This window comes from Haemaphysalis longicornis, unplaced genomic scaffold, assembly GCF_048455015.1.
Source record: "Haemaphysalis longicornis isolate Haplotype H1 unplaced genomic scaffold, Haemaphysalis longicornis Haplotype H1 scaffold_8, whole genome shotgun sequence".
In the NCBI taxonomy this organism is placed as follows: Eukaryota; Metazoa; Arthropoda; class Arachnida; order Ixodida; family Ixodidae; genus Haemaphysalis; species Haemaphysalis longicornis.
The window spans coordinates 121537569-121681747 of record NW_027526445.1 but is presented as its reverse complement, the minus strand read 5'-3'; the positions used below and the strand labels follow the sequence as shown (position 1 = coordinate 121681747).

Sequence of the window (144179 nt, the reverse complement as noted above, 5' to 3'; positions counted from 1 at the left end):
TACAACCCCCCCCCCAAACGTGATCGGTTCCTGAAAAGGGGCCGCACCGAAGTATCTTATCCCCCATTGCCATCTTTAGCATTTCCTGAACCGGATAATTTTTCTCGATTTCTTGTGATGGAATCACTCAATCCAACCCAACCTCTTGTATCGCCGTCAGTCTTCTTGATCGCAAAATATCTTGAAGCCATAGTAGGAAAATCATATAAGTGCAAAAAACAAAGGTCTGGTGAACTCCTCTTCGAAATAAATGACAAGCAGCAGTCCACGAAGCTTCTAGTTCAGACTAGACTGGCTGATCTAGACATCAGGGTCACACCCCATCGGAGCCTCAACAGCTCGCAGGGTGTGATATCCGAGACAGATCTGAACGAAACGGATGCGGATCTCCTTGACGGCTTGAAAGATCAGGGCGTCACTGCCGTGAGACGCATCACTATCCGCAGAGACGACAAAGAGATTCCCACCAAGCACATTATCTTGACCTTTGACCGCGCAGTTCCCCCCCAACACATAAATGCAGGTTTTGTCCGTTGCTCCATCCGTCCCCACATCCCGAACCCGCGGCGCTGTTTTAAGTGCCAGCGGTTCGGGCACGGCACAAACTCTTGCCGTGGCCGAACAACTTGTGCAAAATGCGCGGCGCACGATCATCCAACTGACAACTGCCCATCCGACACCCTCTCTTGTGTGAACTGCGGGGGGGCGCATGCAGCCTACTCCCGCAAGTGCGAAAAATTTCAAATTGAAAAAAAGATAATCAACATCAAGGTAACTGAGAACAGCACCTTCCCAGAGGCGCGGAAGAGGTTCACCTCATTCCCCCTGGGGAGGTACGCCGACGCAGCTCGCCGGGGGGCGGAGCGCCGTCTGGTTTCCACAGGGACCCAGTTCAGCGAGTCTTACCTGGTCCCCCCCCCCCCCCCCCCGGGGTTCCCTCAGGCAGCCCAACCCGCCACCACGCCGCTTGCTGAGGCAGCAGCGGTTGTGGTGCCAACCTCTTCCGTTGGGACCAGTGCCGCTCCCACCGCTGCCTCCCCGTCCTCCAGTGCGTTGGAAGGTGTCGAGGGGATGGACATCAGGGGCCCCGCATCGGCTCCCACCGTCACCGCACGCCCGTGCCACTTCTGGCGTCCCCGACGCCCGCGGCGGTGGCGGCTCAAACGAAGGGCTCCCGAAGGGGGACCAAGTCCGGAGGGCCCGGTTCGACGGGCACCCCCAGGACATCTGATGACGAAACGGACGTCACGCCGTTCCTGCCTGAAACGCAGCGCAAGGAGCGGCCTCCGACGGCCAAGCTAGTAGAAAGTCCTAAAAAGCCTAATCCAAGAGTAACAGCCCCGAAAGACGACACATAAAAACACACGAACACACGCACTCCAGTCATTCTTAAATTTAAATAATGGGAACAGAAAACATCATCCAATGCAACTGCAGAGGCCTCCTTAAAAATCTTGACGATGAGTATGAGATTCTGCATGCCAGTCAGCCAAGTATCATGTGTCTCCGGGAAAACCACCTCAATTCTAAACAAACAAATTTCTTAAATAGGTACATGGTATTCAGAAAGAACAGGGTTCGCTGCACCCAATCTTCAGGAGGTGTGGCCATTATCACCCGGAAATCATTAGCATGCCACCCTCTCTCTTTAAACACTGTCCTCGAGTCTGTAGCGATCTGTACAATAATATTTAATAGGTTGATAATGGTATGCTCCATTTACATCTCTCCTGATTTTGCACTTCTGAGCTCTGATTTTGAGGCACTGGTTGACCAGCTGCCCGAACCATACATACTAACAGGCGATCTTAATGCGCACAAATCTTTTTGGGGCTCCTCCAGAACGGATGCCCTAGGTCGCCTGATAGAGACGTTTCTTACATCCTCCGGAGCATGCCTTTTCAACAAAAAACAGCCTACATACAATAACTTAGGACACAATACATACTCGCATCTTGACTTGGCTATTGGTTCCGCAGTTCTCTTTCCATGTCTTGAGTGGGGTGTGGGCACAGACCCATATGGTAGTGACCATTTCCCCATTTCATTAACGTGGATAGGTATAGGCCCGAGCAGTCCATCTTCCCATAAAAAGTTGAATGAATCAAAAGCAAACTGGAGCACATTCACACACACACATCTCAACTTCATGGTGGGAAAAGCGCTACAGTAACAAGGACAAGTGAGTACACGGGACAAAGCGCTACTAGCAACTGAAGATTTTATTACTGCAAAACATACATAAATACAAAGAATAAACGCCACAGTCATCACTTCAAATTTCACAATCTACCATCTGAAAAGATCAAGGCGCACCGACAACCAAACATTTTATAGATATTCACACCGCACGTGTGCTGACACGAAAGGCGCCACACACTTTATCAACCCTGATTTAAAAAGGCATACTCAGTGTCAGACAGCAGGACCGATGGTTGAAGTGATGACTGTGGCGTTTATTCTTTGTATATATGTATGTTTTGCAGTAATAAAATCTTCAGTTGCTAGTAGCGCTTTGTCCCGTGTACTCACTTGTCCTTGTTAGTGTAGCGCTTTTCCCACCATGAACATGTACCAACACGCCCAGCTCGCAGTTCTTCTGAACATCTCAACTACACCACACATCCATAAAACACCTACACGTGGAGGAAGCCGCCCAACTCGTCACGGCGCACATCCTCGACGCCACCGAAAAGTCCATTCCCCAGGCCTCCAGTGGGTCCCGCATCCCAAGGAGGCCCTGGTGGAACGAGGACTGCAGGCGGGCGCGAGAGGCCCAGAACAAGGCGTGGGGTGTTCTTCGCCGGTACCCCACGTCAGATAACCTCATTTCTTTTAAACGGGCAAAGGCTTTTGGAAAGCGAGTGCGTCGTGAGGCGAAAAGGGAGAGTTGGCGCACCTTCCTCACTTCCATCAACTCATACACTGATACACACAAAGTCTGGATACGAATACGCAAACTAAAAGGACAACAGACAGACAGCCTGCCCCTGGTTAGCACTACAGGGGACACACTCGAAGACCAGGCTAACACACTTGCACAACACTTCCAACACGTGTCCAGTTGAGCACACTACACAAACACTTTAATGAAACACAAAACATCTGTAGAAAAGTAGTCCCTGCGTGATAACAACAAGTCGCACACTTCTTACAATTCTCCTTTTTTCAATTCATGAGCTGAAGGTTGCTCTGAGCACATTTAAGCCTTCAGCTCCAGGTGCAGACAAAATCAGATACACCATGATACAACTCCTACACCCAGACACTCTTGAAACACTCCTACATCTATACAACAAAATATGGCTTTCGGGGCACATTCCACGCTCTTGGAGGGAGGCCATAGTAGTGGCTGTCTTAAGGGAAGGGAAGGACCCTTCTTCTTCTGCCAGTTATCGTCCCATTGCCCTGACAAGCTGCCGGTGTAAGCTCTTTGAGAAGATGATAAACAGAACACTCGTGTACTTCTTAGAGTACAATGGCCTTCTCGAGAGCTGCCAGGCAGGCTTCAGGGCGGGGCGATCTACCAACGATCAACTCGTTGCATTAGAGGCGTATATAAAAGATGCTTTCCTCCATAAGCAGTACTGTATGACAGTATTCTTTGATCTAGAAAAGGCGTATGATACTGCTTGGAGGTATGGTATCCTCATCAATCTGAAGTCCTTTGGCATAACGGGTAACATGATGAACACGCTTTCCAGTTACATGTCCGAAAGGACGTTTCGCGTGCGACTTGCAACTGCACTCTCTAGGGTGCATGTGCAGGAAAATGGAGTGCCACAAGGTGGAGTTTTAAGTTGCACCCTTTTTATTGTGAAAATGAATTCCCTCAGGAAGGCATTGCCACCGTCGATTTCCTGCTCAATTTATGTAGACGACGTACAATTATCCTTTAAGTCTTGTAACCTGTCTGTCTGCGGCGCCAAGTCCAGCTTGGTGTTAACCAGCTAGCTGGTTGGGCAGATAGAAACGGTTTTAAATTTACTCCAGGGAAGTGCACTTGTGTTTTGTTTTCCAAGAGGCGTGGCATCCGGCCGGATCCAGACATTCAACTCAATGGTGTCTCGATTCCTGTCAAAAAGGAACACAAGTTTTTAGGTATAATCTTTGACGAAAAGCTCACATTCATCCCACACATAAAACAACTAAAACATAAATGCTTAAAAAAATGAATATCCTGAAGGTTTTGTCGCACATTTCTTTTGGTGCTGACAAAACAACTTCTTTTACGTATTTCTACCAGCTTGATAGGTTCACGATTGGACTATGGTAGCGTTGTCTATGGGTCAGCCACTAAAACATCCCTCAGAATGCTGGACCCTGCGCTTCATCTAGGGCTCCGCTTGTCGTGTGGTGCCTTTCGGACTAGTCCAGTCGAACGTCTGTATGTAGAGTGCAACAAATGGAGCCTAGAACGTCAGCGAGCTTACACAGACCTGCTTTATGCTTTTAAAATCTCATCAATGCCTCACCATCCTTTTACATCAGTTTTTTATGATACATCCATATCTCCACTTCTTACTAATCGTCCATCACTCTCTGCTCCCTTCGCTTTCAGAGGGAGAGAAGAAGCGTCACAACTTGATGCCATGTTCTTAACACCATCAAAACCTCCGCTACTGAACTTCTAGTACCGTGGCAGCTTCGCCCGATATCATGTGATGTATCTTTTACAAGTGTCCAGAAAAACAGAGTGCCTAGAAGCGCAATCGTGCAACATTTCTTGTCCCTACAGCACAAATACAAGTCTTCTGAATTTTACACGGATGCTTCAAAAACTGCCACAACTGTTTCCTGTGCTGCGCATGGTGGCGCCTTTAATATCTGTAGAACTATGAATACAAATACAAGTATCTTTACGGCAGAGGCCTATGGCATACTTCTTGTAGTTAAACATATTGTTCTAAATCGAATTCCGAAATCTGTAATTTATACTGATTCTTAAGTGTTGTGCGTACATTATCCTCACAGAAGTCTAAAAACCATGTGGTCAATGCTCTCATTAACACTATTATGTCTGTGTATGCGTTAAACCTTGAAGTGATCGTGTGCTGGGTGCAGGGCACTCTGGAATTCCAGGTAATGAGACCGGAGACCGAATGGCGGCCGCTGCTTCCCTTACAACTACAGTTGACATAACAACAATACCCTACACCGACCTCAAATCACACATCAGACAACACCTTCGCTCAACATGGCAGGCACACTGGAATCAATAGACTGACAACAAACTACACGTTATAAAGACACTCTTGGGAGCATACACCACTGACACACACAACACGCACAATGAAGTTACCCTGGCTCGATTACGGATAGGCCACACGCATGCAACACATTCCCACCTGCTCACGGGATCTCCAAGACCCCTGTGTAGCAGGTGTGGAGAGGGCATATCCGTAATCCACATACTCATACAATGCAAGGCACTTCACACAACACGACACAAACACTTCAGAGAACTCTACAGACAACATATCCCACTACATCCATCGCTGTTTCTCGGTGACGATGTCATGGTTTCCGTGAAATGTGTTTGAGTATTTGTCAGACGTAAAGATTTTAAACCTCATTTCCTATCACGCTTAATCAAATCTGGCCCTGTACACCAGCCATCACCATTATCTTTAACTGATTTTAGTATGTTCGGTTGACACTTTTTTTTATCTACCTTTTTGTGGTAACCACTTCACTTCATTAAATAACCTTTTCTCTGGTGCCCATTGCCCTTAGTCGGCCTTGCGCCATAAAAACCCAACCATCATCATCGGACGAGCGCTTGTCCGTGTGTATTCTTCCCGTCCCTTGTGTTTCTGCTGCGCTACATTTGTTCACTATGAATTACCAACTAGCCCAGTCTACAGCTTTACTTGGCGATTAGAAGTAAGGGACGGTATTTAGTTGAATCCACCTTTCCAGATAGTGTAGGTTACCAGCGGCGGGAGAGTATCTGCAAAAGGCGGGGTTAAGGGTGTGGTACATTGCATAAAGTAAGGTACTTTGGAGGTAAGCGTTTACTTGTAGTCGTCAGAATGGGGACGATTTGGTCCTACAGAAATTTAACAAGGATGTCGGTAGTCCACGTACTCATTCCGCCTGTAAAATATAGTGAAATAAAATATTAACTTTGCAGTTAAGGACTTTGCATTGGCATGTTTTTTTTACCTTACGCAGCTAGTTTTAAATGGCCCCACCTTTACGCTACAGACTACACCGAAAGAGTTCAAGACTTTCTTGTTGCAAAGAAAAGAAAAACTTTTCATCATGTGGACTCCCGACTACCACTGCGGAATTATGCAGCGTCTTAATTTAACGTATCCCAAGAGATCGCAGTCAGTGGCCTTTAGTCTTCGACGAGAGCTCCTCGGCTGACACGTTCCCGAGCCGAAGCGCAGGCACACAGTGCTTGCAACAAGGCGATACGGCTGCAGTGCGGGTGTCCGAGTGCGCAATAAAACCAGACAGCGCAGGAAACGTCAACTGATGTGCTAGCGCGATGGCGCTGATCTTTCGCAACCATTGCAGTTTCAAGCCTGCTTTCAGTTCCGTTTAAATGGACACTAAAGAGTGAATGAAATTTTTTTTTTAACTGAAAGATGATACGTTTCATAGCTGTCTGGCAACGTAGTGTTGCTCGACGAGCGACGATCCGTTATTTGCTGAGGAATAAGTAAATAAATATGGCATTTTCTCTCCCGCCTCCTGTCATTTTTTCGTGATGTAGACATTGCATTACAACACTGGGTACATTTTACTAGCGCAAAAAACAGACCACAAGCCTAAGAAAAAGAAAGGACGAACGCTAGACATCAACTGAATTTATTAGAAAATACACATACACACTATGCCAATGGGGGTTGGCGTTGGCGCAACGGGGTTTCAGTATCGTGAGCGTGCTCAACTAGCTCGAACCCACGATGGTTCCTCGCAGTGTGCATGACCGCATGCCTTGTTCAAAGCTAGGGTTGTGCATATTGTGAGGTAGAGAGACCACAACCTTTTCGCCCACCTGTTCCCAATCTAATGTTTTGAATACCTCTTGTAAACATGCTGTGAATAACATTGGGGAGGTTTTGTTTCCATGTCTGACGCCATTCCTTGTTGGTATTAACTGCTCTCCTTATGGAGGACGATGGTAGCTGTTGACAACTGTATATATCCTCTCCTCGAAATTTAACAAGGATGTCGGTAGTCCGCGTACTCATTCCGCCTGAAAAATATAGTGAAATCATTTTTTCACTCTGCAGTAAAGGACTTTGCATTTGCATGTTTTTTTTATCTTACCCAGCTGGTTTTAAATGGCCCCACCCATACGTTACAGGTTACACCGAAAGAGTTCGAGACTTTCTTGTTCCAAAGAAAAGAAAAACTTTTCATCAAGCGCACTCCCGACTTCCACTGCGGAAATATGCAGTGTCACAATTTAAAGTGTCTCAAGAGATCGCAGTCAGTGGCCTTTAGGCTTCGACGAGAGCTCCTCGGCTGACATGTTCCCGAGCCCAATCGCAGGCACACAGCGCCTGCAACATTTCGATACGGCTGCAGTGCGTGGGTCCGAGTGCGCAATAAATCCAGATAGCTCAGGAAACGTCAACGGATGTAACACAGAGTGTAGGCGGGCCAGTTGGTACATAACTGAGTCACAAACAGCTCAGGAACGAGACGAAAGGAAGATCACACAAACACGGCGCTGACTAACAACTGAAGTGTATTATCGCGCACAGGCAATAAATGGCAAAAGACAGAAAACACGTGATATACAAATCTAGCAATGACAAATACAAAAGATGCAAAAAATATACAAAGCCGACAATATCTGCTGTGGTACAGTGATCTGTACTACTGCTATACTTGCAGCAACCAGCAGAAATTATATCGCAGCTTCCACACAATCTCTCCTAGCTACCAAGAAATTCGATTTATTTCCCAGTAAGGGCGACGGAGGGTGTGCTGATGCCATCCTTCTTACGGTTGTATATTTCCCATGCTTCTCTGATCTCCCGCCGCAGCCTGTCCTGATACCCGGCCGCCACGTGGCACTGCTCAAACGAAGGCGAGCAACCTGAGCAGTTTACAAAGTGCGCAGCAAGCTTGCTCCCTGTTGCATTTTTTACATCGCACGCGTGCTCTCGAAGCCGATCATTTAGGCAGCGCCCCGTTTGACCCACGTACGACCTTTTATATGACAATGGTATCTCATAGATAACTTCTTGCCGGCACTGAACGAAGGGCTATGCATGTTTCTTCGTGCGCCTGTTTACGGCTGGACAATCGCTGTTTACTTTGCGACAAAGGCTGCTCAATTTGTCGGGAGCAGAGAAAACAAGGTCTACACCCGACCGCCCTACTATTTTCTTGAGCTTGTGGCTCACACCATGGATGTAGGGTATTACGGCTACTTTCCTTTTCTCTCTTGGTGGAGGCTCCTGTTCTTGTGGTTTCCGTAGGTCTCTCAAAAGTTTGTAGCCCACACTGCAAAGGAGCGAATTCGGAAAACCAGCCTTCCGAAACCGTAAGAAGGATTGCATCAGCACACCCTCCGTCGCCCTTACTGGGAAAGAAATCGAATTTCTTGGTAGCTAGGAGAGATTGTGCGGAAGCTGCGATATAAATTTTGCTGCTTGCTGCAAGTATAGCAGTAGTAGAGATCACTATACCCCAGCAGATATTGTCGTCTTTGTATAGTTTTTGCATCTTTTGTATTTGTCATTCCTAGATTTGTATATCACGTGTTTGCTGTGTTTTCCTATTTATTGCCTGTATGCGACAATAAACTTCAGTTGATAGTCAGCGCCGTGTTTGTGTGATCTTCCTTTCGTCTCGTTCCTGCGCTGTTTGTGACTCAGTCAACGGATGTGCTAGTGCGATGGCGCTGATCTTGCGCAACCATTGCAGTTGCGAGCCTGCTTCTAGTTCCGTTTAAATGGACACTAAAGGGTGAATGAAATTTTTTTAAACTGAAAGATGATGCGTTTCATAGCTGTCTGGGAACGTAGCATTGGTCGACGAGTGACGATCCGTTATTTGCTTAGGAATAAGTAAATAAAGCTGGCATTTCTCTCCCTTGTCTCCTTTCAATTTTTCGTGATGTAGACATTGCATTACAACACCGGTTACATTTTACTAGCGCAACAGAAAGACCACAAGCGTAAGAAAAACACAGGACGAACGCTAGACATCAGCTGAATTTATTACAAAATACACATTCACACTATGCCAATGGAGCACGCGAAAAGAAGGGGAGAGAGAAGGGAAGCTTAATTATCAACCCGTGTGCGGGTTAATCTTTGCTCCAGAACCTTACTTCTTTAGTGGACAATGCCACAGTAGGAGGGCTAATACACGCGGCGCCTTATTTATCAATACAGTATGCCTCGTAGATTTTACGCTGTCGTTTGGTGCGGTACCTTTGCATGACCTGTGTTTTTTCTAATGCCGGAGTGCATTTGCACCTGCGACAATGGTCGGCCAAGTGCGGCCCCCTCCCATTAAAGCCAATACTGCTGAGCGACGCTTGAAGTCTGTCATTCTGGCATCGCCCTGTCTGGCCAACGTAACGTTTACGGCAGGCCAGCGAAATGCGATGGCACAAAGCACGTGGCGTGCTTCTTCGAGCACTCGGGTCGTTTCGTTTCGCTGTTGAATTTGTGGCATATTTTCGCCAACTTTTGGGGAGGCGAAAACACAACGGGCATTCCGCATTTTCCCGCCATCTTTTTGAGGCGATGCGAGAGCTGATGGATGTAAGGGACCACCACTGGTCTCACTCTTTCGGACTGATTATTTCCCTCAGAAATGTGTCTGGCGTATTTTATTTCGGCGACAAGGCTCTCCGCCACACTGGCAATGGTTTCTTGGGGGACATCGGCATTTTTAAGCGCTTGACCTGTGTCGTGACGCAAGTACATCCCTGGAGTTCAGAGGACTTATCTAGAGCAAGGCCAAGGCAGTTTTCTGCTATTCCCACTCTTATAATTTTTTAATGCGCGGAATCATAACTAAATATTTCTTTTTTGATAGCGGATTGTACCTCCAGCATACGCTCGCACGGTTCATGCATACGCATATGTCAAGGTACTTTAACAAAACTTGTTGGGGGGTAGTTGGTTCATGATCTTGCGTAGCGTGTTTAGATTTTTGCGCTAAACATTTAAGTGTCAATGTACTGCAGACACCCGTCTTCTGGCATTTCGTACATGAACGGAAGTCCTCCATCATTTGCTCTAAAAACATCAAGAACACTGTCGGCAACAGGGGCACTTACTTGAGCCTCGACCTCTTTTAAAATAACCAAGTACTCATCAAAACATCTAAAAACCGTGGAAACAATTGCTGGGTCGAGGCGTGGGGCAATACGCTTGTCAAAATAGGCTAAAACCAAGTCACTTAAATTCGGTGAAATACAAGAACCTATACATATTCCTTCCCTCTGAACAACGTAGTCATCACTAAGGTGCAGTTGAAGGAAGATAAAAACTGAGCAATTCTAAAAGAATGTCAACTGACACCCCTGCAGAATTGTGTCGGCCTGTGTGACAGCGCTAGCGCTATTGCCGGCTCCTCCGCCTCTCCGGGATGAGGGGTGTTCACCGTGAGGGAGTTAATGGGAGGGGTGTCGGGCCTGTTGATCACGGCTATCGCATATGCGTCATGGTGGCGGTATTCAGCAGCGTCCACGTAGTGGATATTTTGGCGGATTGGAAGACGCCTCTCGAGTGCTCGTGCCCTCTGTGTTCTTCGGCCCACGTTATATGTTGGATGCATATTGCGGGGTATTGGCCGAACTATGAATTGAGCGTGGGTGGTATGCGGAATGGAGACTTTCCGGTCTAAGCCTGCCGGGATATTAAGGCCAACTCTTTCAAGAATGTGCAATCCTGTGGGGGTAGTCGCTAGACGGGCTATTTGAGCAGAAAGGTGCGCTTCTACTAGCTCTTCTGCCGTGTTGTGCACCCCTAGATGTTCGAATCTGGCAGTGGATGTGTGCAGGGGCAGTTGAAGTGCCGCTTTGTAAGCTTTTCGAATGAGGCAGTTGATTTTTTCAAGTTCAGTGGCGCTGACGTGGAGGTACGGCAGAGAGTACGTAATCCTGCTCACGACGAAGGCTTGGATCAAGCGTATCCTCTTATTTTCTCGTAAGCCCTGACGCCGAGTCACTATACATCTTATCAGTCCGATAGTCTGTGTGACGTGCTTGCTAAGCTGCGTGAGGAATTGGGTGTTTGCCCTATTTTGTTGTATGAGCAGTCCGAGTATCTTTATAGTGTGTACCTCTGGGATCGGGTGATTATCAATGGAGATTCTAATATGGGTGGCGTTTTAGTGCCACGTTTTGGTGACATGAGTAGTAGTTCTGATTTGGTAGGTGAACAGGTCAGTCCAGCAAGTTTGGCTTCGTACGCGACTGTCTGGGCTCCAAGTTGGAGGGTTTCTTCAATGAGACCGTCACTACCTCCTGCGACCCAGAGGGTAATATCGCCCGCGTATAGACTGAATTTCAGGTGGGGGATCTGTTCGAGCTTTCTCGGAATGTTTATTATGGCAAGATTGAAAAGCAATGGTGATAGCATCGCACCTTGTGGTGTTCCTATGGATGAAAGAGAGATTATATTTGATGTAACATCACCAACCTGAATGAAAGCCTTGCGATCTGTCAAGAAATCACGGATGTAGTTGTACATGCGTTCGCCTGGATTGATAGATGCTAACCCCTGAAGTATTGCTGTGTGCGAGACCCTGTCGAACGCCTTGGTTAAGTCAAGGGCCAGGATTGCTGCTGTGTCTAATGCATGAGGGGGAGTTATAATTTCTCGGGATAATTGACGGAGGATGTCTTGGGTCGATAGTCCAGGTCGGAAGCCTATCATGGAATGCGGTAGTGCGCATGATGAATTTAGATGAGACGTGAGGCGAGATAGTAGGATGTGTTCCAAGACTTTCCCCATGCATGAAGTTAAGGAAATCGGTCTGAGGTGCTCGATGGACATTGGTTTTCCGGGCTTGGGAATCAGGGTAATTTTGGCGTACTTCCAGGTCGAGGGCAATGAGCCGCGCTGCCAAAAGTAGTTAAAATACGCTGTGAGAGTCGAAATAGAATTATCATCAAGATTTCGGAGCATCTTGTTTGTTACTCCATCTAGCCCTGGCGCTGACCCAGGGCGAAGTTTGAGTAGGGCTCCTCTTACTTCCGCCTCTGTGATGTCAGCGTCGAGGTCTACGTTTTTGGGACCTTTGTACAGTGGGAGAGGATAGTTGGTTCCCGTGGGGATGTAAAGGAAACTGAGTTTGTCTATTAACTCCTCATTCGTGCCCGGAAAATTGTGAACGATGGAGGTGAGACGATTATTTTGCTCGGTTTTTGACCGGCTGGGGTCCAGCAGGTGTTTCAAGAGGTACCAGGTTCTTTTCATGCTGAAGTTCCCGTGCATTTGATCACACACCTGATTCCATTGATCGCACGACAGGCGAATGGCGTGTTCCTGTATGGCAGTTTCTAAATCGGCTAATTTGCGGCGGAGCTTGCGATTGCGTTTGTTTTAAATGCCGAGCATTTCTTAGCCTCGCCTCTTCCTGCGTCGGACGGCGTCCACAGCTCCGCGTCCGCAGCAGGTGCGCCTCTCCTCCTTCCCTCCTATCTCTCAACAGCAGCTGGCGCGCGCATGCGTCGTAGTCAGCCCGTTCGCTCCGTCGCGGTCTCGGCGTAACAGGTGCGTGATAGCAGCGCGGTGGGGCGTGGAAGGACGCGCGCTGCTTGCGCATGCGCGCTCTCCCCCCGTACTGCTCTCCCTCTACTGCGCGCGCTGCAAATATAAAGCGGCTAGCGGTCGCTCGTGCTTCAGTCACTGCGTTGCTCCTTCCTTCCTTGGTTGACGCTCGCTCCACCCTAACGCGACTTTACTCTCCCCTCTCTACCCCAAACCAACACCAACGCAACTACGACCCAACTACCCACCCTAACGCGACTTTACGCGGCGTTAACGACCCCCAATGTTCTGCATTTACTCGTGTTCCCCTCGCGGGAAGGCGCGGGAATTTTTTTTTTCTCCACCGGCGTTGTATGCCTTTGTAAGCAGCCCACATACGTTGTAGGCGCGAGTCAGCAGTGTCCGAGGGAAGATCTGGGTCTATCGCCTTAGTGGCTGAGCGCGCGTCTGATAATATATGATGAACCCAGTCTTGGAGACTGTCTTCACTTACGGTGGGAGATAGGGCCGTGTCCTGTTCTCGAATCTGTCTAAAGTCATCCCAATCAGTAATGTATGATTGCCTAGGGCGCAGTTTCATGGAGGGGATGAGAGTGAGGTCAAGTTGGATGAGGTAGTGATCACTTCCCAGTGAATTGTCGGTGCAGTGCCAATGAGCGTTTCTGGTATTAAAAGTGAAGGTTAGATCAGGAGTGGAGTCCCGCTGGAAGCTATTGCCAAACCTGGGGGGTGTAATGGGATCTGTTTCGAGCGTAAGTTGATGAGACTGCACCTGATCCTAGAGGAGGCTGCCCTTTTTTGTGTACTGCGAGTAGCCCCACGCTCTGAGAAGTACATTAAAATCTCCTACAATGATGAGTGCATGGTGTCCGATTTCCTTTTTGGTAAGACAGAAAAGGTGATTCAAATTGTGTCCGTGTGCCTTAGGACTGCTATAAACATTGAGAATATAAAGTCGAGTGCCAGTTCGTTTAGGGGGGTATAAAGCGACTAGATCATGTGGGATGTCTACACTGTCGAATTGGATTCTTTCGGCGGGGATATTACGTTGAATAAGGACTGCCGTCTTGGGATCATTAGAACTTTGAAATGCTTTATACCAAGGGAGCTTAACCATCGTGCCGGTTTCCTGCAGGGCTATAACTTCCGGCGATGTATCCTGCGATTGAGTGTGCATCTGCAAGTTTGCACGTTTCTGGCGGTAGCCCCTGCAGTTCCACTGCCAGATTCGAATGACCTCAGCGTCTTTATTCGATGAGCGATTCATAGTCCGGATTCATGGCGGGGGCAAATGCGATGGGATTGGTTATATTGCGAACAATTTCTTGAATAGAAGAACGCATTTCAGAGCGAACAGCCTCAATGTTTGCCTGTAGAGCGGTTAGGCTTGCATGCAGCATTTGATGTAAATTGGTGTATTCCGATTTTTGCTCCGGCAGTGCTTTCTGGCAATTCATTTCGATGTTTGCTAATTGCTGTTCGGCCTGTTCTTCCACGCTAGAGGGTGGCGCATGGGGGTCTTCGGATGTGGCTTTACGCTTCGGCAGCGGAGGGTTTGCGGACGAGGGCTCGCCAGCGAGTGTAGTGATCTGGAGCCTCAGCGATTTATTTTCCTGGCGGAGAGTCGCATTTTCTTGGCGAAGAAGGGTAATTTCAGCTCGAATGGCGGATAGTTCTTTAAGAATGTCGGGGGAGGGGACAAAAGGCGGGGAGGGGGGTTGCGACGAGCAGCGTGAGAGGGTGCTCGAGTAGCTCACCTTGTGCTCGTTGCCCTGGGGCTGCTGTTTCCGAGGCTTGGGTTCGGCACGGGTCTTCGCCGGTTCCCCTGCATCACGGGATGGCTTCCCTCGATCCTTGGAGCCCCGAGCCTGGCGTTCGGAGTGGTCGGGGCTGGTTGTGTGATGGAGTCCAGGAAAATCGGCGGGCCCATCGTCCGGAGCCTTGGGCAGTTTTCTTTCTTCTGAAGCACCCTGAGCGTACGAGGGGGTCGCTTGGGGGGCTGGAGGCGTCGGGGGCAGTCCGCGGATCCCGTGACGTGAGGGCCCTCGCACACTATGCACCGGGGGGTGCACGAGTGGTTCTCAGCAGGATTCGTCGCGCCGCAGCTGGAGCACCGCGGTGGGGTCCTGATGTTCGGGCATACATCTTGCCGGTGCCCGACTTGCCAGCAGACCGCGCACGCCTCCGTGTTGCGACGGAAAGGCTTGCACCGGTACGTCGCTGCCCTGTATCGCACCCAGAAAGGGACTCGGTGGCCATCAAACAAGATTTGAACTATATTGGAGGTGTTGAGAAGTTTAGCGTCAAGAATTGGTAATCCCGGGTTGTAACTGAAAATACTGTCCAACACTTGTTCCGGGCTGTCGTCCTCTGGAACATTGAAGATGACTCCTGTGGTGGTATTAGCTGGCGCGGACACATGGGCAGCTATTTCGTAACGTTGACCTCGAAGAACAAGAAACTTAATTTCGGCGTATCGGGTCGCACGGTCTTCTGAAGGTGTGTTTATAAGGAGATAATTCCCCACGTTGTGTATCCTAATCTGATCTTCATGGTTGGTCGCCACTCCCGCTTGGGCCTGAATTGCGTCGGCCAGGGTGGCTTGTGCTACCGACGAAAGTGCAAGTCCTCCTCGGGGGCGCAGGAAGATTTTGACATCAGATTCTGGTAGAGGCGAAGCCGGTGGCGGGCGACGCGGGGAACGTTTCTCTTGCTTCGGTGCTCGCGCGGCGCTCGAGGTGCTCGTGGCTCCAGTCGCCGCACGTGCTTGGTCGTGCAGGGCGTGTTGCCGGGGACGAACTGTATGTAGCCCAGCCAGGCTGCTGTAGCTCCTCGGGGTCGATATCCACTCCTTCTACGGCGTTTTCCATGCTGGTTATTGCGCTGAGCGGCGATGCGCCGAAGCTGGCGCGGCCGCTTGCAGGTGTTGCGAAGGCAGCGATGGCGACTTCCCTAGGCCTGTCAGGCCTAGCGAAGCAGGTAGCGTGGCGGATTTCCGAATGTTTGTAACTAACCGTTGGGGTGGCTCACTGACAGGATGTTGGTGTCCTCGGAATCCTTGTGACTTGCCGGTTCACGTGGTGCACAATCTGGCAGCGTCAATAGGTGTCAAACGGCAAGACAGGGGTCCAAGAGCGGAGCCGGTGAGGAATGCCTTCGCATCATGCGGCCTCCTAGCGGCCTTTTCCCGCTGCTCTGGAGATGGAGCTACCTCTTAAGGTCCCTGAAAGAACTAAGGTAGCGCCAACTGCTCCCTCCTTCTCCGCTGCCCTCCTCTTTTTTCTCTCCCCTCACCCGCGGCGCCGCCGTCCCTTTAACTCCGCGGCGCGGCCGCCATATTTGTTGGCCACTTGAGAGCAGACGCCCTCGCTACGCTTCAGGGCGCTCGCTGCAAGTTGCTCTTGTTTTCGCGCCGAAATCGCTCTTTGGTAGCATTTATAGGATTTCTAGAGCCCCGTTTTACCAACAGGCACTGAGTGATAGTGTTTTGTTTTATATTTTTGTCTACAAGGGGATATTTGCGGGGCGGATGCCGCTGGCGCATACGCACAGCGCGGTTTTTGTTTACGTGTGCGGCATTCTGTAACACCTCAGGATAGCTCGTGAATGCGAAAGGATCGAGCGTGGACATTTCAAACTGCTCTGTTACGGTAGTTCCGTTCTTGCATTCGCGTGACTGTGGTCGTGCAATCACTGCACAGAGGTCTTGCGCACGGTTCGCGGCAGTATACAGTGCGCTTCACTCGCAAATGCCGTAGTTCGAGCGCTGCGCTGGCGTTCTTGCACTCGCCTTTCTTGCGATAATTGTGTATCCTCAGCGGCGTTCACTCTGCGCCCGCTTTTACTAAAGACCTACAGCCTACCTTAATTCCGCGCAGTTTAGAGTGCTTTGCCGTTTTTGTAGAAATGTTTCCTTCACCTTCATGTCGTTATAGGCTGCTGTGAGTAGACTAAAAACATACACATGCTGTTGTGCGTGTGTGCACGTACAGCGACGTGAAAAGCCCCTGCTTCCCCGACTTCGCAGCCGGATACACTAAACTACACTCGCGGCCGTACGTTCCTGTGCGAACCTAGTGAAAAACGCAGACTTGTAATTCTGGGAATACGCGCCAGAGAAGACTGCGATCAATCGATCGGGTAAACTGAAATTACAGATTTGTGGCCTCTTATTTCTCATACGAACCAGAGATCGAGTCCCTCTAGGTACAAATTATGTAACTAGTTACTGCAGTTAATTAATCATGCAATACGTTTTTTCACCGGGCGCGGTCGTTTACAGCCGTTATTAATGGAGGCGCCTGGACAGAATTGTTTCGTGTTGGGATATATTCTGGCAGATTTGTACATTGCACTAACACAGGGATACACCCGAAAGAAATTCGAAAGAGGACCAATGTCACGATGATTATCAAGAGAAAACAATAAATCACAAAAATGAATTGGTGCCAGCAAATAGATATTTTATTGGAACAAACGTCCGTAATGACGTCGTGCAGGTGGCTTGTACTGCTGACGTGGCTTCCCGTGAGAAAAAATGTTGGGAGTGGCATTTGGGTTTAGTTTTTTTAACACCAAGCTTCTCCAATATCCGTTGCTCAAATTGATCCGTGAAATAATCCTATTGAGAAGGGAAAAAAAATGTCGCCACCGAGTTTGAGATGCGCCACAAACACTCCGCAAATATCGGCAATAATGCATTGCAGAAGGGAGTTAGTGACTGTTCTACCGTAGCATGGTCAAATTCGTGTTCGCGCATCTGCTCAGTGCCGCGTCCGCTCAACTCGCTACACTAAACCCGTTTAGCAAGCGCTTTGCTGGACAAAAATACGTCTGCTGAAAATAATATAGTCGCCCAGTGTGTTTTGGTTCAAATCGCAATGACTGGATACGCTGCGCCATTGACTACTAAGATGAAGTAAGCGCGCACACTGCAAATGTACGGCATCACGTGTAATGCAAACTTAAGTCGTAATTAACGTTCCTCTGTGCATACACGGAAGAAAGGGCGTACAGCCGTTACGGTGGGAATATGCATTTGAAGTGCTCATTCAAACGTGCGCGAATTTAATAAAGCGATAACATAAATTGCGCATCAAACGTACGTCAACGGCGCGGTCACTATATTAGCTGACCTTAAAGGGGCACTGACACAAAAATTTTGCATCTTGTTTTTTTTTGTTGCGATAAGTAGCTAGTGACCTACTTATAACCTGTAGAAACCTCATTTGCTTCAGCGTGCTACGGTTGTTTAATTAGAGGCATTTTCAATGCGGCTAGTCGCAGTTTCGGTTTCAGCGAGTGCCGCGAAACGATGGATTTTGTGGATTTTGTGTGAACAAAGCTGACCACGTGACCGTCGGAGGGATATCACAGAGCACAGCCGCCGTAGCACTGTCGAATCCGCATCGACGACAGTTTCTGCGAATGCCGCCACGTACTGATCTCGTCAGGCGCTTAATTAAAAAGCGACCGTGGATGTGACGCAGGCGCTGCGAGTGCGAATGCTACCGCGGCTAAAGAACGGCGCGCGACGCTCGAGACGGTGGGTGGCAAGACGCGCGCTGGGAGCAGCCGGCCGGTCTGCCTACAGGTCCGCTACAGACGTGTTCGGCTTGGCACTGCGGCAGATATTCGAGTGCCGCTCTCGTAAGCGGTGCAGATGACAATTTTAAATGCATAGCATTTTAGTAACTCACAATGTCACGCGGCGTTGGCGTGCGCTGTCGTAGTCCGCATGCGCGCCTTGTCGTAGTCCGCATGCGCGCCCTGTCGTAGTCCGCAGGCGCGCCTTGTCGTAGTCTGCAGCCAGGAAGAAATAACAGTTTCCGGCGCCCGGTTTCGAACCCATGACGCCGCGGGTGGAACGCAAGGTGCCCGGCGCACAACCGACCGAGCCACGAAACCGACACAGATTTCAATGCACCGAACGCGCCTTATATCCTTCACTCATTTCTCGTTTGTTTCGAAAGCGCCACAAGTTGTCCCGCGCTTCCAAAAGATGGCGACACGGGTCCCGCGATCAAGAGATACGACTTGCCGGCGCACCCCCTCGGAAATGCTGTGCATTTGATCGTGCCCCTCGCGAGGGGGATGTCTTTTTAATGCAACCCGCCATCGCATCATTAACTCCTTTCTCATGTAAGCCACCATGGTCGGGACTTGGGGACAATTTCGTGCAGCGGTAACAAGCTATCACTCGAGCTACCTGCGCCGGCCTGGGCCACTTCGCGGCCGTGGCCGCCGCCTGCACAGCGACCGTGCGGCTAGCTCAGTGGGCTTTTCGTGCCTCCGGCGCGTTTTCGCATCCAATGGTAATAAACAGTAATAGAAACAGAGTGCCTGGAATCGCTGTAGAACTTTGGTCGCGGCCAGCTGCCCGATGAGCTGACGAAATCACGGCGCCTCCGCCGCCAACGATCGGGTCGTTCGTCGTCCTCGAGAGCAGAAGCTCCACCCCCCGGCCCTCCGATTGGAGCGGCGAGCCGGCAAAAAACGCCGGCAGTGCGGAAGCGGCAAACACAAACTCGTGACGTGTTTGATGTTGTTTATTTACACAGTATCCTCGGGATGTCGATTGCGCGTGGTCCTCTGCTGGCTGCTCGGTTGCGTTTCGCACACTTTAAAATTGATTTTAAATATGTTCTAGGCTGTATTCGCCGCTGATATTTTGTAGATGATGTATATGTGTTCCCACCAATCTATCTCCGAAGTTATCTCGCCTTCAAAATTTTGTGTCAGTGCCCCTTTAAATTGTTTTACCTAGCCGCAATTTTTTTTTTCTCGCAACAGCCTCAATTTGCGCCGCACCGACCAAGCCCATATTACGCAGCAAATCACTCCGATGTCATAACAACGGGATTATAATACCACCCGGTTAGCTAACACACAAAACATGACTTCACGCCAAAAAGAGCGTACACGCACTCGGAACGCACACGATACATGGTCAGACGCAAGCTGCCGTCGGCCAAAACAAGCATGAATTCAGGTGAACAATTCTCGCGTCCTGAAACCCTTACGACAACTGACTGAACATGCTACGCCGCTGATATTGATGCTGGAAGTTAAGCGCGCACATAACAAATACACGGCCTCTTATCCAAACCAAAGCTTACGACGGGACGAACTCGGCGCTGCGCGCAATGCCTACTCAGAACAAAGCGTGGACGACGGTCGCGAAGGGAATACGCATTTCTTCGCAAGTGACCGCTCAAGCTCGCGCAGAATTTAACAGAGCAAGAACAAGCATTCAGAAACTTACCTCGCAAAAGAGTGATGGCAGCGTCGGCCAGAAGTATGCCCGTTCAAATCTATGCAACCAAACTTTTCTCCTTTCTGCGTCGCGTTTCCCGGACGGAATAACGAAGTCTTGTGCCCTGCCTGACGATATTCGCGCTGCCTAAGGCACAACACATCGACACCGAGAAGCAACCTAAAACGACACCGGTGCGACATTTTTTCGAAGCGAGCAGCTAATTCTTACTTTGCTATTAGCTGGCGCCTACGATAAAGCCGGTACTGAAGCAGGGTGGCGACGGTGGCTCGGAAGCCAGCAATGGCGTCGCAGCGGCGGCGTTGCGCAATGTCCCAGCCGGCGAGACATCGGCGAGGCGACCCGGCGGCGGAGCAAAAAAAAAACAAAACCACGTGACTTTTCCCTTGGCCAATGGCGCGCGGCGTTCGCCGGCGAAAAAGAAAATGGCAAAAAAAGAAGTAAGAGAGGAGCGCGGGCGAGGGCGAAAGGCGGCGAGATCTAAAGATGGCGCTACCTTAGTAATTTTAGGGACCTTACTACCTCTGGCACCTTCCCTGCGCGGTGAACATTGCGTCAATTAAAGGCGATTAGTTGCGCCTGTGGTTGCGACCGCGCTCCCCGCTTCGAGCAGTCGAACTTGATAAGCTGACAGCGAAGATGTTTTTTAAATGCAGAGCATTTCAGTAACTCACGATGTCACCCGAGTTGACGTCCGAAGTCCGCACCGCACTCCTCCCTACTATATATAAAAAAAAACTATCCGGCGCCCGGTTCCGATCCCTCGACCTCGCGGGCGGATACATGGTGCTCTACCCACTGCGCCACAAAGCCGACACAGATTGGGACGCTACGAGCGCGCCTTATATCGTTGACTCATTCAAATTACTGCTGACGAGCGCTCTCTCGTCAGCAGTTGCCACAAGTGCAACAACATTAACGTAACGCAAACTACTTAACGTCGTGCGCCCCCGGAAATGCTCTGGATTTGATCATGCCCCTCGCGAGGGGGATGTTTCACTGCGTCTTCTCTAGGTCACGGGACCCGTGGCGCCATCTGGCGGAGGCGCGGCACAACTCGTAGCACTTTCTTTGAAAAAGCGCCTCGAAAGCGCGGAAAATATGAAATAGGGATGACGCGCTTTTTTTCGACCAGGATAATATTTTTTGTACGCTGCTTGAGTAAACCGCCGGCCCCATATTACGGCCTAGGAACATTACAATCGAGTAGTCTTGCCCGGCTTCCCTGGATCCAAGCAGAGCAACAAGGGTAGCCCAATTCGACGCATGCGGATTGTTTTTTGTGAACAGAATTGTTGGCCGAACGGAAAAGCACAAGGTAATTACCCGGTACGATTTCCGTTTGATAAGGTTGGAACGGGGCGCAGGTACCCTTTATCAATTGCAATGTCCGGGCGCGGTAAGCAGTAGATTACAAGCTCAGTCGGGTCACCTAAACATCCTGTTGTTTTCAAGCTTCATGGCGGGAATGTTGCTCGCAGAATCTCGGCCGTTCACTGTCGTAATTATTGACTTCGCTGATTGCACACCAACGTGAAGTCCGGAATTTACAAAACGAGACTGTAAACATCATGGGTGACTCTGACCCGTGAGGGACGCAGCCTGTCTCGCAATATTAAAAGCTGTCGTCTGTGTTTTTTAAATATCACGAGTTCGCCGATAGCTTTGTGCTGCATTTATTTCCCGTACTCAACCACTTGAAAGCTGTCTATTTCAGGAAAACATTCACAGATGCTTCTCCAATGAGCTCTCGCCGTTCACAACTTTTGTGACATGACAAACCGTAATTCAAAAGCGTACTGGGCGTCAACACTCGTTTTCATGTTTATGTCATTTTCGGCCTTTTGAACAACTGCTAGTCGCGGTAACAGTGTGTTTAGAGCCTCGGAACCGATTGCATCGATGCAGGACATTGCGCATTTACCTTTCAGTGTCCCGTTAAGCGAAGGGCGCAAAAATTAAGTTCTATGTAACGTGTTTTTTTAGTGACCATAATTCAAAACCACCCAACTTCGAGGGGATCGTTCGATTTTATCAGTTGTTCCCTATAATGGATTTCCGCTAGTCTAATAATTACTCAAGGTGTGAAGGAGCTTCTAACACGTATATAGGTATGCTTCACAAAAGGCGTCATGCTTAGAGAGCACTTGTGTAACAAGTCACAATGCACTATCTATTAATTTAAAGCAACCTGTTAGTACGGCAGCAGCAACCATTTTCAAGCGTGTCTGCACGAGTGATTTCATTGTATAGTGTAACGCCGCCGAGTTCGTAGTGGTAATCTTGCGTAGGCATAATGCGTACGCATTCGCTTCTGAGCCCAGTTTTTTGTGCCTCAGTTTCTAAAGCTTCCTTTCTGGGGCCTGGATCCATGCTTCCCACCTTGATAAGAACCAAGGTCGAAAGTGCGAGCATGGCGCTAACGAACCCTTCCCAGCTTGGAGTCGTGATCACGTGACCAGCTTGATCTGCTTTTCGCTAGTTGGAAGTTAGAACGCCCAGCTGGATGAACCAGTGGGTAGATGTTGGCGGTCGTAAATTAGCTGTTGTCGTTCGCAAAAGCACTGAGACTTGTATTGTTTCTTAGCACGCAATGCTCATTAGCAGGATCCTTCTCACCTATATACAGCAATAATGTACTGCCTACAATTAGCCTGGGTTTTTACTTAATGTTGAATTCAATAAGTTATATTCAGTCATTTTAAAATATATTAGTATTTTTCTGTGGCTCATGTTAGGCCAAACCGGTGGACAAATTTGAAGATCGTATCGGCCGCTCTTTGCAGATTGCTTTCCGTTTCAACCGGAAGCCTCAATTTGCACAGGTTCTAATGCCATTTGCGTGCATTGCATTCTTTAATCCTTCTATTACGTGAAGTCTGGTAAGGTTTATCGCCTGGTAAGGTTTCCCTGGCAGAGGGGGCTGGTCTGATAGATGATTTGTACCTGACGGAAGGAGAAATGATCTTCGACATATCCTGATGCCCATGGTAACCACACGACATCTGCCGCTGCCCGAGGCCACGCACCTACGAGGTGATACGTGAAACGGGTACGCCGCTCAAGCTGTCTCCGGCGCTATTCTGGCGATCGAGCTCCCTCTGGCGCTGTCCCTGCGCGGTGAACATTGCTTCAGTTAAAGGCGATTAGTTGCGCCTGTGTTTGTAACCGCACTACCCGCTTCGAGCAGTCGAACTTGATAAGCTGACAGCGAAGATGTCTTTTTGTACGCTTGTTGAGAAAACAGCCGGCCACAGACTACTGCCTGGGAACATTAAAATCGAGTAGTCCTCCCCGGCTCCTCTCGGCCAAAACATAGCAACTAGGGTAGCCCTATTCGACGCATACGGATTGTTTTTTTATCAGGAGAATGTTGGGCCAAACAGAAAAGCACAATTACCCTGTGCAATTCACTTTTGATAATGTTGGAACCGGGCGCGGGCACCCTTTATCGATTGCAATGTCTGGCCGCTGTAAGCAGGAGATTAGACGCTCAGTGGGGTCACTTAAACATCTTGTTATTTTCACGCTTCATACCGCGAATATTGTTTGCAGAATCTCGGGTGTTCAGTGTCGTAATTATTTACTTCGCTGATTGCCCACCAGCAGAAAATCCGGAATTTACAAAAAGAGACTGAAAACATGGTGGGTGACTGTGAACCGTGAGGGAAGCAGCCTGTCTCGCAATGTTAAAAGCTGTCCTCTGTGTTCTTTAAATAAGACGAGTTCGCGGAAATATTTGTGTTACATTTATTTCCTTTGCTCAACGACTTGGGAGCTGCCCATATGATGAAAACGTTCATAGATGCTTCTCCAATGAGCTCTCGCCGTTCACAACTTTTGTGACATGACAAACCTTATTACCTATTCAAAAGCGTACTATGCGTCTACACTCATTTTCCCATTTCCGGCATTTTAGGCCTTATTAAACAACTGCTAGTCGCGGTAGCAGCGTTTTTAGAGTCTCGGCACCGAATCCATCGATACAGAACATTGCGTTTTCACCCTTCAGTGTCCCGTTAAGAGAAAGTCGCAAAAATTAAGTTCCAGGTAACATGATTTTTTTCAATGACCTTAATACGTAACCACCACACATGGAGGAGTTCGTTAAATTTTAGCAGTTGTTCCCTATGATTGATTTCCGCTACTCTAATCCTTATTCAAGGAATGAAGCAACTTCTAACACGTATGCTTCACAAAAGGCTTCATGCTTACGGAGAACTTGTGTAAAAGCCACAATGCAATATGTATCAATTTAAAGCAACCTTTTAGTACGGGAGCAACAACCATTTTCAAACGTGTCTGCACGAGTGATTTCAACGTGTAGTGTAACGCCGCCGAGTGAGTAGTCGTAATCTTGCGTAGGGGGCGGCTTACACATTCGCTTCTTAGCACAGTTTTTCGTGCCTCAGTTTCTCAAGCTTTCTTTCTGGGGCCTGGAACCGTGATGCTCACCTGTAGAAGAACCAAGGCCGAAAGTGCGAACGTGTTCGGTTCCCGGCCGCGGCGGCAGCTTTTCTGATGGAGGCGAAAAGCAAAAACACCGTGTTTACGAGATTTCGGCTCACGTTAAAGATCCCCAGGTGGTAAAAATTAATCCGGAGCCATCCACTACGGAGCGCCTCATCGCCTGCGTTGCGTCGGCGCGTTAAACACTAGAATCAATCAAAGGGCGAACGTGTCGCTAATGAATTAACCTTTGGTAGCGTCAAGCGGGTGTCACGCTTTTCGGCTTTTCGCTGGTTGGATGTTTGAACGCCCAGCAGGACGAACCTTTGGGCAGATGTTGACTGTTGTAAAATATATGTTGTTTTTTGCTAAAGCACTGAGACTTGTATTGTTTCTCAACATGTAATTTTTATTAGCAGGATCCTTCTCACCGCTATACAGCAATAACGTGCTGCCTGCTATTAGCCTGGGTTTTTACTTGGTGTTGAATTCGATAAGCTATACTATGTCAGTTAAAAATGTATTCGTATTTTTTCTGTGGCTCATGTTAGGCCAAACCGCTGGACATGTTTGTAGATCGTATCGGCCGCTGCTTGGCGATTGCTTTCCGTTTCAACCGGAAACCCCTAGTTCTACAGGTTCTAATGTCATCCGCGTGCATTGCATTGTTCATTCCTTCTATTACGTGTAGTCTGGTAAGGTTTATCACAGCTATCTTGGATATCACCGAGCTTTGCGGTGTTCCCTTGTTAGGCTCACGAAGGGAGAAGTTTCAGTCTTCTCAAACCTTGGGCTGAAATATGTTACGGAGTTATTGCTTGGCCATGCCACAGTTAGGCGGCAGAAGGTTTTAAAAAGTCTCTTGGAGTGGAGGTACCCTACGTGCGCTCACGCGAGCGAGTGAAGCAGGGGAAACGGGTTGGCAGCCATCGTGCTCCGGGCAAGAGGGACCGCATCTGGGCGCTGGCGATGCAAACCGCGAAGATTTGCGGAGGCGTTTCCGCATGAAACCGTTTGAAACAGGACAGTTGTTAAAATTAATTTTGCCCAGATATTCTTGTTATATCATATAAACGTGATGTAGCGCCCCGTGCAGTTGTTTACGCAGTAACGTATGAGCTGATGTGAGTGAGTTAGTGAGTGAGAGCTTTATTGAAATAGAAAGTGCAAAAGCAATAGACTGGGAGTATTTTGAAGTCGTTTGGGAGTTCTCCGGCATACAACCCAGTCCGGGGGAAGTGGAGAGGGGGAATGAAAGAGGCGAGAACAAATGCGCACAGAGAAATAGGGAGAGAAATAAAGAGATGAGTGCGCAAGGCTGGCCGGCAGGCATTGGGCAACAGATGTTTGGTGAGGTCGGTCTCCTCGCGGAAGGCGAGGACAGTCGGAAGGCTTCCCGCCGGATGGAGTTAGGGCCCGTCGGGAATAGCGGGTCCATCAAGGTGTGGCTGGGCAGCCAGAGATGCTGCAGAGCTCCCCGAAGCTCTGCTCTCGGGGCAGCGTGCTGGCGTTGTTCGCGTGTGTGCGCATTCGCTTGCAACATTCCCGGCGGGAGGTGTACTGTGAAAGAAACAAAGTGGTAAACAAACATTTTTTGCCCTTGGCTTCAGTGGCGTAGACAGGGTGGGAGGTTTGGTTCCAGAACACTCCCCGAAATTTTATGAGCAGTGCATTCCTCCCTCTGTTGTCTCTTTCACATTTCGGCCTTTTTTTCGCCCACGCAGTTCGCACTTTGCATCGGTTATTATATGCAAAAACAAAAATGAAAATTAGATAGGAAAACAAAAACAAGATTATGTGTACAGGTAGGCTTTTTCGTTTAGGGTTTTTTTATCGGGAGAGTGGTTTAACCCCTCACCCCGAAAAGTATTTTGTAAATATCATACAAATATGTGCAATCCTACAAGAGCCGCCTAATGTCATAATACAGTCCATGATGCATCCATGCAAATAAAACACGCGCCCTTAAAAACTGAACAGACAAGAAAAATACACAACGATACACAGTCAGACCAGTCATCAGTTTTGTAATCTGTGTTCGTACCCCGCTATGCCAGTTGTCCGGTTGATTTCTTTGAAAAATTGGTGAAGCCCGATCTTCATATACATGTTGGCAATCTTCTTTGACGAAGTGTAAACTTGATTGTTTGGCGGATCGCAGTGCAACGATGAGACCCCACCTGTGCAACTAATGTCTGTGAGAAGGCTACTATCAACATCTCTACCATAAAGCGCGCTCACTATTTCATTGTAACGATTTTAAACCCTTGCATTCTCCACATTGTGGCCGACATTCAGGACAAGCTTTCATGGCGCCACTATTAGTTTTCACGGCTGCCGGCAGATCACTGGGTCGCGACTCAGTGTAGCAATCATCGCGGAATGTGCAACCATGCACTTTCGGTATCATAAATTCCGATATATGTGGCACTAGTGCGCCGACAACAGGCGAAAGGCTTTTCAAGAAGGCATTCCGATGGGTGTAATCGATAGTAAACATCGCCCAGTGGCCGCTGCAGTCCATGCAGATTTCGGCTTAGATGTGCGTGGAAAGCCTGCAAAGCGGTAAGAATGCATCCCGTTGCCGCAGCGTCGTTGTTTGACCCGTCGTGTGAAATGTTTCACACTGCTCCGAGAAAAGAACATGCTCATTCTTAGGCATCCAGCCATCCCTACGATCCAGCGCCTGTCTTTTGGGAACCTGTGACGCACGCGCAGAAACTTATTTCACTTTGTACTCGCCACAAAAAAACATCGTAGCAAAAATTTTCATTTGCAACTGCGCCTGCGCTGCTTGAGTGAGATTGCGCGCTGCAGGGTGCAATCGATGTAAGGGTGTTTCGCGTATACAGGGGGGATTAAAAGAATACGAACAACCGAGCACACAACCTCCTACGCATGCCACACCGTCTGGCTGCGCTGTCAGTAAGCTGCGCGCGTGCACTCGTAGTTCTTTCAGAGGGTTTAAAGTGTGGCCTACCCTTAGGGGAAATGCTTGATAAAGAAGCGACGCCGGTCATTTATTTCGAGGCGTCTTTTTATGCTCTGTTGTCACTGGGCATCCTGTTACCTACTATCAGCCAAGTGCGCAGCTGATTGCATGGTGCCCTTAGACGAGCATCCTGCACAGTGGCGACGCAGCGTGAAGAGGCGCCTCAAAATAACTGACCGGCGTCACTTTAGGTGCGGAGTACCTTAGGACCACACAATGTCCGTCCGCGTCCGTGCGCATAGCATTTCCCATCGCAAAAAATCACACAGGCACCGGCAGGATTAGAGCCTGTGTCTGGTAGACCAGGCAGAGCTAGTGTCAGTCGTCTTACCCATTGGGCTACGACCGTGAGTCAGTACCCGGGAGCCAAACGGCTTACTCCCTCGCCTGTAACGGTGCGGGGTACTTTAGGACCTCCCAATGTCCGTCCGCGTCCATCACTGCGCACACCACCATCAAGCGGAAATCAAGCGAAATTCGATTTGAGCCGTGAGTAGTAGTTTCGTTTATGGAATAATCAAGGTGCAACTTACGGCTCAAATCAAATGACGGCCGGGGCGCAAATCGGATGTCACTCGTGGTGCAACTTGGTTGTCATTTCGAGTCCCCGTACTCCGCACCCTCGCCATTATCCACGTAGTGGAGGTGCTGCCATTTTTTGATCAAGAATTTCCCATAAATGTAGGCTGAATTCTCAAACGCTCTCAAGGAAGTGCGTTACTAACTTTGCCGCCAGATGGTGCAGCATGCGTCGGAGGGTGTGCGCTCCTTTGTTCGCATTTCTTTTAATCACCCCTGTGCACACTCATAAAAAAGTTTCTTGCCTTCTTCTTCGCACGATTTGTGCAGCAGAAAGCAATGCTCAGGATCAGTATAGCGTTCAGAAGCGTATTAACTCGAGAGAAGCGGAGAAGCATTGCAACGCCGCAACTGGTGCGTGGGCCCAAGGGGCCGCTTTCCCCTTTTTTTGCCTGAAGCCATATGACGGCTGCCGGCTTTAACAGCCGGGCGCCGCTTGCACTCCAGAAGTTATTTTTAAACCTCTTTGGCTCGACCCTTCGACAGCCTACAGCTATCGTTCATTGGCACGTTTTGCGAAACTGAGTATTCACTGTGAGGTGAGAGCGACTTGATAAACGCGACACCATGAAAGTGATAGCCGGCAAGCGGCGTCAAAACAGATCCTCCAGAGAAGGGGGAAGCTTTGAGTGAGATGTGCCTTTCGAAAACATTTAAAAGAACTGTTTTCGAAATCCTGCAAGGGTCAGGCGCTCTCCGGCCAAGTTGGCGTAGTTACATGGGAAACAGAAAACAGGGAGGCGGCCACGCGTGTGCAAAATGGCCCCCTCTTTTCTTTCTTGTCGATGTGCAAAACATCAGGGCAGAATCTAGCCATATATGTTTGCTTCCCTGGTGGGGCATGTTGAGGGGAGTTATTGAATAAGGCGCTGCCGGGCACGCGATTGCCTGCGGTGGCGGCAATAGATTGCGTGCGGATTGCAAGCGGTGGCCGCAATGGTCGCGCCGCCGTCGCGTGGAAGCACGGACTAAGCGTGATATGTTTTCTTCCGAAACATGCCTAACCGGTGACACATGTAATGGGAGAGGAAGTCGCGGGGCGAACAGGGGAACCAGAAAACAGTCTTGGCTGGGTCGCGGTTTATCTCGGATGAAGTGAAACGAACGATGCGACCATCGAACTCAGTGCACTGCTTCCTAAATACATGTAACCTCGTAAAAACTGTAATTATAACTTCACAACGCAACTGGCTGTCATCTTTATCACTGGCGCTGCAACAGAACGCAGCACGGGGCACGCGGGCTGTTCAACACCACCACACCGTCTCCGTTCAGCGCTGACACGAGAACATGATCATTAGTTTTTCAAGAACAGCTCAGTTACGTTGGACGTGCTACAAAAGCATGCTGCCGATGAGACGGGCTATTTTCCAGAGACTGGATACTACGAACTGAGTATTATTCGCGAACCACGTATGCCCTGGCTTCGCAAAGGAAATAAGTTGATTAGAATACGTGTCTTGTTTCGCTCGATCACGGTGCGCGCCGCAGGACAGTTAGGAAATGTTTGTTATGAATCACCAAACCTGAACGCACACAGCAGGCAGAGATGGCAACATATAACAGGCCTAGTGAACGTTCCGTTACGTATATACGGAACGGAATCATGGGAATGGGGAATTCATACGGAGTATTACGCACCCAGGCCTAACCAGTGCAGATAATCTTCCCAAAAACAAAAGAATGAAGTCATTTGTTAGAATAGAAACGTTTGACACAGTTTTCGTGGTCCTGTCTTAAAGCGCAAAATACGGCACCATACGTTTTTCGTAGATTTTCCTATATTCCGTACATACGAAATCCTTAAGGACCATGATTCGTCGTTTCTGGCAGTCGCAGAGAAATGAAACCAGTATCAAATTCTTTACCGTAATACCGTACCCTTCTATCATGTGTTGCGGACATATATCCCTGTTTTTCTTCCAGCGGTGTGTCAGCAAAGGTACAAATATTGTTTTCCCATGATACACTATATACGGAACGTTTCAGAAGAGAGGTTACTTCGTAATCGTGTACGCGACAGCTAAAATGTAGTCATTAAATTGAGCGCTCGAGCTTTTTCTTCACAAGTGCGAACACTTGAAAGCGATGAAGAAACGTAGATCTCGGAGCACTGCGTAAGCTTTTTGTTGTTGTTGCTGTTGCTGCTGTTTTTGTTATGCCTGCTACTATCCACAGGCATCCCCAGCTTTTTTGATAAAAATTCTGACCTCTCAGGAAGCAAGCAAAACCACTTGAGGAAAGTGATATATAACATAAAGCAAGAATTCAACGTGGAGATGAAAAGCCTAAAATAGCTTTCCAGGATTCTGAATATTTTGTTGTGTAATTTGCGGTCAAGTCTTACTCCCCATGCATTCGTATACAAATGCATTTGTATACAAATCCCATATATGGGATAGCTTCCATGACTCTGGAGCTCAGTCGCGCAACGTGCTAGCCCTGAAATTGCGCAGAAAGCATGTTTTCACCCCCAACATAAACTGCACGAAAATATTTTACAATTCGCTAAATAATTACAGAGTAATCACTGCTGAAAGGACTGCCATGAGCGGGAAAGCTGCACATGAGATTTTAAGACCATATTCCAACGGTTCCGCTCGTTCTTAGACTTTGGAGTAGTATGAGTAACATTAACGTCAACGTCCTCGAACCTGCATACTTCGCCACAGTCGCTATGCGCTTCATTCGAAGTGCCAGTATATTTCAACCGCGCACAGTTAGTTCTTCCTCCGGGTTTCTCATGTTTTTTTCTAATACTGTGCGGATGTGGAGTTGCGCACCGTGATTGGTCTAGCAATGCACTGCTAAAAAAAACTTTCAGAATGCGCTTGGGAATGCGCCACATAACATAACAAAACATTGCGCCACATAAATACCGCTATGCGTGAATGCTGTTGGACAGCGGTTTTCGAATGGGAGTCCAAGTACCACAAGGGATCCGCGAGGCATTTAAAGTGTCCGCGAAGCCTATTCTCAAACTCTTTCTTTCTCGCCTTCCATCAATTTCTTTTTACCGCTCATTGCTGCCAGTGCAAAAAGCGGGCTTCGCTTCATGACTTGTATGCTTATTTTTTTCTCCGCGGAGCCTTCCTTTAACATCGGATTTTCGCACAGCATGCCATATAGACAAAAAAGAGGCACACTCACGACAGCATATGAAAGTGTGGACGACGTTTATATGCTAGAGCAAATCGTTGGACAGCATGGCGTGCATCATCATACATGTCAGCCAGTAAATGCGGGCATTGAACATGTGTGGGTCACTTTTGCTGCACGCGCAAATTGTTTGGCATTAGGGCACGGATCACCATAGGTCATCGGGAGTCCTCTATCACTTTGGAAGCCCAAGAGGGGTCCCCGGCACAGTCATGGTTCAGAACCACTTCTGCAGGAGATCACGCATACGTAGAAACCAGACCATTGGGTTGCTTCGTAGCCAGCGAAATGCACTGACAGGAAAATGCGCCATGGAGTTTCAATCATTTAACTACGGGCCGAAGAAAGAAGTATGAGCTATTTTCCGAATGGCGCAATCTTTGAAGATGGGAACAGAATTTCCTGCATTGTGTAACGTTACCATTCACAGCGAACCCCGAGAAAAAGCGGCACATATTCCGGCGAGTCCATTGCGAGAGCATGCGCCAATTCGCCCCGAGACGAACGACTATTGCGCAATGGTGAGAAACATCTCCAACGCCTCAGAAAGCGGAACCAACCGCAAAATGATGTCACGTTGCTTAGGTGGCCACTCAGGCGGGGGCAATGTACGCCAATAGAGTGTCTGGATGTTCCTCCTCGGGTAAGCAGGCTCATCCAGCCACGCTTTTCGCGCTGGAAAAACAGCGGCACCGAGCGGCAGAGCAGCATACTAAGCCCTCTGACTCATCCGACGCTGCCAATTTGCGAGCGGCCGGCGGGCGACCAGTTGCGCGGCGTCAGCCCAACAGCGCAGGGCGAAAGCAGACGCAGATTGTGCAGAGCGTTATCTGGTTTTCGCTAGAGAAGAGAAGGCAAGTACAGGAACTAACTGTTTGCGTTGTAAGACTGGAAGAAAACGCGGTCACTTTTTGGTGTGTCGGTTCTCGTCGACGGTGAGTGGCAGATCCTATTCCATTCATGCAGCAAGCAGCATCGACTCTGGCAGGGGCGATATTATAGCGTGGGCGGCGCTAGTTGTGTTGTCAGGAGGGATACTAAGAACTGGAGAGTTGTGTTGTCACGAAAGAGTTTTGTTCTCAGAGTGTTTTTTTGGGGGCGCGAAAAGCTGAGGTAGATTTGAGGCTCTATTAGGAGCACTGGAGACGCTACATTTTGAGGCGGAGAGGTCTACAGGCACTCCCACATATTATGACCGAAACGCCAATCAGTATAATGCGCTATAATGTGAAGGCGAATATAATCCAGCTGCCAACGAATGTAATGTGCACGCACACATTATGACACAATTATCAGTTGGTATAGCCTAGACGCGAGCGACTTCAATTATGTCCTGAATCCATTATAATAAAAGAGCCAAATCTTCGCCGAGTTCTGCACACCAAACTACTTATCATGTTTTTGCCATGTAAAACGCTGAATGTTGTCATGCTTTCAAAATGAATGGCGCCAAGGTTACTATCAGAATAAATCCATGGGGTAAATCATTTATTTTTGTCACGACACTGCCCCTTGACTTAGCTATGTTTCAGTACTAGCGTTATTGCTACCAAATGTGTACCCTTGATTTGCTTTTGATGGGGATGTGACAGGGGCCTGTCATTAAAGTACGATATGTCGTGGTTGCTTGACGACTCTGCCGGCATATAAACTGTCCATCGAACGCATCAAAAGGCGCATTTATTTATTTATTTAGTTAGTTATTTATTTATTTATTTATTTATTTATTTATTTATTTATTTGCAAGTACCCTCGGGGCTGAAGCATTATAGAGGGGTGTGGTAAGTACAAATAATAATAATAATAATAATAATAAAAGAAAAACGGTGAGCAGTGAAAAATACATGTACATTTAAAGTAGGCTCAAAAACAATAACATTCAACATCGAAGAGGATTTACACAGTGTTAGTCCAAAAAATACAACAGGGGTAATTGGCAAAAAAAAAAAAAAAAACGTTATACAAGGCTAGGGGTTTCAATTTCAGTGGTGATAGCAGACCTGAATTTATTAACGTTATCTATAGCAGCTGTGGTGGCGGGAAGGTGGTTCCAGTCAGTTGAAACCAGTGGAAGAAATGAAGCAGCGTAAAAACGAGAGTGACTCGAGGGGACAGCAACTTTGTGCGCATGGTCAAGTCGTTCAGACGCGCAAGCGGGGGCATGAATGAACTCTGTTTTCAAAAGAGGGTGATGGTAAATTTTGTGGAAGAGACACAGACGAGAAAATGTTCTACGGAGTGCTAAGTTTTGTAAGTTAAGTGTTGATTTCATAGAACTTGTGCTGGCAGCTCTAGTATAGTTGCAAAGAATCAAACGGGTAGAATAGTTTTGAACCATTTCCAGTTTATGAATAAAAAAAGTTGGGTCAGGATCCCCGATTGAGGCGGCATATTCAAGCTTTGACCTTACAGCGTTTTGTACAGAAGAAGTTTTATGGATGATGGGACTTGGGAAAAGTTACGTCTTATAACGCCCAAAGTACGGTTAGCATTAGCGGTAATGTGATCGATGTGCATTCCCAACTTCAAATTATTAGTGATATGGACTCCTAGATATTTATATGACGCGACTGGTTCTAATGGTATCCCTTTAACAAAGTACATAGGAGTTAGCGTTGAAGCACGAGTTATTCTCATTGCCTTGCATTTAGAAATGCTGAGTTCCATTCGCCAGTTATCACACCATGTAGCTATATTATCTAGGTCTGCCTGCAGGGTAGTTACATCGGCGCCATTTTTAATTTCACGAAATACAACACAATTATCAGCAAACAGATGAATAGGGGATGAGACACAAGTAGGAAGGTCGTTAATATATATCCAAAATAATAACGGGCCTAAAACTGAACCCTGTGGGACTCCAGATGTTACTATTGCAGGGGAAGAGTTGAAATTATTAGCTGAAACAAATTGATGCCGGTTAATAAAACATTCTATCCATTTGAGTAAACTACTGTCGACGTTTAGGCTACGGTACATTGCTTGTTGGCGTGTTGTACGACACTAGCTTGTTAGGGAGTTTCCTTTGTCATGATGCCACGATGATTCGTAGGGCTTAAAAATTGCCACCTAAACACAAGTCGGTCAAACAGATCGAGAAATGGTAATTTCGTCTGCATGAATCGAACACGTGACTGTCAAATTTTCCCACTTTATCTGAACTTTGACTCGTGACTCAGCTTCTTCCATCTTCTTCCATTATGGGCACGAAATAAACGCAATTTATGAGCTCTTTTATAATGTATGGCAGCGGCTTATGATAGTATGACTTGTCATAATGACTCCACGACTGGTACAGGTAAATGTTCCTAGGCAGGACGATTTGGATGCGAGCTGCTTGGATATCGGTCGGTAATTTTACGAACATGAACACAAAAGTACAATTATTAAGTGAGGCAGTAAAATGGTGTATTCCCTCGGATTACAAAACAAGAAACACAGGTCACTGACCAAGTCAAAAACAAATTGACGTTTCGGATTCGGATTACGTTTAAATTGAAACTAATTTTCATAACAGTTATGGTAATCATAAAAAACGCATTTAAATTACTCCTTGACGTACTACGGGATAAGAGGTTGTCATAGGAGTATGTATTATCTTGATGTCACTATGACTTAGGGTCCAATAGGAAAAAGGAACACCATAATTAAATTCTTCCTATATATTGCTATGACGGGATGCGACTTTGGTCCCGTGACCTAACTCTGCCGGAGGGGTGACAACATAGGAGTCAAAGCTACGCATATAAATAGCATTTTCTCATTCTGTACTATATGGGCTTGTTATAATAATCAGCTTTGTCATAGCTGACTCAATCACTTGTACGGCCTAAATTGCGAGCCAAGTCCAACATACTGATATCGAACACCTGGTGTACAGACTGATATCCAGGATTGAGAATTCGCTTTTTACAGACTAATATCCTAAAGCTGGTGTAATGAGCCACGTAACTTTCCCTCTTAAATAAGTCCGCATGAAGAATTGCTTGATACGGCATTCAAAAATTATTTCTTTACACTGCAACTGACTTCATCACTCCAAAGTGCTGCTTCCACCGGAACTGGTGCCGGTGACAATTAACACTGATTCGCACCACTACAAAAAGTGGCCACAAACGTACGCATAGGCTCTCGAAAAAAAAAACATCGGAAGACATATAATTAACAGAACCGAATTGAAATGTATCTTATAAGAATATATACCCAGCATATACAGTCGAATGGAAATTTGTGAAATAATTTTCCAATCTCCTCAGGCCCGTGGATCGCCGCCAGCTACAGTAAAGCCCGCTTATATCCAAAAGCGCCAAGATTGTAAAATATTACGATATAGCAAAAATTCGATATAGAAGGTGAAGCCAAAAAACATTACATGAGAGCAATCCTGCCGACGTAGTCACGAGCTAAAGCTGAGCTCTTACCAGCCTGCAGTTCACTATTGGCGGTGAGATGTTTGAGTGGCGCCCCCTGTCTCTGACGTCGGCTAAGGGACTCGCTCCGCTGTCGTCTGCTACACTCCGCTTGTGAGGGGCAGCAGCGCCTGTGCTAGAAATCGCCTGCTTTGGTGCTTTAGTGCATCAAAAAGCGTATTTCTTGTAATTCATGTATTTTTACTAGCTTCTGACACACATGAATAATTTCAAGCTGTATCCTCCACAAGTTTGAAACACAAGAGGAAAGAGAGAACTTTCTTAAGTGCATCGGTCACAAGATCGTGTTTAACTTGTCCTTTCTAGCTTATACTCGAGGTTCTGCGCTCAGAGCTTCTCGATAAGTATTCAAGATGTGTAGGCTTTCACGCAGTATTTTTGGAGTGCTCTTATGAAGACTGAACAGTCTAATGCTACGTGCCAAACAGAGGGCGCCTACACGCGCATTGCATAGCAAGAAATAAAGCAGCTGTCTTTTATTTCTTTTGTTTTCGTTGAATTTTATCAGATGAATGTTTTTTTTTTGTGCCCAGCATTAATTTTTCCGCACCGTCACAAACGTCTTATTAGTAGGTTTCGGGATGTTTGGGAGGGTCACAAAGATCGTGTGGATATTTTCTTCAGGATGTACGGCATACATTCTCTTCTTCGAAAATTCGCTTTCGTTATGGCTGCGTGCAAGAAGATGCATATTCGCGGCGTACGTTATTTATTCACATGCAAATAGAATGAGAAGGTTTGTACTAAGCCACCGCGATCACGCTCCAGGCAACGTACGTTGTCCATAGTACTCGAAGCCGGCTGTTGTGCTCCGAATTTATACCGCAACCATCGTTATCATAACGATTATGACATGATTACAGTGTTGAACGTGCGATATACTAGCTAACGAACGCAATAAATAGTATACGTGCATAATTACAAGAATCGAAACCGATGAATGTTGATGGTGATGGTGATGTGGCTGTGCCCTTTGTAGTGGGTCGCCGCTGCGTGAGATCGCGCGGCGTAGCCAAAGAAAAGAAAAGAAAAAAAAAACGAAAGGAAGAAAAAGAAAGACGAAACGGTTCCTAACACACTAGAATTGACGAGCCACCACTACTCAGTCCCCAATGTCGCAACATGCTCCGTACTGCTCCGTGCTGCCACCCTTGTTCCAGCCGTCTCTCCGTCGCAACGCCCCATGTCGCCACCAGGCCTCAAGGCGTCGTTTCGCATTGTCCACCCCCCCCCCCCTTCCCCCCAAGCCTCTTCAAAACCGAGTGCTGCTGACAGGGTTTGGCTCTCAGGAGCAGGTGTAACCACAGGACATTCGAGGACGACGTGGCTGGTGGTCTCTTCTGCAGCTCCACAGGTGGTGCAAGTTGTGTCGAGCCCGGCAGTAAACTTCGCCCGCCACACACGTGTCCGCAGCACGCCGAGACGGGCCTCTGGCAGCAGGCCACTTCCGAAGGAGTTATCAAAAAACTTCTCCCGGCTGATGTTCGTCTTGGTGGCGCTATACAGGTCCCGAGAGGGCTTCGCCTTTGCACCTTCGAGCCACTCCCTCGTCTCCACCTTTCCAATACTCCATTTCCAATACTCCCTTTGTTTCCAAACAGCTCTTTGTTGGTTGCCACCCCTTCCAGGCGTAATAACAAATCCTAGGCTACTCGGGATGGCGTTCTATGAATCAAAGAAAATTACTCTTACTCTCTTGTCCTGGACTGAGGAACCGGCCCACTAATCAGTTCGATATTACTGTTAAATAAAGCTTTCTCCTCCTCCTCCTACTCCTCTTGAGCGCAGCTTTTCCTAGGACGCATATCCGAATATTGGGGAGATAAGGATGTGGGAAATGTACCGAAATAGGTCTGAACAAACATAGTGTTACTGTATCTTTACCGTAGACGTTACTCGCTTTGCTCAATAAACCTCCATACTGGTTAGAAGCCTGGTATAAAACCAGCACGCACCTATACACACAGTGAATTATTTGGAACTCAACCTACAGTTTTTGCGGCCGATAGTGCATGCCCACGTGGGCATACTTTCAAGCTATTACAACGTAGTGATGTGATATAATACTCCCGATCGTTCGGCGAGGTTGCAAATACTGTTTTTCCTTACATATGGTTACCGGTAATTGTAATTATTTCTGCCAAATCCGACAGCCCCGAAGGCCTGGTATTTGTTTTGGTCTTGGATTTTCGCTGTTGTCGGTTATTAGCAGCTGGTGGCTCCCGTTCTAAAGATTGCTGAACACTGAAGCTGACGCTAACTCCGGCTCTTTGCGCTCCGCACAGGGTCGGCTTCGCAAAAACGGGGGCGGCGCCGGCAATGGGCCTCCTCGATTTACCAGCCCTGAACGGTCCGAGGGCAGTCCTCGGACTGCCCTCGGACCGGAAGCCTTATAGGAATACATGAGAAAAACGAGCGCCGGATCGCGGCTCGGGCAGTCCGCGGACGATCCGGGACTGATAATCGAGGAGGATGTTTCTTCCCGAGCGGTATGAAAAACTATACTTTAACGCCTTCAGCTGGTGTATGCGATTTAAAGTGTTTTATTATGATGCGCACACGCAAAATCTGGTGCGAAAAAGCATCAGACGTCAACCCTTTCTCGGAAAGAAAACAATCATTTGTTGGGTTGGAAGAACTTCGTGAGTGTAGCCTGCTTCTTGGAGAGCAACGCGTTACTGGTGGCTGCTTGCTCCGCGGTATCTAAACCGTAGGCAAGCACAAGACAGCTGCCCTCAATTGCACTGCAGTATCGCCGTAGCAGGGCCACGGCAGCGACGGCTTCACTCTTGCTCGGGAGCGGTACGCTCGACGTCTTCGACAGAGCGGAGACAAGCACGAATACAAGCGAATAACGGGTGAACCCAGCGAACCGACCAATGGCCGGTAGCTTGTGGCACGGTCTTGAAGATCGGTGACACCGCAGCTCGCTGCGCCATGGAGTATTTCTTTCTCTATGGCAGCGCTAAAGACCCTTTCCCTCTAGTTTCCTCCGACGAGCAGTGGGAGGGGGCGCTGGGTAGCTCTGACCTAGCGACACAACTCTCCCTCGTGGACAGGGCTACGCTAGTCGCCGCCAGGCTGGAGCGTGCTGGCACCCCGACGCCTTAACCTACTGCAAATATTAAAGTTTTCTCTCTCTCTCTATGACAGCGCCTAATGTAGCGTTTTCGGCGCCAACAGCATGCATGCGTGGAGGTGGTCCACGGGTCCACTCTGCAACGGCCGGTTTCGCCGCGCTCGAGCTCGCGCGGGAGTCGCAAGCGACAGCCGCGCCACCGCTGCGCGCCGATGTATTGCGGTAAAGCCTGCCCCATGCCGAAGGAGAGCGAAAAATACGGCGCGGGAGAGTTGTGAGCAAAATCGCGTTCGATATAAACAGTTTAAAACGCATGTAATTTTTATCAGAATTGTACAAGGGTTCGATATAGCCTCGGATAGGGTTCGGATATTCGATATATCCGTGTTCAATATAAACGGGCTTTACTGTATATCTGCAAAACAATAAATTACGCCACGCGGTTAATCGCGGTGTTTGGCCGGGTGGCGCTTCAAAACGCTGTCACTGTCACATTTTTGCACAAGCTCGGCCACACCCCTTAGCCGTATGCTGTCGTGGCCACATCGTAAAGGGGCCATGAACAAAAAATACAATTTCGTTAAATTTGACAGATCTAGCTTTTGGTAACTCATTAACTTCCATCCCAGTCACGAAGGACGGCTTGTGAGCGAACAATCACAAAAATATCGATAAACTTTCAGATTTCGCACCACAGTGATGTGATATGGGAAGGTGTGCCGTAATATTGGCCTGAACTAAAAATGTAGGGGTATGTGTTAACTCCACGATAGCATTCCAGCGCAGTAGAACCCCGCTGCTTAAAAAAAAAATGAACGAAGTGCCCGGGAAGCGTATAACGCGAACATGCTGTTAGTACCGCAAAAACATTCAGTAAAACATTAAAAAAAGACATAAGCCGTGTTTGAAACGCAAAATAAATTTGCTTGGTAATTCCAAGGTTTAAAAACATCTCTGATACAAGTTTGGCGCTTCTTCTTGGCCTCTGGTACCACTTTGCCCGTCTTCGGTTATTAGATCGCCTTGAGAGGGCCCTCTTCGTCGAAGTGGCTCACGTATCTTCGTAAAATGTCCAGTTCAAGTTGGCTCTGCAATTGAGTTCAAATTCGACAGTGGCAGTTCAAACTCTCTTGCAACTCATAGGTTTTCCTGTGGCGGTTCCTTGTTGAATACCCGCGGAAAGGCTTTATCTTTACGAAAGAGGATTTATGTTTTCTCGACGCCATTAATGGCCATGGCGAAGGCAAACAAAGTGTGAAACATAGCATGCTATCTGAAGAAAACACGTGCAACAGTGTGTTCCTGGCGCGGTCACCCTTGCGCGTTCCCGTGCGAATATATGGTAGCGACAACTTTGACGGTGTCAATGATCATGATGCTAGCGGGTGTTGTAGCGTGCCCTCTCGCTTATTACTTTAGTAATAAGTTTTAATTTTTTACCTTATAATCTCATCGTATAGGGCAGGAATGTTGTGGTGTGACGACGTAATAACTGGCTTCAAAAAATTAAAACGAGCGCAAAGGACGAGGACACAGAAACACAGTAGATGGGACGAGCGCTCGTTTTAATTTTTTGAAGCCATGAACCAACACGCCCAACAAAGCATTCTATTAAGTATTAACTGGGATGGTAATACTTGTTTGTCTACATGGGCATTTTAGTGGAATTGCGCTACCACGACGTAATAGGTAGGAAAACGTAATAGTAAGGAACGTATAAGCGGCGCTCTGATCTAATACGATCAAACTAAACTAGAGGCCCTACTACAATCGGCCAGTTATGTTTTTTCATGGGGACTTCGGTCGACGACCGCCAGTCGCACGAACACGATTGCGTGACGGTATGAAGAAATATCCGGATAGTGGCTAGAGTCGCCACTGCTCCTTCAGTTTTCTTTATTATCAATTTTATCTTTGAAGTTTGCGATAATATTTACATAAGTGTTATCGCGACAAAGCAGTCTTTTCAATGTACCAACCTTTTATTTTGTCTTCATGGCCCCAAGAGGCCGCAGAAGGGCAAACGTCCTTCCTCTTTTTGTTCAGGCTTTACGCTTGCGGAACTCGTGGTTGTGGCGGCCACGTCGGTGATGTTGGGATTTGTTTACTGTAATCTGAACCACTCGTAACACCTCTAGCACTTCTACGAATTATTAAAACTAGGCCATGCTATTTCACCCGCCGGGGTGGCTCAATGGCTAATTACTCATTGAGCCAGAGCTCCACGTACCAGTGAGCTAATGCTGAGCCGCTCAGCGCGCTGCTCAGCGCAAGCTCATTGGTAATATTTCCGGCCTCTGCACTGCCTTTTCATTCAGGACCGTTTCAAGGCCTGCATTTCCACAAAAATTGAGATATTGCGGAAGTTCCCCTTGTAGTCATTTTAATAGCGTAAATGAATATAATTGGTCGAACGAGATTAAAAAAACTAAAAAAGTACGGAAAACATAAAAAAAAACTTAGGGATAATGGCAAACCGCGTAACACCATGTATTTCCGAATAAATGCAGATTTCTCGGAAGTTCCACTTGTAATCGTTAATAGCGTAAATGGAGAAATTATTCGAACCCAATTTTCAACTAAAAAATAAAAAATATATAAAAATGCGGATAATTGCGAGCCATGTAACGCCCTTCATTTACAAAAAAAAATGCAGATTTGGAGCAAGTAACACCTGTAATCCACATAATATCGTAAAGGGACATCATTGGTCATACGGGATTTAGAAAAACAAAAAAGGTGGGCTGTAAAGAACTCGCACTCAAAACAAGAGGTATAAGAATGCTACGCATTGGTCCACAATTCCCTGAATTTCTGCACAATTTTTCTCCCATGCGGAAAACTGACTAAAGCGAATTGAGCTTCGAGAAAATCCAGGCCCGCTGGAGAAGCAAGTGAGTCTAATTATTTTAATTATTTCGTGGCCCTTAGCTGCGGCGTCCATGGTCGAACTTTTCTTCAACCTAACTGGCCTCGATTAATATTTCAGTGTAGCCTTGTCTTTTACCTAATTTGGCAGGGAAATATCGTTCGGAGTCTTCATTTGTAAATAGTGCAAAGGGCAAAAGTACCAGGTGATGACATGAAATTCCTTTGCTGTGTAGTTATATGCTGTCTTCTCCTTTCATGCAACCCGCCTCACGGCCGTTATCGACTTCGTTATTTTTCAGGCCCAAATTATGGAAGTGTTGTCAGAGGCAAAGTCAGGGTGATGAGAAAAAATGGTGGTATGGAAAAAGCATACTCGACAGTCACTTCCCAAATAAAAAACAAAATCGTGAATTTACAACAACCTACTGCAGCAAAAGCTGTCCGCTTTTACCTCCATAGCTAGACAAACTATGATCAAAATGTGTATTCGTAAACCTATCAAGCTACGTTGGTGTCATCATCATCATCATCATCCTATCTATGCCCACCGCAGGGAAAAGACCTCCTCCATAGATCTCCAATCATCCCGGTTCTGTGCTAACTGCAATCATTTTATCCCCGCAAACTTCTTGATCTCATCTGCCCATCTAATTGTCTGCTGCTCCCTGCCACGCTTGCGTTCTTTAGGGATCTACTCTGTTGCCCTTAGTGACCAACGGTCATCTTGCCTTCGCATTACATGCCCTGACCACACCCATTTCTTCTTAATTTCTACTAATATGTCCGAAGACGCGTTTGTTCCCTGGCCCACTCCGCTCTCCTCTTGTCCCTTAATGTTGCACCTATCATCTTCCGTTCCATCGCTCGCTGAGTCTTTCTCAATTTAGATTGAATCATTTTACTCCCATGAAAACGCCAATTAACGCTGGTTTGAAGGGGTCTTATTCTCGACTTACCAAATTATCTCGACTTACCAAATGCGAGCTTTGACTGATTGGCTGTAACGTTTGTTATTTGCTTCTGGCTGCTGAAAGTGGCAGCATGAATACCACCAGCACATGACTACTGAAGTCCCATCATAATTTTTTTTGGCCGAGAGAGTCAATGGACGAAATATTTCAAGAGCACCACAGCAGTATTAAGTGGCAGCGCCAAAGATTCACGACGCTGTCGCCAAGCAACCGCCACAGGAGCTTTCTGGGGGGCAGAGGCGGCGCATGCGCTATAGCGACCGGCAACAACCATACTGCCACAGCGACGACAATATGCTCCGCGCCTATGGAGAAGCTTACACTATATAGACAAATTTAGTGCCCTTCTGCTCTGTGAAGACGGATGACTAGCGAACCTTGGCGCTGTGGAAAATGTGCAAGGAGCAAAACACGTTTGTTTGTAAATAGCGATTGAACATACTACGTCTCAAACTAGCTAAATGAAGTTTGGAAGGACTGCAGTTTTATTCCAGCAAGCAAACACCGTACTGTCCGTTTCCATCCCACGTCATAGGCATCTTATAGGGCTCCTTCGCTGCCCAGAGGGCGCTGCGAAACCGGCTTCCGGGCAGTACTTCCGGGTAGTACAAAGCTGCATAGTCCCATAGAATCGCGTGTTGACAGAGGAAAAATGAGCGGGATACTGCCGATTGTTTTGCTACACGGTCTCCAGCCCATCCCCGACGCGTCCGATCTCGTCCGGCGATCAACTTGGCATTAGGGAAAAAAAGACAAGCATTTCCCAAGTGAGAGGGAAGATGGCAAAGTGCGAATGCCCGAGTTTGCCCGAAGTTACCCGAAGTTACCCGATTTGATCCGGAGGGGCGCTATGTTAAAGTCTTTGGCATTCGCACGTTACGTACCTCTCACTTGGGAAATGCTTGGGACCGTTGCTACGCCAAGACCGTTGCTACGCACGCTCTCTCTCCTCCTCCGCGCCGTTGCTAGGGGAGAGGGGGAGCGCGGACGGCGGACGAGTGATTCAGGGAGCGGCGCGCCGCCCGCAGCTACGCCGAGCAGGAGACCGTTGCTACGCCGAGACCGTTGCTACGCACGCTCTCTCTCCTCCTCCGCGCCGTTGCTAGGGGAGAGGGGGAGCGCGGACGGCGGACGAGTGATTCAGGGTCGCTTATAAAGTGCATTCGCACTTAAAAGCTTTGCAGCGCTAACGAAAGTGCTGGGACGGTGACGTCGCTCTGCCACTTGCTGATTCACCGATCGATGGTCGTATTAAGTGAAATTTGAAGTGAAAGCTTCTTGTTTATACTAATCCGTTTAGTGACAAAGACTTTTCAACAACAGCTGATCAAACAAGATGAGCAACGCAATCGGCGATGATCGCGCGTAAAAGCCAACGAGTCTCGCGGACCGCAGGCTCGTCCGCTTCGGTGAACCGTACTTTTGCGCACCTGCGCACTTATGCGTGCATTTTCAATAAACACTGCTGGTTTGCGTCATCGTTTCGAATACATATTGCAGCGCTAGCTTGCCGTTTTTCCTCTGGCTCAGTCACAAAATGCAGCGAGCGTCAGGAGCGTCAAATATGTTTGTGATTCGGAAAGATTCGGGAGAACTTAGTGGCCGTTGCGTTTTTTTGATGCTCACACCGTATTAAATTACGCTCTTGCATCATATATTGCAAGTTCGATATTAATAGACCAATGTAAGGATCCGCAGCGTTTTAGGTGGGGTGCCGAGTTGCATGAAGTCGACACGGCGGAGGGCTGTGCGGCAAATCGGGTGGGAGAAAGGGGGGGGGGGGGGAAGGCAAAAAAAAAATCAGCGAATTGCCAATAATATTTGACAATAATCTAGCGAAGTGTGCAGATGGGGGACAATGCAACTGCAAGCGATGAATTCTGATATGTTTTTGTCTCGCCGTCCAATCCCTTTTGACGACAAAACTGGCCTGTCGGCGTTCATATTAGCGACGACCCCTGCACTAGAACATAACCAACACAGCCAGTGATGATCGTATGTAAATATTTGGGCCGTGCACCGTTTATGCGACTGTGTTATGTTACACATCTAAGAAGGCAACGGGCTTGCGATTCGGTGCTTGATTCGCGTCCTTTAATTGCGCTCAATTTGTTAATTTGAGGGTATTGCCTCACCTACTCGCTATAGTATACGTGTACCCCGCCGTTCGTAAACCGTGTGGCGTAAGATGTTAAGAAAGAATCACTTAGTTTGCGAAACTAGAAAACAAAATTTCCACTCGTTTTCAAGGAGCTGCCAGGCCAGCAGCGTCCGCTGAATCGGCTGCGCTCCTCGCGTCCGCTGGCATGCTCCTGCTGAACCGACCATTCACAGTTACCTCAGGCTCAGCAACGTTCTGTTTATGCTATGTGAACTTTCCTTTGTCGTACTCACGCAAGAAGAACGAACGATAATTATCGTCAATAAGTTAGACCACCCGACCTGGCGATACTGCCCCACGCCGTGACAATCACGACAGCTTGCTCAAAAAAAAAAAAAAAAAAAAAACGCCGATAAATCGGTTCTTTGTAGGGAATATTATTTTTTAGCCTCTGAAACTACTTTAGGGGCATTTTATTCGGTATGCAATCAATTAAACGCACCATAGTGTGATTAAATTAAGTACAACCAACTTTCGATCTGGCTGGTAATTGAAAACACATGGAGGGCGGTGAGGGTCGTCTGCTTTTGTACTACCCAGAGGCGTCGGCCACTAGGAGCGCTGCATGTCGCCAAAACTCCAGCGCAGGAGGCCCATTTGTTGTGTAACTCACCAACCCAAACAGCACGACCAAGGAGGACAGGAGCCCGGTCGCCTCTGGGCGTCGAAGTCCTCCTTGAAATCTCCCACTAGCAGAGCGGGTGTGTTACCGGTGAGAGCGTGAAACCTGGCTCCGCTTGCAAGCCCTCCTACGCACAACGGGGCGACTCCAAGCGAAATGTCGCTCCGAAAGCCGTTCAAGTGGACGGGAAGAACACCAGCCAAAATGTTACTCAAGGAATCTTCAAGAAGGATAACACAAAACACTAGCTGTTGGCAGCGAAAATTTTCATTTCTACTGATATCTGGCCACGCTGACGACATATGAAACACACAGACATATACAGCTTCCCAGAGAAAGTGCCAGTGGTGCTTAAAATGAATGTAAACTTCAACGCTTTCTCAGATAAAGGGTGGGCGAAAAAAAGTGTGGAACTGGACAGCACCGGGTTTAGCTTCAATATTTTTTTGTCCTTCTGAATCTTCATTTCGCAAGCGCTTCAAGATATACCACATCGGCAATTTATGACCAGTGAATACAAATAAAACTAGGAAATTTTATTAGTGGGCTACACACCTTATGTTGAAGCTCGGCAAGTGCTTCGGCTGTATTTTCGTGCCTACTGAGTGTACAATTTACGCCTAGCACGTGTACGGTGCAGCTAGAATCTGGATACAATAATCACGGCCCACGTTCGCACCACATAGGAGGGGTCAGAACAATATCTTGAACTAGAATCTGGTTGGTTCCCGTTATTAGTTCAAGGCTCAGTATTCCGATTCGAGTTCGCTATAGATAGAAGTTTTTTCGGGGCTATCACCTGTAGGTGTGCTGCTACGGAGAGGAAATGAATCTTGCTGTTTAGATAGTGTTTTCTCAGCAGCGTTCACTTACGCACTGCTCAGTTGCTTGTCGTGCACCATTGTAAATTTCTTATTACCTCACCCACACAGGTAACGGATCAGAGCAACTGCTTTCTGGGCTTCAAAAGAGATGGAAGAACTGGCTGCTGAAGTAAAAGTAGCGCTTCCGTATATTACGGAACGCCGGATGGGATTGCTGATGAAATATTTCGAGGAGAACGGCGTGCACTCGAAGAGCGACACGTCCAAGTTGGAAGCTGTGGACCTCGTCAACACGCTTGGAACCGCTGACGCGAAGAAACTTGTTGCATACTTCAACTACGGACGTAAGCAATGCTATATTTTCGCTATATATTTTTGCTATATATTTTTGCTATATTGCTATATTTTTTAAGAAAATAGTCTGCGCCAGTTACACTGGTCTTTCATCATCCTTCCTTTTCTCCCTCCTCTATTCTCCCCACCGAACTGACGCCCTCCCCTTCGCCCTCCAGATGCACCACTCTTCTCCTGTCCTAATCATCAGCCATTCTCGCTCCCCCACCTTCTTCCTCCATCCTCGTGGTCATTCCACCCAAGTGCTTCAACTGTAAACCTCCCTGCGGGTGTGGATCGTGTCTTAGTGCGCGCGTGGACGTGGTGGGCAAGGTTAGAAGGCGCGCCAAGATGCTTTCCGAGACAGCATTGATGATAGGAGGGGAGGACCACTCCCGTCGACCATGGGTCTCCGAAAATGCGGCTTGGCCATAACTCTTCGAACGACCGTTGGCTGCGGCGGCAGTGGCAGCGGCTGACTGATCGCCACCTGGGGCCCTATACCCAACTTCATAAATTGACCGTGAACTGTGAATTCGCACGAAGCCTTGTCTGATTAGCTTTCAGTTTTGGTCACTCGTTTCCGGTTGACAAAGCGGCTGAGTGTGCTTTCCACTTTTTGGCGTTCCGTGATGTTTACTAGCCCCAGTTTTAAAGCTTGCTTTAATTCTCTACAGAAAGCGCATCATTTTCGGCCGGAAATTAAAAACTAGACGAAAGGCAACCGGCATGACAACGTAGTCCTGTCTTTGCTATTCAACGACAATATGACTTGTAAGTCACGCCCTCTTTGTGATTGGCTGAGAAGACGTGCCCTAATACAAACAGTTGACAGGAAATTTTACGTCGCACGTTGTAAACTCCATGTTGTGTAAATGAAACGTACTGTTACGTAACAGCGTGCAATTGACGCCGGCCGTCGCCGCAAAATAAGGCCAAAGATTTGGCGGTCATTCGGCGCCGCGAACTTCCGCTGAATTCTCAGCAGGCGCAGTTTCACACGACACGCGGTTTAAAGCTGTTTTCTAGCAAACAAAACAATGCATTTGACTGTTTCTAAGTCAGCGCTAACGGAGCATAAAAATAAAGTCCCGTATTTTCTTTTTGTGTTTGGCAATAAAATATTAAATATTTGTTTGCTGTAACACCAACATAAGAGGGCTGCGCGAGCCTCTCTATTACAACTAACCCAACGCATGCTATTTGTCCACACTACTACTAATAAGCTGCTAGGTCACATAATCAAAGAAAACAATAACAAAAAAATTGACTGGTTTATTCACTACTACGCTGATTAAGTTCTAGCTTGCCGAATGAGTGAATGGGCGGCATCAGTACGCTCTGCCGTTATCAAGAGTAGCGTTTCGCTGTTTTTATCGCGTCCTACAACCAATGGTCATGGTCGTGTTTTTTTTTTTTGCGGTCACGCCATAAACTTGCAACGTAACAGGCAGCAGATGATAGCATGGCTGCTGTGACGGCCGGGAAGGTGATAACGCAACAAAACTTGCATTGGAGCAGAGAGCTTAGCTGTGTCACTAAACACGAAAATACACAAATACATATGGCGAAAAAATTATGTGATGTTACTTATCTTAACACGCGCCTTTCACTCACTTTTGGTCAACGTTACTTCATCGGTTTGTCGTGTTGCTGCCAATTTTAACCTTTAAAATGTGTTTTTTTGCAGCCTCAGCTGCCGCTTTGTGTTTTTAAAATACAGGCCAAGTGTTTTTATATCTTTTATGCACAATATATGAAAGGTTAGTTGTGATGTTATATAATATGAGCGTCAAGTTACACTGCATGTCGTCATAGCTATACGTGCATACGTCACGGATTGCATACGGTTTGCTTGCGCATACAAACATGGCAAATCCACCGTGAATTTATGAAGTCCCCCTGAGGCCCCCTGAGCTGCTAGAAACTCTTCCATTCCCTCCCTCTTTCAGGCAGCAGCATGCTCCGGCGCTGCGGATGCATCACGTGACATACGTTTTGTGCATTGCTTCCTTTCTTGTCGAGCGCAGCCCGCTGGGGCGTGTTGATCGTTAGCGCCTGTGTTTATAAAAGGAGCTTCCCTCCGGCGCAAGTTCAGTACGCCGGCAGCCTTGGAATGTGGCGTAACTCCGCTCGAGACATGTAATCCCGCAAGGGTGCCGTTCCCGTACCGTCACTGTTCATTTTGCAATTCAGTAAATCAGTTAAGTTTGTTCGCGGGTCTGTTCGTCAATATGAAGGCAGGTTATGCTCACCGCTCGTCCACCATGCTACCACTACACGACGGAGCTTGGTCCTGGGACGCCTTCCCAGATGTAACATCCTCAACTTCTCGATTCCCATCACACTCTTACTTTCCTTATCCCACAGTGGCTACACTACTTTCACCGGGCTGCTCATCAATTCCCCCCTGTTTTCCCTTACTTTCGCTATCCACTTCCACTGTCCACTCCCCTCCGTCACACTCCTCTTTTCCTCAGTTACCCCTTTTACATAGTGGGTCGATGTTTTCAGTCAGTTGGCAGTATGACCAGGAACATGCTTGCAAGCTCTCCGGGGCAAATTGTGATGTTAAAACCTTCGACCCTATGTATGCATGATAGACCAAAGGGTAAGAAACATCAGTCGCCATAAAAAGCAGTAGGCTCCATATATGTGTGTTCAGGGATCGCAAGTTATACATCACAAGATACAATACCACTCAAATGAGAACTAGCCATTATACAGGTTTATAAACTGAACGTTAAGAGGTTCCTAAGAGGTGTATCAAGAGCACTTTACAAAATTACTGCAGAAATAGAAAATGCTTCTGTGGTACAAGGTATGAGTTCTACCTTAGTTTGGCAGATGAACTTCATATGGAGTTAGAAGACGAGATGCGAAAATATACTGAGGGAACTTAAAATTCTAAGCAGCTAAAAGTGCTAGACGGAATGAAATTACTGAATTTAATTTAAATTTGAAGATGCGAACAGGAACGTAAGAATTGGTATAAAAGCTCAAGATTCTTTCTACACGATACAAGAGTGATATGCACGTGTGTTTGCTCAGGACCTACCGGAACGTCGTCATGCATCTTAGCTATGACGAGAATATGATTCAATAATATATTTTATACTAACGGGAGAAATTTCAGTTCAGTTTGTCTACAAAAGAACCTCTATATAACATAAAGTGACACATTGAAAAATGCTTGTTTAATATTGCACGAAGGGTGAAGTTCGGCGAAAGGTAACTGAAAAAATTCAAATTGGTGTTTTACGTGCTGAAGCTACAGCTAGGCCATAATATGCACAGGAGAGGTGTGTCTTTTAGAAAAAAGTTTATTTAGCACTACACACAAAGCCTTACAGTACAAATACAGGAAACAAAACATTCATGTCGTATGCCTACAGGTATATACAGACACAATGGATAGCACAATCGCGTAAACTGTGTACACTAGGGGGAATTGCATTGCATATATCTATACAACCACATATATAGGCTGTAACTGAAACTAAAAGGGTTGAAATATACATTAAAAACAATGAAACAGAGATTCAGCCGTGCCACACTGGTTTGACAGCTAGGGATACGCCGCCCTTCGTGTAAGTACAGAAATAAAAAGGGCACGTGAAGCTCGTCCTCTCCAAGAAAAAGCAGCTCCCACAACAGGAAAGACAAAACTTGCCGCCGCATGCGCCTTACAATAGGCCACACAGCCCAAGGACGGTAACCACTCGGGACTTCTTCGTAGCGGTTTCGCTACAGTGCAAAAGCACCCGTCGCTATAATCAGGCACGCAAAGGGGCCTCTGGGACATTACCTTCCGTTTATATATCTCCCAATTCCCAGGCCTCGAAATCAGTGGTGCAAAACACGCCAGAATAGAGATGGTAAGTTTCCGTAAAATTTGAAGGGCGTATGAGAAACAGGCTTTTTCTGTGGTTTTTCTTATCAGAAAAATATGAAAAATTGGAAAAATAGACAATTCTGCACCGATTAACAAAAACTTCGACGTACTTCTTTAGGCAAAATTGTTAGATGCCTCATTAAACGCGAAAAGTGACAATAGTTTCTTGCGACTATAGTAATGAAACCAAATATACATAGAAACTATTTTGGGTTTGAATTTTATATGAACGCGGGTCCTAAAGAGCCACAGCGAAGAGTGGTAACTGCAGCCCTAAACCTGCACCGTGCCAGGGGGAAAAACAATTATCCGAAAGCGTGCCGCATGGCAGGTGAACACTACGGTACCGCAAACACGATGCAACATTGAAGAGGTCTTCAATAATCGCTGGTTTTCATCTTCAAATGACTTAAGAGACTTACGTGCCCGATAAATTTTTCCGTTAACACTGAAAAGAATATAATTGTTACATGCTGCGTCGCACATGTCCCAGCAATGCTTTGGCTTGAAGATCTGCGCGCGATTTGACTTCAAGGCATTGATTTCAGAAATCGCTCCTCCTACTGCAGATAGGTTGCAACACAACTTTTCTCGGGACGCTGTTTGTTTAAATATTACCCTGGTTGAAAAAAAAAAACGGAAAGAGAACCTGTTTTTTGTAATGCTTTTTTTTTCAACCGCTCACATCTCAATGCCCGAATGACCGTGCCACGACGCGAGCATTTTTGTTCCACATGTTTGTTATTTTTTATGAATGGGAAATCGAGGCACACTGAGCTGCGCGTAACATCACAGCTCCGGAGTCTATCATGTGTTGAGTGAACACTCCATTGCAGGCGCCACATGAAATCTCACAAGTGACCTGGTAAGAAGGAAGGGGAATGCGAAGCAAGTTGTAACTCATTTATTTGTCGCGGGAAGAGGGAACTAGTGGTACTCAAACAGCGGTCATGATGTCAACAACGCGGCCTTCCAAAATATTTCCTCTTGGTTATACCGATGACAACTGCCTATAAAAAGCTACACATACCTTTAGAACGCCGGCACGCATTCAGCCTGTGACCCGTGGTTCAGAGCTACCCCAGGCATGAGTACAAGCTGCTGCGTACCGAGGAAATACTTTGACAAAACACGTGCGGGGCAAGCGTCTCCTTGAAGTATTCTCAGCAAACACCGCACCGAAAGCGAAGGACAAAAGACAGATGCAAAGGCGAATGCGAGACCCCCGTGATTCCGTGGTTGTCCAAGGACTGGTCGACATGCCAGTGCTATCATACCTCCCCATAAAAAAGGGACATCAGATATTGAATGCTAATTATCACCTTTGAAGTTGGTCGAGTAGCCTCGCATGCACACCACAACTTTCCACAAAATAGCGACTGTACTAGATAACGTCTCTCGAATAATGAAAAATCAAAACTGTGCCAGCCGAGCTGTGTCAGCTGCGACACCACTCTAACCATCATCATACCCACACCAGACAGCAAAGGAAGGCCAAGGAGAAGCCCACACTATTAGATCACACAAAGACAGGCTAGTCACATACAGGGATATAATAAATCACTACAGGTTATCCAGATGCAAATTTCCACCGGCCCACCACACCCTTGGCGGCTGTTGCAGACAAACACTTTATCAAGCCCTGTTTCCCTCAACAGCTGCAACCCAGACCTTTACTCAAGGCTCTGTACTTTGTGCAACAGCAGAGCTGACCTACACCACAAGATCTGTAACGTTCATCTTAAGCGCAGAAAAAAACAGGGACACAGTAGACAAGGACAAGCGCTTGTCCTTTTCTACTGTGTCCCTGTTTTTTCTGCGCTTAAGATGAACGTTATGGAGTACCAACTAGCCCGAACGCAAGCCTTTCCACAAGATCTGGTCCTGCCATGAGCTTCAAAAAAATACGACCACCTATAATAGCAAGTCCGATATGAATACACTTACCAGATACAAAATTAAAACTGTAGAACAATAAATATGAGACCGTTCTGCTCAGCTCCATAGTGGAGCAACAACTCACAGCCGTCTGGATGGCCGAAGCCGCCACGAGGATACAAGGAATTCTGACTGACGGCTGAGGGGGGATACCGTCCAAGTCGTCGACCCTTCAGAACTTATCTCAGGCATCAAATAAACTAACCTCTCTCTCTTTCTCTCTCTGCGTTCTAGACATTCCAATTAAATCCTGTGGGAATCACTTGCCACATGCCATTCGATACCTCAGAGTTGTTGTATTCTATTCCAAGAATGCTTATATTAGACCGTAGCTGTATGGGGAAATAGGTGGATATGAAGATATAGAGGATCCGATGGACAGGTACTCGCATTTCGATAAATTCAATAGCGCTCCAGACCAGGTGCCATATTTATGGAAAACCTTTAAGGAATGTCGCAAACTATCTCATTGGGAACATATCGTGCTACATCATCAGCGTAAGCGGAGACTTTTACCGTATCACTGACTGAGAGGGGAAGGCCTTTGATATTTGGGTGTCTCAATACCGCCCGCAAAAAAGACTCTCTGGCTAGAACAAAAAGAACAGGCGATAGCCGGCACCCTTGCCGCAGGCCACGGGTAACGTAATAGAGAACTTTGTACGGTCTATGCTATATATGTATATATATATATATATATATATGCATATATATCGCACCAGACCGGTATTCTAGAGGTCGTGGGTTCGGATATCACCGGCGGGCATTTTTTCTACACTTTCTTTCTTTAAAAATTCTTTGTCTGTTTCAATGACCTACCATATCCTTCCCCTTTGCTTTCCGAGGTTTTCTTGACTGCCAAACTTTATTTCTGTCATATTTTCAACAAGCCCTTCATTTCCTATTCTGATTCGCTACATGCATAGCGAAGTTCTCTGTTCTGGCAGTCTTGGTGCCATAGGAAGATTAAGAGGGTTCAACGCTGGTCGACCACTCTCGACATGTCGTAGACACTCGATTCACGGCCCGTGCGTTACAGAGAAGGTCCCCTTCACCCCGAGAAGTCGGAGTGGGGCTGGCTACCACCCTCAACCACAGGAAAAAATTACATTGACATAAATACCCCAGAAAGTGGAGGGGAAAAAATAGCCCCGCCGGTAGCGTATAGTTATCGCACCCGACCGGTATTCTTGAGATAGTGGGTTCGGATCCCACCTGGCGGGAATTTTTTCTCCAGTTCCTTTCCAAAATCTTTATCGTTTTCAATGACCTACCATACCCTCCCCTCTTTGCTTTCTGAGGCTTTCTTGACTGCCAAATTTTATTTTTGTCCTATTTTCAAGGAGCCCCTCATTCATGTCGTATTGTGATTCGCTATATATATATATATATATATATATATATATATATATATATATATATATATATATATATATATATATATATATATATAGAGAGAGAGAGAGAGAGAGAGAGAGAGAGAGAGAGAGAAAGAGAGAGAGACAACATTATCTGCTGAGGAAATGCGTCAAAGAGAATCGATCGAAGTCCTGATGTTGGTGGCGGCAACCGGCTGAAGTTCCGCCTATGAGTGCTGTTGATGCTTCTGTACATGCTACGTAGCAGAAATACAAAGAAATCTGGACATCCGAACGCTTTAAACGTACCAAATAGGTGCTCATGTTCGAGGTGATCAAATGCTTTTTCTTTGTTAAAAAAACTGCCATCCTTGAAGCATGGCGTACTCACGTATATTTAAAGGGACACTGAAAAGTGATATGTAAACTTTGCGGGATTACTAGCGCAAATTGTAGTCCGGAGTCCCCAGGCCATGTTTCGACCACTCTGGGCGCGTTTACGCGATTCTATTTAGTAGAAAAATTAATTCGAAAATGCTGTCCTCCTCTCTTTACGCTCGCCCATTTTCTGTGGCGTTTTCGTGTGACGTCGGGAGGAGCCTAGTTCGCAATTGGCTGCCCTACTGCACGGCTCCCCGGCCTTCAGACAGAGTCAGTCGGCCCAGCGTTTCGTCCGCCGGCCGCCGTTGGGTCGTCGCGATTCGTTCGCTCAGTTGAAACGAAGCCAGGACACGTTTGTGAATAGAAGAATGTGCCTTTCTTTACTTGGTTAGTTTGTACACTGTATCTAGCTCCAAGTCAAGGTCGCTTCACACAAGCGCGGCACAAGCGCACATCCGACGCTTCGCTGACTGGTACGCCAGTAAGGCCTCTTGAAGGCGGGAGAAAAGTCAGCGAAGGCAATATAGGTACTAAGGAAATAAAATCAACTGATATTTTTACCGTACAGCGTAAAACTAGGGTGCGGGAAGCACTTTTTTGCGCTGGGCGAACAAGCACAACGGCCAGCAGCACGACTACGCATCTGCGAACGCTTTTCCGTCTAAGAAATGCAATTGCTAGACGTGAGATATTGTGGAAACTTGGGGGATGCTTACTGCACGAGCGCAAAACAACAAATAGTCACCTAAGCTGCTTGGAATGCTAAAACTAAATAAGTGTAAACTGGTTATACATTATATACCTTATATTTCCAAGCTCGGCAGCGCTCGCCCGCGGCCGAGTGGTTTGGAGCGCTAGGTATGTCAGCGCAAGTGTTTTGCTAGTCACAAGTTCGAATCCCCGCGGGTACATGCTTTTTTTATAAGTTAACTTTTTCTTTTTCCGCCGATGTTTTCTATACTGAGTTCACCTTTTTTTGGGCCGCAACGTTCATTGCTCTACGAACTAGTTCACAGAACGCGCGCAGGCTGGCACTGGCGCGCTAGCGAGTTCTCGTTGGCGTGCTGTTGCCATAAGCACCGACTGCTTGCGGGCAGTGGGCACAGGCCAGAATCAACAGGCCCTTGGCCTGGTGCGAACACTGCTTTTTACGATACAGGCATGAGTGAGGCAAGCTCCAAATATATGGGAAAAGCGCATGGCATTTGAGCGTCTGCGGGGACGCGGAGGGCGTTCATGCACGGCCTAGGCCTCGGCTAGTGAATGCTACGATTCCAAGCCGTCCTGGGAGGCTTATTTTATGCATCTTACAGCCGACAACATGGCAGAAGCGCGGTACGATGATTACTGAGATATTGAAAAATGTCCATCCAACAACGCCATTGGTTGTGTTTTACAGAACCGAAACCGAAACCGAAACTTGTTTGATTGCTAACCTTGGGCATCGTCCAATCACGGTGCCCCCTCCTCTCAACGTCACAGCCTTAGTTGGTGCGGCCGCCGCAAACCGCGCATGGTAGTTTTTCTTCTTTCGCGCTTTGTAAAATAATTACCGATTTGTCAACCGGATAAACGATGACAAGTGTGCTAATTTGAGCCAGTCTACGCAGTGCAAGCAAAAACGGGAGCTTGACAAATTCACTTCAGTGTCCCTTTAATGGTGTCATGTTTACCACACGACAGGCTGTCTATGTTGCGGCCGGAAAAAGAACAGGCTTGGTGACAGGCAACTAAGGACGCCATCAATGATCGCATGCTTGGGACATTGAGCACCGCAAAAAATGTAATCTCTCTTAAGGAGAGAGACCGCCACAACTCTATGTTAGGGGGCGTAATACCGTTCTTTGGAATTAAGACGATGCGTCCGACATGAAATGACTCGGGAAATTCATTGTGTAAAAAGCACTGCGAAGGCACATTCTTTAGGTGTGGTTCGATTAAATCACCAAAGTCCAGGCAGATTTCTTCACGCAGACAATCAGATCGAGGTGCGGGGCCGCGCTTCATGCTCTGCAGAACCTCCTTGACTTCACTAATGGTCGGTGCAAGCGCAAGCTAAGGATAGCACTCTGGGGGCACCTTCGTGAACTCTGAAAGCAAGGGCTGAGACCAAACGAACTATTAGATGCGACCGCATCTCATTCACCCGCCTTGTCCCTGCATCCGGCGTCGTCGGCGTCCGCCCCTCTCCCATTCTCCTCGCTGCGCCAGCTGCGCTCTCCGCCGCTCACCCCCTCTCCTCTCCGATAGCGAACACTCTCTCGCGAGGGGCATTGGATTGGCTTGGCTTGGCTTGGCTTGGATTGAATTGGATTGGATTAAAGTGGATTGTGTTGCGTCATAGCCGCGGCAGACGCACTGGCGCCGGCGCGTCTTCTCACCCCTCACCGTTATGCGCGCTATAAAACGCGGTGCCTGAGCCGCTCCGCTCCATCGTTCCAGCGCCGTTCCTCCGCTGTCCAACGCTGCAACGTGAACCCCCTATGCGTCACATCTGCACAGGGGTTCCCGCGAGGGGAGGTGGTAGTTTTTTCACTTGCACGGGAAAGATACTGTTCCAGTCTCATTAAGTAAGCTACAAAGGTCGGGATATTGCCTACTCTTACCCGCCTCGACGGCGGGGGTCAGGTGTAAATCTTGATCTTCCGATAGGATAAAACATTGTTTGACGCGCATAGCGCAAAACTCCCGTGTATTACCATGGATTCTGACTGCATCGCCAGACTGCAGCCGGATGGGATGATGCACGACGCCAACACTGATACCGATCAAGCAGCTCTTGCAGCCAAGCGCTAATTACAGTAGCTTTCGCTTTAGCTCGAAGGGCAATGCGAATTTTCGCCCAAGTATCATTAAGTTCCTGCGAAAACTGACGGCACAGACTACAGCTGTTTACACTGCGATGCAAGTGCCATTGTTATTTTAAAGGGGCCATGAAGAGAAAATGCAAGTTGGTTTTATTCGAAAGATTTCGTGTTTTACAGTGCCCCCAGCGCTTGCCCGGATACAAACGGTGCTTTATTCACTGAGAAATTAAACAATTTAGGTTAAAATTTCGATTTTCCCGCTCAATCGTGCGTTTTCGTGGTCCCAAATGACATCACAGGAACCGACCGCTCTGCAGCCTAGAACACCTTCATTCACGCATCCGCCGTACAGGGTAGAGACACGTATACGCTGGCGCCGTTATTTTCGGTTGCTCGCTCGCCGCCGAAGCAAGTCATTGTGTCAAAACCGCGCTAAAATTATCGCCGCAACGCGGTTTACTGAAGAAGTTTGAATCATATTGTCTGTTTCGCGTTGCTAGGTCTCGTGGGAAACGAAAAGAATAACGCGTTGAGCCCGTTGGCCCAATTGCGGCGGCACGGGACCGTTCAAAGGTTGTCTCCACCCTGTACAGCGGTGTTGGTTTGTTCCCGCGTTTCTTTACGTTCCCTAACCTAGATGGCGCCACTATACCGTGGCAAGCGTTTGGTTTGTTTTTGCCCGCATTTAAACCTGGCTTGTTTTTGTTCTGGGAGAAAATATTCGTTCCCTGAAACAGTGCTCGCTCGACAAATGGGCTCACGTAAGACACCGTTGCTTGCGTCAATCGGCCAGTGTCGTCTGAGACAACCCCATGCCCCGTAGTGCTGTGCAGCTAAACCAAGCATGCTGTGCGCAGTACGAACAGCAGAACGCATCAGTACTTCTATGTTTACATGTGCTTTCGTAACTTCCACTGTTTGTCCCATCATTCTTATTGCTTTGTAAAGAATGTGCCCTAAATTTAAGCGCAAATTGCTCGTTCGTCTAGTTTGTAAGCTCTACCTAATTTTCGTCTGCTTCTGCCAGCCTCCGCCAATCGCAGAGCTTAGCTCATGTGACATCATAGGTTCTGTTGCGGGAAATGAGCTGGTGGGTCGCATGACCATTCCCGTTGTTCCTAATTATGTAGCTTATTTGAGCGAAGTTTACGTTAAAAGTGGTGTCAGTATGATTCTAACGAGACAATATTTTGAATGAACCAAACTTGTGTTTTCTCTTCATGGCTTTTTTAAGCGAATTCCATCAAATCACATTCGTACCAAATAGTGAGGCCTGTAACGCGAGCACGAAACTTTTGCGCGACTTCGTGTTATGAAGAATGCGCATGTCTAATTTCCAAGGTGTTAGCGGTGCGTACGAAAAGCCAGGGAACCAAAGCATCAACGCATTTGGCAGGTGATAAGACACGTGGGTCGAACACGCGGTCAGGGTGTACGTGTGTAACACGCTGTACGTGTACAAGAAGTCCAGGTGACACATATGCACTGTCCAGTCTACTGGACGATATGCCAAGGCACTACGTTCATGCATGTGTTGTGTTTTGTAGTTGTTTAGTGGAAATTTAGTGGAAAACTAACGTTGTTTAGTGGAAATTTCTGCACAAGACGTCTCAGCTCCCTTGCGTACTTGGCGGATTGCCCGTCCTCAGGACGCTCGACGTCACAGTTCGTGTGCAGCACACAGTTTAAGTCCCCCAGGAAAATTACGTGCCACGCATCAAGAAAGAAAACATCAAGGTCTCGAAAAAAATCGTTTCACCTGTCAGGCTGCGCGGGGACATAAACACACAGTATATGCAGCTGAAATGAGTAGAAGGTGCAATTGAAGGCCACAATAGGTGAAAGCCCACCAAGTGACGCATGATGGTCGCGAAGGAGGAGGCGATTGAACGCAACAATGCCCTCACCTGCACGCCGAACAGTAGCGTATGAAAAAAAAAAAACACGGTACATTAAATCGTCTGTTAAATGAGAGGGCATAAAGCAAAGAAAAGAAATTGGTTTCTTGCAGGCACAGTATGTCGCAACCTAGGGATCATGCAAGCGCGACAACCTCTTTCTGCGTCACGATGGAACTAAACCTTTTAACGTTTAGTGTTATGATGTGCAGGTTGTTTCCCCTTACGTAATGAAAAAAGAAAGAAAGAATAAGTGAAACCCACAAAAAGAGCACAAACTGTCGGCAGAGCTAACGATCACAACGAAAAATCACGACCGTGATTGGGGCTGACATGTACGCGCTCACTTACGCTTGGTCCTAATTGTTTTTGATTCACGTGACTTCTTGGATGGAAAAGTCGGCTGTCGAAATTCCATGCCACTATCTCAAGCAGAATCTCTTGTAGGAGGATGGCCTCGCTTACCCTATGATTTGAAACCAGCTGTGGATCTTCCACTTAAGTGCAACAGGATGCTCACACACTGGAATTTTTTATAGAAAATTTGGAGCGAGCTTCAAAAAAATGTCTTGCGCATCAGAATTTTGGGGTGAATCTGCTTTGCCAAGTTCGAATTCGGCTTCTTTGATTAAACAACATTTTCTATTCTACAGTCTTCGTTGTGTCAATTTTTTCCTCAGGGTAAATTTCGAATTACCTCTGAACTTTTGAAGTAACTGAAACTTTTTAGAATTTTCGCAACTTACAACAGACAATTTTCTCGAAATGGCCAGGCATCCAGAGTGATCAAAACTTTATGTAATGCATCACTCTTTGAGTGAGCTTACTATGCAATCACTCAAGTAAACTGATGCGGGCAGCACCAATATGCATTACACATCACCTAATGGCTCTAATTTGGGCTCTAAAATTCAAATACAGTCAAATTGTGTTTTGCACTAGAACGTGATATGCCCCTCTGGAGAGGCCGTGGTGTTACCTCTGGTGCATCCGGAGGCGTCATTTTAGCGTGCGTCCTTTTTGCTTGTATTTCGCGCACAGCCACCACCTCCATCACCCACCCGCCTTTTCTCATTTCACGGTCCTATGCTCCGTCTCAGCCTGCGTATACCATTATATATCGGCTGGGTCATGCCATGACGGAGCTCCTCTGCGGGCCGGCTTTCACCGCAGTTGAAAGTGGGGTTGCGAGTGACTTCCTGAGAGCACTGAGAGCACCAAGAAACCACGTGACCTTCCACACGCTTCTCCTAATGCGCCGGTGGCTAGCGGGGCTTCCCCGAGGCTTTTTTTCCTCCATGGTGCGCCTTCAGGGTGTCGCAGAGAGAAGTCGTCGCAGTAAATTCTGAAGCTCCGCAATGGGGTTCGAACGCCTCGGGTTTGTGGTGACCATGCAGGTCCAAGAGCAAACATTTATCAAATAACAACTTCAAAAACCATTAAATTAAGTATAAGTACGTTCGTATTCATTACCCGATAAAAAGTGCTTAGATATCTTGGTAGATTTGTACCGTACAATAACTTTAGCTTCTGCCCTGATAATTTCTTTTTTCTGCGCAGATGTGTTCCACCCACAAGGAGTCAGGTAAGCTGCCGACCGGTTTATTGCGTTGGATCTTCCTGTTTGGATTACTGATGCGGAGCAATCTGTTGTTGCCTGCAACACGTAATATATCGCTAATAGGCATCAACTGAACTCAGAAGTATAAAAAAATCCTTTGACACTATTGGTCGGTGCAGTTAGATAATGGTGGCCAGATACATTACACGGAGTAAAGGGCCAAACATTAGTTCTGAGAGCGACGCGTTTCTGCAAGCGTTCTCACTCTCTAGAAAGCGCTTTGGCAGTGGTGAGCAAGGCGCATGAAAGCTAAGGCACCGGTTTTGGAGGTGGGGAAATGCAGGCTGAAAGGTACCGTTCTGCGCACATGTTTTTGGCCCTTAATACGTTACCAGCTCAATTCAGCTCAGCTTCAAACACACCGGTTGACCCACTTGTTCTCTCTCAGTTTTGCAGAAGACCGCCGGAGCAGAGGTGCTCGCTACACATGTAGCTCATCAAGTTTTAGAGCGAGGGCCTCGTTATATCTGCGTAGGAAGAAAATAGATTGATTGATTGAATGATTGTGGGGTTTGACGAGCCGACTTTTCACAGGCGATTAGGAGCTCCGCAGTGGATGGCGGCGGATTAATTTTGACCCACTGGTGGGTATCTTTAATGTGCGCCGAAATCTCTAACACACGGGAGATTTTGCATTTCGCCTCCGGCAAAGAAACGGCAGCCATGGCCTACAGTATTAATGTAAAGGAGAATTTAGCGAATGTAGTTCCTCGCGCTTTAATGTGGGAATAGAAATTTTAAATTGTGTGAAAGAAAGTGGAGAAAAACATGTTTTCCCGATGGGACCAGAACTCACAATTTTCGGGTTACGCGTCCGGTTTTGTACCGATTCAGCTATCGGGGCGGCAGTACTCCGCTCTTATTTTTGGTGAATTTGGAGGAGTGTATTTGTATCCTATGCTTTGGGGTAGTAGCCAGTGCCGCAACAACACGGGGTGAGGGGGAACTTTTGTATCCTCGTGAGAGTGCACCTTACTAGGAGCTCCTAACTGGCGAGTAAGCCTTTCTAGGTGATGAAGGTTGAACAGTGCACGTCTTGAGAAAACGGCGAAGCAGAGAAGTACACAACACAAGCTGTTCATCTTTGCGTGAAAATGTGCGCTGTTCAATCTTCACTGTGTAGTGAGCAACTAACCGACAATGTACTTGTTGGATTACTTTTATGGTACCCACCGTACACGAGTGCCATCACCGAGTCCCTTGTTCTTCGTGTACCTCATCATAATTGACAATGAACGCAAAATGGACATTAAATGGACTCGTTCAACGCACACAAAATGGAAGCCACGAGACTAGAACGCCAATGAGAGCTTAGGAGTGGGATTTCGCCGCATATGCGCACAAAAAAAGATGAGCTCCCTCCTTGACGTTTCTAGTATTTCTCTCCTTGACGTTTCTAGTAGGCTGTACCCAACTATAATGCGCCTATATAGCTTTGGTAAATTCGCGAGCTGTGTTAGTTTTGTCGTCAAGGCATGCAGCTATATTTGCACCGTGTAGCGGTTTCTACTTAACGGGAAGAGTTTTTCCCACCATCAAGCTAGATTGTTCGCGTTTACGAATGTCACATCTGGAGTTCGGAAATGCTGATAAGCCCATGCGTCCAGCGATGAATGAGGACCCGGATGACCCGCCGATGTATCTCACGCGAAGAGGGCCATGCGGCGGTTAGTTAGGAGTAGGCCATGATGATGACGATGGCCACGCGTCTTGACTAACAAGGCAAATTGACATAAAATGTCCCAGTGGCAGCCGCGTCTGCAAGTTCAGCTAGTCCGGCCGTTCTTGAACTCTTGAGACCCTGAGCTACCGCTTTGCAGAAACCTTTCTCAGTACGTACTTCACTCATTTACTTGCACTGTTTAACCTGGCGGCGGGGCTGATTATAGCACCAGCTGGAAGACAGAGATTTCAAATGATGGAACACGTAACTGATTCGTTTTCTAAATTTCTTTTTCGTGTGATAATTGATAAACCACCCGTGGCCTTGAGTATATATGACTGCAGTTTTTTTCATAGCGCGTGTGACAGCTCACCAGCATGCTTCTTATCCTGGTATATGCATGTTAGCCACTTGTCGATACAAGCGTGGCCCAATGCTTGCTTTCATGATATGAGCTGGGGCGCCAGAAAAAGTGCTACGGCGATGTTCTTGTTTTTCTGTATGCGCGGGGGTATACATATTTAATAAACACGGGCTGCGAGTTGAACCTTGGTCGTGTGCGTGTCTTGGCTTGTTGTGCGCCGTTTTTGATCCGAAACTTATTCCCCTTTCCTTTCTACTTACAACGTGATGGGCCACCACAGGAAAGAAGAATTGGATGGCGCGAAAGTTGCTTATGAGGAACTGTAAGTATGATTTGCATACATTGTATTTTTAAGCGCTTTAAGCATGCGTAATGCCTTTCGTATACTGAGTTTCAAGTTTGTTGTATTTAAAATTATTCCATATTTTATGCTCAGAATTTGTAAAGGTAAACTACACCGATGGTCAGAGTTTAACGTGCTGGCAGTAATGCCAATTCTCGGATTCATAAAAACCTATGTATGTTTGATTGATATAAAATCCGTAACATTCTATTCCCTGTTATACGCAAGAATCAGCCTTCTCGTAATTGCAACGGAATTGCATGCATTGTACTTCCCCTAGATTATACTAGCAATTGAAAATCGCAGGCGCGTTTACTTAAAATTTACAAAGTCCTAATTAACGCTTCGTTACTGTTGAGCTCACATCCTCTTCTACCTTGTACGTAATATGTTCAGATCCATCCTCGCCGTCGTATTTTCGTTATTAATTTTTTCTGCTTCTGGCAGGACTGGGTCGCAATGCTATTTCAGACAGATTCATTTATCAAAAATGTTCCTTGAAAGAACCTTATGCAAACATGACTTGTAGGTAACTACAAATGTTTGCTCACAAGGATGCCAGACGTTTTCGCACTATATAAGTGCTTGCGCATGTACCTAAATTAGCCAAAGAACATTTAACACTGCAAAAGTACCACTTTGCTTATGGGAGCTCTGAAAAGATGTATCAGCGTTGAGTCAGTGAAGAAAAACGAGAACTAAATATGATGGTGACACTTTCAGGTGGTCAATGTTGTACCGCTTATCATAGCTTCCCTTGATATCCCACACTGGAAGAACAGTACAGATGATTTCAGCATGCGACGAGCGCAGGAGGGGGGAGGGGGGGGGGGAGAGGGGGAGTGGTGCGTGCCTCGCCAGCGGCGTGTTCGTCTTCACGTTTGTGCACGGCCTCCACTATCACCAAAGGTGCGCAAAAGAGGCGCTGCGCCAATACGGGGAAAGGCGGTAAGGCCATGGAGGAAAGAAGAGTTTAGGAGAGGCCCTGACGTCACCTCTACAGAAGCCGGAAACACCATGTTTGGAGGCCGCCCTTTTTTGCCCGTATTTTGGTCCAAAACAAAAATTAGTCCAAAAACAAGTGTATATTAGATGAAAACCGGTTCAAAATAAACTAACCTGATTTAAAGACTTATGGTACGCTCCCCCCTCCGCTTCAGCAATCGTCAAGCACAAGCAGAAGATCTTTGTAGACGGGTTATAATATGTGTTGCTCTCACACACCCACCGGATGTCGTCGCTAGGCCTGATCGGGTCGCGTGGTCGGTCGACGCAAGGACAGGCTTACTTACCTAGTGCCGAGGCCTCGTTCCTCTCCAAGGACAAGCACCCGGGCGAGGCGCGGGCATTGCACTTCGCTTGCGTTGACCCCTGCCGGTACACCAATGTGTGGCACATGGGCCATACAAATTTCTTAAATCCAGTTCAACGCAATGGAGGACGCGACCGCCTCAGCAAGCGTGTCATCGCTTCTCCCTCCGACGCTTCTACGGCGCCCAATCAGCGCGCGCCGTGCGGCAAGAAAGACACTTAAAATCTTTTAATACACTGATACACTGCATGCTTCGCCCCTCCCCAGGTTTCACGTCAGAAGGGAAGGCCCGTTTTTTTTTCATGGTATATTTTTCGAACGCCTCACGTGGCGGGAGCCCACGCGCAAGCCTGGACGACGCCGGGAGCTCCTCACGAGGCGCAGGCTAGCGTGCAATCGGCTGGTCTGTTTTCTGGTAACGCCGCAAGGCGGAACTAAAAGCTTAAACAGCAGTGCCCTTAAAATGTGCGATGTTTACGCAACTTCCACTCTCAACCTTTCTGAAGGGGCGAATTTTCACAGGTATCAAAGTACACCATCCACATCGTTCCCCTTTATGAGCTAATGCGATTAAACGTTTCTCGCCCCTTTTACTTTCCAACCCTTCCCGTTTTCTACGTGCCCTAAACGAAAATCTGGCTGCGTGAAACACGGAAACAAACTCGTATCGAATTAGGCAGTAACAAGATTTTACAGCAGTCCCTGTTGCAGGGAAATGGCGGTATTCGTCATGTCCATTCGTGTATAAACTAACATAATCATCATCATGGCTTACCATTGAAGGGCATATCCCAGAGCAAAGTAGTTGTTCAATGGTGAATGCATCGAAACATTAATAACGACTGGTAATCGTCATATAATAATTTATGATAAATTTGTTGGTGGTTTTTTATTATGTTAATGAAAATTTAGCCCGGAGAAAGCAGGCGCAGCACCTTAACTGAACCCCGAATAATCGCTTCGCGTTCGCTATTTTATAGAAATCAAAATATTTGCCTGTCTACTGCCATTCAAAACATCCAGTAATATTACTGGTGAATCTGGTCGCTAATGGGCTGCTGAACCACTGCGATTCGGTGGGTAAGTGATTCGTGAGGGGAAGGTCAGTGTAGAAGGGGAAGGAGAGGACGGAGAAGGAAAATAAGACGCGAGAAAAGAGGAGCCGTAAGGCCACGGTGGGGAGAGTATTCCTCTCAAGCAGGGAAGTTGGAAGAAGGAGCATGATTGGAAATGGGGATATTACCTTCAGAAAAGGGAGAGGTGTTTTGGCGATGATCATGGGATTATGGAAGAAGTCGAGTGTAGCGAAGGGGTCAAAGGCAGCGGGAGTGACAAGACTCGAGGCAAAGGAGGATGAAAAATGTCTACCAGGTGAAGCCGGGTAGAGTAGAGGAGAAAAGATAGTGTTGATTTGCCGGACGAGTTGAACTAAGTGGAACATGTAAGGGGGAGGAGGGGTGGTAGAGGGGGATGACAGTAAAATCGAGTGAGAGAAATATAATGAAGTGAAGAAAAGTAAACCATGATGGGGAAGAGAAAAGAAAGTAGAAAGATGGAGCTTGAGGTTCCAAGTAGAATGTAAAAGGTGAAATTATAGGGGCCAGAGAGGAGGAGAATTCGAGGGTGGAGGCGGAGAAGAGTTTGACAGAGAGAGCTGTTGGAGTTGGATAAGAGAGGAGTGGAAGTTGGGAGGTATATAATCGGAGAGAGGATGGGATGAGGAAGGTAATATTACGTATAAGTTGGGTAGTGAAGGCGAAAGGGTAAAGGAATGTCAGGAGAGAGGGAGCGTAAGAGCATGAGTGGTAGGAAAACTAGAAAAGAGGACGCTGAACCAGCGGAAGCGGTATTTCGTACCAATATCTGCAGTGATTCAAAGCAAATAAGCGGTCACTTTTAATGCGTAGCATTCCTTGCGAGTGCACCTAGAGCTTAAACCGTGTAACACCCTGCACTTGCACAAAAATGCATAACTGACGGAAGTAACACATCATAACAATATCGTAAATCGAGAGAATCCGTCAAACGAAATTTTGAAAAAAGGAAGAAAATGCGAAAATGAAAAACTACAAATGTTGCATAAATTAACCAGCAAACTTAAAAATATGCACCTTGTACAGCTCAAACCCCCCAACCCCCCCCCCCCCCAAAAAAAAAAAAAAAAACTAAAAGGAAATTGGAAAGTCAGCGTGAAAAGAGGAATTAAAAATTCCTGTAGGAGGCCTACCATGTATTTCCCTGCATGTGCACAAAAATGCCGAATTGGCGGAAGGACCATACGTAGTCTTTGTAACAGCGTAAATGGGTATAACTGGACGAACAGAATTTTTAGAACAAAAAAAAATAGAGAAAAATAGAAAAACATAACAATTTTACAAACATGTTCTCCGAAATTCAAAAATATGCACCTAATACATCTCCTCCATAAAGCAGATACTAAGATTAAAAGCCCGGAAAAGAACGTGGAAAAACAAAATGAACGAAAACGGATAACGTGTAACGCTCTACTTTTGCACTTAAATACGTCATTATCGGAGATAACACACGTAATCGTTATAATGGCAAAAATTCAGATAATTAGTGCAACGCAAAATTCAGTAAAAGCAAAAAATAGCAACCATAAAAAAATATAAATGTGAATTTTAATGAAATAAAAAATATGCGTCTTGAATATTTTTAAAAAATACGAAGACCAAATGAAACGCAGACAAAAATGAAAAATGAATAGAAATGAAACAAAAATGAGACGAAGACAAAAGTGAACAAAAATTAAAGAAGAAAACAACTACGCAACCACGATGGACAATGCTGCAAAAACAGATTAACCTAGCACTTCGCCTTGCATCCACACAAAAATACCCTATCATGCAGGGAGGTAAAGACAGCTACGCTCCATCGTTGCATAGGCTTAACCACCTGGAAAAGGAAACAACAGTAACATTGCAAACAATAAAGCAACAAAACACATTTCGCTACTGATAGCCAAGTGTAGGCGTAAAATTCACAATGGAAACAAGTGGTGGAAGAATGCTGCGCATTGCTACGCAATTTTCTGAGCTTCTACCAATTTCTCGTGTTGTATAGATTAATATGTTTCACGAATTTATTTTTCTTGCCTCAGGAATACCAAGTTAAAAGAAGAACATGCTAAAAGGGAGCAAGTATACGAGGAGACGCTTTGTGACGTGGACAAGAACGTGCTGGAAATCAGCGAAATTCATGACGCCACATTAGAAAAGGTCCGAGAAACCAAGGACCAGTCGGCACGAGCACACCAAGAATTGCTTCAAAAGATGCAAGAGGAAGAGCGGCTGAGCGCAGAGCGGCGCGCCAAAAGGCAGCGAGAATTCGAGGAAGAACTCAAGAGGCTCGAAAGCCATCGCTCGAATCCAGGCAAGGTGTTTAAAATTTCAGATTACAGTGGAACCTCGTTATAACGAAGCCGTCTCGGGACAGCAAATTAGTTCGTTATATCCGATATTTGTTGTAACAGTAGAGGTACAAATCGCCTCTAACAAATCGACAATCTGGATCGCGCAAAAATACTTGATACAAAAATGTATATTTTATGCTTCGAACCCGCTACAAACAAGGTAACCCTTACCTTTCTCCCTGCTGCATTTCAAGCTTTAGTACGTAACATAAGTACGTTGAATTACAACAGAACAAAGTTCACTTGACAATTCCATCGTCCTTATTTATTTGATGAAGGATGTTATCTTTGCCTGGTGGCTGCTCACAGCACTGAGCAGGATGAAGTTTTCCACAGTGTCTGTGACCAAAAAGGTCTTTATACTTTTGAAGTTTCGGACGACGGCGCTTTTTCCATGTAGCTGCTCAGCCTCCTGGTGAAATATTTTTTTTTTGTAATATGCGATACCACGCGCGGCCCTCATGGTTTCAGTTTCGCTATAAAAGAATAAGTTTCATTGAAATAAAGCGCGACCAACCCAAGTTCGTATTTAGTTCGCTATAGCCGATAATTCGCTATATCAGTGTTCGTTATAACAAGGTTCGACTGTATAGGGTTTAGCACGCCGAAGCTAAACCCGGGCTATGAGTCGCACCGTGGTAGACGTCTCCGGATTTATTTTGACTGCCTGCAGGGATTTGTTAAGTGCGCCTAAATCGGACTTAGAACGTTCGTCTTGGCTGCATATTGTTTATTTTGTTCTACATAGGTACCAAAGTATGGGGTAGAACGCGAAGTGAGATATGTTAAAGGAGCCATGAAGAGAAAATGCAAGTTGGTTTTATTCGAAAGATTTCGTGTTTTATAGTGCCCCCAGCGCTTGTCCGTATACAAACGGTGCTTTATTCACTGAGAAATTAAACAATTTAGGTTAAAATTTTGATTTTCCCGCTCAATCGTGCGTTTTCGTGGTCCCAAGTGACATCACGGGAACCGACCGCTCTGCAGGCTAGAGTACCTTCATTCACGCATCCGCCGTACAGGGTAGAGACACGTAACGCTGGCGCCGCCATGTTCGGTTGCTCGCTCGCCGCCGAAGCTAGTCATTGTGTCAAAACCGCGCTAAAATTATCGCGGCAACGCGGTTTACTGAAGAAGTTTGAATCATATTGTCTGTTTGGCGTTGCTAGGTCTCGTGGGAAACGAAAAGAATGACGCGTTGAGCCCGTTGGCCCAATTGCGGCGGCACGGGACCGTTCAAAGGTTGTCTCCACCCTGTACAGCGGTGTTGGTTTGTTCCCGCGTTTCTTTACGTTCCGTAACCTAGATGGCGCCACCATACCGTGGCAAGCGTTTGGTTTGTTTTTGCCCGCATTTAAACCTGGCTTGTTTTTGTTCTGGGAGAAAATATTCGTTCCCTGAAACAGTACTCGCTCGACAAATGGGGTCACGCAAGACACCGTTGCTTGCGTCAATCGGCCAGTGTCGTCTGAGACAACCCCAAGCCCCGTAGTGCTGTGCAGCTAAACCAAAGCATGCTGTGCGCAGTACGAACAGCAGAACGCATCAGTACTTCTATGTTTACATGTGCTTTCGTAACTTCCAGTGTTTGTCCCATCATTCTTATTGCTTTGTAAAGAATGTGCCCTAAATTTAAGCGCAAATCGCTCGTTCGTCTAGTTTGTAAGCTCTACCTAATTTGCGTCTGCTTCTGCCAGCCTCCGCCAATCGCAGAGCTTAGCCCATGTGACATCACAGGTTCTGTTGCGGGAAATGAGCTGGTGGGTCGCATGACCATTCCCGTTTTTCCTAATTATGTAGCTTATTTGAGCGAAGTTTACGTTAAAAGTGGTGTCAGTATGATTCTAACGACACAATCTTTTGAATGAACCAAACTTGTGTTTTCTCTTCATGGCTCCTTTAAGTAGAATAGCAAATGAGGCATATTCGCCATAACTATTTCTTTGAGGTTTTTTTACTCAGATTTTCTATGAGCACATGTTGAGGTAAAACAACGTATTACTGTTGTGAGCGCTATCAGTGTACTTACCAAATAGCGTGATGTTGGGGCTTGCGTGTACGTGTCATATTCCTGGGCCAAATGTCTTTTCTGGCATTAATGAGAAGTGACAGGACATAACCCTGCACCTAAACCATGCTCCTGGTACACTTACTTACAGCGTTTTTGGCGTACGCTACTGAACAGCGGGTCGAAATACCACTGTCCCTACCCCAAAGGACAATATTTTCGCGAAGTGAAGGACAGACAATATTGCCCGGCGTGGCACATGACAGCAGAGCAAATAGGTGCTGTGTTTCAAACAACAGATAAGATATCCGGGCACGCCCGCGCACCCCAAGGCATGGTTCATAGAATTACGCCAACAATTATTTCAGGAACCAGATGCTAAAACAAAACAATTTCCAAAACAATAAACATTCTCTCAGTTAACGTGGTATGGCTTAATGCGAACGACATGGACGACCTCTGTCTGTATGCGGCGTCGTATTTCCGTAGTCGCCGACAGGGACGACCTCGTAGATGAGTTGGTAAACACGTCCTTGAAATCGGTATGGCCCGAAATACCGCTGCTGACGCTTCTCGCTGGTGCCGCGTCGTCGGTTGGGTGGCCAAACCCGTGCAGTATCACGGGGTCCCACTCGGATTTCGGCTAAGGAGTTTGTAGCGCCCGCATCCATGAGAGTTGTTGATCCGTTGCACCAAATTGAAATCTTGGGGGCATTTTGTGTGTGTTACAAGTATCTTTGGGTTGAGGCGTTGATGGTCTTCCTGTTCCACGTGCCGGAGCATAACGCCTCGCATCGTTGTCTGCTGTCATCTTTACACAAGCTCGAATGCAGTCGACGACGTTGTTCCCTGGACGGATGCATTACAAGCAAACGTGATATTGCGGGTAATTTAGTCCCACGTTCCATTTTCCACGTGGGCGTCCATAGACAGCATAACCGCGATAGTTTTCAATTGTTCGGTTGGTCTGTTCGCTTGGACACGGTACGCCGTGGTTCTTCGGTGATCCGTGTTGCTGAAATGTTAGTATCGGTCCGTGCATGATTGCTGCAGTGAAAGCGGTTCCGCGATCCCTGGTTAAAAGTTCAAGGGCGCCATATATGAAAACAACTTCGTAGATGAAGAATTTGGTGATTTGGGCGACTTCTTGAAAGGAGCGGGGATTTCCTGCCTAGCGCGTCATGTAGTCTGTGGCGGTAACAATCCACTTGTTATTAGCTCCTGACGTAGGTACAGGCCCGGAACCTCCATACCGATATGTTGGAAGGGCCTTGATGGTACGGCGGTGGGCTGCAGATGTCCGGCTTGTTTCGTCGGCGGTGTTTTCCGCACTGCCAGTGGTGTAAACTCCGGCCGCTGTGGGTGACATTGGATGTAAGACTAGACAAATAGTATTTCACTGCGAGCTTTCCGAGCGTACGCTGCTAGCCGAGGCACCCTGATGATGGCTCGTCGTGACACGCTTCCAAGATTTCGGGAGCGACGAGGCGAGTGTGCTGACAAGTAGATGATCCGTTCCCGCCTCCGTCTTCAATTTGAATGGCAAACCAGCTTCAGGCCGTGGGGATAAGCTTAGACATATTTCACATACGAAAAACAGCGTGATGAAGCCAGAAAATGCTACTGGCAAAATTACACCCAGGAGCAAATTCGGACTGTCGAATTCGTCATTGGCTGTGCTGCTGCAGCCTGCGGTTGGTAAACAGTAGGGCAGTTTGTTGCTGCAGGAAAAAGCCTGAACATTGTGAATCTCTTTTTTGTAAAAGGGCTTCGGTGTTGTTAATATTCCTGTACTCTTCCCTTACAGGCGGAGCCATCCTACGAGGCCTCGAGGGCGTCCTCAAAATTGGAAAAGAGGCAAAAGACCTGATTACAAAATAATCTCCTTTGTTTATCAGCCTACTCAGTAAAAATATGTGAGCTCGCGGACCATCCAATAACGACAAAAGCGTCGTCAACAGTCTGCTCTACAATAATTCGGTAGTTAAAATGAAACTCACGCACATATAAACCACTGGAACGAAGTGTAATCACCACCCTGGTTTGGTAAGACATTTGCTGTTTCTTTAATAACAAATATCTCATTGTTTCCCGAACTATTAAGCAGTGCCAGCGATTATACAGAATCTGTCTCCTCTGGATATGCGCTGATGCACAAATAAACCTTCGTGCAGACTACCTACCTCACAGGAGTGTATAATAGGTAAAGTTACGGTATTACTTCGCTGTAATAGGGTTTACACCCTTAATAAGAATTTTCACTGCGTATAACTAAACTCTCACACCCAAACAAAAACAAGAGAACACCCTTTTAAAGCATGTCACAACACGCGAAACACGTATTGAAATGGTGCTTTCCTGTTTTTTTCCTAGGGCAAAATGGCGTTAGTTCTGTTTTAAAACCCCTTGAAATCGTCTTTGTGTTTTTGCTAGGGTGTAACGGCGTGAAAATTCCCGTAAGGATGTGAATCGTTTTACTGTGTCCCTACGATTCGACGTGCTCGGCAGAGTGGCGACCAGTTGCCTGAGCCGCACAAGCCAAACTCAATTCACTGATCACTTATTTGCATTAAACATGTTGATAGTGTCATATTTTTTGTACTAAGTTGCAACAATGATTTCCTGTACGCGATAAATTATTGACAACTAACAAAAGCATTATCGGGCACTAAAGTCTGCTTACAAGCTTTAAAGGCGAAAGCCAGGGGATCCTTATCAACGGCTTCTCTATTCCCACACCGTATTTGATGTGCGTCTATTTCTTTGCTTTCGTTTCGTGAATTTCTTCGAGAGGCTTGGTTACTGCTACACCGTGTTTGGTCTTTATCTTCGCTTCCTTTTCTTCGCCTTAAGCCGGGTTCAGACTGTTGCCGCAACAGTCGTACTACGTTTAAAGAATGACGTCATTTCTCGTCTCAGCCAATTGAACTGCGTGACGTACATGCCGTTTTTTTACGTCCATAGATCACGATATGTCTTTTGCGTCGGTAATCTGAACATAGCCTTAGGCGTTAGTTAATTCACCAAGCATATAGGCGCATGCCACACCTTCCTAAGAAACGGGGTTCTGCTTGGCTAGTCTGCACCTATTTTACTCACGTGCCATCAAGTTCAGGTTTCACGTGGCACGCGCTGCTCTCCAGGTATTTTGCTTTTCCTTTTCATGGTTGTGTGATATGCGGGAACTTTGGACCTTGAAAGCTCCCTACTTGTGGCGTATACACAAGTGTATACGTGCCATGCAGAAAGGAACAGCAACTACGACAACAACGTTTGTTGCGGTGCATGCAATGTGCAGTGATGGCGCAGTGGTGGCGCACTGGGCTCGTACTGCGGAGAGCCAAGTAGCTTACTGGTATCACACCGTAGAAACCCGGATTAAATGTGTTTTAAAACAAAACGTTAGTAATCTTCTCGAGCGGTTTCGCAGTCGCGGTACATTTCACCTTCATTGACCGCAGCTGCGCCGTATCCTTGGCGACGCATCACGTGATTCGCTTTCCCGAGCTCCGCCGACGGCCGCGTTCGCTAGTTACCGCCGCCGCCGCTGCCGGCTTGGCGCATGCGCTCTCCACAGCTGGTTCGCACGTGACTCGCCGCTCGTATGCGAGCTTGGCCATGTTTGAGAGCGAGGCCAGGCCGTCTTCTCTGAGCGTTGCGCCAGAGATGGAAGCAATGAGCTGTCGTCCGCAAGCGGCGTCTCATCACCCCGCGGATATCGGCCGGCGAGCCGTTCGGCTCGGAAATAGCCGGAACCGGGACCACGACCGTACACAAAGGCAGACTTTGGACGAGTAGTACAATAATTGCAGCTAAACCTATGATTAACCAAGTGAAACCTGGACTTAACCAGGCTAAGCCAAGCTTTAGCTTTGCGTATCTGGGGATAGCTGAGCTAATCCTGTCGTTTCTTTATTTACACTTTATTACGACGGGAATTTTCTCGACGAGACAACGAGGGTTTCCTGCACAACGGGGTATTTGAGGTTTAGCTTTAAAATTTATTACGGGGATAACCCTCACAAAAGGGTTGCACGTGATACATCGCGAAAACAAACGAATAAGGATGAAATATTAGTACTTCACTCAAAATAAAGTGAATATCAACACAAGGAATATAAACTGCAAAAATTTAGGGGGGAAAATTACACCATCTTCCCGTAGGGGAACCCTGAGTACTACGCGAAGCAGGCATGGGGTCGATTCAAGTGCCCATTAGTTTTCAGTTCGTCGTTTCCGTGAGGTTGAGGTACGTAGCTACCGTTATATTTACCGTTTGGTTTCCATGGTAACTACCACACTTTTCACTTACCGGAACTACGAAATGGAAATTCGTTGACCCCATGCCTGTTTCGCTTACTACTCAGGGTTCCCCTACAGAAAGATGGTGTAATTTTATTGCAGTGGGTGGGGGGTGTTAGAGGGGAGAGGCATTAAAGAGAGAGAGAGAGAGAGACGTTGTAGGTGGTATGTGTTTGTCTTTATTTAGGCATTATCATCATCATGTTCAACGTAGGTCACGTCGAGCTGTGGTTGGCGTTCCGCTTTGATTATGACCGCCTTATGGTCTGCGAAATGTAAAGTCAAGGGCTGTTGTAGTGGATGAACCCTAAAGTTGCTGAAGATGAGGTCGATTCACGTTCCCCGAATGGTTGTGGGCTGCTTGTAATCATGGCCCGCCGAGATTCGCCGACGCACGCCGCTGCGGACGACTATGAAACGTCGAAGGCACGTGAAGCGTGTTCGTCTCGTGCCGGCCCAGGAAGACACCGGCAACACTGTCGCTCCAGGAGCCCTTAAAGGAGAAGCGTGCTCGTCTCGTGCCGGCCCAGCAAGACACCGGCAACACGGTCGCTCCAGGAGCCATAGAAGGGACCGGGCGTTTAGCAAGCCGAGCATGCGCAGTGGGGGTGTGGACGACGCAACAACGACAACGACAAGGGAAAGACATAGCCCCGACCATGAGATGCTTCGCATCTAAAAGTAAAATACGTTGACCAGAAGTTCTTGAGCACTGACTAAGCTGACAGTACTTGGTCATGCACACACTGGTGCTAGGGTCGTTCGTGTTGCTTGTGCCGTGGCGCACAATGAGAACGTGAGCAATTAAAAAAAAGCGAGCTAGCTTGTGAACAATACTCAGTTTTCAGGCAGTATTCCTCAGTGCTGGGCAACATAGACAAGCAGGCCAAGGTTTGATGAAATCTATTGCCCTGCGTATTTTGCCAACCAGTCACCAGCCACCAAAACCTAAGCTATGGGAATCCGCAAGAGACCCGCAGGCAACGAGTAACAGCAGGAACTTTCACCTCGCTACAAAATGAGTAAACTATGATGATCGATGTCACACATTTTACAGCTTCCACGAGGTTCTTTAAATACAATCCTAAGCTCAGTTATGAGAGCATAGGAAAATTCAGAGAGACATCAGCGCTGGTTATGTAGGAATTCGAAAGCAAAAAAACATTTTTCGGGTCACTTAGGTCTGTTTTAGGTTATCGAAGCAACAAACTGGCATACAATTGTGTCGGGTAGCCTTTATGTACAAGTTCACCCGTTGATGTAGCATCCGCACTATTTTACTTTACCTGATCGCTCTCAATAAATATTATTCCGTCTGAATTCGCCTCAGTCTATCTTAATCCACCTTAACATTCCCTAATCCACCATAACACCCCAAAATCCATCGTAAGGTATCTTAATCCGTTTTATTCCAAGCTTCAGACGGCTTTCAGGGGATACTTTCGACTGCGTCTGTCACTTTTAAGCACGCGCACATGACCTGTGTCCGGCTTATGCGTGCACAGGTTTGTAGGAGGGAGGTGGTGGGCATGCACGAGCAGCTATAGGTTATATGCCCATAATGATGGATGGCACGTCCGCTGTGCTGGTGCAAGGTTTAAACGCGGACGACAAACGGCGCGATGGGACCTATCCAGAGTCCTTAGTGGTAGAGCGAATGGGGTTGGCGTGTTACACAAACAGTAAGATGATCACGACGAGAAAGGGACACAGGCAACTTCATGTTTGTCTGCATGAACAAATCTTGGATCCTTCAGAGGTTCATTCAGATAATTGGCTAGGAAGTATGCTCGAACGCAAATTACAACAAACGTGTTTTGTTTCGTGCACTCCGTAGACTGTGTCCAGCTTTGGAGCTCGTCCGTCTTCACAGAGTGGAAGGGCACTGATTTTTTTTTTGTCTGGTAACCTGTCATAGTTTTGCTGGAGCGGTGTTTGTTCGCCATCTTTTTTGTTGTTTTCTAAAGGGAACACGGTATAAATAAAAGAAAATAAAGGGTATCAGCATGCTACAGGCTACAGACCCTTTTCTAGTTCACGAGCTGATGTGTCCTTTGCATTGTGCAGCTTAGTGCTATATGTTGGTATTGTACCTTTTTGTTTTGTAAGTTATCGTGTTACAATGAGCAAAATAGTGAACTCAACTCTCCTGCCACGTTCCCGGTGTTAAAAGTGTGGGTTTCATTTCTTTATTGAATATTTGTAGAAGAAAGTGGTAAAAATACTCTCTTTCATAGCAAGAAAGAAACAAACAGCTGCAAAGCTGTCCTGACGACTGAATTGTCTTGTTGCAACTGTTTCTATTGGGAGGACAGCTTCCTCTATTGCGACATATTTTTCATGGCAACCACATCTGTAGTGACTAAACGATTTTGTCGTCACGACAGCCGGCTATGTTGCTACAGCATTTTTGTCCTTGTTCTGTTGCAACGACATTCGTCACGACAGCATGATGCCTCTGTAGTGACTACAGGATTTTGTCGTCACGACATCTGGCTTTGCTACTACAGCATCTCTGTCGTGATTCTATTGTAACGACAGACATCGCGACAGCTCGCTATGTCAGGACATCATGATGATTGTCGTGGCGACAGGTACTTTCATTCAGGAGTGTTTATCATTGAGAAAACTGACTATGTCGTTACGACAGAAAAGTGTGTCGTAACAACAGATGGCTCGGTGTAACAACAGGACGTCTATCGTCACCACAAAAAATTCTCCTACAACAATAATTCCTGTTGGGTTTCTGTGGTATTCCTGTCGTCATTTTCGACGGAAGTTTCTGCTGCGGCTGGAGGGAGCACGTCTATATTGCAATCTTGTAGAGAACTGTTCGTGAAAGCCATAAGAGGCTGCCCTAAAATCTTAAGACTGCAAAGCATAAAATTGTTTCCGTGCGGAAGCAGCAAGTAAGCCTTGCCATGATTAAAAAAGCAGGCACGTGGTCATCGTATAAGAGGCTCTCTCTTCGTGATAAAACCACTCAAAAGTACGAGGGGGTACGTCATTGTGGGGCAGAATGAATCTAATCAGAAATAAGTTTCCTCTATTGGCTGGGTTCGAGGATGATTTATGTGGGCATGGGCGCGGAAATTTTTCCGGTTAACCGCACAATTTTCTAAACCTTGTACACCTAAAATCACAATCACTGGGTACTGCCCAATGCCCATGCTCCCGTGGCTACCATGTTCCTGAAGTACCCTCGTGATCAGGATGTTACACCTGATGCTTCCCGCCAAATTCTAAAGGGAACAGGTCTGAATCAGCAGCACTTACTATTGAAACTACACCTGCACAAATCGCACTCACATTGGACTCGAGGCAATACTTCGCGTTCGGTGAAGTAGAGTTTGTAACGTGCAACGCAGTCATGTGCTTAGCACGGACAAGTTCCGCCATCCCGCGGAGCCCGACGTAGCGAGTGACGCCGCACTCACACGGTTGCCTGCATGCGCGCCTCGCCAGTGAATACAAGAAATACGTTTAGGTAAAGAACAACATTGTTTTAACCAAATCAGACAACGTTACGCAGCCATTAATCGAAATGTTTACGGAAGGGTGCAATGAAATACTTATGACTTCGTCATTCTTTATTCTTTGTATACATTCCGGGCAGCGTAACCACGACTCGCTGTGTGTATACAGGCTGCCATTAACAGAATCAGAGGGAACACTTAAAATGTCATGTATGCATGCAGTAGAACGTGCTACAAACGCAAACATTGTCTGGGACTTCTAGCTGATGCGTTAACTAAAACTCCTCTTGCCTCACCAGTGCATCAAGATGTAGCACAGAATAGACTGTAAGTCCCAGTGCAACCATCTTTTGCCGCCAACTGATAATCCGGCATTGTTTGAACACCTCATGCGCACAAAACGCATGCATTTACTTACCTGGTCTTCACTTCCATGCATGTTGCCTTTTCTAATCTGGTTATGAAACGACAATACCTTCACGCAATTTGATACTCACGCAAATAGTCAGCATTCATGCAATTTGATACTCTGGTTTCGGGTTTACCTTGCTTTTGCGAACGTTGCATCGAATATTTATTTTTTGTTTTGGTGGAGTTTACGCTGACGTAAACTACCTCGCCTCCATTGTTCAAGTTATATTGCTTGCCCCGCGTTCCCGTGTTCCCCGTGTCCCAGTTAATCCCTGTGTTCCTGTTGATTCCCGCTCATCTTCATCATCATAGCGAGCCAGTTGTGCCCACTGTAGCCAACTGCAGGGCGAAGGCCTCTCCCAAACATCTTCATCCACATATATCGCTTGCTTCGCGCCATATTGTAATTATATATATTTCATTGGTATCTTCGCTCATTGTTTAACCAGTGAACCGTTTGAGACGTATGCGTCTGACATGGCAAGGAGACGTATTGTCTCATTGCCATTTAGGATTCGTTTGTTAGACCCTTTGTAAATTTAGTATCATCCTTCAGGACACAATACCTTCATTGACAGTTTAAAATGTATTCTTCGCTTATTTTCTTCATGAACAGTTTAAACGGTTTCATGAACTGGGGCGTGTTAGTGTAGTGATGTCGAAGCTAGGTAGTCATCCAATATAAAATTGGGTCGAAGTTATAAGATGATACCCAATCGGCCGGGCGGGATGAAACATATATGCGGGCCAATGACGCCGGTGATCAGCAGTTGAAATGGGCGAGCGTATTCGCGGTCGAAAATTGGTCACGGCACTTAAATCCACTTATCTGCTTTGAAGGCATCAGCCTGGAGATTGATTTTCACAATTTGTTTCACGGCACACAGTATGCATCATTTTCCTCGCTTTCATTTATGTGTATTTTGGCGCGAATTACTTCGATCGACTTCTTTTCTCCAACACCATGCATGCGTCTCTTCCTTCGCGTTAGTTTCTTCGTCTTACAGCACGAATTACGTCAAAAAGCATACTGGTACAGGCCACAGCTGCCATATAATCTGAATTTTGCGCCATTGGTTTGCACCTGCTCTACTCACGTGTCCTCGCGTCCAGGTGTCATGCAGTACACATGATTCTACGACTTTTGCTTTTCCGATTCATAGTTTTGGGAATTTTGGGAATGCATTGAGCACATTCCCGAAGCGTGAACAGAGTGCATTGCGGGTGACAAAGCTGAGGTCGCTGTCTTGAAATTCAGTATGCCGCATTTCGCGGTAGGTGATGCCGAGGCGCGGGGCTTAATTAAGCCCGGTATTATCCCCAGTGTTTCTGTTGGTGCCGCAAGTGTCACTAAAAGGCTTTTTGCTCACGGTAAACTTTGCCCACGACGCCAGCTTATCTGCTCTACGGGCGCACAACACTCTGTGTCACTATAGAAACACCAAGCGCGTAACCCTCTGTATCAGCACAAAAACGCATAACTAGCAAAATTCACACAATTAATTGTTATAATAGGGTAGGGATTTTGGCAGATATAAATTTTCTGAAGCCAAAATAAAAAAAATCACAAAATCAAACTGGCAAATGAAAGATATCTTTCTAATACACCGCAGTGACATGGTTTAAAAAATAAAAGCGCCGAAATTGAAAAAAAGACGAATCATAATTGTAAAAAATCCAATCGTTGCACACAAACAAAATATACTAAGGAAATCATTTAATATGAATACGAGTGTAAACAGTGAACATTGATTGAATGAAATTAAAAAAGATAATCTGACCAAAAAATAAAGGAATTATAACAATGAAAAAACAAAATTTGTCTATGTTATACAAGCGCTTTACACCGCAAAAACAAAAACGTGGCGAAGCGAATGGACAGCCGAAAAATCCTACACAACCCCTAACTGAGGATGTCCCTGTATGCGGAAAAAATGCATAACTGGGAAGGTTATGGTAATCATTATGGTAAGTATGAATTTATGGCTCAAAAAATTTCGAAACCAGAACACATAAATTCAGACATAGAAAACTGCAAGAATACTACAAATGAAGTAAAGAAATAAAAAATCTATCTTGTACACCACCCTCACGAGATCAAAAAATTACAAATCCACAAAGAGTGTACCAAAACACGATAAAAATTATGACAAAGCACCAAGCGTGTGACATCCTGTGTCTAATAAAACCGGAATTGGCTAACTTAAAGCAACTATTAGTTGTAATAGTCTAAATTAAGTTTATTGTATTGAGCGAAGAAAAGAGAATTCAAAATAAAGAGCAGCATAGGAGTGCTTGGCCTCTGCTAGACCATTGTCAAAATTTCTGTGCATATCTTGCAAGTTTTATTCTGCCTTATTATGTTGTACCATGAATAAAAAACAGCACACAGCGTTTACGTGTTATTTGACAGATGATAGAAGAAGTCGTGCCCTAAGACAGCCAATAAACTCCTAAATGCTACACACAATACCCACAGCGTTTGCACAAAAGACCTACGTAGGTCTTTACCGACATTTCAATAACAAGAAAGGCCCCTTCGTTGCAGTGGCCACGTGTTTCCTGACAACACGACGAAAACGAATGGTGATGCTAGATGCCATCTAAATTCCCATGAGGTGCCTTTGACCCATCCAGATGCACCCGTGGGGATGTATCCATAACAGCAGAAGGACAGGCTTTTGAACAAACGTAAAGTCCATCAGCAGTCCTTGTACGCTAGGTAGTAGTGATGATTAGAAGCTGTTGATCCGTCTTCTTTCCCAGGAACTCATTAATAGCGGTCTCATTCCTGTGAGCCGTACCAGTATCTAAGACATAGCTGGTATGCCCACGTGGGCATGTTGAAAAGTATGTCCCGGATGAGGCTCCAAATCCATACACCATCTGCAAGTAGAGCCATCATAAGTGTCCGGTTTGAAATGCCACAGTGAAACTAAGCTAATCAAGAACTGTCTCCAAAATGTTCTGCCAGTGAAACAGGGAAGGTTAGGATGAAAAGCCGCCAGAACCGGGAGTCAAAAGACAACAGCCCGTAATAACAAAAAAGCTAAGAAACGAGGGAACAGCGTTGCCGAGAAGGCACATGAGAGTAAGCACGAAGCGGTCACAGGACATGCGCAGCAACTCTACAATGCTGTCATCCAGATCGTAACTCCCTAAACAAATGGTGGTGACACCATCGAAAACAATGCAATTGGCGAACTATGCGGTAATCGAAAAGTGGGGCGAACGGGGCACGGCCAAGGGGGGAAGAATTGCATTGTGTAATGGAAACCGAGCGGGTATTCTTGTTCGTCGCGGTCGAGTCTTCTTTGAGATCTGCAATATTTTTACACTGAGACCAGGCTGCTAGACAGCTGTTCTGCCTATGGCGGGGCCGTCGCAGACTGGAGGTGTCTCCGATCGCACCGCAACTCTACGGCCGGCCACCTCACATGGCGTGTTAGGATCTGAGGTTTCCGCGTCTGGGTCAGCGCCCATGTGGTTACAATTCTCACCGCAAAAAGCGAGTCGGATTCCCCATCTTAACCGACGCATCTCTCACAAGTCTTGTGGCTTCTACTCCAAAAGGTCTCGTTTATTTCTGCGGGCCTCTAGTCTTCAGCCTCCAGTTGTTTAACAGGCTCAATTCCAACACATGAACCAGGTGGAGTGGGCCCTACTTGAAGGAATTTACACAGCCTAATTTGTACCATTACTTGCCTGCAGGATAAAACCGATCGCTGATCTTCAGGCTGGAGCTTAAGTTAACACCTTGTGGGAACTTGTACATTCTCATGAGTCCGCCCGCATGCAGAAACTCGTTTCTGTGATGGAGGCAAGAACTCCGCTAACTCTATGGGTCTTTCACAAACCGCTTGCCCAGCTAGCGTCGTTACCAGGCCACTCTGGTCTATGCTGGCCGAACTTACAGCCATCCAATGCGGCTTGCAAGCGCCCTCTCCGGCTCTTCAAGCACCGGGAGGTTCTGCTTTTCAACTTTACACAGACTCTAGAGTGTTCGCACTTGATTTATGTCTCGTAAATAACGACTCGGCTCTCGCTAGAGACACTCACAAGACGCTCGATACGTACCAATGACCTCTCTGGCTGTCATAGATTCGGTGCAATATTGTCACGAAGACAAGGACGATGCAGTTGTGTTGAATGAGAAACACGTTTATTGGAGCGAACTTGTGCTCCCCTAACAACTCAAAAGAATACAGAGGCGGCGAAGCAGCGGTCAACAAAGTGACTTGCACAGGCGAGTGTCGTCGAATCGAATGCCCCGGCGTCCGCACTGCAGGCTTTTTATCTTTTGGCGCGCGTGGTTCTCGAAACGTTGATTCGCATCGAGAACATAGTAGATCCAAGAAGATTATTCTGGGCTGTTCACGTTAGATCGGAATGCTCTCCCTATCACAACAGATAACACATGCGGCACAGAAAGAAAGAATGGAACACGCACTTCCCTTGGCGCAGAGATAACACAGACCGGCGCAGCCGGGCGGTAAAAGCAAAACACAAATAAACAAACCCAATGTATGGTTCGCGGCATTACCCCCCCCCTCTAAGAGTGCATCGACCCGATTCTAACATAAGCGACAGTCAAAACAAATGAAAATAAAAGTTCGTCATCGTCCGTAGAAAGGTTTTAAGCGAACCACGTGGACGACTTCAGGCCGCGTGCGTCGTCGTGATGTGCCGGAGTCACCATCGGGGATCACTTCGTAGGTAAGTTGGCCAACACGTCGTAGAATCTGGTAGGGTCCGAAATACCGTCGCAGGAGCTTCTCACTGAGTCCGCGTCGTCGGATGGGAGTCCAAACCCACACACGATCCCCTGGTTGGTACTCGGCTTCTCGGCGTCGGAGGTTGTAGCGGCCCGCATCCACCAGCTGCTGGTCCGTTATACGAACTCGAGCGAGCTGGCGGGCCTCCTCCGCACGTTGAAGATATCCGCGGACGTCGGCGTTGAGGTAGTCGTCTTCTACGTGCGGAAGCATGGCGTCGAGCATCGTAGTCGGCCTTCTACCGTAGACAAGCTCGAACGGCGTCAGCTGTGTCGTCTCCTGGATAGCCGTGTTGTACGCAAACGTGACATACGGGAGCACTTCGTCCCAAGTCTTATGTTCAACGTCAACGTACATTGACAGCATATCTGCGATTGTCTTGTTCAGACGTTCTGTTAGTCCGTTCGTTTGGGGGTGGTACGCCGTCCTTCTTCGGTGATCCGTGTTGCTGTAGCGTAATACTCCTTGCATCAGCTCCGCAGTAAATGCCGTTCCGCGGTCTGTGATTAGGACTTCCGGGGCTCCATGTCGCAGCACAACTTGGCTTATAAAGAACTTCGCCACTTCTTGTGCAGTCCCCCTCGGAAGAGCGGCGGTCTCTGCGTAGCGCGTCATGTAGTCTGTCACTACGACAATCCACTTGTTCTGTGATCGTGACGTAGGGAACGGGCCTAAAAGGTCCATTCCAATCTGTTGAAATGGTCTCGATGGGACGGCGATCGGTTGCAGAAGTCCGGCGGGTCTTGTCGGCGGCGTTTTTCGTCGCTGGCAGTCACGGTAGCTCCGGACGTAGTGGGTGACGTCAGAGGTAAGGCCGGGCCAGTAGTACCTCGCCTTGATTTTTCCAATAGTGCGGGCTGTGCCCAGATGTCCGGAAGATGGGTCGTCGTGGCACGCTTCCAAAATTTCGTCACGAAGGTCCGCGGGGATGACGAGAAGGTAATTCGCTCTTGTTCCGGGGCTGAAATTCTTCTTCGCAAGGACGGAGTTTCTCAGGCTGAATGCTGGTAAGCTGCGTTTGAAGGTCCTAGGAACGGCAACGTTGCATCCCTCGAGGTACTCGATTATGACGCGTAAGTCGGGGTCGGCACGCTGCTGGGCGGCTAGGTCGCTCTCCGTCACGATCCCGAAGAACGCGCTGTCTTCATCAGAGTCTTGTGGTGGTGGGTCGACGGGGGCGCGGGACAGGCAGTCGGCGTCGGAGTGTTTCCTGCCGGATTTATAAACGACTGTAACGTCGAACTCCTGCAGGCGCAAGCTCCACCGCCCAAGACGGCCAGAGGGGTCCTTCAAATTGGCGAGCCAACACAGCGCATGGTGGTCTGTTACAACCTTGAATGGCCTTCCATACACGTATGGGCGAAATTTTGAAATCGCCCATATAATAGCCAGGCACTCTTTCTCAGAGGCAGAATAGTTTTTCTCCTCCTTCGACAGACCACGGCTAGCATAGGCGATTGCCCTTTCGCAGCCGCTTTGCTTTTGGACAAGGACGGCACCCAAGCCTATATCACTGGCGTCCGTATGCATTTCCGTTTCGGCATTTCCGTCGAAATGAGCGAGCACGGGCGGGCTTTGCAGGCGTTTTTGCAGCTCGCCGAATGCTTTTTCTTGGTCGTTTTCCCAGCTGAAAGGGGTGCTATCTTTCGTCAAGCGCGTGAGTGGCTCTGCAATGCGTGCGAAGTTTGCGACGAAGCGCCGGTAGTATGCGCACAGCCCGAGAAATCTCCGCACGCCCTTCTTGTCTTTCGGCCTTGGGAAGTTCGCAATGGCTGAAGTTTTTGCCGGGTCAGGTAGGACTCCCGCGGCGTTGACGACGTGGCCCAAGAACTTGAGTTCCCCGTATGCGAAACGGCACTTTTCAGGCTTCAGCGTCAACCCCGACGTACGAATGGCCTCGAGTACAGACTCCAACCTTGCAAGGTGTTCGTCGAAAGTCCGGGCGAATACCACTACGTCGTCGAGGTATACGAGGCAGGTGTGCCACTTAAGGCCAGCTAGCACAGTGTCCATGACTCTTTGAAACGTCGCTGGTGCTGTGCACAGCCCAAACGGCATCACCTTGAACTCGTATAGGCCGTCTGGGGTTATAAATGCAGTCTTCTCTCGGTCTCTCTCGTCCACTTCAATTTGCCAGTAGCCGGTCTTGAGGTCCATCGATGAGAAGTACTTCGCGTGGCAGAGGTGGTCGAGGGCGCCGTCGATTCGGGGGAGGGGGTACACGTCCTTTTTCGTGATTTTGTTCAGTCGCTGGTAGTCAACGCAAAACCTTAATGTGCCGTCTTTTTTCTTTACGAGTACGACGGGCGCAGCCCAGGGGCTTTTCGATGGCTGTATAATGTCATCGCTCAGCATGTCGTCGACTTGAGTCCGGATGGCTTCCCGTTCGTGTGAAGAGACGCGGTACGCTGACTGTCGGGTAGGTCGGGCTCCATCTTCGGTTATTATTCGGTGCTTCGCTAGAGGGGTCTGACGTAGTTCTGCGCTCGACGAAAAACATTCGCTATAGCGACGCAGCAAAGCCAATAATTTTTTCCGTTGTTCTTGCGGTAGCGCCGGATTCACGTCGAATGGCTGCGGGAGCTTGAATGTTTCTACGGGTGTGCGTTCAAAGTCGGCGACTGCGATCACATCACTTGCTTCTTGCGTTTCTTCGAGGAACGCAATTGCAGCTCCCTTGTTTAAATGCTGGTACTCTTCGGTGAAATTAGTGACCAAAACGTGAGATTGGCGTTGCTTAAAGTGCGCAATGCCTCTTGCGACGGAGACACCGCGGTCGAGAAGCAACCTTCGATCACTCTCTACGATAGCGTCGATGTCAGAAGCAGCATCCTCACAGTAGACGGCGATCATCAAGCTTGCGCGGGGTGGCAGGGTGATGTGATCGTCGGCGATCCTGACAGCAGCACGGTGATCGGGGTTCGGCTGCGGCGTCGTGGAGTGATTGGAGGAAAATGTTATCGACTTGGTCTGCAGATCAATTATTGCGCCGTTGTCCGTCAAAAAGTCCATTCCGAGAATCACGTCGCGGGAGCAGTTAGGCAGAACGACGAACGCCGCAGGGTACGTTGTGCCGTCTATGGTGACGCGCGATGTGCACGTTCCACTTGGCGTCACGAGGTGGCCTCCTGCTGTGCGTATGTGCGGACCGCCCCATCTGGTCATAACTTTCTTCAGTTTAGACGCAAATGGTCCGCTCATTACCGAATAGTCAGCTCCCGTGTCTACGAGGGCGACTACGTCAAAGCCGTCGATGGACACCTTGACGTCAGATGCAGTCGTCCTCGACTTCCGGGTTCGTCGGGGCGTCGTATCTCTGCTTGTACGTGTTGATGGTCGGGCACTGTGCATCGTCGTTGTCGTCGTCTTCTCAACGGACATCTCGGTCAGGTCGGGTACGCGTCGCGCCGTGTAGCTGTCGTCGTGTTCGGGAGTCTCGTCAGGGTTAGGTCGGGTCGTCGGGATGAGGGCATGTCGTGAATCACTGTCTTCAGCGCGTCCTTGCGTCGTTGGAGGGTTTCTAGTTTTTCGCCCTAAAGGAACTTCACCTCCAGAAGTTGCCGCCTTTAGTTTCCCCCGCGTGGGCTGGGGGACCTTCCACGGGCGAAGTCAGCGTTGCTACGGCGGTTCGGCGATTGGTAAAGGTAGGGCGACGGCGAACGGTTGAAACGCGCTGGGCCACGGCTGGTTTCAGATAGATACTCGTCGATCTCACGTGGTTGTTGGCCAGGGAGAGGGCGAGGTGCGTCGACGGAGAAACCACGCAGTCCAAGTCTCTTGTATGGGCAGCGACGGTAAATGTGGTCGGCCTCTCCGCAGTGGTAGCACAGAGGACGGTTATCGGGAGTTCGCCATACGTCCGTCTTCCTCGGCGTCTGGTTTCGGGCTACCGGGGGTCGGGCGGGTGACAGTGGGCGGCGGTACGGCGGGGCCTCTTGACGGCGTGTTGGAGCAGGGCGGGGTCGACGAACAGCCGCGGAGTATGTCATAGCTTGTGGCTCTTGGGGTACCTCGGATGGCGTAGAAGTTCCCAACGCTTGTTGCACTTCTTCTCTAATCACGTCGGTGAGGGAAGCGACTTGGGACTGCGGCGGCGTTGGGAGAAGTTTCCGCAGCTCCTCTCTCACAATTGCGCGGATAATCTCGCGTAGGCTGTCGGCCGGGATCCGCGTGCTGCCAAAGTCGTTCGCATTGGCCGCGCCAACAAAGTTGCGGTCATACTGCTTAGCACGCATTTCGAGGGCTTTCTCAATGGTGCTGGCTTCGGTCACGAATTCGGCGACGGTTTTGGGCGGATTTCGGACAAGCCCAGCAAACAGTTCCTCCTTCACTCCGCGCATTAAGAAGCGCAACTTCTTTTCTTCCGTCATTTCGGGGTCCGCGCGGCGAAATAGCTGCTTCATCTCCTCAACGAAGATCACGACACCTTCGTTGGGGTGTTGCGTGCGCGTTTCCAACAAAAGGGCGGCTCTTTCTTTCCGCACGACGGTAGTGAAGGTCTTAGTAAACTCGCTTTTGAACTGAGCCCAGTTTGTCAAGGAGCTCTCGTGGTTCTCGAACCAAGTGCGAGCCGAATCTTCCAAGTAAAAGAAAACGTGCCGGAACGTTTCTGCGTCGTCCCACCTGTTGAATTTCCGGACGCGCTCCAGTTTCTCCAACCGTTCTTCTGGGTCTTCTGCGGGGGCTCCTCGGAACGATGGCGGTTCCCGGGGCTGCTGCAGGACGATTGGCGACGTTGTTTCTTGCACCATGGTGTTGGTTGCAGCGTTCCTTTTCTTGGGCCCTTCTGGCATCAAACCGAACTCGGGCGGTAAATCTTGCAGGCGGGGGCTGGCTCTTGTTGGACTGGCTTGGCGGCTTTTCGAGGTTGTAGTGGGCATGAAGGGTGTGTACCCCGCACCTCCACCAGATGTCACGAAGACAAGGACGATGCAGTTGTGTTGAATGAGAAACACCTTTATTGGAGCGATCTTGTGCTCCCCTAACAACTCAAAAGAATACAGAGGCGGCGAAGCAGCATCAACAAAGTGACTTGCACAGGCGAGTGTCGTCGAATCGAATGCCCCGGCGTCCGCACTGCAGGCTTTTTATCTTTTAGCGCGGGTGGTTCTCAAAACGTCGATTCGCGTCGAGAACATAGTAGATCCAAGAAGATTATTCTGGGCTGTTCACGTTAGATCGGAATGCTCTCCCTATCACAACAGATAACACATGCGGCACAGAAAGAAAGAATGGAACACGCACTTCCCTTGGCGCAGAGATAACACAGACCGGCGCAGCCGGGCGGTAAAAGCAAAACACAAATAAACAAACCCAATGTATGGCTCGCGGCAATATGTTCCCCGCTCACAATGCTGCGGCTAGTGCATGCCACCCTACATTCGTTGCACGACCGTTGCCAGTGCTGCAAGCCGATCCCGAAGAATAATTTCTACAATCAGAAAGATCTACGCCGTGCCACACGTGCTCTTCTTCCACCGTGTGGAACAGACCTCGAGTCTCGCAGGGAGAAAGTCTGGCTGCAGAGTATTTGTATTGCAGTGGCCCTCTCTCCAGCAGTGATACAGGCGTGGCCACCACGCTATCATCCTCAGTTCACTGAGAACTGCTCCTTCTGCACAACTCCTCCTCGCGAAGATGATGGCAGAGAACACCTTTTCATTACGCGCCCTTCATTTGAGCGGACGAGAACTCAAAAGGTTCCTGACACACGCCTCCACCATGGCCACCCACCCGACCTCCATCGGCGGATATGGGGACCCCACCAACGCTCCCTTCTAGCGCTTCGCCGAGAAAAGGGAGCCAATATATACCTGCATTATAGGCTTTATGCTTAAAGGCATACTATTGCAATCACAAAAAGAAACCAAGCACTCCGACAAGGCAGGAAACCCGCTGGAAGCGAGCGCGAAGTCCGTTTTCATTTAGCTACTGAAGGGGATGTAGGGAGAGTTGAAAAGTTTTGTCTTCGAGAAATCCAAGCTGCAAACGTTGTAGAGCTGACGTAGAATCCGCAAGAATTACCGCAACCTAATTCTGAACCTAATTACCGCAACCTATTAAGCTGAACCTGATCTCCTCACTTCTGTGCGCAACGTGTTGTGTTACAGGTGACATCGCACACTTTCTTATGAACTGCCGAGAGAATGCGACGGAGCGGTTAGCTTTGTTTAAAGAACTCCGAAGGACAGCGGCTCCGCTTGCCTCTTTGGATGATATCAATTTTCGTATGTGCCATTGGGTCACTAGGAGGGACATTCTGCACCTGATCATCGGGTTGTTAGGGGGCACACGCCTCAGTGACTCATAGCGGCAAAAACAGAAACAAAAACATAGCGGCAAAAAGGTTCTGATCAACTGACTCCTGGTGATTTCCCGCACATAGCGGCAAAAAGGTATTTATAGGGACAGCAGTTGCCGGCATACTACGCAAGGCTAGGTCCATCCGTTAATAACCATCACTACCACCTTCATAAAAAAGAAACCAGGCTGCTGCTGGGGGGACAGGCGAGGGAGGGAACATGGATGACCCGTACGTGCGGAAGAACAAGACTACCATAGCGCGGCGCTATGCGATGGCGGTTGATGCACGAATACCAACCGGACTGCATCTGGTGGATGGAAGCCTGCTTTATTTCAACAACGTTCGCGTGGTGTCTTATTCGGTGGTCGTAGAATAACCGAAAACGCCCATGTCATGGCGTATGTCCGAAAATGCCAAATAGCGGTCAGTCAGCGGGAAGCCAAACATGTTGGGCGAATTCAACCGGCACACTGAAGAAGTGAACCGTTAACCGGATGAAAATGGCAGCATTGTCACAATTTCCTGTCAGATAGTGGTCAGGATTGCTTAGGGCTGGATGCGTCCTGCCTTCAGGATTGCTTACAAAATGCAACGTTCAAGTTCACAACTTCGTTTTCCTGAAACTCAAAGCTGTACGGGGTGTGCGAAAGCACTTTAGCAGTGTGAAACGATATCAGGCATGTAGTTTTGACGAATTTGTAAGCAGCCTTCGCTCACCATTGCCGGGTTATCTGATCTTGACGACCCGGACAGGAACGAGGTCGCTGTTATTTGAGGGGACAAGGAGGGGGCAAAGCGCATTTGTGCGCGGAAAGAGAATAGGGACTGTCACCGAGCTGTCAATGTATAAAATAAAGAGAAACTCATTACATGGTAATTCTGCTTGTAGTTTGTACGAGTCGAAAAGCCCGCAATCCCTATCGCTGGTGTACTATCGGCGCAATAAACGAGTTCCCCACTTGGTTGAACCACGGCCTCCCGGGAGACAGCACTCGAGTCCGGTCGTGGTTAGGTAGAGCTCACAAACCAGGCGTGTAGAACGGGGCACACTGCAGAGCTACTGTAAAATGACCCGCCTCTTTACGGTGAAAAGTTAAGTAAGCACGTAAGTGTGTTTCCTTGATACCTTCTGACACAAGGCAGGTGCTTCAAGCGCTGCAAGAATGTCTGGGTAATAAATAAAAACAAAATTGGTCATCTATCTGCTCTCTTTGCTTGAAATGTCGAAAGACATTTGTAACTGTCTTCGCAGTGGTCTTGCAGGTCTTCTGCCACCTCTCCCACGTAAACGCATCTTTTCCCTCACCTTGCAACCTCTCGCCCACCTCCTTGCTCGTCCCACGATAAACATAGTTTAGGTTTGCTCAAACTAGTTCAATTTTACCGGTTCTCTCTACTCACGTGCCACCTATGGGTAGCTTTCGTTACTGCTAAAATGAAGTTAACAGAGGTTTGTTTAGGGGTGTAGTGAAGGGCCGGTGCAGAGTGGGGGCCAATCCGCCGGTACCGGTGGCGTAACGTGCGCGCTAGAGAAAGCAGTATCGAGGAAGCAGGGAAGAAGAAGAAGGACGTCGGAAGCTGTTCGTTTCGGAGGCAGCAAGACGGCCACCCTCGCGGTGTAGGCCCGAGGACCGTCGCCGGCTCTCCCGTCTGAGCCACCGCCCGGGCTGTCAACGAGACAACGGCCGACGAGACCACAAGAAGGTGTTGCGCCAGTCAGCGTGAGCGGTGTTCCGGTGGCATGGAGCGCGGGCAGCGAGGCCTCGGCATGGCGCAGGCCTAAGCACTTCCGTCCCGCCGCTAGCCATCGGCCACCGTCACGTCCCTGCCAGCGAGAGGGCAACTCCTCATCGACTTCACTAGTCTGCCCCGTCGCCATCCAGAGAAGTACGTCTCCGCGTCGTCGCATCAGCGATCGTCTCGTCGCGCGATCGGCGTCTGTGAGCGCGTGACTTTCTTCAAGACTTTGTTTACTGTCTTCCGCACTTGAATGTTCCCGCATCTAGTTCGCTCGTGTGCTACAGTGTCTGTTCCGGCTTTCCCCATTATCCAGCTAATATAATGTGTGTGCGTGTGCGACAACACAGTAGTCAAGTCTCGTGACTTTCTATGCGGCCCGGCCCAACATTCATGACAAAAGTGGCGAGCCTGCCAGGATCCGCAGTTTAGAGAGGAGACTTACTACTGTTCTTCGCTTTCACCAAACACCAAAATGTACGTAGCCGGACTGAAAAAAATAATGAAAGCCGGACAGGGGCTAGGCTTGACCGGCGAAGAGCTTCGGAACTACTTCGACACCGAGCGCGAGAAACTTAAAGCGGAGTTAGCTCTGAACAGAGAGGCCAGGCGACTTGGTGTCGATATTGCTGTATTGAGACAAAGTGGTTTGCCCAAAGAAGAGGTCGCGAGGCAATACGAACAAAAGAAGGAAGAAGAGGAAAGAGAGGCACTCAAGGAGTATGAGAAGAGGAAGTACGAGGATGAACAAAGGATAGCCGCCCTCAAGAAGCAGATTGCCGCTATGGAATCGCGAGCATGGCTCGTTCGTCCTAACGACCTATCTCTTCCCCCCGTACATGTGCCAAGCTCCGAACATAGCCCCCCAGCTTGTAGCTCAGTGCCTGTTCAACCAGAACTTGACTTACAAGCACCTGACACCAATGACGTTAACGCAGAAGGTCCTGAGGCAGATGAGCCACAGGGTTCACTTCGTCCTGAAGCATGTTCAAATAACGGCCCGGAAGACATCATTCCAAAAAAACTCCAAGTTGGCAGCGAGATGTTTTCGAGCTCACAAAGGCTACCGCGGAACCGAAGGAGCCGCAAGAAGGCTGCGATGCATCCCGCCACGAAAGCATAAAAAACACCCGTCTCTACGCCGCATAGTCGCGTGTCTCTAAAGCAAGGCTGTCAAAAGCGTTTTTACCATTGCGAGACTCGATGTTTGTCTAAGTTGAGTCGCAAAAGAAAATGCAATGTGATGTGCCAGGCTAAGAGATTTTCCATTGGCTCAGTACGTCGTAGGAGTGTAAGGATGGGAAACCTTTTCGCAGAATCAACCACTGCTATCCGCCTTTCCGCGTGCAATGCCACTCAGCGTAGAGCCACTCCAACCAAGCAAGTGCGCAAACGGGGTAAAACAAGACGTAAGCGGAGGAGAAAGATACAAAGGCGCGAACAACGTAATACGTTTCCAACAGTTCCAGGCGACCCTTTTTCTACTCGATTGTCTGAACACAAACACCCTACCAAGAGGCGCAGGAACAGACACCAGTGGGTCTTCCATAGCAGAGGATCGTGCTGCCCGACGCGGAAGAGGCGCCGAGTTTTTCAGGCAACCGTAGGCTTTTCTGGCGTACACACATGCCTGGACCTGGAAATATGACTCTGAACAAGGATTTCCGGCTGTAAATAGCTCCGTGTGCTATCTTTTTTGAACTGTTTTCTTGTGTGAACTGTTTTCTTTGCTACGAACTCGAACAAAGTAACTGTGCTGTATGACTCGGCTACATGAATTGGTTTTTCGACCGTCTCTTCGATACGGACTGGCCTTCACCCTCAGCGTCTCCAGAATAGTTCTCCTAAGAACTTTCTGAAGAGGGGGGTAGTGTAGTGAAGGGCCGGTGCAGAGTGGGGGCCAATCCGGTACCGGTGGCGTAACGTGCGCGCTAGAGAAAGCAGTATCAAGGAAGCAGGGAAGAAGAAGAAGGACGTCGGAAGCTGTTCGTTTCGGAGGCAGCAAGACGGCCACCCTCGCGGTGTAGGCCCGAGGACCGTCGCCGGCTCTCCCGTCTGAGCCACCGCCCGGGCTGTCAACGAGACAACGGCCGACGAGACCACAAGAAGGTGTTGCGCCAGTCAGCGTGAGCGGTGTTCCGGTGGCATGGAGCGCGGGCAGCGAGGCCTCGGCATGGCGCAGGCCTAAGCACTTCCGTCCCGCCGCTAGCCATCGGCCACCGTCACGTCCCTGCCAGCGAGAGGGCAACTCCTCATCGACTTCACTAGTCTGCCCCGTCGCCATCCAGAGAAGTACGTCTCCGCGTCGTCGCATCAGCGATCGTCTCGTCGCGCGATCGGCGTCTGTGAGCGCGTGACTTTCTTCAAGACTTTGTTTACTGTCTTCCGCACTTGAATGTTCCCGCATCTAGTTCGCTCGTGTGCTACAGTGTCTGTTCCGGCTTTCCCCATTATCCAGCTAATATAATGTGTGTGCGTGTGCGACAACACAGTAGTCAAGTCTCGTGACTTTCTATGCAGCCCGGCCCAACATTCATTACAAGGGGCTGGTTGGCATAGTCTTGAATTAAAATTTAGCTTGCGCTGCATACTCGGACGAGGAGCAGGGACAGGCGGATAAGACAAACCAAACGCTGGTGCGCTGTCCGTTTGGTTTGTTTTTCAAGTACAGCTTTCTACCTCTACCATCCAACCGTTCCTTCGTGGTGTGCGGGACAAGAAACTCCCAATACGGCCGGGGAGGTGGAGGACGGTTTTAACTCATGGAGCAGAGTGTAGACGGCGCGGCGAATGGTTACCCATCGTTCCCCCCGCGCAGGTGCCTGTTCTCATCGGCGGGCGCTTCGGCGGACGGCTTTGTCGTCTGCTTTAGCGACGGTGGTTTTGGGCCTGTTTTGCGGCAGCTTCGCGTCCGTTGCGCCCTTTCTTTGCACGGCTCGATTGACTTGTTCTACAGCACCTCCTTGGTAACTCGGACCTGATGTAATTTAGTGGTCGTACGACAAAGATACGTTAAGGATTGGTTTGCGACGAGGGCAAACAAAATATAGAGACCACATACAAACATCAGGCCAGTGGAGAAATCTTTTGCGCACTGGTTGCCACGAATGGAACCCCGTTTTCTAAATTGCTGAATATGAATTCGGTTGTGTTTTCAGAGGTGTTACAAAAGGCGAAAGGAGCAACTGGTTCTGATTAATAGCGATTATAAAAGTTCCATGAGCGTTCTCGTAACTCTCAAATCTACTAAACTAACTAAATCGGTATAAATGGGATCACTAAGCTCTCATGCCGAATTGTTCCGGTGTGTGCACTTGTGTCGCGCGGTGGTGTAGCCCCGAGCTAGCACATCAGGATGGCTAGGTTCCGCTGTCTCTCCCTTCGAAAGATGCTCGTCTCTGTTTTCTTTCTGTCGACGCACGGCCGGGCTACAGCGGCGGCGTCCGCCGATCTAGCCCGGCCGTGGCCGCGCTGCTGCGTTCGGCACGCCGGCCCCGTGAATTCGAGGTAACGGCTGGCAGCATTTCTGGTTTCACTCTTTGTAGAGCCGCGTGTGTGATTTCAAGTGACGTCGCGTGGGCACCTGTGGGTGTCGTTTAAAGCTTTGCTTTCCTGCCACCTGCACGGCATGGATTGGAGCCATTTTTTACTGTCCCTGTTCCCCGTCCTAGGAAGCAGCTCACCCTAAATTTTAATTCTTCGCTGTTGGTCTTGGAATTCCGCCAGGCTCAAACGCAAGCCTTTTTGTATTTTCAACAGAAGAGCTGTTTAAACCGAGGGTTATCCGTCCGTCGCACCAAAAAACCTCTCTGAACGAGGACGTCACTTTACGTTGCCTAGCAACCCCAGGCGCAGCTTTGCATAGCTTCACGCAAGCGTCGAAGCACAGGTATGGCTCCGCCGAGCCTCGCCGGCGCCCCTCAAGCCATGACGTCACTGATCAACATATGGCATACGGGCTCGTGTACAGCAGCGTCATACAGGCTTGCGCGTGGGCTTGCGCCATGGGAAGCATGCAGCAGCCCGGTTCTCCACAAAGGGTGGGGAGCCGCAAGCTCTGCTGCTTATCCAGCCTTAAACCACTATGCAAGCTGCGGCAACTTTTTTTCTGTGGAGGGGGGGGGGGGCGAACATTGTTTCGGGTTAAACTGAGAAAGGGTATCATGGCTTGTGATAAGAAAGAGTTACTGTTACGAAGTACCGGTAAGTTTCCGTTTTTGAAGAAACTTTCGTCAATGAAGACGGCCAGTCCCCATTGTGGGGCTATATGCCACGGAAAAGGAGGTACAAGAGTGGAGGATTCTGGCCGGGAAAACAGACGGTTTGTTCCGGCCTCGCCCTGCGGTGGTCGTGCGTCGTGAGCAAGAGGGCAGCCTGCGGACGAGACGCCGCTGCTCAACTACCGGTTGCGCGACTGTGGTACCGCTGCGACGGCCTAGAATGCAACGGCCAGGGTAACGACAGCACGGACCAGCGCCCTACCACCACCCAATCACGTTCCAGAAAGTTCCGCCTGCGCGCCGACGAAGCTCCAGCCAACCTGCGCCCTCCCGAGCAGCTCGCCCAACTTGTGAGACTTTCCACGCTTTCAATTTTTATTCCGTGAGAACGGACTCGTCTTTTTTGAACAGTTTAGGTTCTGCTATTAGTTAGCGGCCCTGTATATTTTTTTCCTTCGTCTTCTATCTCCGCGGGCTTGTTCCTTGACCCGACACCATAAAGGGGCGGATTTTCAGTCTTTTTCATGTTTCGGTGTCTGGCCTCATCATTCTCCCGTCCGTAACGCTGGGGATAGCTAGGAGCCGGTATTCCATTACAGTTACCCGGGTACTACCTGATGTTACAACAGGAATGAGATTCAAGATCACCTTTCGCACACAACCGGTGCTAGCATCAACATATTCAAACGAACACAAACCAAACGCAAAAAACAGCGCCAATTCACCCTGTCAAGGTGGTCGGAAAGCGAAGCTGTAGACGACACCCACAGCGACTACGCATGCGATGTCACTTGAATTCACACACATGACTCTAGAACGCGTGAAACCACAAACAATTAAAAACACTTAACCACACCTTTTATTAGTTCAAAGAGATATCCTTTGCTAAGGTTAAATCAATGCATGATTCATAAACGATGGTTGGTTGGTTGAGTTGCATTGGTAAAGCAAATGAATGGAAATTCTTCTTTTATGAAATTAAATTAGGCTCAAACATGGTGCTAGACGATATCACTTCTCCTCCGTCTCTGCCGCCACCGACGAAGGCGACGACTTCATCGGCAGAGACGGAGGAGAAGTGAGATGCCATGCGTTGGTGTGGGCTTCCTTTAATTTTTGTAATCCATAGCGCATGTGCAATGTGCGCACACGGCCGCTACACGTGCCGTGGGCGGAGCGCACAGCGGCCGGAGAGGTCGTGTGACGCTATCACGTGTCATTCAGCGAGAACGCAGGTGGTAAACACGCAGATGTGCTCGGTGAGTGTACCGTCTGTCTCCCCCGTCTCCGCGTGGGTTCCTAGCTCAATAGGCACGACAACGGGCTCTCGCTCGGTTTCCCTATTCGTTCCAGGATCGATTCCTGGCGGTGGCAGTAACTGCTCTTATTGTTTGCGGGACTTTTCTGTTGACACTAACGGTGGCGACAGAACCCTTGGGGGGTAGAGGTAAAAAAAAAACTTCGCTTTAAAAAAAACATTTCCTGCAATGTAAGGTCTCTGGATGACATACAGGTAACAGAAAACAAGCTCTACGTGTCGCGACTAACGAAAACAAAAGCAATGAAGGGCGTTTCGCAGTCATTAATATGCTAGCGGGACTAAATAGGTCATTACCCTACATGTACCCTTGTTTTACAGCGAAGCCGTATTTGCTCTAACACCGCCTTTCCTCAGTTTTAATGCGTAGCATTCTTTGCCGAGTAGCCGCGCAGCCAGGAGCGTGTAACGCCCTGCATTTCTAGACAAATCTTGGTTTTGCGAAACTTGCAAACGTAATCGTTAGAATAACGCGAATGGTGACAATTCGTCGGGCGAAATTTTGAAAAAAAATTTTATAGAAATATAAAAAATTACGGAAAATGTCAAAACGTGTACCGCATGGCATTTACACAATAATGCAGATTTCTCGAAAGTTCCACCTGTAATCGTATTAATAGCGTAAATGGAGATAATTGGTGGAACGAAATTTTCAAAAACTAAAAAAATTAACGAAAACATAAAACAATTACGGAAATGGCGAACCATGTAACGCCCTGCATTTCCACAATAATGCAGATTTCACGAAAATCCAAATGTAATCGGTGTAATAACTGAAGTTAAGATAATTGATCGGCCGAAATTTTTTAAAACTAAAAAATAAGAAAAATATTTAACAAAATACGAAAAATGGCAAAACGTATAACGCATGGCATTTTCACAATATTGAAGATTTCGGGAGAGTTTCACCTATAGCCTAATTGGAGATAATTGGTCGGCATGATTTAGAAAAAAAAATTCAGAGCCCTTCCACCCCGTGAAGAGGGATGGCCAGCAAAGCTGCGGTGCCGTGCCTCAACCTGAGGTTTGACTGTGTCGTAGTCCAAGGGGGGCACGAAGCAAAACACGTTTGTTTGTAATTTGCGATTGAGCGTTGTTCTTGGTTATTACCTGAAAGTCCAGTCCTGTCCAGTCACTGCTCCTCGCGCATGCTCAGCACGGCTCTTCACGAGCCACATGAAACGGCCATCAAGCGGCTCCGACGCAGCGTCAGACTTAGCTACTGCGCAATTGAGGCGCACACCTGGGCACGCGCCGGCGCCAGTGCGTCTGCCGCGGCTTTGACGCAACACAATCCAACACAATGCACTTTAATCCAATCCAATCCAAATCCAATATACTCCAAGCAAGGCCAAGCCAAGCGAAGCCAATCGAATCGAATTCAATCCAATGCCCCTCGCGCTAGCGCAGAACGGCCCTTCACGGCACACGCGAAACTGCTCAACCTCGGCCAGTGCAGCTAACGCTGCAAAAGATACAGGAATCGTGGGTAGAAATTTATTATGCGCGGGTATGGTAATCACGGCGCATGCTCTATGAAGGCCCTAGGATCTTTTTAATTCTGTATGATTTTTTTCCGTTCCCCGGGGGTGTGGCGCGCAGTTTTACGATTCCGGGGATTTGAGTGGGCTCCGCAACGTGGCGCTACGATAGCTAGGGATTTTCGTTTAGGTACCTATACTTGAAAAGCGTGGACACGCAGTGGTTAAGAAAGACTAGAAGGCTAACGATGAAATACGGAAAGAACAGTAGGGAATCCCAAACAGCCAAGGTAACCAAAAAAGAGGCAAGGCAGATTGGAACGAATAAATGGAGGGAAAAAATGGAAGCTAAAACGTCGTTAGAGATGTACAGGGCTGAGAAGATGAACATCAGACAGGAAAATGTCTACGATAATTCCCAGGGCAGTGCTTTGCTTTTTGAGGCTAGAGCAGGTTGGCTGCGAACTAAGAGTTTTGTGGGGAAGTATTCGCAAAATGATGGGGTATGCGTGGTCTGCGGAAAAGAAACAGAAACTATGCGGCACATCGTGTTAGAATGTGAGAGTATCCATCCAAATCTACATGAAGGGAATATTGGGCTTTCAGAATCCCTAGGATTTAAGGGTATCACAGAGGAAGTTAACTTCAAGGCTGTCGAGGGAACGAAAAGAAGATTAGAATGCTGGTGGACGAAAAGCAGAGAGGGGAATATTGCCTAGGACAGTTACCACCTGTAACAGAAAAAAAGTATTTTTGCCTAATAAGCTTTTTGTGCCTGCCCTAAGCAGCGCTAGTATTGAACCAAAAGTGTAAAACATAGGTATATTAGTCTTTTTTGGTAAGATGACATGTCATCACCCCGATACAAAGGGGAAACCAATATAAATCATCAATCATCATCATCATTCCTGTCTACATCGCTCTGGGACCGGAGACGATCTGCTGGATCCTAGCCATTTACAGCTTTGCTGTAAAAAACAAGAAATTGCCTTGAAAAAACTTACTCAAGACTGGCAGCATAAGAATGCTACGTGTTAGTAGTTAATTAGTAGTTAGTATTTAACGGCGCTAGCACAGTTATCAGCATTGGCACTTTTAACCCGCTCTGAGACTGACCAGTATCGTTCGCTTGGAGGGAAAACGGCAGGAACTGTACGAGCACATTTAAAAACTAGCTACAGCGCGAATAGAAAGAAGGACACATAAAGACGACTGGACAAGCGCTGTCTTCCAACTGCATTTATTACGAGAAACCTTGAACCTTTTATACGCAGTCTTCATGTTAACACCAGTAAAACAAAAAAACAACAGAAAAGAGACATATAATCTCTGGTATCACACCACCATATCAACACGCGTTCACGCACTTGGCACAATATACAGACACCAAATTAAGTCATGCCTGAAGTACAGCACGTGTTCGAAACGAAATCTATGTCTTTTTTGGACAGCGCGAATGACGTCCGGCTTGCATAATTACTTACTGCCGTGCCTTTCAATTCCGTGTGCTGCAATTATTTATCGCGTAGTTTGGTTTGCGCTTCTTCCTATCACCTCGCACATGTCAAACTGAGGGTTGCGCCCGATAAATTTGCAATGCAAGGCTAAGAACCCATCGTTTCCTTTTTTGACGTTGTTTTCGTGTTCCCTCAATCTATAATTAAGACATCCGCCAATATGACCGACGTAAACTGACCCACATTTCCTCAGGGGATGCGATAAAGCACACGCTCCATACATGGGACCCACTGCACACGATGCTTTACGTTGCACCCAAGGTTCTTCGCACCTGTCTTTGTAGTGTGTTTGGCTAATTTCACGAGACTGCGGGGAGAGCTGAGATCTACCTTTTCGTGTACACGGTTGCAATCTTTTAAAGCGAAGCTTTGTACCTCTACCAGCCAACGGTTCCTTCGTGGTGTGCGGGGAACGAAACTCCCAACGCGGCTTGGGAGGGGGAGGGCAGTTTTAACTCTCGGAGCGTAGATGGTGCGGGGAATGGTTACTCATAGTTCCCCGCGGGCAGGCAGGGGCGGGACATTTCGGCTACTTCGGCATTCAAAATAGAGTCGCTATGACGCTGGTAGCCAAGCGAAAATTCACCAACTTTTGCATATGTGGCTTTATCTTTCAAACATACGCAACAATAAAGTGATGCTATAATTTGTAGAAATAAAATGTGCTCTTGGCTGTTTCTTTATTTTTACACATTTTTAATTTTTTTAGATGCTTCACACTTTGCCCCACGGGTGGCGCTTTCGTTCTTATCTCCTCCGCTGCCATCCTGTTTGTCTGCTCCTGCCCCTTTCACCAGACGGATGAAACTTCGCCGTTTTTCTGTCCTGTGACTGCAGCGATCCTAACGTTTTGGGGCTGTACTACATACGAGCATAAATGAACGTTGTTGTTGTTTGTTTATTTTTATTACCAAATTATTTTTTATTATTTTTTATTTTTTTATTTTTTTAGTTTTTATTCATATGCAAGTGAACCTAAAAGTTTCCGTTCGAGATTGCGAACATACGAGCGCCACCTGGAGTGCAAAACGAGAACCGCACCTTTCCTACCTCTCACCGCTGAAAAGGGGCGTTTCTTCTCGCGCGCACAGTTATACTATGGTCTACGGTGTTCCAAAGGCCTCAATTGCTACCCCAAAGAATGTAATTCCGACATCTAAATCTCCAACCAGCACAACCGGCATTTCATCGGTAGCACCATGAAGCTTACCTGTTTGTGCACGCCCCACTTTTTCTACCCGCAAACCGTGTACGCATAAACCGGCAACCGGTAATGGCGCATACTTAGGCGTGAAAGACAACGGCGAAAATGTCTCCCCGAAGGCCTTCCAAGCAGAAAAGGAAATATGGGCTCAAGCAGGCGTTCCAACTGGGGAAGTTTCGCTTTTACCGGGAGGGATTTGCAGCTACTTGACGAAGTGAATTTGAGTGGAAACGGCGACGGCTGGTTTCGGTCATTTTAAGTGGCAGCCCTTTGACAGCCGTTACCTGGGCTTCGCGGGAACGGCTGTCTGTTTATGTGCGCGTAACCGAGTGAGCGAACGCAGCAGCGACGAAAGAAAGCGGAGAAGCGCCTAGTGAAGGGTGAAGTGGAGTACGACACGTGCGGCTACGGAATCATCTCTCTCACTGCCTTTCCCTCACACGTTTCATTTGTCACCACCAAGGAGCGCCTTTCCCTTAAAACGTTCCTCAAACGCTGTTCCTTCCTGCCCTTATCCAAACGACGTGACGTTTTCGCGGGAGGCTCAAATACGATATGCAAGAACATGTTCGCTGCTCCCTTGTGCGGGGCTAATCTGAACCACGTGACATTTATTCGGGAGGTTCAAACACGAGGTAGGAGCAGAGTAGAGCACGCCGCCGTACGTTCGCTGATCAGACGAACACTTCCTGAGATGCAGCAGATATGCGCCATGACTGAGAAGACTGCAGCTCGCGCTGTGCACAAATTTCATATTAGGGAGTGTAGTAATCGTCAGTGCATTTTTTGCGCCCATCCGTGTTTCTGTTTATTTTTCGCAATCATGTGATAACCGCATACCGCCGTTAGCTGCCCACTGCTCAATTTGCCAAAGGGGCATAAGTGGAGGCGAGGTGGAAAATAGTTGCAAAAGAGGTGTCAGCAGTGGCGAGGAGGAGCCCCGTAGCGGCGCCGAGTAAATCTATGACACCGGAATGAAAACTGGAGGGGTTATACATATACTGCTTTGCAGCATATGTATAACCCAAACATTTTTTTTCAGCTCGTGGAGTAGCGGCGAATCCCTCCCGGATTGCCCGCTTGGAACGCTGGCGTGAGCCAAAATCAGTCTGTCACTTCTAAGCACGCGCACACGACCTGTTGCCGGTTTATGCGTGCGCAGGTTTGTAGTGGAGAAAAGTGGGAGGCAGGAGGGGAGGCGTGCATACGCAGCTACAGGTTTGATGCCCGTATTGATGGATGGCATGCCCGTTGTGCTGGTGCGCGATGGGACCTCTCCGGTGTCCTTAGTGGCAGAGCGGAATGGGTTTGTGTGTTAGGCTATGTTCAGATTACCGACGCAAAGCCAGTAACGTGATCTATGGACGTAAAAAATGCCATGTCATTGAGTGCGGTGTGCTCAGACGTGAGATGACGTCATTATTTAAAGTTGATTGATTAAGTGTAGGGTTTAAAGGGGCCCTAAACAGGGTTTCAAAGGATGCGATTTTTCGTGCCCAATCTTTGAAGTACTATCCAAAAAACGTCCTGCCGCAAAAATGGTCTAAAAGTCTTCAGTATTAGCCAAGTTATCGTTCATTAAAAAGGGCCCGCAACAAGGCCTGCAGCATTTCCTCTTTCACCGCGCCTCCAAAGCACTGTGGAAGCGGAGACGCCACCAGCCAGGCGCAAGACCTGGTCGGTGACACCTAGAGAAACAGGGTTGGTTCGAGAAGCGTGCAGCCATTGGCTCCGCTCGGCGGTACGTCACGCTTCTTTTTTTAGCAGACGACGGCCAAGCTCCGCCTACTACATCCGCTACCGCTCAGCGGGGTCGGTCGGCGGCCGGCCCGCATCGAACGGCTCCTCACGCCGGCCGTGCTCGCGTCGCCGGAAACGAGTGGAAACGAGCGTTTGAAGGCAAGATAGGGGGCTTCCAAACACAACATGCTCGCTAACGACAATAATTGAAGATTGCCACCGACCACTATAGCGGCTCGCAAGCGTTTCGGCATGCGGCGCTGTCGCGGTGAACTCGTCCCATCGAGGTCTGGAAAAAGGCTTAGCATCGCCGCAGTTATCCAGACACTGCTTTGCGAGGCCGCGACGACGACGATCCCCCGCGCAATATTTCGCTGCACTATCACCCCCTTTCACGTATCCGCAAACTGATTTTCAGCAATATCCCGCTCTGGCGGGCGGTGACAAGTTTTAGCTGCTGCGGTGTATGCCGTATCGTGCCTACACCACACAGTGGGCTGCTTGTCGACCGTGCAGGCAGATACTTTTCGCGGTCGCGCGTGTAGCGGGCGTTTGTGCCCGCAGAGATGCTTCGTGTTTTTCAGCGTGATTCATACCTTGTAAACGACGCGCTATATCTTTAAACTCAGCTAAGCCCGTGTAGCAGATGGCGACGATCTACATTCGTCCGTGCCACCGGTGCAGGACGAATACGCCGTGCCGTCGGTGCAGGAGCGCCGCGCGACCGCGTTTCCCCCAGAGGCGGGAACGCTGAATGGCTACAGCATTTAACAGGGCGCACCAATAGCGCAGCCGTACTGTTGAGAGCTTTGTGCGTCACAGGGTGCGTCAGAAGCGGTCTGTCGCACGTCAGAGCGCGGCAGTGTGGCGGCAAGGAAGCGGTAGGTGAGCAAGGAAGCAAGAAAGCATCTTTGTTGCGTGTTTGTGCGGCCCCTGCTTTACGCAGAGGTGTAATATTTGGTATACATTATCGTGAACGGGTTCTCTAGCTATTACGCGATTGAAATGGCGACCTTCAGAAGCCTATTTGGGGCCCCTTTAAAGCGCCGACGCAACGCAGGCGATCAGGCACGCCGTAGTGGAGGGCTCCTGATTGATTTTGACCACCTGGGGATCTTGAACGTGCGCCAAAATCTCGTACACACGGGCGTTTTTGCTTTTCATTTCCATCAGAAAAGCGGCCACCGCGGCCGGGAATTGAACCCCCGTCCTTGGGCTCAGCAGCAGAACGCCTTAGCCAATGAGCCACCGCGGCAGGCCATTCTTTAAAGTTATTATGACAGTTGCGGCAACAGTCTGAACCCGGCCCTACACAAACAATAAGACGCGGGAGGGACACAGGCAGTTCCATGTTTATCTTCAAGATCAAAGCTTGGATCCGTCAGAGGGTCATTAAGCTAATTGGATAGGAAATATGCTCCATCGCAAATTACGATAAATGTGTTTTGCTTTGTGCACTCCGTGTGCTGCGAACAGCTTTTCAGGTCATCCTTCTTCACAGTGTGGGAGGGCACTAATTTTAGATGCGAAGCATCTCATGCTCGAAGCTGTGTCCCTCCCTCCGTTGTCGTTGTCCGCCGTCCGCACACCCACTGAGCATGCCTCGCCAGGCACCGCTGATGATGATTGTGACAGGATGCCCCCAGGGATTGCCCAACCAAAGAATCCATCACGAGATACCTTCGCATTCAACCACCGTCGTCATCTTCCTCCTAGGGGAACCCTGAGTAGCACACCCCCACTGCGCATGCCTGGCCAGGCACCGCTGATGACGATTGTGGCAGGATGACCCTAGAAATTGGATTAGATGCGAAGCATCTCATGCTCGGGGCTGTGTTCCTCCCTCCCTTGTCGTTGTCGTTGTCCGCCGTCCGCACACCCACTGCGCATGCCTGGCCAAGCACCGCTGATGATGATTGTGGCAGGATGCCCCTAGGATTTGGATTAGATGCGAAGCATCTCATGCTCGGGGCTGTGTCCCTCCCTCCCTTGTCGTTGTCGTTGTCCGCAGTCCGCACACCCACTGCGCATGCCTGGCCAGGCACCGCTGACGATGATTGTGGCAAATTGCCCCTAGGGACTGGCCAACCAAAGAATCCATCACGAGGTGGCTTCGCGGTCAACCACCGTCGTCATCTTCCCGTAGGGGACCCCCGAGTAGTATGCGAGGCATTCCTCCTCTCCTCTCCCGCATTCCTCCTCTCCTCTCCGAAGCTCCTCTCCTCTCCGGGATTGCACAACGAATGGCAACACCTGCGGCTCCGCGCGCGATAATGCGAAGCAGTTTGGGGTTAGAGACGCGACGGTAGCCGCTGCATACTCCGCTGGGGGCGCCACTGTAGCTCCGCGGTATAAATGACGCGCGCGCGTGCTCCACTCCCCTCATTCTTCTCCCGCAACGCCGCAACCGAACTGAAAACTAATGGGAACTTGAGTCGACCCCATGGCTGCTTCGCATGCTACTCAGAATTCCCCTACGGGAAGATGGTTAATTTTTTTAAAAATGAACTACCTACCAGCTCGCCCAACAGTACACTTCGTATGAGCACCGGTGCGAAACGAAGCGGGAATGGGCGCGAAAAAATAGAAAGCCGCTGCCGCTGAACATGCACCACCGCCTCTGCCACCTCATGTTCCATGTCGTCGAGTAACTGGGAATCCCTTCCGGATGAAGACAACTCACCAGGATGTAGCGCTAACGTGACCCAGTAATTCTTGCTCACAATGGGGTGTTTTGGTAGCGACATTTTCGGCGGTGTCTTTCATGCGTAATCACGCGCACATCAGTGGTTGCCGTTTTATGCGTGCACGGGCGGGTGGGGGTCAGAGAGAGGAAGGCGTTCATGGGCAGCTAGGCGTCATGCCCTCACCGATGACAGGCACGTTGTGCTGGTGAGAGATTTAAACGTGGACGCCTCATGGCCCAGTGCAGCCTGACTGCTGGCTTCTGTGTCTGGGTTGTTGAGTTTTTTGTTACCCAGATTGCAAGATGCCTACTACGCACTGCGAGAACGTACAACGCCTCATTTTTCGCCTATAATAGAGCTCGAGTGTGCTTAGAAATTTAATTTAGCTAATTGTGTGGAAACCGTGCTCAATCGCAAATTATAAACAAGTGGGTTTTGTAATGTGCAGTATTTGGAGTGCGCCCAGCTTCCCTGGTCATCCTGCTTCACAGAGTGAAAGGGCTTTTCATTTTTAAAGCAGAGCTTTAGTGTCCGCACTCATGCCATTGCATGCCAACACGCCCTGCAGGATAGCCAACTTTCTCTGACGATGATGATGAATAATTGTGGGTGGAGTGAAAAATGAAACCCTTCACGTGGTCGGAATCGAACCTGCGTCCCCTACGAAGCCGGCGTCCATTCGATAGCTCCATTTCGACATGGTCGAAGCGGACGCCAAGCAGCAGGTACCGATTCGCGCCGTACGCCCAAACTCCAAACCGAAACGTTAGGCCTACGGAGTTGCTGTGGATATTCTAGAGAAGTGATGTGTAGCTCCAGAGCAGCACATACTCGCAGTGTGGGATTGGCGAACCAAATAATCTATCGTCGTCTTTAGACGGAGAGGCGAATGTTTTTTTTTTTTTTGAAACAGGTAGAATTTGTAAATATCTCAATCCTCAACTGAGGAACGGTGCTTTCTACGCTAAAAACCCAATGTTGACAAGCTTTGAGTCGGTAGCAGCGGAATGTCAGCAGCAACGTCATTGGGACCATCCCAAAAACAGAGTAGTAAGTCTGGTAACTGTATGGCAACATTAAAATGTAGCTACCAAATAGAACGGATGCCCTTTTACAGTACCACAACCTTACCATTTGGTTTTAGCTTAGTCTAACGTTTCAATTCCCACGAATTAGATAATCTGGAGTCGCAGCGGATTTCCAGAAAATGGCTGGGGAGTCGCTGTTTTTTCATCTATTTACCTTATTACAGATTTACCGTACTACGTTTGAAGTCGACGCTAAAATTGGGCGTAAACGGTATTCTATGTTGAAATTTTTCTAATGAATGAAACATACTTTTCTTGGTGTTCTCTTTGGTGTACGTGCTAAGTACCTAATAGTTTTAGTACAGTCTGTCCAGAAATGCACTCAGTGCAGCATGAAGAAAGCTCCAAGTGCTTACCTTGGTGGATGGGAGGTATCGCCAGTGCCCATGACCCTTCTTCAATAGTTCCGCGGACTCTTTCTGCATGCCTTTCAGTACGGCGCCTCTCTTCCTCTCGCCAATTTCGAAGCATCTCTTCGTGCGCCCATGTCACGTCTGTTAGTGCTCTTCTCATATCCTCTAAGGCGGCGGTGTGGGTTTCGGCGACTTTTTGCCCCTTCTGCTCCACGGTACGTAAGGTCTCCTGGAGGACTTCTTGCCGTTTTGTGTGTTGTTCATCCAAGGTTTCGTTCCTGAGAGACGAAAAACAATTTTGGACACAGATGATCCTACGGGACCAGCAAAAATTACGAGCATGACTATAGACTTCTTACGATGTAGGGAATGAGAAGGAATTGGTGTGCAATCGCAAAAAGAACATGCCATCATTGGTTTAACCGCCACAGTACCGTGCATCTATGGTGACTGCTGTGCCACTGTTTGAGGTAGCGGCGTGAGTGCGAATCTGTGTGCTGCGTGTGGTAACATCGCGTGCCGTATCACAATCATCATGATTATTTTCCCTTTGCCACAATCAGCCACATTCGCAACAACCAGCCGCAAACACAGTGACCCGAACTCACATGATCTGTGGTTGTTATGCACAGCCAGAAACTGTACGAACACTTCTAGCCCTTCTTAGTGTGGTGCAATGGAAGACATTTTTTGCTAAGCCCGGACACAGCCCAAGGTTGTCGAACCGGCCGAACATGCTGCTCGCACCTCAGGGATGCAGGCCGCCATATGAGGAGGAGGATCCCAAAAGACGTTCACCTCCCCATGCTACATTCCTCCGGTTAGGGCAAAATATAGATATTATCATAAGTATTTTTGCGTCTGTATTGTCACTCCCTTTATATTCCTTAGAGCGTTCACCAAGGACCTTTGTTAGACTAATATGTAGGATAATGCTAGCTAGCCGTAACGTGCCAAGGAACGTTAAACGCTTTGTGCGCAAAGCTGCAACGACCGGTTAGAGACCTTAGAGCTCGAAGCGTAAGGCTAGGCGTAAGGTAGTACCGGGATATTCTCGCGTTCGCCTCCGCTCACCAAGGACAGAGAGCAGAAACTTTGGAATTCGCCCAATTGCTAGTTCTGTGATTAGCATTGTGAAGCTACTCCTCTCGGCATCGATACGTCGTCCCTCACGTTTCCAGGTCAAAAGTCCCAACGCATTCACCTTAAAGATCCGCACCTCGGGCGGTCCTGGCGTTAGCGATGCCTGCTGGACGGCATTTGGGATGCCCTGGGTTCGATTCCCATCCGGACGAAAATTTACGAAATTGTTTTAAGGTGTGTTCTTTGTGCCCCGTAGGCTATTTTGTCGGCCATCTGTATGCCAGGTTTTTTGCTGAAGAGTAATTCAATGCTTTCGCATTAAAAGCAATGAATATAAAATATATAATTGGGTCGATGGCACACTGATTTCTCCGTTCGTAAAACGTTTAGTAAATAATAAAGGGGGTTAAGTAAGAGGAAGGGAATGAAGGGGGGGTGGGTGATCCTCCCCTTCCGGCAGACCAAGGGCGGCCGGTGCGGCCTTGGCTCGGATGATCAGTAGGACCCGGTCTTCAACTCTGCCGTTGCTCAGAAAGCCCTGCCGTCGCTCCAGGGGAAAATGGAGGTTGGGGTGGGGTGTTGGGAGCATAGCCATACGATTTCATTGGTGGTGGTGGCTGTGTCTTGACACTGGGGAAAGATGTATGGATGTGCTGTGCGAGCGATGTTGTGACGGCAGTTATAATCGTAAGGGATGTGTTTGAAGTCTTCACCACATGCGGGCTTCTGACGTGATGATGGACGGGTGGAGGTGGGGGAGTGTTTGACGGGTCACTATGTAGTATTGGAGGTCGCCGCTGTAGGTGGGGTATAGGTGTAGGTGTGATCAGAGGTACGCGGACTCCCTCATCAATCCACTCACTAAAACTCATTTGGACTCACGCGTGAATTTGAGTTTGAGTGAGCGCGAAGTTAGTGTGGCACGGTGAGATTGAGCTTGAGTGAGTTTGAGCCCGACTGATTTTGAGTACGCCTGAGACCGAGTGAGTTCCGAGTCCATTTTGAGTTTCGAGTCCATTTAGAGTTTTGAGTACATTTGAGCAGCCTAGGAGGCAGCTATGGTTGGCTGTTAAGTTTCAAGTGTCGCTTTGGGCTTGCAATTCAGGTTACCTACGGGTACCGCAGCATTCCCGATGCGCATGATCGGTTGGTGGGGAGGTGGGGGGGGGGAGGTGTCTGATTTAGCGGCTGGGCGCGTGATTGCTAATCGACTGGTGAGGTCATCAAAAGGGGTTATCTCACCTGTTCCCCTTGATGGATGGATGATGGTGGTAGAGGGTTGTGGGAAAGCACACGATGGCGCTTGCTTGCTGGGTGTTCGCCTGCTTCTGTTAACAGTTTGATATGCTAGGGTCAAAAAGGAAGAGGTGAGCGCCGGGGGGAAAAGGGGCAGCGGCTGTCCCTTCCGCTGTTTCAAGTGAGTTGTCAACTGAACTGACTGGGCGATGCCCGGTTAGATAGAATGACGACGCAATGTGAGATAGATTGGGTGAAAATTCAAACTGATGTCGCTAAAGCGTGTAAGGTATCAAGTTAAAAGTCCGGATTAACGTAATCACGCGAGGTAAATTAAAAAATGCTTCCTGTGTATAGTCAGGCCGGCAGTCATAGTAAGTGCTAGATTGGGTTAAAATTCGAAATTATGCCGCGAGGGCGTGTGGGAATCGTATTCAAGGTCTAGATGAGGGGATTCACGTGGGATAAAAATGCGTTATGGTTATATCATGACCTAGTCATGGTTAGTCATAGATTAGGTAAAAATTTAAATTCATAGCGCTTGGGAGTGCAGCGTATGAAATTAAAGGTCTCGATGAGGAGAATCACGCGGGACAAATGAAAAACGCTACCTGATTAGTATCATGACATAGTCATGGTGGGTCATAAATTGGGTTAAAATTCAAAATGGCGCCACTAGGGTGCGCGGGGCATCAAATTGAAGGTTGCGATAAGGGAAATCACTTGGGACAAAAATGCGGTAGGGCTATATCATGAGATAGTCATGGTTAGTAACTGTATGGGTTAACATTCAAATTGATGCTACTAGGATGTGTTGGGTATCAAATTAATTGTCTCGATGAGGGCAATCAGTGGGACAAATACAAAAACGCTTCCTAGTTATAGTCATGAGATAATCATGGCGAGTCTTATATTGAGTGAAAATTGGAAGTGACCCCGCTAGGGCATGTAGGATGTCAAATTTACGGTCTTGATGAGGAGATTCACGTGGGACAAATAAAAAAAATCTGCGTTGTTCTAATCATGAGACGCTCATGGTGAGTCATAAATTGGTTTAAAATTCAAGGTGAGGCCGCTAAACCATGTGGGGTATCAAACTGAACGTTTCAATTACGGGAATCACAGGGGCATACAAATAATGCGTCCTGCTTACAGTCATGGGAGTCATATTTAAAATTCGAAATGATCCTGCTAGGGTGTGCGGGGTATCAAATTAAGGGTCTCGTTGACAGAAATCACGTGGGACAAATATAAAAATGCTTTCTGGTTATAGTTATGAGATAGTCGTGGTGAGTCATGGATTGAGTTAAAATTCAAAGTGACGCCACTAGGGCTTGTTGGGTATCAAGTTAAAGGTCTCCAAGAGGGAAATTCGGTGGAAGAAATGAAGCAATGCGTGCTCCTTATCATCGTGATACAGTCATAGATTGGGTTAAATTCAAAGTGATGCCGATAGGGCGTTTAGGGTATCAAAATATTTGTCTCGGTGAAGGAAGGTGGATCGGATGCAACCATCGGAAATCACGGCACTGGATAATAACCAGTTAAGTAAAAAAGTCTTATGAAATTCCCCATAGATATAATTCTACTAGTGAAATGTTGGCACGCCATCTTGAAAGTGTGATTGGTTTGACACATTACAGTACTCAACATCCGTCAAGAAGCCTGCGTTCCCATGAAACAGCTTAGGAACTATTGGGCTAATATGCGTCCTACGGACGCTCAGAAGTAAGTGGGTTGGCGCAATAAGCAAATGCCTCCGATCGCGCGCGCGGTAGTGCAAATTTCCAAGCATTGCTTGCTGCTGTCGGTGCGCGAACGTGTTGACATTTAATACGCGCTTCCATACGTCATACTGAGTTGGTTGTTAAACAAGTCCCTGAAATCCTCCTTTAACTCTGCAGTGCGTAAATGTACATGCTCATAAAAGTAAAATATTTGCCGCCTCATAACACTAATTCCTGCTGCGAAACAGGGGCAACTTATTGGATACACCAAGATTTTACGGCTGTTTGCTTGCTTAAAAGAGCTTTAGCGTTTTAGCGGCCGGTGGGAACCGCGAACACCTATTTCCTAACATGACCTGGAGTTCTCCGCAACTGCGACACTTTTATTTAGCTTTCGGCTTAACTTTTTCGCATTCCCGAGCTGCAAAATAGGTGACCGGTACTATTTTTCGGCTTCCCGTCGATGAGATGAACAGAACATACCTCCAGAGAACCGAAACGTACGATATGGATTGAGCATGACGGCGAATAAACAGCGCTTCCAAAAGCAGAGTACGACCGTATGTATTCTGGCAAATCTGGTTGGTTCGAAGTCTTGTCGATTCAGCACGACGACCAATTCGCGGCGGCACACAAGGGGCGCAGAAACTTTGTGCGGCGAATAGATTTCGCACATGTTGGCACTTCTTTTGTCGTGGTGCGCTTCACACGTTTCTTGCATGAGCACTCTGCGCTAACGCTGATTGTTGGTGCAGCCACCAACGGCGTAATCACGCCCGGAGGAGTAACTTTTGTTCATCGCCAAGTAAAGGCAATGATGGGGCAACCTGCCCACAATTAAGAAAATAAACATCATGTGGATTAAAATTCGGGCGTCAGGCTGGCATTGTGAAACGTAGACTCACACGCAACCTCCGTCACGACAAAGCGCGTGTGGGGTGGCCCGCCGCGTTAGCGGGATGGGAACCGAATTTATGGGCAAATCTGACAGCTCTCGGGCGCTTCGAACGCTCTCCTTAAGGCACTGTTGAACTTGTCGCTGCTGACGTACCGAATAAATGACACTTACCGATTTTCGGTGCCGCCTGGACGTCTGATATCTCGCGCGGCAGGACTAACAGCGTGGGACTGCGACGTCGTCTGCTCGCCCCGCAGTCCCCAAGAAATGGCCGCCAGGTGGCGCCTCGATCGTTAGTAAATGGCCGACCAGGCCAAATTCTGGTCTGTTATACAAGCGTGGTAGAGTGAGCAATGGGTGGCTGCGAATGTTGACCGTTCCCGACATTTAAAAAGAGTTTCCCCATTCTCCATCTCCATCTTGACCCTGCGGCTGTTCACCAGTGTTGTTTTGGTGGCTATGCGGGCTCTTTTCCTGACATTGCGATCTTCAGGGTGTCGACCAAGCCACGTTTTAAAGATGGCCTGTTTCAATGCCGCAAGCGCGATTAATCCCTCTGAAGCACCAGATCAGGGTTTTTGAATATTGTAAGAGCCTTGGGTACTTGGTGAAGCAGGACGTTTATTCTACACAGCCGTCTCCGAACACCGGTCCAGGAACCAACGATGATGATCAGTCCAGAAGAAGACGAAGTGTTCCTGGAAGTGTTTAATGATGTTGATAATGTGATAATGTGGAAGATAAATAAATGAACTTCCACACTTCGGAGCTTCGCGCTTACAATATTGCCGTCCTTCAAAGCTGAATTCGCCGTTACTAAGTAACTTGTGTTTACTTTAGCTACACGCGAACCCCGACACGGAAGCCAATAATTGTACAGCCCCGATGAGCTTATGATAGAACTAAAAATGTTTACTTATGAAGTGACTGCACATAATGATCTTACGATGCGGTCATTTCCTGGCTTAAATTTGCTCCCTGAAACCCTTCCCTTTGACACCACAAGTCCTTTTGTGCTACCAATCCAGCATCTGCAATGAATTTCCGCAGTTTATCTACTCCTAACCAGTACTGATCAGCGGGATGCCATTTTTATCTGCCCTGCATGATTTTATTAATCGAAACCTTAATTGATACCCCACACACCCTGGCGGAATTTATTTGATTTTTAACCAAATTGTTTTTGTTGCGTTCTGCGAAGTCGATTGTAGGGGTCAGTGTCCTAGAATAGTCTCTACTGTTAACTGTTGATTGTCCACTCGGCTGAGCTCGGCGGCCAAAACACGTCTTAGCCGAAAGACTATAGTGCCGGCAAAGGGACTAAAGTGAGTGTGCGGCCCTGCTCCTTTCCCCTCTTTTTTAACTGCCCTCTCTTTCATCCCCTGCACACCCCTTCCCCAGTGTCGAGTAGCAATCCGGGCTCTAAGCCTGGATAACCTCTCGGCCTTTCCGTTTGCTTTTCTCTCTCTCTTAACCTAATTCATGACTTACTGTGACTATCCCATGAGGATAACGCGAATACGTACAATTGCTTGCAAGCAGCGCTAATTGTAATGGCCAGCAGGTATAGCTGTAATAAATCAGCAACAAAAATTATTTCAGACTTCACAAGAGTTACGATATCATGTCGTACTGAATGCAAGCGTTTGAGCTCACGAACGTCCACCCGTGAAATTTTTGCCACGCGTAAATTTTAAAACTCTGAATGCTAATGAATTGCGAGTCCATCTGAGCCAGAGTAAATTCTGAACACGAGGGAGTTCTGAGTCCATTTGAGTTCTGAATTCATTTTGAGTTTTCAGTACATTTTGTGTTCTGAGAACATTTTGAGTTTTGAGTTTTGAGCCCATTTTGAGTGCTCAGTACGTTTTGAGTTTCAGTGCATTTTGAGTTTTGAGTCCATTTTGAGTTCTGAATACATTTTGAGTTTGAAAACATTTTGAGTTTTGAGTACATTTTGAGTTTTCAGTACATTTTGAGTTCTGAGTAAACTTTGAGTTATGAGTACATTTTGAGTTTGAGTGCATTTTGGGTTTTGAGTATATTTTGCGTTTGAGTACATTTAGAGTTCTGAGTACATCTTGAGTTTTGAGTCCGAGTGAGTTCTGAGTTTTGCGCTCACTGTGCGTTTGAGTTTGAGTGAGAGCACATGTACTGCTCAGCGATGAGTCGGAGTTTGAGTGAGTGGTGATTCGAAAATAAATTTGTAAGTGAGTTTGAGTGAGCCGCACCAACTTTGCCGGGCTATGGGTGTGATATAGCGCAGCTTCCGGAATGGAGCACGCGTCAAGTGTGGCCCACAAAAGGTAGAGGGAAGGTCGCGTACTTCGAATGGCGCCGCAAATAAAGCGATTATTGGACCACTTACGCCGTTCTGCCAATACAAGGGACCATGAAGAAACGCTTTGATAAACCTAAGCGCACCTTGTCCGTGTCTTTATTGCACAGCATAAATTTGCGTGTAAAGTGACATAATTGCGTAACACAGTTCGGAAAGGCTGTGATATACCCGCGTAAACACAACTGTCACCCCTTTTCTGCTTCGCGAGTGAGCAATGTAAGGGCCGGACATTTTTTCTTTCACAGTTTATTTTTCAATGGCAAAGGGTTTGTTCTGCTGAACACAAGGACGGGGGGTCGATCGCGTCCGTGGCTCCAGTTTATCCGGTCGAGATGAAAATCGAATACGGCCTAGTGCCGACCTTTTGGCGCGAGTTCAAGATCCCCAGTTGGCCGGACATCATTTCAGGTCTCTACTATGGTGCGCTTTACAGTAAAGCACAGGTGCCGCTTCGGAGCGTGAAAGCGCGACACTTTTTCTAGCAGCGTTTCTTCTACGTCTGTCGGGAAAGGGGGCCAAGAGTTGAGCGCTGCACATGCCTACTGAGCATACTTTATGTGTATGACTCCGTTTCAACATTTCGAGCGATGTGTTTTCCTAAAGAGGAAGCAAGTAATAACGATTCTACGAGAACGATGTGTCGACCGTGCGTTAAAAGATCAAAGCTGGAGGGTAGCAGAGCGTGTTAGGTCACTTCTGATACAACATTTGGAATAAACATGAATGGCGTATGATGCAGAAAAACCGTTATGTGTAAGGCAGTTACTTCAATACCAAATTGTCGATAAATGTTCAATTATAACAGCGCCAAGAACGCTTCTCTAGTCACTCCTATGAATACTACTAAATTCTGGTTTTCACCCAAGTAAGCCGCAGCGCAACCTTTACGTCTACAAAAGACGTGTATAATTGAAGAGCGTCCAGAATTGTCGTTAGAGACGAACTTTTCAACCCAATGCTGACCTGTGCTTCATGCGGTAAAAGGTGTAAATAAGAGCTTCCGGAATTGTGAGGCCGGCGCAAGGTGCGCATTTATTCGTTCTTTTCCGTAATCTGTTTCCCCCGCAAGATCTTAGACATCTTAGAACATCAGTGCAATGTTCGTGAATTTAGGAAAAATACCAAGATCGGTGTTGAGATTACCTATTTATCCTCATAAAATCTGTGTCGTCCCCTTTATATCTCACGGAAGCGAAATTCTTAATGTACAGACAAGTATTTCGGAACTACGCCACATGCTTCAGAGACACAAACTTGACAAGAGCGTTTGTTACGTTTTCCGTCTGCGGTACGTGAAAAATAAATAATATACAAAATACTTACAAACATTCGCAATCCGCAAGCGCCTCGTCCAGTAGGTCAGTCCTGTGGTATAGCCCCCGATCATCATGGAATAAACGGAAAACAGTGGAGGGAGTCGAATGAAACAATACCACTACAGACACGAATGCTGAAATGAAACAATTCGTTGGTTAGGTTTTAGCGACCCTGAGCGGTGGCTCAGTGGCTAAAGCGTTGTGCTGCTGAGCACGAGGTCGTGGGAACGATTCCCGTCCGCGGCTGCCACTTTTCTGATGGAGGCGAAAAGCGAAAATTCCCCTGTATACGAGATTTCGGCGCACGTTAAAGATCCCCAGGTGGCCAAAATTAATCCGGAGCCCTCCACTACGGCGCGCCTCATCGCCTGTGTTGCGTCGGCGCGTTAAGCACTACTAACAATAAATCAATCAATTAGGTTTGAGCGAAAATTTCATATTTTACTTGGCCAGCCCGATTGCGTCTTTCTTCAATAGAATTACACTCTCTCTATATCTGAAAGCGTGGATACCGAAAGACCAATTTTACCTTTACCATCAACCCCAAGACAATTCTCTCAGACATATCCATTCGGACACACCACAAAGGAGGAACACTTTGTTTTTCTCGAGTTTTTAATGGCCGCGATGAACGCACGCGCATGCGCACGATGTATAAATGGAGCGTGACGAACAAATAGGCATTCGCATTGAAATATTCCGGGTTCAGGCGCATCAGATTAGGCTGCCGGAATATAGGACAGGGGCTAGCTAGCACCACTTCCACCAGATGGCAGCAGTCTAGAAAAAATGGTGCATAGCAGGTATTGACAATAGAATAATAAATCAAGTGGCCCCCAGTGTTAAATCTGAGGGAGCAGCAGGGCTGTGGTTCTTGTCTGCACGTGCGTAAATTGGGGCTTCGCGTGAACGGAAGCGCCGTCCCCCCGCAAATTCTATGGTTCACACAAACAAATCCACAGCTAAATGTCGGCGGCGCGGGGCTCCCCCTCTCCCACTTCTAGGGGAAGGTAGAGGTACCCGCCACGGGAGTCGAGATCACGGCGGCGCCCTTTATCAGTAGGTCCGCAAAACGCTTCCGAGGCGGTTCCAAGACCCGCAAATATATGCCGCCGGTACGTCTGGGAACCTAGGGTTCCGTAGGGGAACCTGATCTTACCCCTGCGGGGCGCACGACCTACGGTCTACAGACGAAAAGGCAGAACCCATTATGGATAGTTTGGAGACGTGGGTAAGAGTGTGCTACTCCTTCCCCAGACGACTTGCAGATCTCGCCGCCGCTGCCTCGAGTCGATGAAGAAGAGATGGTTGAAGTCTACAGAGAATGACTTTGCATCCACCATTCGCCGCCGCGAAGAAGACTACGATCTCTTTGATGCACATGACAACGATCACTAGCACCGCATCTATGTATAAACAATGATACTGAAGCTCAACTATGTGACCGGCAATGCTCACCTGCAACATCTTTGCCATTCAATTCTTGCGCGTGAATGCAAGCTTCGCGGCTTTTTTTTTTTTTTTTGTAGCGAAGCTCTTAATGGGTACGGTTGCGTCAATTTTTTCTACTCCGCGAGGGAAATAGCAGCGCAAGCACAAGTTGCGGCAAATACAACATTTTTTCACAAATTCTGAGCAGTCAACGTCGGTAACTCTTGCGTTGAACTCTCCCCTCCCTCAATGCCCCCCATCCAAAAAAGGCGTGATAATTGGCGGCTAAGATTACTATATAATTATTCCAAAGTTCATTTTCTTTCCACAAATATTTAGCTCACTGTGAAGCTGAGAGCTGCAGAATCCTCGCCTCCTGTCAATACATCGACTTTTACGGGAGCAGTACGGTTTCAGGAATTGACTGCTACTCTCTGTGTACCGAAACTATTTTTTGCCTGAGCATAAATTTTGTATATAGGGGATAATTATTTGTTATGTGTAATATAAATACCAGTAGTTAGTCCCACTGCAACAATTTGTAGCATCAAATATTTCAGTTGAATCATTTTTTACACATTTGAGCCAAGTTGATGCCAAAAAAGAAATATGACATGCACTTTGAAAGCAACACGTTACTGCTCAGAATAAGGTATCTATCTGAGTGATACTTTTTTGCCAGAGTAGTTGGTTAAACCTAAGCAACTAGACTTTGCGATGAACGCGCCATGTATAAGAGAGGAAATGGCTAGAAATGATGTTTATTGAACTTGCTTTGGTGTCCACTAAAGTTGTGCCAGCCCCGTCCATTTCCTTTCGTGTGCGCAATCTGCTCGTGCTAACTTTGTTTTGTTTGTCATCATGAATTCAACTTTGAAGTGCAAGCAAAGTGAACAAGTCGGTACCTCACCTGATTTCGAACGTGTCAGCCGGGCACGACACACCTGGAGGGGAAAAAAAATGCGCTGACGGTTGCTACACTCAGTGATGCGAACTTTGGGCGCAGCATGAGCTGCAGTCGTCTCGGCCACGGCGCATATCTGCTGCGTCTCAATAAGTGGTCGCGTGATCAGCGAACGGAGGGCGGCGCGCGCCACACTGTTTTAATCTCTCAGCGGGCCGCCACCGCCGGCCAGTGTGTTGTAGCACTATTCTTACACCGTGGTTGTAGCAAATGGTTGTAACTCCTGCGCGAATGTCACGTGGTTTGGTTTAGCCACGCACGGGGGAGCAGCGAGCATGTTGTTGCAAATCGTGTTTGAACACCTCCCGCGCAAATGTCACTCGTTTGGATTAGCGGCGATCGGAACAGCGTCTGGGGAAAGAGTCAGGGCCTTGGTGGCAAAGCATGAAACATGAGTGAGGGTGTCGCCGTGGCAGAGATGAAGCCATAGCCGCGCGTGACTCCCTCCTTCTCACCCTTCTCCAGACGCTCCTCTCCGTTTTCTTTCCGCCGTCGCTGCTGCGTTCGCTCACCCGGTTACGCGGTCATAATAGCCGACGCCGCGAAACCCATGTAAAAGCTACCTGAGGACTGCGCCTTAAAATTGCCGTAAAGAACAAAGGAACTGTATAATGGATCTCAAGATCCAAATGTTAATATCTACCAACGCCGTAGCCATGAAATTTTGCTAGGGAGGCGGGAGGGAGGAGGGGGGCTGTGATTGCACCCCGACCTTCTCCACGTAATTTTTCAAGGGACTGAAAATACTTCTAATAAACGCATAACTATATTTATATAAGAGAATAATATAGTAATGTCATAGTGATCCAAAAATAATTGCTAATAATATATAACATGACATAATATATTCCCTTAATATCTTAACTGTCACCAATGTAGGTTACACTCTGCGAGCGAATTCTTGAACCCTGCTGCTACGAACAAAGAAAATAAAATATTTATTCAAAAATAATTATTTGTACCTTCTGAAATTGTAAGAAAACTGTTATTGCTGCTTACAATTTTTTTTGCCTACAATAAAAAGAAATAACACCTAAATAAATGTTAAAATGCAGAACAAATATAAACATATTTGCTCAACAAACACAGAAGCACACAGATAGAGGTAAACAACTACATTAATCTAAAACTAACAAATGGTTGCATGCAGCGGATATTATAAAAGTGAAAAGCACGAAACAAACAACTTGTGGGTGGGTGTTTTATTTTAATTTCGCTTTGTCATTCAGGAACCCTTTTCCCATTTTTTTGCTCACGTGCTTCGGTTAGGGACAAATACTAACGCCGTTTTCTTTTATGCCAATATATTGCGTAGGAGCAGTTTGTCAACCGTAGCGCACAGCAGGTAATTGAACCAAAATTAGTCGCACAAAATTGCGTCAAAATATACAGTTGGGGTGAAACAAGCGAGATTATATATTGATCAGGGCAACAGAAGTGTCACAGGCCACAAAGTGTGCAGGTGCCATCATAAATAGTTGGGACAAGTATTTGGGAATATTACAAAATATTATTCTTACTGCCTTTATGACAGCCAAATGCGGGTTTATAGGAAGCTTTTTAGATTAGGGAGGACTCCTTTGAACACACACCAATGCAGCCAGGCAGTTTCCGGAAGAAGAAATTCCTGTACATTTACGAGACCGTGCTCGAATTACTTTTGACGGCACCTGTTCATTTATAAAGAAAGCGCGTCCTACATGTTCCGAATTTACGGGGCGATTTGCTGCAGCGGCGCCGCTCCTCCGGCAAGAACGACCTATTTTTGTAGCTGTGCAATAAGTCGTTTTGAACACGAACAGCGCCGCAGCAGCAAATTCGCGCCTAAACTCGCACCATGTAGAATGGTAGAAAACTCCGGAGAGCGAGTGGCCGTGGTAGAAAGGGCGCATTCCCTCTTGCAACTTGCCACGTCACACGACGTCGCAGAGGGGACAGCCGGCCGTCGCTTTTCGTCGCTTTGCGAACGCGGAACCGACCGCTTTCGGACCGAATTCCCGCGTCGCGCGACGGCATCGTAGAACCGGACAGCCAATCATGGCCACAGTTACGGCTGACGTATCCGGAAATGAAACGTTAGTTTCCATCGGGCATTGCAAACGGCGGCGAGCCGCCGCCAGGACAGCGGGCCCGTCGGTCCGGCAAGCAACTTCCCGCGTACTTCGGTTGTTTGATCAGTGGCTTCAGCGTACACATGTAGGAATCAACGAGCAGCTTTGGAAGCAGTGCGTAGAAACATGTTTGGATTGTAAAAGCAAGAAATGTTGGATAGTATCAATTGCAGCCTTTTCGTACCTCAATCGGCATGTAGCAAACACTGTGGAGTTCAGAGGCGCCAGAACCTCTGCGTCTCTAAAAAGAAGCGAACTTTTCGGGCTGGGATGCGAGGGTTCTGGCGTGAAAGAAAAAAATTGTGTATTTCTACGTGCAATAAAATGTTGAAAAGTGTCTGCTTGAGTTCGTTATTCCCCGCTCCTCCCGCAACCCGCAATGCTTTATGCACTGTTCCAGGTTGTTCTACAGAGATTTCTACTTGTTCTTGTCACGCTAGTGCAACATATTTTTCTTTGAGTGCGAAGAATTAAAGCACCAAGGAAGCCGTACATGTCGGGTAACAGCTCTGCTAAACGCAGTCGCATCATCGCTCGCCGCAAGTATGAAAACCGCCTCATCGCGCGACACGCGTCGACGTCGGGTGACGTGCCCGAGTCGCAAGTGGGAATGTGCCAGTTGGCGCTCAGAACCTGAGAGGGGAGTCAAAGCCAGCCAAGGCTTTCGAAAACTGGACATCCGAAGGGTATAGCGCAACGGGATGCCGCCGCCGAGCGAGCGCCCGCCCTGCGGGGCTCGCAGACTCGTGGGTCCGGGAGGTGTTTATGAGAAAAATATTCACGGCAACTTCTGAGGTTTCTGAGATTCCTGAGGTTCTAGACAAAATCCAAGGATGCTTTCCACCTCACGTGGTTGCCTTGCTCGCCGTAAATGTCAGCGTGACAAAATTTCGGGGGAGGGGGGGAGGGAGGCGCCGTTTTCGCAAATGGCCGTTTTCGCAAACTGCAGCTGAAGCCTGTGTCATAAAGCTGGCAAGATTTGTGACCGTGGATCGACCCGAGAAAAAGCGGTGATGATTTGGTATCACAACGTTCTTGACGCAGGCAGAACGTTGTGATACTACTACTACTACTACTACTACTACTACTACTACTACTACTACTACTAACAATAATAATAATAATAAGAAGAAGAAGAAGAAGAAGAAGAATAATAATGGTAATAATAATAAAGAGGAAATGTGGCGACCTGTTTGGAAAGTTTCCTGCATGTCATAACCTTTGGGGGCATGCCCAACTTAGATGTCCCCGGTAAGAACACACGAATGTGCGAGACGATTGCGTTATTCGAGCTCGAAGCTATAGGATTTAAAATTTTGATACGGCTGTGTTAGCAATAACGGAGTTCAGAAATGTCTGCTGCGAAAACATTCATGGGATATCAACAATTTTTTCGTGGCGAAAGTTCGGCAAGAAATAATATGGGGCCATTTTTCTGTGGATGTTGTTAAAGATCGACGCAATACAAATCGGAACAGGCTTCATAAAGCTATGTCTACTGCTCCCGACTGTGCAGTCGATAGTTCATGTTGGCCTCAAGTTGTTCGTCGGCAAGCCTTCCCTGTTGCTGATATGCTAATCCTACAACCTTGACATCTAACTCACTGCAACTACTTGTTGCACAATCTCTTGTCACAGGTGGTCACACTTTGTCCGTTTTTGTTGGGCGTAGTTAAAACAGTTCTCACGTAATAGCTCTCTGATTGCCCCTTTTGCTCATCCCCCTCAGTTGCTTTTTATTTTGTGATGATTTATGGCTACATACATGTTTTTACTTTCGCTTTCAACAGCGAAGCGGTTCTTGGTCGAGTCTTTCATGGGACGAGGCGTGGTAATGCAGGCGCAGCTATGTGGAGCATAGCGAGAGGGCGAGAAGGCCCTAAGCACGCATTTAGAAAGTCAAAAGAATGCCTAAACTACACGCTTATGTAGGCAAAGCGCTTATAAAATACTAAATCTGTTGTCATTGTTCATACTTGTCAATATTGTCGAGAAGAAACGAAACGTTAGGAATATTTGAGGGAAAACATCAATACATATGAGATATTTGCACTTTTCTTAAATTCAAAAACACGTGACTTTTTTTGCGACAGCAAAGATACAATACGTATTGATAAAGAATGTCTGCCGTAAAACTTCAAAAAACAGTCGCGGCGCCTCCTCGTGGCAGTGTTGCAATCTGAAAAGTAACAAAAGTTTCCAGGAGATGGCGCGAGCAGTGGAAGAAGAAAAAATTGACTGGCGATTACCATAGTCCCTAATGGGATATTTGGACGCAGCAGAAGTGCGCTGAGGCAGCACTCACTCTAAGGTTCTGTCGACGGCAGCGATGATGATCCTCTTCGTCGGCGGCGCGAAGTGCGTCTCAGGAAGGTACCGCTACCCGCGTGTTCGGCAGGGGACGCAGATTATTGTCACGCGTACGCGCCCTCACGTTTTCTCCAGCGTCGCGCAGACGAGCGTCTGGTGCGGGCACAGCATACTACCCCCCTCCCCCACCGCACACATTCGGAGAGCGTTCGCGCCCCCACGGCGAACCGCCCTCCTCTACCAATTTCGGGTCAATCTCCTAGTTTGCTTTCTTTCATCATTCGCTTTCTCTTTCACTCGCCGGTCTTGTCATCGTTCACTCGGCATCGTTCACTCGGCTACGCCTACAACGAGGCTCAGCCCAGAGATGGCCGCCAAAGAGCTGCGCCCTAAAATTGAATTGTCCAGGACGGGAATTCATGTGCTCGGTTAGAGATCTTTGAGGCAAACCTTGCGATAGGGAATGCCAGGCAGCTTCGCTGTTAGCACCAGTGTTCGCGACGTTAAGTCAGTGAAGCTGGGCTTTTTTTGTCTGTGAACTTTTGGTTCCCCACATCCAATATGGCTGTGGTTGGCAGGCTTCCTATTAATTAAGGAATATAAAGCCTCGGATATCTGTGTTATCAAAAATGGCAAGAAAAACAAAGAAAATCTGGATCACCCAAAAATGAATCTAGGTCTACTTTTTTCACTTGTCCACGTATAGTATACGTGTATTCAGTTTTTTACCAATTCCGCCCAGTAGGACTTCGGTGAAGCCCATTTTCTAAGTTAATTTATCTATCGTGTGGCCCTTTCTCACGAACATCGTAGAAAGCAGACACCCCGACAGTTTAAAAAAAATCAATCGAGACTTTGCATGCCTTACATTTTGCAGTGAAGTATGCCGCCAGTTTCTTCGCTTTTTCCGTGCCAAGTGCGTTCACCATGTCCACAGGTTTCACTTTAAACGTATCGTTCATGGAACGCACACCTTTGTCAGCGAGATCTTGCATGAGCCTTGTCATTTGAGGCTCCGTTATCGACGGGATAGCTGCCCGTATTTCAGCAGCAAGTTCTTCCATCTTTTCTAGAGCCGAGGTAGCTGTTGCTCGGATCCTCTTCCGCTGCACAAACGAGGTGATGTGCAATCTTATAAACAGCACGAAAAGTACGTTTTGGTGTTCTTGCGCTCAAAAGCAATTTTGCAGTCAAGAGAGTGCGAAAATTGGTTACAACAACCACCTGCTTTTGCAACAGCGTTCTGAGAGCCTGCCTCAACCAAAGCCCTATAAAAGGCTTGCAAACGTGTCAACATCGTTGCGTTTGCTTGGAGGCCAATAAAACGGTAACTTCCATATTATTCTGGTTCCTCTAGAAATGCTTCTGTAGCAATTCTTTGCGGTTGCAGCTGGAGTTATTACGGCGCACTGACTAGAGATGGAACAGCAACCACGCAATCACCCCAAGTCGGGGGTGATGTTGGTACCCGAGCCCATATTTCAAGTTAGATATTTACATGTCATCTTGTACACACGCGTGCCCACAGAAAGAATGAGTGAAATTTTAAGCGACCCCGAGATGAACTGCGGGCGAGGAGAAAAAAACATTTACAAAATTATTGCGACCCTGGACATTCGTTCAGTGGACACCCCATTTTTTGGAACATTTACTCTGTAATATTGAACTCCCAAACCCATTAACCACTAGGTGCACACCAGAACCCTAAACAAGTCAACACGCGTCCGACCACATCGAGAACACGAGAGAGATTATATTCTCATTTGAGCAAACGCTGACGTTTTGGCGCCCGCCATGTCCGGGGCCCCCCAGTCGGTGAAGGCCTGGGCTAGACTAGCCTCCCCGGTCTTCACCAGCAGCCGACGTTAGAATGCGAAGTCGGAGCTGTTCAGGTGCCCCACCCGCTGTTCTCAGGTAGGCTGTCAATTAATGATAAGGGATGGCGTGTGTTGGCGCTCCCATACCATGCGCTAGAGAGTGTAGGGCGTAGGGCAGATTGTGCAGGTAGAGAGGGTGGGAATGAGGTCCGTAGGGGAATAGGGTGAGAAGAAGTTTGGAGCCGGCAGACGATAGCCTGGACGCATATGAGGTTGGGGTGCCGATGAAGAGATTTTACGTGTTCGTGGCGACAGTGTGCCAAGGTATAATTGTAGCGGGAAAACAGAGCATACAGTCTGAATGTGATCCAAAGAAAGAAGTGGTGCACCCGGCCATCAGGAGCACCCGCCACTGCATGCATGACCACAAGATCATCGTCAGACAGCGCTCCACACAAAGCACTGGAGGAAGAAAAATGAAGAGCGAGCATAATGTGACAGTTCTTTAATGTAGGCTGAAACACACAACAATAGCATTCTGGCTGCATTTGTCGCTCTTACGCAGTATCGTCCTAGGCATCGTTACTTAGTCCATTTAAATATCCATATTTCTTCCTTGGAAGACCTGGGGGCACATCGGTTAGAGGTGTGCTTCAGCTGGACTCCGCACTTTTTCAGGAGTCTTGCATTACAGTTTGTAAGCTATTTCCAATAATTGCTACACTAACCTTCCTGTAATACAGAACATCCAAGCGCCGGCTCTGCGCACATGTCTTGGTCTGCCGCATAATTGCTCACGCACTAGCAACTTAGCAACTATAACAAGAACACCCAAACGCAACTTATATGGCTACTGGGACACTACGCCTGTACCAGGCTCCTCACGAGGCTGTGGTCTCACCACCTGGCGCCGCTTCCTCAGGATCGAGCACGATCTACATTTTCATTGATTGATTGTAGGGTTTAACGCGCCGACGCAACGCAGGCGATGAGGCGCGCCGTAGTGGAGGGCTCCGGATTAATTTTGACCACCTGGGGATCTTTAACGTGCGCCGAAATCTCGTACACACGGGCGTTTTTGCTTTTCGCCTCCATCATAAAAGTGGCCGCCGCGGCCGGGAATCGAACCCGCGACCTCGTGCTCAGCAGCGCAATCTACATTTTCAGCCAATATCACAATGCACACGGCTGAAATACCGTTGAGGCAGGCACGCCCTTCCGGTTACAACGTCTTGCTGTTGTGGTGCCTTGCACAACCTGACATTGGTCTCAGAGTTCCCGGAATTGGAAGAAAAGCCGATGGCCACAAAGCTGGCGACTGGCCACAAAGCTTGCGTGCAGCGCTTTGCTGCGGCTTCCTCCACCAGCTGGTGATGAGACTAGAAAAAATCCATCAAGCCATCACAGACGGGCATACATGTATGCATACATGTAAGCCACTGGAATATTACTGCAGTAATATTCCAGTGGCTTCCACGTCACTGCGGATTCATCCGCAACGTATTGGATGATGAAGCTGCCCGTACAGGCCACGATAGCGAACGCAGCATCCTGTTTCTGCCCTCAAGGACGGATGCCGAGAGGACGCTCCCTTTGTTTTCACGTAGGATTACCATGAAGCAATGAAACGCACAAGAATTTTCGAATCCCCTTCTCTATATCACAGCGCCGTCTTCCGCAAGGACTGCCTCGACCCCAGTCGACTTTGCATTGTAGACTGTGGATGGGAATGGCCTTCACGAAAGCTTACGCTTTCCTAATCGGGATGGTCAGTAGCGTCCACTGCGACGCCTGTGGCAAGGAAGAAACAATAGAGCATGTGATATGTCGCTGCACCAAATACTTATCGTAGATAAGCGGGCTAGCCACCGCACACAGCCGAATGTACGATCGATCATTTCCAGCAGAGATAATCTTAGGTGATCGGTCTCTACCATCGACTTCGCAGAAGCCGACAAAAGCCTTTCTATGTTTTCTTAGCGAAACAAATTTACATGGATGGCTGTAGGGCCTAAAACGGGACTAGACTGCGTGCTTTGCCGCTCCTATGCCTTCCTGATTTCTGCCCTTTTTTTTATTCCCTGAACCCCACTACCCCACTGCGGGGTATCAAACCGGGCTATACACCTGGATAACCTCCCGGCCTTTCACCATTGTTATCTCATACTCCATTTGTTGTCGTAAGAACTCCCTATATTACCCGCGGGAAGAGATTGATAGCCAACCATACGAAGACCATACCACTGTATCATCTGCATCAGTGCTATAAACTGAGCCCCTTCAACTAGATGTACTTTTCAATGACGCAACTGCGTTTTTCAATACATTCCATTGCAACCTTGATTCAATACCAACACCGTTGCCAGAAGTTAGCCTCTGCCACATCCGATACTTTTGGATTCCCAAGTGTAATAAATTTCTCTGTAGTGGCATTTCATTCTGCTTGTTGAGCGCTCTATTGAGTCACAGAGAAATGCAACGTGCACCTTACTGTATACGTGACGACCACAGTTACGGAAATATGCACAATGCGTCACAAACTTCTTGGGGCGGCCGGGAAAAGCGCATAGTGACAGATGATGTCCGAAAATACGTCATTCGATCAATCTTAAAACAGTGCAAAAAGGGATAAAAATACATCCGCTCTTTTCTTGCACACGGGCTATATACGTTCTAATCCACATGGTCATCGTGATATTTTGATGGCTTACTCTTGGCGCCCCCAAAGATAGTCATGTTTCTGTATGCTTGTTTCATTTCGTTGGACAGCTTGAAGCTTGCTGTCTTTTGATGTGCGTTTGACATTCGTTCCCAACAGCGCCAGGAGAGTGCTGCTCCTAACTCGCAATAATGCTGCTCGTACGTTCTTATATCTTCGTGTGCAGTGCAGCACGGACTCCAACTCATAAACCCTGTGTACAGGTGGTATCGCACAAGCGCAGCCTAACCAATGAGCGTTAAGACGTAATTTTATATTCATAGCCCTACGTTAGAGCGTCCGCATTTCACTTACTGGTTGTTCTAGTATACTTTTATTTAAATATAGGAACAAAATATAATACCATCGCCCAATATATGGACACCAGCTAGCACATGTTTTCAGGAACATACGTCACCAATGCACCTGGAATGTCCTTCAAAATGAATGCCACCAGTCTTGTGTCGTTTCCACCGTCCACTGCAGGGCTGAGTGTTAGTACCACAGCTTTGCTGTGACCAGGAAAAAAAGTGGAAGGTTTCGCGATCGCCCGTGCCGGAGAAGCATGTGTCCGCGTGCTGTCAGTGACTCTATCGAAGGAAGAGTCGGCGCGTTTATACCCCAACTTTTCCTGCGGACTGACGCGTGCCCGTGAGGTCGCCGATGGTACGTCGGCTAGGCTGCACCAGCGGCAATTTCTACCCTTGTACGCTTCAGCTAGGCCGACGCAGCGTAGCTATGCGTACCCAGATGGATAACCAGCGCGCCCTCCGGCTGGCACATGCGCACGGGGTTTTGCGGCTAGTGCGGCGACTGTCATAAAATTCACGAAACGGTCGAGCCTGCGCTCTATTCCGGTCGTGGGCGAGCGAGAAAGCTAGATAGAAATTCGATGAGCGAGAGGACTTGCGCACTCCCATTCCGGGGATCCTTTTTTAACACCGTTGGAAACGCTGCCGTCATAATGTCACGTGACAGCACGTGGTGACGTCACTGCACGGCTTGTCTCAGCTACGGTGAGGCGAGGACTCGAGGATTTTAAAGACGATAGTCTTTCTTGGGCTCCTTAAACCCAGAAATTTTGGTCTGTCTGTATGTCTGTCCGTCTGTCTGTCTGTGACTCGATTCCGCCACCCGGCCAAAGCAAAAGAACGCCTGCGTAATAGTCTTATATAGTCACAGCTAAATCTACCTGTCTATGTCCGGTGTAATGTTCATACTTCTCAACATTGTTAAAGAAGAACAAGACATTACGCAAATATGAGACAACAAATGAATGCAGAAGTGATATTTGCAGCGTTCCTTTATAAAAATTCAAACATGCTTGACTTGTGCGAAATTAAATACTTCATCAATTGCAGAAAAAGAATTCACTCCGCCGTCGCCTGCTGTCGCCCGCGCCACTATAGCTTCTGGCGCCATTTTAAGAAAGCAACCGGCAACAGCTACGCAAGGTTCCACTATGTATGTATGTATTTATTGTACTTAGGAAAAGGAAAAGCCACCAACAGGCGTAATTTGTCTCGCCTAGGGGGCGGACACCGGAACGCCTGCTGGTGTAGGGGGGGGAGGGGAAGGATAGGGAGAAAAGGTTCCACGTTCTGCTTGCAACGCACGTGGAGTAGGGAAACGCGGTTCTATAAACGTTGAAGTAGGGCGCATCGATTAACGTGCGTCTTCGCCGTACGGCAGCGTTCGCATCGAGACGCCCGATTTGGAGCAGTGAAACGCGGGAAATTTAGAATGATTTAAGCAAACATTTGGCGTCTTCACCTTAGGAGGAGCGCAACGCAAGAGCAACAACATGAGAGGTGAGCGGTAAAGCGAAGGGAGGCATTTACTTCGCAAAAGCCGGTAAAGACTATCATCTTTTGACGACATTTGCAACGAAAGGAGCAGATACGCGGCCAATTTTTTTTTGAGGCCGCGCTGAACGACCGCCGGACCAAAGTTGTGTTGCAAGCGAATCTGCGGAACTTGGCGTGCTCGCGTTTCCATCCAAGCGCCTCTTTTTCGCTCGTTCGAAGTGCTGCTTCAGAACATCGTCGGTGTGCAGTGAGCCATTGTTCGCTTACTATTTAGGTAAAAGTGATGCTGGAGAAGTTGGTAAAGCTTAGTTACTTATGTGCGCGGACCACGTTGCATGTTGGCTACCATTTGGTGAACTGCCTAGCTTGTTCAACGTTTCGCGTCAAGGTTGGAACAGTTGAAGTCTATGGTATTACAGTGTTGTTATACAACGCGAAGTTGGTACCTTTTCTGAGAAGAACTAGACTTCGTTCAACGTTACAGCAGTTACAGCTGCTTATATAATTTAAATTTCTTTGTCTACAATCGTGGGGTTGTGGCTCCTCTAGCAGCAGTTGGGTTGTTAATTTGGTTCATCCTTTCAAGGTGTACGATGTTGCGCATGTAAAACGGAATAAATTTGTTCTAAATCACCTCGGTAGGTGTATTTATCTTTTATAGCACTCCCTCACTTCCACATTTTTTAGGGTCAAAGTAGTGGGTACGAAAACGGAGACCTAAATATTCCCAAAATTCAAGGGGAACGCGAAATTCATTCCTTCTTTGTTGTTACGATGGTGGTTCAGGGAGGTTGCCCGGCCGGAGAGCTTTTTGACTAAGTAGTCTAGTCTGCAGGACACCAAAACTCTGCAAGAAAGGTGGACGCCAAAATGGGATACGGCTGACTTAACGGCAGAGGGTAATTGTTGGCTTGAGAATATGCCACGTCGAAAAGGCCTTTGCACTCCAATGCATAACAAGTAATTACCTGATATCAAAGAAGCAGGGCAAAGATGAGAAGGTTGCATAACTTAATTTATGGAAACATAAGGCCTTTCGTAGCTGTTCTGGGTTTTGTTAGTTCACAAATGGTGTTTAGTTTGTTCAGAAATGCATACATACTTAAAGCTGACGATTGTTTGTCTCGCATTCCACTACTTTTCAACACGTCTCACAGTGCACCGTCATTCTTTAATGGACCTGAAAACTCTCAGACAGTGCGCAATGAACCAACACGGCTGTTGGAGTACTGCTACGGAGAAGAATGCCCAGAAAATATTTGTGCTGGTTAGACAAAAAGATGATCACCAGCTAACACTGCAGGTACACTCAGCAAGGCCATTGTAAATTGGGTCACGTTTTAGAGTATAACCAAATTGAACAAAAACCATATCTTGATAGTAAAAGTCAGTATTGTTAAAGAGAATGAATGAAACTTTGCCCCCTTAACAGAAGTAGGGTTTACGGTAACTCATATGAGGGGGTATTGACATGAGGGTGAAATGTGCTCTACACCTCTGCTGTGTGGTACCAAGTAAGATCCTTAAGCAGCTAAGCTGTCTATGTCCCTCAAAGAAGAAGGAGCATTCTGTTGTGGCTACAGAAAGTGAAGTCGCCTTGTCTAGGAATGTCTAGACTTTAGTGATGTTATGCTTGCATGCGTGCAGGCCGTGATCTGTGAAAGGCTAGGGGACGCAATAAAATCGCTTCATTCACCCTTAAGTGCGTGTGTTGCGCTGGTGTCATGAAGTTTGTTTCACGGTTGGCATGACTGCAAAACTAAGAAGTGATGCCCACCTTCCACCCTTTCAACTTCAGTGCGTAATGTAGTGACTGAAAAATTCAATGAGGCCAACCTCATGACTTCGGCATGCATGTGCAGTTAGTAGCATACGAAAATATGTATTGCGCAGCATGTTTGGTTCTTATATATCGTTTCGCACTCTGGCCACCCGACGGTACGTTTTGATGAAGCCCACAAAGGCAAAAATCGCAAAAGAACCCACCCATGTAAAACAAGTATAAAAATGCAGCTTAAGCCACCAAGGTTTGTGTTATTAAACCATGCAGAAATGCTGTGTAATGAATGTGCACACGTTTGAGCAACTTTTATTGGAAAACAAGAAGTATTACGTCAGCTCCAAAAATACTGCCAGCAAGTGTGATAGCCAGTGACGCAATGTAACGCCATTCTTTACTGGAACGTACAAAGCAGTTCCAGTGAAATTTACGGCAAGGTATCAAAGTGTGTAAAGTACCAGTTTTATCTATCTCGATTGGATAGAATTTCGGTACGTATACTATTTGTCTCCACGTCTCCATAAAAGCCCTTCTGTCTACAAATCCCAAACATCTAGGATTCTGTTTTGGTAATTTGGGATAAGGAGACTGTCAGCAAGATCCAGACGAGCGCTTTCTCTTACGGCCCTTGGCTACACCACATATGTACAACACAATACCCAGCAGAATTCCTTTAAACCAGGCCCCATGTCCATATCATTATCGGGCTCACAACCGAGCCTTCGCCCGTCTTTGCTCTCCTCCTACGCCTCCCCGGAGCTGCGGGTGAACCGGATGACCAGCAGTAATCTGGAAGTCAGCAACTACTGATCTCCAGGGCAGACGCTGCCAAGTTATCACGTGAGCTCCTGCACTGAGGAACCACATCCACTTCTTTTCTACATGAAGTTCTTCTCTGCTACTACTGTGCGTCTCATTCCATTTTCAAATGGCTAGTTTAGCTTTTCCCAAAAAAAACTTTCAGCTGTTACACAGTACTTAAATAAAAAAAGAATTTTCAGGGGTCAGTACACTCACCATCTGTCATTTTCGTCCCCTGTTCTTTGATTTATCGCTTGGCAAGAGTTGACTCGCCCACTGATCTTGAGTGGAAGCCATGGGTTGTGACTGCTGCGTTTAGTGTCGTTTCTTCCCAATGAGATAGTCTTTGTCGACAAGGCGTACCACGCAGAAGGATATATCCAGGAACGCTTTAGTGACGCCCTTTGCGGTAGGAAATATCCGCTTACCTAAAAATAATGAGCTGTAGACATGTAAAACAACCACATACTACCTACTAACCTGTAATCTACTGTGGTTTTAGTATAATAAGATGTAATTACTAGTGAAACAACGACAAGAGGAAGACAATTGACGACGCTAAATTTGCGGTGATTTAAGGCCTTAACTGTGATTTTAGTCATCACTCTGCTCAATATTTCTACGTCTGCCTTGTCAGTAGCGTAACCTGCTGCCTTTTGAAGTCTTATGTGGTCACAAGGTTTTAACATGCGGCCTCTACCTGTCCAGGGCAGCCGCTCCACCAACATGTAGGTGAGACTGTTTCGTTTACATTATTAGGTTGCATTTCAGGTGCATGCCTCTTCTTCCTTTGCAGGTGCTTATTCGACCTTGAAGGATTCCTCTGAAATTTTAGTGACTTCAACTATTAGCGCTGATAAAATGGTCGTTTTACGCACAAGTAATGCAAGAACTCACATAATCCTGAGTAATAACAAACGCTTGCATTACAATGAGGTTTTTGCGTGGTGGTATAAAACCGGGTGTCTATCAAATAACTCTTCGAATCTTGTTGAAATTTTCGTTGCCCATCTGAGTTCTAATTTCTTTACCAAAATACGAGTAATTCATTTTAAAATAGGTAGAACCTATTTAACGGAGAACAATGTTTTTAAAGTCCAACGACAGAACAAGCGTACGTACTGCAAATAACGTACTTTTGGTGCTTCATCGAGTCCAGGATTTATTTTCAGTCTTAAGTTGTGCTTTACTCAGTAATTTTAGCTTCCTAAGTTAATTCAAGCAAAGTGGATCCTACTATTCTTTCCTTTCTTGATGGGAACGCAACAGTCTGTTTTTTTTTTTGTACTTTCTCTGAAGTTTCAACCCTCACTTAAAGCCGTATTCACACGACGGAGCATTTCAGCGGATAAATCCGAGGGAGGTCGTGACGTCACCGCAGGCGGAGTTCCGCTCGGCCAGCTCCTTCACTCACACGGAGGATGCGACTGTTGGACGGCAGTCACCGTTTGCAGTCAGTCGCCAATCGCTACCTAAGAGCAGACCTGCCGTAGCACTGTCTATTCTGCGTCGGCGGCATCTCGTCAGCCGCTCAAAAAGCGGCCGTGGAAGTGGTGCAGGCGCTGCGAGTGCAAATTGCTTTCGCGGCTAGAGAATGACGTGCTAGGCAGTGGGTGAAGAGACACGCGCTGAAAGCAGCTGGTCGGTCTGCCTACAGGTCCGCCTACACATGTTAGGCTATTCGATTGTCACTTTCGTAAGCGGTGCAGATGACGATTTTTAATGCAATTCGCCATCACGTCATTACTCCTTTCCCGTGTGTGCAACTTTGTTCTGGACTTGAGTCCAATTTAGTGCAGCGGAAAACAAGCTATCGCTCGAGCTACCTGCGTAGCGACCATGCGGCTCCCTCAGTGCGCCTGTCGGGTTCGCGGCGCGTTTTTGCGTCCAGTGTAATAAAACTCAATAAAAACAGTGTCTGGAACCGCTCTAGAACTTGAGTCGGGGCCAGCTGCCCGATGAACCAACGAAATTCCGCCGCCTCAGCCGCCAAAGATCGGATCGTCTGTAGTTAGAGAGCAAAAGCTCCGACCTCCGATCGGAACGGCGAGCCGGCGAGAAACCGCGACGGAGCGGCCACGTGGCGCGCACTCCTAGGAGCTGCACGGGGGATTTCTTCGTCGTGTGAACACCCCTTAGGGCCTAAGGTGCCTGCTACCGGGGATGACAAATGATGTTATCAAAGCTTGACACAGTAATGATGAAAACGCTATTGAGGACATTACTGTGTTCTTTATGATCGGGTTGTGAAATAAGTGATGGTCCACTTATGAACTACCATAACAAGTTCAAATCGTGGGGTCAGTTTATTTCAGTATCAATCGAATGCGCCCAAAAATGTTTTGTGTTTCAGCAGTCAGTCAAGGCTTCCTTGCACAGCGTTATTGTCCTGAAAAGACGCCAACATGAAGGCACTTATTCCTAAGCGTCAAACTCGGCGCCAACCAGTGACGTCACCAAAGGCAGTATGACATCAGAATTGCAAACAGTGCCTAAAATGCCCTTCGCTTAGTCTGAGAGGCCGGCCAGGCTGGCAAGGTGCATTCTCAGATACGGGGCCAGCGTGTTCGGCTACCGGGGCTCGGAATAAAGACATAATCTATCTCAATGTCAGCCCCGCCGATGTGAGTCGAGCTCCGCCGAAGCGCCGGCGGTTATATGACGTAGCAGTATAGAGGGAATCGCCGGCCTAGCGCAGTCATGCCGCACTCGCACGCGCGACTACTCTACGTCGCAGTATAAACGCGCCTTTATTTTTCTTGGCGTAGGCGGCAACTTAAAATTTGCGCTTTACAGTAAAGCTGCGTATGGCTATGATCTGACGGCTTTGCGCCGGCGGCAACAACTTGCTCAGCGGCGTGTGTTCAGGGTATGGAAAAATTCATAAATACAAAACATCAAGCATGGGGGACGAAATATAAAAAAAACACGGGGGACGAAGTAGGAAAATTTGGAAGCATAGAACGGACTCGCGGGAGACCGTGACCGTAGCAGTTGGAAGTCTTTGGGCGGGACCTTTGTGCTGCAGTGGAGGGGACGAGCTTACATGATGATGCTGCTGATGATGAAACATGTCCTAATTTCTCCCAAATTTAGTTAAATATTTTCTGTTATTGGGGTGTTTCACCAGTTCTGTTTGATCTAACTGGCTGAAAGTGTGCCTAAAAAACTTGCTGTTTACGCTACCAAGTAATACGGGAGCAGCGGGTGCAAAGAGGGAAGTCACGTGGCACGGGAAAGTGGTCGTGCTAATATGGTTGCATGTGGGTAGGGGTACTCTAGTCGTCGCCAACGACAGCCACTTTAACAGCAGGGCCACCGGAACATTGTACACGCCAACTACTGCTCATTAGTCTGCTCTTTTGTAAAAATCACTCACTGATTTCATCCGCAAGGTGACGGTCAAAGCTGGTAAGGAGTAGGCGATAGCTATCCACCGCATTACTTGTAATAATCCCTTTTGTAGAGATAGCTTGGCTGTCATTACGGTTGTCAGGGCTGGATCCGAATATCGACAAGCCCGTCTATGAACGCGGTCACTTTCATTACCTCTGAAACGGTGAAAAAAAGGCCTAGTTCCATCCTTGTTCCACTCCTCCAGATCATGCAAAACCAACCCCCATTTCTATTTAATTTGGGATCGCAACCAGGCTGAGGAATTCTGGTGGTGGTGGTGGTGGTGATGTTTATTGACGGGTGGACCTAGCCTTTCGTGGTATGCCGGCAATTGCTCACCCGATGAGCACCTTTTACCGCTATGCGCGTGAATTCACCATGATTCGCTGAAGCTTGTGATGACCCTTAAAAATTGCAGGATCAAACGAAAGATGTCCCTCCTCGTGATCCAATGGCCTTCCGGGAAAATTAAATCTCCACAGCAATAAATCATCTCTGGTCGCAGCGTTACTTGAAATGCGGGATCTACCGTTAGACTGCTTTAGTGAGGTGCGAAGCACACTGCTCACGGGCTATGTGCGAGATTGAGGAGCCATGTAGTTCTAAAACCAACTACACAGCTTTTTTTTTTTACTACAAAGCGCTGATTCTTGCGCGGCTTAACATAAGCACGTACAGCAAGAAATACTGCAACTTGCCTTTCGCTCACGTTCTCATTTCACCCCTTTCAGAGTAAAAAAAAAAACATTGTTTCGTGAGAGTAAAACACCCAACTCACCGTCTATACGAAGCGATACACACCAAAGCGACCGCGTCCTGCTTTCCTCGAAGACTGAGCAGCCCAGTCAGGTGTTATCTTTGATGTTTTGACATTATCAGTAGCGAATGGTAGACAACAGCCCATGCGATGGCTGTTTGCGCTCCAACCGCTGCAGATACCGGCGTCAGCCCACTTGAATGCAAGGTGCGCTATGAAGGCGTCTGCCGGTCGAGCCCCGCCTGTTGGAGAACTGGCTGCGCCCGTTGACTTCAGAGGGCGCAGCGAGTCCGTCGCTTGACCACAGATTGTACATGCTCTGCAAGTCCTCAGTAGGTGCGGTCACCTCGTTCGGTTTTATCGACGTGACGTAATTGGGTGTGGCTCCCCTCAGCCGATGAGTTTCTTTGCGTTGTGCAAGCTTTGCTGATGCGCGCTTCCGTGTTGGCTCCCGCGAAGGGCTGAAAGAGTTCTCGCCATTGATTTTTAGGGTTCCGCCACAGGCTTGGTAGGAACTGTAGGCACAATGGGAAATTGCGTGGCAACCTTCAAAGATCACATAGTTACCAAAAATAACACACGAAGCAAGTTTTACTTAGCGCGATTTAGATTAGCATTCGTTCGCGCCGCCTTCTGTTTAGCTGTTTCGTCCGACGTAGAGCTGTCCGACGCCATCCGAAGGTAAAAAAACACGACGGTAATTTTCTGCATCTGCGGGTCAGCTACACCTGAAAAGCGAAAAAGTAGCGATGCGGTGTATAGTTTGATATCATTCTGCGGAGGACAACGTTGTACTAGATCGCAATCACATAGCGTTTGCCTTGAATTTTCAGTTAGCTGCCCCCTGCCAGCGAGAATCATGCATTGCTCCTACGCAGCACGCAGAACGAAGGGCGATCATGCCTACTCGACGCTAGAGATGTAAGTCATTGATAAAAAAGCATTAAAAATTTCCAAGGAAGAGGGTTCTTTATTTTTTCTCTAACCACAAAAAAGGTGAAAAGAAAAACAAACAGAACTTCCTGATGCAATTCTTTGGTGATGGGGCTATTTATTTACTTTCAAGTTTTATTTCTTTTTTCCTTCCTCTTCTTTCATTTTTGTGCTTACAACTGGTTTACCTCATTGATGGATAAACAAAGAACTCATGCTTGGGCCGGCAAAGGCATGCAGTATTGGATAGATAAATAAATATATAAATAAATGAAATCATTGGATGGCGCGACCTTCTGTCTAACGGCGCACAATACAGAGCCTGGAAGGAATACTGGTCGAACTAGTCAAACGAAGTTGACAGAGATTTTTTTTTTGTGCAGGTACTCTCTCCGAATAAACCATCGTTGCTCGGCACAACGACACGTCCGTAATGACAAAGAAAAAAAAAAGAATCTGAGTTCACGCGTGACGGAGTGGTCTAGCGGAGCAGTCATTTTTTTCTGCAGGCGACTGTCACATTCTTGTTGATAATCTTCTCATTTGTTTATTGGCAATGCTTAAATTATCAACTGCCATTGGTGTGCACAAAAACTACGAAAGCAGCCAGCTTGACGAAGCAGGGATCAGACCTAACAGAAAGTCCTTAACTCCATTATCCTAAATTAATACAAACTGCGTCATGATTGCAACAGAAATAAGATAGCTTTTCAAAGATTTTGGTTTTGCCGCAATGATTGAAAAATAGGTTTCATTAGAAGTTGCAAAATTAGACGAGGAAAGCACCCCGACATTGAGCGCGTTTCAGTCGTTGACGAGCGAGTGAGTAAAAAGTTTACTGGAGTGGAGTTCAGATAAATAAAAAGAAATCAACAAAGTAGGGTGACCTTTTTTTACTCCAAAAAGCCGTGAGCTGTGGTCACTGCTCGGGCCAGTGAGACCAAATGTTCCTGAACTTTAGGCGGCGCGATGATCTCTTACTCCCAGTGCACCGGGCAATGAGAAGGAAGGGTAGTAGGAACATTGCCATACTAAGTGGTGCGTGGTGTAGGGAGTCTCACAAGAGTAGTTGTGGTTGTGTTGGGTGGGAAAGATACATTATAGAAAGGGGTGTTAAATTCTCTTGATGGTCACGAGACGTGCCTGTGACGCAGGCTAAATGACTGAGCTAGACAGGGAGAGAGAGAGACATTTAATACACACTTGAGCAGGAGAATGCTCTTTGGGCTTCCACCAAGGGCGTCGGTAGGATTTTACCTTGAAGGGGCGAGCCCATTGTTTTGTGAAGGAAGAGGGAGAGGGCATGGGTAGGGTGCAAGTGCTGGGGTGGCTTAGGGGGGAACAGCAAGTGCCCCTTTCACCCCTCCCCCCCTGCTGGCGCCCATGGTTTCCACCCACTGAGGGGCATCCCCAATCCAAGATTCCTTTGCGCTGACTGACCGTCTGGGCCCGTTCCACCAGTTGGGGTTGGTCTGACAGCTCGGAGCTGCTCAGCTGCTCCACCCACTGCTCAGAGGTAGGGTTGGGATTAGGGGTAAGGGTTGGGGTCCGTTGGCACTCCCGTATTACGTGAAAAAGTGAGATTTTTTAAAATATATATTCAAGGCGTTTGTACTTACACTGTGACTTGGCCCTGCCAACCTCCAGTGCATCGAGTACCGATTTTGATATATTTCTGTTTCATGTTGATATACGCTGCCAAGAAACGCGCGTTTATCTACGGTGAAGCGTGAACAAACAGGCTTCTAGCGTAAATCTTGCCGAATTTGTGGGCGTTATACTGCAAAGAATAATTTTATGCTACAAATATTGGAGTTCTTTCCTGCGCACTTCCATCTTTTTTTAACATGTTTGTAAAAGGGTTCGAGGACACAATCGTGGAATCCCAAATTTCGGGCACACATCTTAGATGCAATGTTTCATTCAATGCTGTTACTCCACCACTAAAATTCAGTCGGAAAACACAATTTTGCTTTACAACATCGGTGTGGCCGGCCTAATATAATGTCCCAGTGGAAACGCCCCCATGATATATAACATGATCCACCTGAGGTCTTATCACCAACACGATCTACAATTTGTGCGACGAGCGATCGTTTGAGGAAAAATCAAACTTTCATAGTGACATTTTTCTACTTAGTAAACAGCAGATAAAAACACTATGCCATGGAAAATACATGCAAAGCTGCCACTGAACACACCAAGACACAACGTTATTATCTTAGTGTGGTGGCAAACCCGTACCGCTATCAAAGCACTTGACTAAAAATATAATGCGCAGTCAGCTCTAAAGCCCAACTTATATATCAGGCCCGTTCGGAAATATTGGGTGAAAGTGAGAAAGTTAACAGCACAAGTCACCCTCGGGGTACCCGGGGTAGCACACCGGCAGCTGATGAGGACACCTAATTTGTTACATCCCAATGCTTTTGATCACACCTTTGAGTGTTTTTATCAATGATGTGCACAAACATCTACGGGGATCACCAAAAGATTTAACGCTACCAGCATTGTTTTCTTTCATTCCCGTACCGTTTTTTCAGTGCGAAAGGATTACTTCACTTGGTTAGTCGAAAATCTGCCTTTTAGGGCACATAAAAAGTAACCGACAGATGCTACACAAGATCTCCGAAGCACCGCACATAAAACACGGCCGACTGCTCAAAGGCTCGGTGTTGCCGTGCAGTTGAAGGGCTCCTGGCGCAATTTTTTTCGCATGGTGTCTTTCCCGTCCAGGTGCGAGCACATCGCCGGTAGTCCCCGCTTTATGAGTACACTTACAGGGGGGTGGGGGTGGTAGGGGGAGGTTGGCTGGCACGGGCGGGCAGGTAATTTTCACTCAGCGGCATTCAAAGACCTGCGCATCGCTGCTAGATCGAACGCGCAGGCTTCTGCCTGCCACCTGGCGCTACACCACACAGGCGTGCTAATTACAGTTTCAATGGGGCGAGTAGCAGCGTGCGCACTCGCTAAATGTCACCTCTGCTTGACGATGCTAAAGCGGGCCTGTGTTCTAACGATATTTTAACTACATAATAGGGGAAAGTTCGTGTAACGTCTTGGAGCTTGTGGCTTAAGCTCCAAGCTTAGCAGCGAAAAAGGTCCGAAAGGATGGCGGTTTTGGGGTAGGGGCTGCAGAGAACATCGTCTTTCGACAATATTGCACCAAAGCGAGCAGATATGCGGCCAATGTTTTATTCACCTGCACGACGCGCGAGAGAATTGTTGGCTATATCGCCCTTTAAATACAAAAGACCGTCGTCAACGTGCACGCATCCATACATGCGAGAGAAAAAAGCCTGCGCGTATACATTAAAATATTGCTGAGCACTGTAATGCCTCAATGCTGTGGAAAGGCCATACCGGCCTATCAAAGAACATGGTTAGCATGGGTAACTGGAGTTATTTAATGTGCAGAGAAGCCTGCAAAACGTTTCCGAATATCACCTGCATCAGAAGTACTCCCTCTGCAGCCAGGAATAAAACCCGCCCTCTCTTACGCCTCCGCCGCTATGTGCACGAGTGCTAGGATCAAAAGAGACCAAAAGTGCGTCCGCGACGTTTGAGTTACTACTGCAATGTTTTGGAAAGGTTGAGGTCATAAGGTAAATCCTCAAAAAAAGAGAGACGACAGGTGTCTTGGCAGGACAGGACATGCATTGGAAGCGACGTGACGCAAAAATGGTTGGTGAAATGCCCATGGAGTACCTGCAAAGCTCGCCTATTGCGCCGACAGCGAAGATGAGGAGCGATTTTCTACCTCGGGGATATGTGTGCGTGCACCTGCCGAGATAAATACTAGCGCGACTGTGATGTTCGACTTGCAGATGTCTGTTGTGAACAATTGCGGTTGGCCTGGTATGTATAGCTATACCTAAACAATGTTGGACCACAAAATTCTCCACCCAGGATTCCAGGATCGGGAAAATTATTCAGTTTGGTATTCGTCAGGTTTTATGTCTTTCATTCAAACATATTTTGTGACACCGAATTTCACAGGAGGTGTTACCTGGCCATGGGATCGCCGAGTGGAGTAAATTGGCCCCATGCCAGGGCATATCGCCTGTGTTGTGTCTCTGTGCGTTAGTGGCGACTTGAATCTCATGGGAGGTAGACTGTCGGGGAGTAGTCAACGTTTGAACGCTGCGTTGCTGTCGAAGGAGCTCCGTTTTTCATCTCGCTTTGGACGTGTCCCCTCGGCTTCTCATTGGCGCAGCTCACCGCCGCCCTGTCGCTGGTAGGTTTCTCCACGGTCTGGTCCTCTTTCTTCGTCATTGGCAATTTCAGGATACGCTTATTCAGTGCTGGCTCTCTCTTGGTTCCTTCGGCGGCGTTTCTTCGCTCTCGGAACTACTTGTCTATGAATTGCGGCGGTCGGCCGCGTTCATGACCTCCTGATGCTGAGGCTGACAACACTGAGGACATGGAGTGTTGAGAATCCATTGTGATGCACCTACTCTCTGCTACGTTCTCAAGACGTTTTGCAGAGCTGCAGGCTACTTGTTTTGTTTGTGTGCGCTGGAGACGCGTTGGGTTATGATTCCTTTGTTGCGGCCCACTGCCCCGCCGGGCAAGACGAGCAGAAGCAGCCAGGTGGGAAGCATGGTGCTTCGAGGGGTGATATGTGCGCATGCCTACGTGTGGCCTAGCAACCGAGGCGGTGCCTTTCTTCTCTGTTATTTCCGAAACCCGTGGTATTGAGCCTTCAGGCGCATCCTATCCTTTGTGCTTCATTTCTGAGGCGCGCGCTATGGTACGCGTCCAAGCCGATGGCAATTTCAATGCCGCGTTTTCAGGACGCTGGCATAATAGCTGTATGAGCCTTTTGGTGCTTTCTGAAATAAGGCGAGAGCTTGTCTTGAATGTGAACTACTAAAACATTTTTTTGTTTGTAACAACTGCTTCTTCATAAGCTTGAACGGTAACACATTATCGAGTCATTCCATAAAGTGTTCGGTTGAGAACAGACTCCTTGGTCGTATTTGGATTGCCACCTCATTGACGTACTTTGCGCCTAAGGATGAGAGCGCCCAACAGAACACAACATTGATTTTGAATGTCACTTGTGGCTGCTTGGGCCCGGCTGAATCGGAATCTTGGTGGAAGGTGCAGAAAGCAGAGAAGGAAGGCCAACAGCCCGCTACTGAATTCTCTGGGAGGTGATACCACTCGGCGTGCCCACGATACAGAAAGAACTGCACGGGCACGCTTAAAGAGAAGCTACAAACGTTTTTACTTCAAAAAGCGCTCACAAGACTTCTTTAGTCTTGGGGTGTGTGGAGATGCAAAGTAGATTGTGCATGCACGTGGGGAGAGGAAAGCGTTACTAAAGCAGTGGGTAACACCTTCTAACATTCAAAATATCAGCGGGTTTTAAAGGCTACCGCAAAGCTTAAAACGCCGCTTACTCGCGCCTCGTGGTTTTGTGGAGTCACAGGCGATCGGTCTACGCCTCTACCATGTAAGCCTTTTCTACCCCCTTACATCTCTGGCGCTATTACACAGATGCAAGGCTTGTAAAGTGGAACTCGGGCGTAGACACGCCGCAACGGCAATGGCCGTCTCAGCAAAGACGCGGTATGTGCAGCGCTCTAAAACATTACAGCTTAGCATAGCGCTCTTTTAAGTGCGCAGCACTTTAGGGGCTCGCCTTGTCGTCGTAGCTCGCTCGCTGGACACAGGTAGAGCCACACGGTGTTCCGTCGTAGCGGCTGTCGTCGCGGCGTCCCGCAAAGGCCAAGGTAAATGTAACTGGTAGCGAAGCTTCCATAGAAGCCCACACGTTCAGAAAATGGCGGCTCCTAACGCTCTTAACACTTCCTGCGGATGAAAAATAAAGCGGATGTGACGCAAGATCCGGTCAAAAATGACGTCATTTTGGTGGCACTAGCGCGAAAATTTGACTTCAAAATTTCACAGGTCTCTGATCACTCAAGGCTCATGTCATTGCATCCGACGCAAGTTGGCGAGGTTTGGGCGAGTGTGCTTCAAGTCAATGCCAGCTTACATAGTACAGACTCGAGTCTAGGGAAACGTACTTAAGCATACTGTCGTATGATCCGCCTCAGTGTTGGTGAAAACATCTTGCATTTTCTCTGAAACTTTATTCTGTATTCATGTTTTCCACTGCAAGCATTTGTTTACGTTGATTGCAGTGGGTGGCAAACCGGAACCGGGCACGTAGCCCCCCCCCCCCTTCCCCTGAAATTTTTTTCTGCCATGGGATACAGAGCAAAAATAGACACTAGACCAAATTGTCTGCTCCCACCACTTCATATAAAAAACGTGCCCCCCCTCTCCCCAATCAAAATTTCTGCCTACGCCACTGCTTCGTTGTTTAATTGCGTCACGGATACGCAGGTTGCGTGCGTGCCTTTAGTAGAGATCAAGGTTGTATAATGCTTTCGCGGTTCGTATGCTTCAGTTCTAAGAGAAGAAATAACGCATAGTCATGCCATAATCACGACGGTTGTATTTTATTACAGGATACACAGAAAACTACTTTATTACATTGTACAAAATCAGCACGTTTATAAATGTTCGTGGGCACTACATGCCCTATGATTTTCTTTAGACGCCAGAAAAAACCGATAACAGGAAATATGGTAGGCACTGCATCGTGACGCAGAGAACCGGGCCGCAGGAATGCCGATTCAAAAAAGTGCATCGAGCACAGCACTCGGAACCTCAGCTAGTCCGGCGTCTTATCAAGTAGACATGGGTTTCCACAGAACACCCAGGATTCACGCCTGCAATTTCATGGTTGCGCTGTCTAGGCAAGTGTCGCAACAGATAAGTAAAAAGAGAAAAAAATGGATGAATGCAAACAAAAGCGACGGCAGTAAATAAAAACACATAGCAGGAAAGATGTGGCAGCAGCGCAGTCACAACAGCAAACAAGGTACTGCGATGGAAACATTGCTTGCGCATGCAAGCGCGGGAAGCAACGATCACTACAAGCGTTGTAATGCAATAGAGAAGGCACTGACATAGACACCCCGCACTGGGCACCTTGAGTAATCTTGGTGACGGTATTGGCGACACCGCGGACCCCGAGCCCCCACACTCACGCTGTAATCTACCGTGGCTAGGAGTTTCAAGGTGAAGGGTAGAAACCTCAAACGGTGGCCGTCGGAGCCCAGGTCAAGCTCCCGCGGATGGGTTCCCTGTCTGTTTACCAGGCAGGGAGCTCCGGGACCTCTTCAGCTATTGGGGTAAGGCTGACGAAGAAAGTACCCCCGTCTCCCTGCTTTTATACTATGCCCTATGGTATTTACAATCCCCCCCCCCCGAAAGTGATCGGTCTCTGAAAAGGGGCCGCACCGAAGTATCCTTTCCCCCTTTGCCGTCTATAACATTTCCTGAACGGCATAATTTTTCTCGATTTCTTGAGATGTGGTGCTCAATCCAACCCATCCTCTTGCATCGCAGTCCGTGTACTTGATTGCAAAATATCTTGAAGGCATAATTGGAACATCTTACAAGGGTAAAAAACAAAGGACTGGTGAGGTCCTTGTCGAGGTAAACCACAAGCAGCAGGCCACAAAGCTTCTAGCTGAAACTCGACTGGCTGATCTGGACATCAGGGTCACACCCCACCGGAGCCTCAACAGCTCCCAGGGTGTGATCTCTGAGCCAGATATGTTGATATGTTGAACGAAACGGATGCGGATCTCTTTGCGGGCTTGAAGGACCGGGACGTCACAGCCGTGAGGCGCATCACTATCCTGAGAGACGAGAAGGAGATTCCCACCAAGCACATAATCTTGACCTTCAACCGCTCCACACTCCGCAACATATAAATGCCGGCTTTATCCGATGCTCCATCCGTCCCTAAATCCCGAACCCACAGCGCTGTTTTAAGTTCCAGCGGTTCGGGCATGGTACGAACTCTTGCTGTGGCCGAACAACGTGTGCAAAATGCGCGGCACAGGATCATCCTACGGACAACTGTTCATCCAACACCTACTATTGTGTGAACTGCCAGGGGCCGCATGGGGCATACTCCGGCAAGTGCGAAAAATTTCAATTAGAAAAGAAGATAATCAACATCAAGCTCACTGACAACATCACCTTCCCAAAGGAGCGGAAGAGGTTCGCCTCTTTCCCCCTGGGGAGGTACGCCGACGCAGCTCGCCAGGGAGCGGAGCGGCGTCTGGTTTTCAGAGGGACCCAGTTCAGCGAGTCTGACCTGGTCCGTCCCCCGCCCCCCGCTGGGTTGCTTCAGACAACCCAACCCGTGACCACGCCGCCTGCTGAGGATGCAGCGGTTGTGGTGTCAACCGCGTCGGTCGGGACCGGTACAGCACCCACCCCTGCCTTCCCTTCCTCTAGTGCGTTGGAGGGTGCCGAGGGGATGGACACCGGGGGCTCCGCATCGGCTCCCACCGCCACCGCACCGCGCGTGCCACCTCTGGCGCCCCCGACGCCCTCGGTGGTGGCGGGTCAAACGAAGGGTCCCCGAAGGGGGACTAGTCCGGGTGGCCCGGTCCATCGGGCGCCTCTTTGATATCTGACGAGGAGATGGATGTCGGGCCGTTCCTGCCTGCAACGCAAGGCAAGGAGCGGCCTCCGACTTCCAAGCCTACAGAGAGGCCCAAAAAGCCTAATCCTAGAGTCACCACCCCAAAAGACGACAAACATACACACTCCAGTAGCTCTCACACTAAATAAGGAGAAGGGAAA

At 47.8% G+C, this 144179-nt stretch overlaps 2 protein-coding genes across 6 annotated transcripts; one reads left to right on the top strand and one right to left on the bottom strand.

Annotated features, from left to right (window-relative positions):
• The first annotated feature begins 31860 nt into the window (after positions 1 to 31860).
• LOC144150025 (uncharacterized) lies at positions 31861 to 71656 on the top strand. Of its 2 annotated transcripts, none has more exons than XM_077681810.1 (6): positions 31861 to 32016; positions 46229 to 46464; positions 60291 to 60315; positions 62659 to 62700; positions 67155 to 67426; positions 71282 to 71656. In XM_077681810.1, the coding sequence occupies exons 2-6, from the start codon at positions 46269 to 46271 to the stop codon at positions 71353 to 71355; spliced, it is 609 nt and encodes a 202-aa protein (XP_077537936.1). In that variant the 5' UTR covers positions 31861 to 32016; positions 46229 to 46268; the 3' UTR covers positions 71356 to 71656. The 2 variants fall into 2 exon arrangements, with proteins under 2 accessions (XP_077537936.1, XP_077537935.1); XM_077681809.1 differs by having other exon boundaries at positions 31893 to 32097.
• A 5606-nt stretch (positions 71657 to 77262) lies between these two features.
• LOC144148896 (uncharacterized) lies at positions 77263 to 134781 on the bottom strand. Of its 4 annotated transcripts, XM_077680422.1 has the most exons (7): positions 134583 to 134781; positions 133382 to 133430; positions 122373 to 122610; positions 117030 to 117063; positions 114696 to 114737; positions 106091 to 106365; positions 77265 to 80549 (listed from the first exon to the last, which is right to left on the bottom strand). In XM_077680422.1, exons 3-7 carry the CDS (start codon positions 122566 to 122568, stop codon positions 80449 to 80451), a joined length of 648 nt encoding a protein of 215 aa, XP_077536548.1. In that variant the 5' UTR covers positions 122569 to 122610; positions 133382 to 133430; positions 134583 to 134781; the 3' UTR covers positions 77265 to 80448. The 4 variants fall into 4 exon arrangements, with proteins under 4 accessions (XP_077536546.1, XP_077536548.1, XP_077536547.1 ...); XM_077680421.1 differs by lacking the exon at positions 133382 to 133430; XM_077680419.1 differs by lacking the exons at positions 133382 to 133430; positions 134583 to 134781 and adding an exon at positions 130625 to 130826.
• Positions 134782 to 144179: the final 9398 nt, after the last annotated feature.

Excerpts from the sequence above, each read along its gene's own strand:
- LOC144150025 (XM_077681810.1), top strand. The coding sequence starts at position 46,269 with ATGGAAGAACTGGCTGCTGAAGTAAAAGTAGCGCTTCCGTATATTACG. Across the intron at positions 46,465-60,290 it reads TGCATACTTCAACTACGGAC|ATGTGTTCCACCCACAAGGA; the intron begins GTAAGCAATGCT and ends TTTTCTGCGCAG. Across the intron at positions 67,427-71,281 it reads AAGCCATCGCTCGAATCCAG|GCGGAGCCATCCTACGAGGC; the intron begins GCAAGGTGTTTA and ends CTTCCCTTACAG.
- LOC144148896 (XM_077680419.1), bottom strand. Across the intron at positions 106,366-114,695 it reads CTTGCGGATTGCGAATGTTT|GAACGAAACCTTGGATGAAC; the intron begins GTAAGTATTTTG and ends TTCGTCTCTCAG. Across the intron at positions 80,550-106,090 it reads GATACCTCCCATCCACCAAG|ATGGTGTATGGATTTGGAGC; the intron begins GTAAGCACTTGG and ends CTCTACTTGCAG.